This window comes from Tachyglossus aculeatus, chromosome X3 (genome assembly GCF_015852505.1).
Source record: "Tachyglossus aculeatus isolate mTacAcu1 chromosome X3, mTacAcu1.pri, whole genome shotgun sequence".
Classification (NCBI taxonomy): Eukaryota; Metazoa; Chordata; class Mammalia; order Monotremata; family Tachyglossidae; genus Tachyglossus; species Tachyglossus aculeatus.
Window position 1 is genome coordinate 16,186,708 of NC_052099.1, and position 144,179 is coordinate 16,330,886.

Consider the following 144,179-nt stretch of genomic DNA (forward strand, 5'->3'; position numbering starts at 1 on the left):
CTCTGTGCCTCAGTTACCTATCTGAAAAATGGGGATTAACACTCTGAGCCCCACATGGGACAACCTGATAACCTTGTATCTCCAGTGCTTAGGACAGCGCTTGGAACATAGTAAGAGCTTAACAAGTACCCTCATTATTATTATTATCATTATCATTATGTCTTCCCACTCCTCAAGAATCTACACTGGTTGCCCATCCACCTCGGTATCAGGCAGGAACTCCTCACCATCGGTTTAATGATAATAATAACAACGAGGGTATTAGTTACGTGCTTATTATGTGCCAAGCACTGTTCTAAGCACTGAAGGTAATCAGGTTGTCCCACGTGGGTCTCACAGTCTTCATCCCCATTTTACAGATGAGGAAACTGAGGCACAGAAAATGAAGTGAATTCCCCCAAATCACATAGCTGACAAGTTACAGACCGACTTTAGAACCCACGACCTCTGACTCCCAAGCCAAGGCTCTTGCCACTGAGCCATGCTGCTTCTCTGCTGAGCTACGCTGCTTGAGGTACTCAGTCAGCTCACCCCCGTCCTACCTCACCTCTCTGAGCATTTACTCCAGCCCAGCCCAGCCCGCACGCTCTGCTCCTCTATCTTCAGCTTACTCTCTGGGCTCCGATCTCGTCTATCACCGCCGACCCCGTTCCCCACAACCTCCCCCTGGCCTGGAACTCTCCCCCTACGTACAGGATAGACCACCACTCTCTTCACATTCAAAGCGTAACAAGGTCACATTTCCTCCGCGAGGCCTTCTCTAATTAAGCCCTCCTTGTCCCTTCTCCCTCTCTCTTCCGCATTTTCTGTGCACTTGAATCCGTGACCTTAGGACATTTGGCGTTCGCCCCACTCCCAACCCCATTTACACGTTGTGTGACACTGGGAAACTTGGGAAGCAGAAGCAGCGTGGCTTAGTGGAAAGAGCCCGGGTTTGGGAGTCAGAGATCGTGGGTTCTAATCCCGACTCCGCCACTTATCAGATGTGTGACATTGGGCAAGTCACTTAACCTATCTGTGTCTCGGTTACCTCATCTGTAAAATGGGGATTAACACTGTGAGCTCACGTGGGACAACCTGATTATCTTGTATCTACCCCATCGCTTAACAAATATCATCATCATCAAGTCACCTCACCTCTGTTCTTCAATTCCCTCACCTGCACATTGGGGATTCAATCCAAGTTCTCCCTCCTACTTATATCGGGAGCCCCATGTAGGACCTGATGATCTTGTCTCATCAGTAATTGTATTTATTGTACACTCACTATGTGCAGAACACTGTATTTAAAACAGAGCTTGGTACTTAGTAAGTGCTTAACAAATACCACAGTTATTATTATTAGCTCTACCTGCTATATGGTTTATCTTTTCTGGACAGCCTGGCCTAGTGGAAAGAGCATGGGATGGAAGACAGAGGACCTGGGTTCTAATCCCAGCTCGGCAACTTGTCTGCTTTGTGACCTTGGGAAAATCACTACACTTTTTGGGATGGGGTTTTCTACCTTGTTCTCAAGGTGATTAAACCCCACCCAACCTCACTGAATGAGTAGCTTCATCTTGTTTTCAGCTATTCCTTTCGAAAGACCTAGAAAACAAAGTGAACATGTGTTGCAAACCAGATTGCCTTGATAACCAGAGGCGATCAAGTAGGAGTATAGCTGAACTGGTTTGGAGAGAATGGGGCAAATGCAAGGTCTTGACCATTATGCTTTCCCATTACAAGTGGGGTGAAGATTTGGGGAGTAGGTGGGAAATTAAGTGGAAGGAGCCCAGGCCTGGGAGTCAGGAGGAGCTGAGTTCTAATTCCAGCCCCGCCATTTTTCTGTTGTGTGACCCTGCGCAAATCGCTTCATTTCTCTGGGCCTCAGTTACTTCATCTGTCAAATGAGGATTAAAACTGGGAGCCCCATGTGGGACATGGATTATGTCCAACCTGATTAGCATGTATTTACCCCGGCGCTTAGTACAGAGCCTGGCACATAGTGAGTGTTTTATAAATACCATTACAAATATCCCTGCCTAAGAAATACCTGGAATAGCAGCTCTAGGGAGGGGAGGGAATTGAAGTGGGAAGGGGATGGGGTGGAGTTTAGGGGAGACCTGGCTAGATAATTTCAATTTCCTTAACGAAGTAGTTGGTGAATGAGGGTAGGAGAAACTTTGAGGGGTGAGATGGTTAAAAGGTAACTCTCCTTGTGGACAGAGATTGTATCCATCAATTAATGATAGCAATTTCTTCAGGGCTTATTGTGTGTGGAGCATTGTAGTAATAGCTTGGTAGAGTACAAGCATCATCATCAATGTTATTTACTGAGCGTTTACTGTGTGTACAGCACTGTACTAAGCACTTGGGAAAGGACAATCATCATCATCAATGGTATTTATTGAGCGCTTACTGTGTGCGGAGCCCTGTACTAAGAGCTTGGTAGAGTATAATCATCATCAATGATATTTATTGAGCGTTTATTCTATGCAGAGGACTGTGCTAAGTACTTAAACTCATTACTGTTATACTGTGCTCTCCCAAGAGCTTAGTACAATGCTTTGCACACAGTAAATGCTCAACAAATACGATTGAATGAATACAGCAGAGTTGGTAGACACACTACCTCCTCACAGTGAGTTTACAGTCTAGAGGGGGAAACAGACGCTAATATAATTGAATACATCTACCAACTCTATCGCAGTATATTCTTCCAAGCGCTTAGAACAGTGCTCAGCACAGAGTGAGTGCTCATTACATACTACTGATTGACTGAGGTAAGAGGTTGGAACGTATGGCTCCTGTTTCATCACATGTGCCAATTTCCTGTTGGAAATGTAACCATTCTCTAGCCTGGTTCACATTTCTTAGATCATGGCCAACCTCACGACGGTGACAAAATTCCTCCTGTTGGGATTCTCGGAGATCCGGGAGCTGCAGCTGGTCCACGCCGTGCTATTCCTCCTGGTCTACCTGGCGGCCCTGACGGGAAATCTCCTCATCGTCACCGTCATCGCCCTCGACCAGCTCCTTCACACCCCCATGTACTTCTTCCTCAGAAACCTGTCCGTCCTCGACCTCTGCCTCATCTCCGTCACCGTCCCCAAATCCATCCACAACTCCCTGACCGACCAACGGTCCATCTATTATTGGAGCTGTGTGGCTCAAGTATTTCTGGTAGTTCTGTTTGCCATTTCAGAGGTGTTCCTCCTCACGGCGATGTCCTACGACCGCTACGCGGCCATCTGCTGCTCCCTGCACTACGGGGTCTTCACGGACAGAAGGGCCTGTGGAAAGATGGCGGCTGCCTCCTGGCTCAGCAGGGGCTCTTCGGGGTGATATACACAGCAGGGACGTTCTCCTTAAGCTTCTGCGTACTCCACGAGGTCCAGCAGTTCTTCTGTGTTGTCCACTCCCTCCTGAAGATCTCTGGTTCTGGGACGCACGTTGTCATCGATACCAGTGTCGCCGCTGGTGCCAGGTTTTGGATTTATCTATTTCTTCTCCATCGTGGTCTCGTATGCACGCATCTTCCAGGCCATTCTGAGGATGCTGGCCGCCGAGGGCCAGGCCAAAGCCTTCTCCACCTGCCTGCCCCACCTCGCTGTTGTCACCATCTTCCTCTGTACGGCCGTCATCACCTACTTCAAGCCCATGTCAGACTCCCCCTCAGTCCTGGACCTGCTGGCGTCCATGTCCTACACCGTGATGCCCCCCCACTCTGAACCCCCTCATCTACAGCCTGAGGAATCGGGACATGAAAGCCGCCCTGGGGAGGGTTCTTGGGGGTCGTCCGTTTCTCCAGAACAAACCCCCCTTCTCTTTGCCCTAACATCAGTCCCCCGGGATGTCTTCTAGCCGCCGGCTCTTTGCCAGCAGCCGCGGTTAGCAGCAGGGAACATAATCATCGAAAATTTCCTAAATCAGTGCTCCAGGCTCACTTATTTTCTACCTTCCCTAGTGATCACGTTTCCCTCTCCCCTCCTGGCTCAACTCCCCTACTGGATTCCAGCCTTCTCTCTGATTAGGGTGGTCAGCTGTGGTCTTATATCAGACAGTACCGTTTCAATACTCCTCCTCCTCCTACCACTAATAAAAACAATATTTATTAAGTGCTTACTGTGTTCCAAGAATTGTACTAGGCGCTGGAGTAGATAGAAGATAATCAGGTTGGACACAGTCCCTGACCCACACAAAGCTCAGAAGTCCGAATAGCCTCAAGGAAAAGGCATGGACCTGGGAAGTCAGAGGACCTGGGTTCGAATCCCACTTCTGCCACTTTCTTGGTGTGTGACCTTGGGCAGGTGACTTCACTTCTCTGTGCCTCTGTTTCTTCAACTGTAAAATGGGGAGTCAGAACCTGTTCTCCCTCCTACTTAGGCGGTGAACCCCAAATAGGGCAGAGACCTCGTCTGACTTGATCAATGTATTGTCTACCCCAGTGTTTAGATCAGTGCTTGACACATAGTAAATGTTTAACAAATGCTATAATTATTATTATAATTAGTAGGAGGGAATAGGATTTCATCCCCATTTTACGGATGAAGAAACGGAGGCACAGAGAATATAAGTGACTTGCCTAAGGTCACGCAGCAGACAAGGGGCAAAGAGAGGATTAGAACCCAGGTCCTCAGGCCTACAGGTCTGTGTTCTGACTGCTAGCCTGCCATGTTTCCTGCTGGCCTGTCTACTGTTTGGTACAAATTCGTCTCCCCGTGACTTTATTTCTTTTAACTTTAGTTTCAGTGCACGAATTTCCTTTGTTTCATGTTCTCTTTTTCCGTTCCCCCTGCCTCCCAAGTGGCATCGTGTTCCCAGGAAGTGGAGAGGGAAATGCAGTGGTCTTGGAAAATGTAGTTAGGAAGCCCCTAGCCTCTAGAGAACTTGTAAAGTTTATAAAGTGGGGATTGAGACTGTTAGTCCCTTGTGGGACAGGGACTGTGTCCAATGCTTAGTGCAGTGCCTGGCACATATTAAGCGCTTAACAAATGCCATTATTATTATTACTGTATCCAGCCCAGCGCTTAGTACAGTGCCTGGCACACATTAAGACTCCAACAAATACCACAGTTATTATTAGTGGCCCAGTTTAAATACTGCTGAACTTCGGGGATGACGTCACCGATGGGGTCCGGGGTCTCCCAGGTAAGGTGGTCTTTCGGGCCGAGCGGAGGGCTGATCCTCCCTGGGGACCCCCTCCCTGCAACCATCGCCGCGAAACAGTGGGTGCCTTCTCATGGGGACACTGAGGTCATCGGGGGATCATTGAGGCCAGGTTACTTCACAGAGCCTTTCCCGTCACAGCCAAAAATGCCCAAGAGGGGACGAGGACAGAGAGTGAGCATCCAGAACCAGCCTGCAGTCACTATCTTCGATGTTGGGCGGCTCCTGTGAGTCTGAGTCTGGCGGGGGCTAAGGGGGGTAATGGCGATAGAAAACACCTCTTGCCAAGTTCCTCATGCGCTTCCTGTAATAATAATATTAATAATTGTGGTATTTGCTAGGTGCTTACTATGTGCCAGGCACTGTACTGAGCTCTGGGGTAGATAAAAGCAAATTGGATTGGACGCAGTCCATGTCACACATAGAGAGGCAGCGTGGCTTAGTGGAATCAGAGGGCTTGGGAGTCAGAGGAGGTGGGTTCTAATTCCGCCGCTGCCACATGTCTTCGGTGTGACCTTGGGCAAGTCACTTCACTTCTCTGGGCCTCAAGTACTTCATCTGTAAAATAGGGATGAAGACTGTGAGCCCCACGTGGGACAACCTGATTAGCTTGTAACTACCCAGTGCTTAGAACAGTGCTCGGCACATAGTAAGTGCCTAGCAAATACCTTTGCTATCATAATGGGACAGTCTTAAGTCCCCATTTCATAGTAGAGAGCTTTCATATTTCACTGAGAAAATAAATCCCCTCTCAGTACCTCTCCAGACAACTTGCAGATTCTCTAAGAAAATGGCCATTCTCATAATTGTGACAGAATTCCTGCTGCAGGGATTCTCGGAAGTCGGGGAGCTGCAGCTGGTCCATGCCGCGCTGTTCCTCCTGGTCTACCTGGTGGCCCTGACGGGGAATCTCCTCATCGTCGCCGTTACCACCCTCGACTATCTCCTCCATACCCCCATGTACTTCTTCCTCAGAAATCTGTCCATCCTCGGCCTCGGCCTCATCTCCGTCACCGTCCCCAAATCCGTCCTCAACTCCATGACTAACCAACGCTCGATCTGTTACTGGGGTTGTGTAGCTCAAGCTTTTCTGGTGGGGTTGTTTGCCGCCTCAGAGATGTTTGTCCTCACGGCGATGTCCTACGACCACTACGTGGCCATCTGCCACCCTTTTCGCTAGGTTGTCATCGTCGACGGAAGGGCCTGCATAAAAATGGCTGTCGCCTCCTGGCTCAGCGCGGGGCTGTTTGGGGCGATGTACACTGTAGTAATGTTTTTCCTAAGCTTCTGCGGACTCCACGAACTCCAGCAGTTCTTCTGTGATGTTCGCTCCCTGGTGAAGGCCTCTCGTTCTTGAAACCATGTTGTCATCGATGTCCGTGAGGTCATTGGTGCAGGCTTAGGCTTCATCTCCTTCGTCTCCATCATCATCTCGCACTCGCGCATCTTCTGGGCCGTGCTGAGGATACCAGCCCTCGAGGGCTGGGCCACAACCTTCCTGCCTTACCTCGTCGTCGTGACTCTATTCGTAGCGAACGGAATCTTAGCCTACCTCAAGCCCGTGTTTGACTCCCTCTCGGCCCTGGACATGCCTGTGTCCATGTTCTACACGGTGGTGACCCCCACCCTGAACCCCCTCATATAGAGCCTGAGGGACCGGAACATGAAGGCCTTCCTGTGGAGGGTTCTTGGGGGGTGTCCATTTCTCCAGAATAAAAGCCCTCTTTCTTTGCCCTGCCAGCGACCCCATGAGGTGTTTCCTAGCTCCCTCACCCTGCACTGATCTTTTCCCATCCCTTCTCTCTCTCCTCACCCTTCAGCGACCATAGAGGCCACTGTTTCCTTTTTTATGGTATTGTTAAGAGCTTACTAGGTTCCGGGCACTTTTCTAAAAGCTAGGGAAGATACAAGCAAATCAGGTTGGACACAGTCCAAGTCCCAGAAGAGCTCACAGCCTTAATCCTTATTTTCTAGATGATAATGATGATGATGATAATAATGGTACTTGTTAATCCCTTATTATGTGTCAAGCACTGTACTAAGTGCTTAGGTAGTTACAAGATAATCGAGTTGGAAGAAGTCCCTGTCCCACGTGGTTCTCACAATTTTAATCCCCATTTTAACGGATGAGGTAACTGAGGTAGTGAGAAGTGAAGTAGCCTACCCAAGGTCACACAGGAGGCAAGAGGTCCTTCTGACTTCTGCCTCGTGCAAGGCTGAAATGAGATTACTGACGTGAAAATGCTTTGGAAAGTGCTATGCAACGAACGTGAATTTATTATTTCCTATCCTTACTGTGGTTTGAGACCCACAGCATCATTTCCCTTCCCCTTTTTCAGCCCAATTGGGCCCTCAAAATTCACAGGGTGGAGGATTTGCACGACATAGACAGGAAGCTCGTCTTTCTCACCCATTACTACCCTCCCACTTTGAGGGAATTCCTCCTGCTGGGATTCTCGGTGGTCTGGGAGCTGCAGCTGGTCCACGCTGCGCTGTTCCTCCCGGTCTACCTGGCGGCCCTAATGGGGAATCTCCTCATTGTCGCCTTCACCGCCCTTGACTGATGCCTCCACACCCCCTTATAATAATAATAATAATAACTATAATGGCATTTGTTAAGTACTTACTATGTGCAAGGCACTGTTCTAAGCGCTGGGGAGGATTTAGGGTGATCAGGTTGTCCGACTAGAGCTCACAGTCTTAATCCCCAGGTAACTGAGGCACAGAGAAGTTAAGTACTTCTTCCTCAGGAACCTGTTCCTCATCAACCTCTGCTTCACCTTCATCACCGTCCCCTAATCCACCATCCCTGCCCAACCAACGTTCGATCTGTTATTGGGGCTGTGTGGCTCAGGTTTTCCTGGTGGTCCTGTTTGCCAGGTCAGAGCTGTTTGTCCTCACGGAGATGTCCTGTTGACGAATTGTACTTTCCAAGCACTTAGTACAGTGCTCTGCACACGGTAAGCGCTCAATAAATATGATTGAATATCCACTTTGTCCCATTTGTTCCTTACGGAAGGAACTGTGTCACAGGTTTCTGCTTGTAACATCTCCTCCAGAAGGTTTTCTCTGAATAATCTCTCAATTAATCAATCAGTGGTAATTAATGATAGGATCTGTGTTCTAATCCCAGCTCTACCACCAATCAGCTATGTAACCTTGGGCAAGTAGCTTCTCTTCTCTGGGCTTCAGTTACCTCATCTGTAAAGGTATTTACTGAGCTCTTACTGTTTGCACAGCACTGTACTAAAACCTTGGGTGAGGACAATACAATAGGGTTGGTAAACACCCTGCCTGCCCACAATGAGCTTAAGGTCAAGAGGATACGTGAACAGATAATGCAATACCCATTCAAAAAGATTTTTATTTCAGGAAGAAGCCGAGGAGAAGCAGTGTGGCTTAATGGATAGATCACCGGTTTTGGAATCAGAAGGACCTGGGTTCTAATCCTATCTCTGTCACTGGTCTGCTGTGTGACCTTGGGCAAATGACTTCACTTCTCTGGGCCTCAATTCCCTCTTCTCTAAAATGAAGACTAAGACTGTGAGCCCCATGTGGGACAGGGACCGTGCTTAACCCTATTAGCATGTATCTCCCCAGTGCTTAGTTCAATATCTGGGACACGGTAAGCACTTACAATATACCAGGGAATGATTGGAGGAATGAAATCTAAGAGGGCCTCGCTGTTCATGGGGCCTGTCCAAAGGAACAGTGGCGTGGGCGGGGGGAGAGGCAGGGAATGGGCACTGTATGATCTCCCAGCACTCTACTTTCCCCTGTGGTGGCCAGTATCACAAAAGCCATCTTAGGTCTGGTACAGGGTCCATCTTTGGATGCAACAAGGGCAAAACATTTTGGAGTAGTAGTAATCAATCATCCCCCCTCAGGGTCGCAGCTGGAGAGTTTCCAGCTCTCCACCAGTCTCGACTACAAGAGGGAGAGTCAAGCAGTGGCATTTCCATTCCTAGATTGGGCAGTGGCTAGCGAGTGGCAGGCAATCTGTTACAGGTCAAAATTCACCTGTGCTGGGCAGCAGTGGTATGGGGGAGAGTCGAGGATGAAGAATGAAGTTTACTGCACAGAAGGAGGCAATGGTAAAAGGGTGATGCAAAAGGGAGTGGGGGAAGAGGGCTTAATCAGGGAAGGTCTCTTGGAGGAGATGACCTTCAGTATGGTTTTGAAGGTGGGGAAAGTAATTGTCCGATGGGCACGAAGATGGACACGAAGTAAGAGGGCATTCCAGGCCAGAGGCAGGATGTAGGCGAGGGGTCGATGGGGAGATGGATGAGATCGAGGTAAAGTGGGTATTCTGGCATTGGAGGAGCAGAGTGTGTGGGCTGTGGTTTAGTAGGAAAACAAGGGCAAGGTAATTTAGAAAGAATTATTTGACTCTTGAGAAATGGGTCTTAGCTCAAACCTTTCCTCAGAGCGACCTGTTTCTCAGGACAATCCTCTCACACTGAGCAGCCTCCCCAGGGCAGCCTACATGTCCCTGTTCCTTAAACTGTAGGTGAGGGGGTTCGCGGAGGGGGGCACCATAGAATAGAACACGGATACCAGCAGGTCCAAAGTCAAGGGGGAATCTGACATGGGCTTCAGGTAAGCAAAGGATCCGGATAAGAGAAAAACATTGACGATAGCGAGGTGGGGCAGGCAGGTGGAGAAGGCTTTGGCCCGACTTTCGGTGGACGGGAACCTCAGCACAGCCGAGAAGATGCGGACATAGGAGACAACGATGAAAATGAAGGATATGAAATTAAATCCGATAGCCATAGCCACGCTGACGTCAACGACAACATCCGTTTCCGAACAGGAGATCTTCACTTAGGAGGGGACATGGCAGAAAAACTGCTGGATCACGTTGGACTCACAGACGCTTAATGTGAATGTCCCGGCAGAGTACATCGCCTCGAAAAGCCCCCCTCTGAGCCAGGAGGCGGCGCCCATCTTTCCACAGGCCCCTCGGTCCACGATGACGTTGTAGCGCAGGGGGCAGCAGATGCGGCATAGTGGTCGTAGGACACCGCCGTGAGGAATGACAGCTCTGAAGCAGCAAGCAGATCCACCCAAAAGACCTGGGCCACACAGCTTCTGAAATAGATGGATCTGTTGTCAGTCAGAGAGATGAGGATGGATTTGGGGATGGTGACAGAGATGTAGCAGAGGTTGAGGACGGACAGGTTCCTGAGAAAGAAGTACATGGGGGTATGGAGGTGCCTGTCGAGGGCAGTTACGACGATGATGAGGAGATTCCCCATTTTAGGGGCGCCAGGTAGACCAGGAGGAGCATCGCGGCCTGGGCCAGCTGCAGCTCCCGGACCTCCGAGAAACCCAGCAGGAGGAATTCCCTCACTGACGTGTGGTTGACTACGTGGTCTGAGGACTGCCTGAGGGTACCAAGAAAGCGACTGAGTATCACTCCGAGAAAAACATACGACAAGTGAAATTGTTACCGTGCATCGTACCTCAAAGATTTCTCGTTCTTCTGCCTCTGGCCTGGAACAAAGACATGAATTCAAACCAATTTGTTCTTCCGGGAACGTTCCTTGTTCCTAAACGTTTGTGATGATTGAGATACTGCAACTCCTCTTATTTATCTAGTCACACTAGCCTATCTGCCCTGGAACGCCTTCTCCCTTCATATCTGACAGACCACCATTCTCCTCTCCCAAATAAACACACAGGTAAACACGAAGCGGCAGCGTGACAGGCAGACAGGCAGGCAGATGCAGAGAAACAGAGATAGAGAGAGAGAAGCACAGAGACCAAACAAAATTAAAGGAGATACCTAGACCAAGAGACAGAGTTTTAATTATAGCTCTGCCAGTAGCTTGCAGTGTGACCTGCTGTGAGACCTTGAGCCAGTCACATAACTTCTCTAGCCTCAGTTCCTTTATTTTCAAATAGTGATTAATTACCTTTTCTCCCTGCTGTATAAACTGCGAGCTCCATGTGGGAGAGGGTCTATTTCCAATCTGATTATTAGAGAAGCAGCATGTCTTAATGGAAAGAGCACGCATTTGGGAGTCAGAAGACGTGGGTTCTCATCCCGCCACTTGTCTGCTGTGTGATTTTGGGCAAGCCACTTAACTTCTCTGTGTCTCAGGTACCTCATCTGTAAAATGGGGATTAAAACTGCGAGCCCCAAGTGGAAAAACCTGATTACCCTGTATCTACCCCAGTGCTTAGAACAGTGCTTGAGACATAGCAAGCACTTAACAAATACCACAATTTTATTATTATTATCTGAAATTGTTAGACTTACACTTTTATGGTATTTTTTCAGTGTTTACTATTTAGTAACTATAATTCATAATAATGGTATCTGTTAAGTGATCCAGACTCTGAACCTGTTGTTGGGTAGGGATTGACTCTATTTGTTGCTGAATTGTACTTTCCAAGCGCTTAGTAAAGTGCTTTGCACACAGTGAGCTCTCAATAAATACGACTGTATGAATAAATGAAATACCATAATAATCATTATTATTACTACCATTATCAATCAATTAATCAGCGGTGTTTGCTGAGCACTTATTATGTGCAGAGCACTGTTCTTAGTGCTTGGGAGAGTACACTACAATGAAATTAGTAGATACGTTCCCTGCTCATAATCACCTTACATTCCAGAAGGGAGTCAGACGTTAATATAACTACTGCCACTATTACTACTACGACTGTTACTACTACTACTGCTGCTATTGCTACTACTACTACTACTACTACTACTACTACTACTACTACTACTATTCTACTGCTACTACGACTAAAGACCTGCAGAGAGATAGAAACAGAATGTCCGAGACAAGAAGAGAAAGTCAAAGAAATATAAATTGAAAACTATAGAAACCCAGAAAAATTGAGAAGGGTAGAGGCATTAAGATAGATAAATAGAGAAGAGTGTAATGTGAGACAGAACCAAAGGTAGAAACACTAAGGTATGTTGATGGTCATCAGAAAGGTGAATACAGAGACAGGTGAAGAGAGAGAAAGAGCGGTAGAATAGGAGAGGGAGAGAGAGGAAGAGAGAGACAGAGGAAAGAAAACAAATAGAAAGCGGGGGGGAGGAAAGGAGACAGACATAGAGGTAAAAAAGAAGCAGTGTGGTTCTGTGGAAAGAGCACAGGCCTGGGAGTCAGAAGACCTAGGTTCTAATCCTGACTCTGCCACTTGTCTGCTGTGTAGCCTTGGGCAAGTCACTTAACTTCTTATTTTTAGAATCCAGATCCTCTGACTCTACCTGACTCTGAGTCTACTCTGACTCTGACCCACGCACCCAGCGGCTACAAGTCGAGGAAAGATACCGGCCCTGGCTCTGACCTATGACCTTACATAGTCAATCAGCATCGATTGCATCTGTGAGGCAAAACAAGAGAACTTCCATCTCGCCTCTAAAAGCTGCCCTTCCCTGTTCTGCAGACTCACCAGGACATGCCAGGAGGATAGGAGGGGCCTCTCTCTTTGGGCGTTGGCTCGTCTCGGCTGGTCTCGGCTGCCCTCGACACCCGTCCCATCTGTCTCCAGGATGCTCCTGGATGATCCCAGAATACTCTGATTCAGGTACCATATATTTCTGCTCCATCTGCCATCCCTCACAGAGGCTGAAATTCTCTGCCATCGAGCCTGGCTCTGTGGAGAGAAGTGAGGGATGAGATCTCCTCCCTCCTCTCAAGTGCTACTACGACCACCTGTACTTCTGACCCCATTCCCTTTCATTTTATGAAATCTCTTGCCCCTTCCCCCCCCCTCCTTACCGTCCATCTTCAACCCCTCACTCTCCACTGGTTCCTTCCCCTTTGCCTTCAAACATGCCCACGTCTTGACCCTGTCTTGACCCCACCTCCCCATCTAGTTATCGCCCTATCCCCGTCCGACCATTCCTTTGCAAACTCCTTGTACGAGTCGACTACACCCGCTGCCTCGAATTCCTCAATGCCTACTCTCTCCTCGACTGCCTCCAATCTGGCTTCCGTCCCCTACATTCCACCTACCCTGCCCTCTCAAAGGTCACCAATGACCTCCTGTTTTCCAGATCCAACGGCTTCTACACTATCCTAATCCTCCTCGACCTCTCAGCTGCCTTCGACACGGTGGACCACCCTCTTCTCATCAACACGCTATCCAACCTTGGCTTCACAGACTCCGTCCTCTCCTAGTTCTCCTCTAATCTCTCCGGCCGTTCATTCTCAGTCTCCTTTGCGGGCTCCTCCTCCCCCTCGTATCCTCTTATTGTAGGGGTTCCTTAAGGGTCAGTTCTTGGTCCCCTTCTGTTCTAGATCTACACTCACTTCCTTGGTGAACTCATTCACTCCCACGGCTTCAACTATCATCTCTACGCTGATGACACCCAAATCTAAATCACGGTCCCTGCTCTCTCTCCTTCCCTTCAGGCTCGTGTCTCCTTCTGCCTTCAGGACATCTCCATCTAGATGTCTGCCCGCCATCTAAAACTCAATATATCCAAGGCTGAACTCCTTATCTTCCCTCCCAAACCCTGCCCTCTCCCTGACTTTCCCGTCACTGTAGACGGCAGTACCATCCTTCCCGTCTCACAAGCCCACAACCCTGGTGTCATCCTCGACTCTGTTCTCTCGTTCACCCCTCACATCCAATTCGTCAGGAAAACCTGCCGGTCCCACCTCCGCAACATTGCCAAGATCCTCCCTTTCCTCTCCATCCAAACCTCTACCCTGCTGGTTCAATCTTTCATCCTATCCCGACTGGATTACTGCATCAGCCTTCTCTCTGATCTCCCATCCTCCTGTCTCTCACCACTTCAGCCTATACGTCACGCTACTGCCCGGATCATCTTTGTGCAGAAATGCTCTGGGCATGTTACTCCCCTCCTCAAAAATCCCCAGTGGCTACCAGTCAACCTACGCATCAGGAAAAAACTCCTCAGTCTCGGCTCCAAGGCTCTCCATCACCTCGCAGCCCGCACCCTCTGGTCCGCTGCCGCTAACCTCCTCACCATGCCTCGTTCTCGCCTGTCCGCTGTCGACCCCCAGCCCACGTCCTCCCCTTGGCCTGGAATGCCCTCCCTCCGCATATCTGCCAAGCTAGTTCTCTTCTTCCCTTCAAAGCCTTATTAAGAACTCACCTCCTCCAGGAGGCCTTCCCAGACTGAGTCCCCTCTTTACTCTCCCCCTCCCCATCCCCCCCCGACCTACCTCCTTCCCCTCCCGACAGCACCTGTATATATGATTATACAGATTTATTACTCTATTTTACTTGTACATATTTACTATTCTATTCATTTTGTTAATCGTTTTGTTTTGTTGTCTGTCTCCTCCCTCTAGACTGTGAGCCTGTTGTTGGGTAGGGACTGTCTCTATATATTGCTAACTTGTACTTCCCAAGCGCTTAGTACAGTGCTCTGCACATTGTAAGCGCTCAATATATACGATTGAATGAATGTATGAATGAATGAATGAATGAATGAGGGGTCCCTCTGGGAGGACCCGCTCAGAGTTCCTCTCATGTCTTGCTCTACAGGAACCCAGCCAGTGTGTGGAGAAGCGGCGTGACCTGGTGGATAGAGCATTGGGCGGGGAGTCAGGGCATCTGGGTTCTAATACCAACTCAGCAGGCTGTCTCCTCAGGGACATGGGGCAAGTCACTTCATTTACCCGCGCCTCAGTTCCCTCAACTGTAAAATGGGGATTAAGACTTTGAGCCCCATTTGGGACGATTTGTTTGTATCCATCCCAGCTCTTAGTAAAGTACCTGGTAGATAGTAAGCACTTAACAAATACTACAAATATTACAATTATCATTATCATCCCAGACTAAGATCCCCTTTTCCTTAGCTCCCCCTCTCCTCCCCGTCACCCCGACTCGCTCCCTTTGCTCTAACCTCCCCCCCGCCCACAACAGTTTTTGTATATGTGTATATTTATAATTTTGTTTATTTATATTAATGACTGTTTACTTGTTCTGATGTCTGTGTCCCTTCTATTCTGTAAACCCTGTGTGGGCAGGGATTGTCTATCTTTAGTGCTGAATTTTACTTTCCAAGCGCTTAGTACAGTGCTTTGCACAGAACAAGCGCTAAATGAATATGATTGAATCAATGAATGAATATCATCATTGTTATTATTATTATTTTTAATCCCAGCTCCACCACCTGTCTGCTCATTGACTTGTTATCTATCATTATTATCTTTATTGGTGGTATTTGTTTAACATTTACTATGTGCCAGGCACTGTACTACGCTCTGGGTTAGGCACAAGTTAATCAGGATGGACACCGTACCTTTCCCATATGGGGCGCACACTCTTAATCCCCATTTTACAGATGAGACAATTGAGGCACAGAGCAGTGAAGCGACTTGCCCAAGGTCTCACAGCAGACAAGTGGCAGATCAGTTCCTTTCGATTTCCAGGCCTAGGCTGTACCCACTACCCCATGCTTCTTCTCTTATCCCATCACTTAGTACTGTACTTGAACCTTAGTAAGCAATTAAGTACCATTAAAAATATTTAATGTTTTTGTCTTTCCTTCTAGATCCTGCTTTCGCCCTGGACGATTATGACCCAGTATCTGGCCTCTGATAATGGCCCATTTCCTGTAGCAACGATTTCTGGGTAATCCTCCTTCTCTACAGCCCTACCCTCTGGCTGCCCTGTCTTTGTGGGATCGTCACCAGCCCCACAACAGCCTCTCACCAACTTCTGATGACTCCACCTTTGGTTTCCGGTATCTGCCCAATTTCCCTCTGCCCATTGCCCTTCTCCGGCTTCTTTGTCTCTCCCATCGTCCCCTCTGAGCTTTGCGGCTTCCTGTCCACATGTATTTTGGGGGATCGGGATGGCAATCAATCAATCAATCAATGGGCTTTTATTGAACACTTACTCTTTGCAGAGCACTATACTAAGCACTTGAGAGAGTACAACGCAAAGGAGTTGGTAAACATGATACTTGCCCTCAAGAAGCTTACGGTCTACAGGGGGAGACGGACATTAAAGTAGTTCAGGGTTAGAGGAAATAGTAGATCATGATACTATTTACATGAGTATAGTCAGGCTGAGGGGAGTAACAGACTGCTTAAGGGGTACACAGCCAATTTCAGAGTCGACGCGTAGGGGGAGAGAGGACAAGAGCAATGGGTTTCAGCCACAAATTTTCCTCAAGGCGGCCTTCATGTCCCGGTTACTCAGGGTATAGATGAGGGGGTTCAGGGCGGGGTGCATCACGGTGTAGAATACGGACACCAGCAGGTCCAGGGCCAAGGGGGAGTCTGACACGGGTTTGACATAGGCGAAACTTCTGGTTGAGAGGAAAAGGGTGACAACAGCGAGGTGGGGCAGGCAGGTGGAGAAAACTTTGGCCCGACTCTCGGTGGGCGGGAACCTCAGCACGGCCGAGAAGATGCGGGCGTAGGAGATGACGATGGAGATGAAGGAGACAAAACGAAAGCCGATACCAATAACCACGGTGACGTCAACAACAACGTGCGTTTCCGAAGAGGAGATCTTCAGTAAGGAGCGGATGTCCCAGAAGAACTGCTGGATCACGTTGGACTCGCAGAAACCTAATGTGAACGTCCCGGCAGAGTACATCGCCCCGAAGAGCCCCACGCTGAGCCAGTAGGCGGCGGCCATCTTTACACAGGCCCCTCAGTCAATGATGACGTTGTAGCACAGGGGGTGGCATATGGCGGCGAAGCAGTCGCAGGACATCATCGTGAGGAACAACATCTGCGAAGCAGCAAACAGACCCACCAAAAAGACTTGAGCCATATAGCTTCTGAAATAAATGGATCTGTTGTTGATCAGGGAGTCGAGGATGGATTTGGGGGCGGTGACGGAGATGTAGCAGAGGTCTAGGACGGACAGGTTCCTAAGGAAGAACCTGTACATTGGGGTGTGGAGGCGCCGATCGAGGACAGTGACGGCGACAATGAGGAGATTCCCCGTCAGGGCCGCCAGGTAGACCAGGAGGAACAGCGCGGCCTGGACCAGCTTTAGCTCCTGGACTTCCGAGAACCCCAGCAAGAGGAATTCTGTCACAACTGTGTGATTGGCCATGTGGTCTGTGGACTGCCTGAGGGTACCAAGAAAGCAATTAAGTATCACTCCGAGAAAAACACAAGACAAGTGAAATAGGCTTGTCACTTGTCAATAAGCTCGGACCTCTCGGTTTCCTCTTTCTTCTGTCTCTGGCCTGGAATGAAGACAATGACTCAAACCAATTTATTCGCCCAGGAACATTCCCTGTTCTTAAATGTTTGTGAGGATTGAGATACTGAAACTTCTCTTATTTATCACACTAGCCCATCTGCCCGGAAGCAACCCCTCACTTCATGTCTGGCAGACCCTCACTCTCCTCTCCACACTAAACACAAAGGTAACCACGAAGCGTCAGGGTGACTAAAGGACGGGCAGATGCAGAGAAACAGAGATAGGGAGACAGAAGCACAAAGACCAAACAAAATTCAAGGAGATATCTAGACCAGGAGACAGAGTTTTAATTATAGCACTGGCTCTAGCTTGCAGTGTGACCTGCTGTGGGACCTTGGGCCAGTCACATAACTCCTCTGGCCTCAGTTCCTTCATTTACAAATAGTGATTAATTACCTTTTCTCCCTGCTATGTAAACTTCGAGCCCCGTGTGGGAGAGGGTCTATGTCCAATCTGATTATTAGAGAAGCAGCGTAGCTTAATGGAAAGTGCCTGGCCTTGGGAGTCAGAGGTTGTGGGTTCTAATCCCGCCTCAGCCACTTGTCTGCTGTGTGTCCTTGGGCAAGCCACTTCATTTCTCTGTGCCTCAGTTACCTAGTCTGTAAAATGGGGATTAAGACTGCGAGCCCCAAGTGGGACAACCTGATTACCCTGTATCTACCCTAGCGCTTAGAACAGTGCTTGGCACTTAGAAAGTGCTTAACAAATGCCATATTATTATTATTATTATTATTATTATTATTATTATTATTATTATTATCTGACACTATTAGGCTTACATTTTTATGGTATTTGTTCAGTGTTTACTACTCAATAACTATTATTCATAATAATAATAATGGTTTTTTAAGTGCTTCTAGACTGTGAGCCTGCTGTTGGGTAGGGAATGACTCTATTCATTGCTGAACTGTACTTTCCAAGCGCTTAGTACAGTGCTCTGCACATAGTAAGCGCTCAATAAATGTAATTGAATGAATGAATGAAATACCATAATAATTATTATTGTTATTACCATTATCAGTCAATCAATCAGTGGCATTTGCTGAGCGCTTATTATGTGCAGAGCATTGATCTTAATGCTTGCAGAGTGCACTACAATAAAATTAGTAGATATGTTCCCCACCCATAATCATCTTGCAATCTAGAAGGGAAGCAGATGTTAATATGAATAGCTACTACCACTATTAGAGAAGCAGCGTGGCTCAGTGGAAAGAATCCGGGCTTGGGAGTCAGAGATCATGTGTTCTAATCCAGGCTCCAGCACTTGTCAGGCGTGTGACCTTGGGCAAGTCACTTAGCGTCTCTGGGCCTCAGTTACTCCATCTGTAAAATGGGGATTAAGACCGTGATCCCCACGTGGGACAACCTGATCACCTTGTATCCTCCCCAGCGCTTAGAACAGTGCTTCACACATAGTAAGTGCGTAAGAAATGCCATCGTTACTGTTATGACTGTTACTAACACTTCTGTTGCAATTACGACTAAAGACCTGCAGAGAGATAGAAACAGAAGGTCCAAGCAAAGAACTATAAATTGAAAGCTATAGAAACCCAGAAAAATTGAGAAGGGTAGAGTCATTAAGACAGAGAAATGAAAGAGAAGAGTGAAATTTGAGACAGAACCAAAGGCAGAAACACTAAGATATGTGGATGGCCATCAGAAAGGCGAATACGGAGACGGGTGGTGAGAGAGAATGAGTGGTAGAATAGGAGAGGGAGAAAGAGGAAAAAGAAAATAAACAGAAAGGGAGAGGCGGGAAAGAAAGGGAGATAGGAGTAGAGAGACAGAGGGAGAGGCAACAAAGAAGCAATGTGGTCTTGGGGGAAGAGCACAGGCCTGGGATTCAGAAGGCCTGGGTTCTAATCCTGGCCGGCTACTTGTCAGCTGTGTGACCTTGGGCAAGTCACTTAAGTTCTCTTTTTTTAATGGTACTCATTAAGCGCTTACTATATGTCAAACATTGTTCTAAACACTGCGGTAGATCCAAGCTTAACTGGTTGAACACAGTCCCTGTTCCACTTGGGGCTCACAGTTTTAATCCCCATTTTACAGGGGAGGTAACTGAGGCACAGAAAAGTGAAGTATCTGGCCCAAGATAACATGGCAGACGAGTGTCAGAGGCAGGATTAGAATCCAGATCCTCTGACTCCCAGGCCTGGGCTCTATCCACGCACCCAGCGGATACCAGTCGAGGAAAGATACCGGCCCTGGTTCTGACCTGTGACCTTTCATAGTCAGACAGCATCGATAGCATCCATGAGGCGAGAAAAGAAAACTTCCATCTCGCCTCCAAAGGCTGCCCTTCCCTGTTCTTCAGACTCACCGGGACAGGCCGGGAGGATAGGAGGAGCCTCTCTCCGTTGGCCTCTCTCGGCTGGTCTCGGCTGCCCCGGACCCCACACCCTTCCCTCTGGGATGATATTGGCTGATCTCAGAATGTTCTGCTGCAGGTACCAAGTATTTCAGCTCTACCAGCCCTCCCTCACAGAAGCTGAAGTACTCCACCATGCATACTGGCTGTGGGGAGAGAAGGGTGGGGTCCCTCTGGCAGGCCCCGCTCCGAGTTCCTCTCAGGAGTTGCTCCACAGGAACCCAGCCAGTGTGTGGAGCAGCGGCGTGATCTGGTGGATAGAGCATGGGGCGGGGAGTCAGGGCTCCTGGGTTCTAATACCAACGCATCAGGCTGTCTGCTCAGGGACCTGGGACAAGTCAGTTCACTTTTCCGCGCCTCAGTTCCCTCAACTGCAAAACGGGGATTAAGACATTGAGCCCTATTTGGGACCATTTGATTGTATCCATCCCAGCACTTAGTAAAGTGTCTGGCACATAGTGAGCACTTAAAAAATGCTACAAATATTATTCATTCTTTCATTCATTCAGTCATATTTATTAATGATAATAACAATGCTGGCATTTGTTAAGCGCTTACTATGTGCCAAGCACTGTTCTAAGCGCTGGGGTAGATACAAGGTAATCAGGTTGTCCCACGTGGGGCTCACAGTCTTAATCCCCATTTTACAGATGAGGGAACTGAGGCACAGAGACGTTAAGTGACTTGCCCAAAGTCACACAGCTTACAATTGGCGGAGCCGGGACTTGAACCCATGATCTCTGACTCCAAAGCCCGTGCTATTTACACTGAGCCACGCTGCTTTTCTTATTGAGTGCTTACTGCGTGCAGAGCACTGTACCAAGCGCTTGGGAAGTACAAGTCGGGAATATATAGAGACGGTCCCATCCAACAATGGGCACACAGTCTATAAGGGGGAGACAGACAACAAAACAAAACATGCAGACTGGTGTCAAATGATGATAATATCACTATCATCCCAGACTGAGCACCCCTTTTCCTCAGCTCCCCCTCACCTCCCCGTCGCCCCGGCTTCCTCCCTTTGCTTTACCCCTTCCCAGCCCCAGAAACACTTGTTTGTATATGCACATATCTATAATTCTATCTATTCATATTAATGACTGTTTGCTTCTTTTGATGTCTGTCTCCCCCCTTCTAGACTGTAAGCCCTGTGTGGGCAGGGATTGTCTCTCTTTAGTGCTGAATACGATTGAATCAATGAATGAATGAATATCATTTATTATTATTAATCCCAGCTCCACCACCTATCTGCTCAGTGGCTCTATATCTATCTATCATTATTATCTTTTTAATGGTATTTGTTTAACATTTACTATGTGCCAAGCACTGTACTAAACTCTGGGTTAGGGACAAATTAATTAGGGGACACAGTTCCTTTCCCATATGGAGCTCCGAGTCTTAATCCTCATTTTAGACTTTTAGACTGTGAGCCCACTGTTGGGTAGGGACTGTCTCTATGTGATGCCAATTTGTACTTCCCAAGCGCTTAGTACAGTGCTCTGCACATAGTAAGCGCTCAATAAATACGATTGATTGATTGATTGATTGATTTTACAGATGAGGCGACTGAGGCACAGAGAATTGAAGCGACTTGACCAAGGTCGCACAGCAGAAAAGTGGCAGATCAGCTCCTTTCGATTCCCAGGCCTGTGCTCTACCTACTAGGTCATGCTTCTTCTCTTTCCCCATCAGTTGATACTGTACTTGAAACATAGTAAGCCCTTTAGTACCCTTAAACAAACTAAGGATATAGTCTTTCCCTCTAGTTTCTGTTTTCTCTCTGGGCAATTATGACCCAGGATCTGTCCTATCTGGTGCTCTAATGGCCTCTGATTGTGGCCCACTTCCTTTAGCAATGGTTTCTGGGTAATCCTCGCCTCTACACCCCTACCCCCTGGCTACTCTGTCACTGTGAGACCATCGCCATCCCCACAGCAGCCTCTCACCATCCTATGACCACTCCACCCTTGGTTTCCAGGATCGCCCTTCTCTGCCTTCTCTATCTCTCCCGTCGTCCCCTCTGGGGTCTGTGGCTTCCTGTCCCTATTCATTGTTGGGGACTGGGACGGCAATAAATCAATCAATCAATCGATGGGTTTTTATTGAATACTTACTGTTTGCAGAACACTGTACTAAGCAACGCAAAGGAGTTGGTAGACATGATACTTGCCCTCAAGAAGCTTATGGTCTACAGGGAGAGACGGACATTAAAGTAGATCAGGGTTAGGAAAATAATAGATCATGAGACAATTTATACGAGTATCATCTGGCTGGGGGGAGTAACAGAGTGCTGAAGGGGTACACAACCAATTTCAGAGTCGATGCGGAAGGGAGAGTGGAAAGGAGTGATGGGTTTCAGCCACAAATTTTCCTCAAGGAGGCCTTCATGTCCCTGTTCCTCAGGCTGTGGATGAGGGGGTTCAAGACGGGGTGCATCACGGTGTAGAACACGGACACCAGCAGGTCCAGGGCCGAGGGGGAGTCTGACAGGGGCTTGAGGTAAGCAAAGGCACTGGTCGAGAGGAAAAGAGAGACGACAGCGAGGTGGGGCAGGCAGGTGGAGAAGGCTTTGGCCCGACTCTCCGTGGATGGGAACCTCAGCACGGCCAAGAAGATGTGGATGTAGGAGATGACGATGGAGACGAAGGAGACGAAACTAAAGCCGATAGCCAGAGTCACGCTGGCGTCAATGACAACGTGTGTTTCCGAACAGGAGATCTTCAGTAAGGAGGGAGCATCGCAGAACTGCTGGATCACGTTGGTTCACAGAAGGTTAATGTGAACGTCCCGGCAGAGTACATCGCCTCGAAAAGCCCCCCGCTGAGCCGTGAGACGGCTCCCATCATCCCACAGGCCTCTCTCTTCATGACTACGTCGTAGCGCTGGGGGTAGCAGATGGCGGCGTAGAGGTCGTAGGACATCGCCGTGAGGACGAACACCTCCGAAGCAGCAAACAGAACCACCAAAAAGAATTCGGCCATACAGCTTCTGAAATAAATGGATCTGTTGTTGATCAGGGAGTTGAGGATGGATTTGGGGACGGTGACGGAGATGTAGCAGAAGTCGAGGGCGAACAGGCTCCTGAGGAAGAAGTACATGGGGCTGAGGAGGCGCCGGTCGAGGACGGTGACGGCGACGATGAGGAGATTCCCCATCAGGGCCGCCAGGTAGACCAGGAGTAACAGCACGGCGTGGTCCAGGTGCAGCTTCTGGACCTCCGAGAATCCGAAGAGGAGGAATTCTGTCACAACTGTGACAGACTGAGCCCCCTCTTTCCTCTCCCCCTCCCCATCCCCCTGCCCTACCTCCTTCCCCTCCCCACCGCACCTGTATATATGTTTGTACAGATTTATTACTCTATTTATTTTACTATTCTATTTATTTTGTTAATGATGTGCATCTAGCTTTACTTCTATTTATTCTGATGGCTTGACACCTGTCCACATGTTTTGTTTTGTTGTCCGTCTCCCCCCTCTAGACTGTGAGCCCGTTGTTGGGTAGGGACCATCTCTATATGTTGCCAACTTGTACTTCCCAAGCGCTTAGTACAGTGCTCTGTACACAGAAAGCACTCAATAAATACGATTGAATGAATGAATGAATGAATGAATGAATGAACTGTGTGATTGGCCATGTAGTCTGCGGATTGCCTGAGGGTACCAAGAAGGCAATTGAGTATCACTCCGAGAAAAACATAGGAAAAGTGAAATTGTTAGCTTGCATATTACCTCTCAGATTCCTCTTCCTTCTGCCTCTCGCCTGGAATGAAGACAAGCTCTCAAACCGATTTATTCTCCCGGGAACGTTCCCTGTTCTTAAATATTTGTGAGGATTGAGATACTTCAACTCCTCTTATTTATCTAGTCACACTAGCCTATCTGCCCTGGAGCAACCCCTCCATGTCTGGCATACCACCACTCTCCTCACCCCCATAATAATAATAATAATGATAATAATAATAATAATAACAATAATGGCATTTGTTAAGCTCTTACTATGTGCAAAGCACTGTTCTAAGCGCCGGGGAGGATGCAAGGTGATCACATTTTCCCGCGTGGGGCTCACAATCTTAATCCCCATTGTACAGATGAGGTAACTGAGGCACAGAGAAGCTAAGTAACTTGCCCAAGGTCACACAGCTGACAGTTGGCAGAGCCCGGATTTTAACCCATGACCTCTGACTCCCAAGCCCGGGCTCTTTCCATTGAGCCACGCTGCTTCTCCAGTAAACACAAAGGTAAACACGAAGTTGCAGGGTGACTTAAAACAGACAGATGTAGAGAAATAGAGATAGGGAGACAGAAGCACAGAGACGAAACAAAATTCAAGGAGATTCCTAGACCAGAAGACAGAATTTGAATTATAGCACTGGCACTAGTTTGCAGTGTGTCCTGCTGTGAGACCTTTGGCTAGTCACATAACTCCTCTGACCCCAGTTCCTTCATTTGCAAGTAGTGATTAATGACTTTTTCTCCCTGCTAAGTAAACTGCGAGACCCATGTTGGAGAGGGTCTATTAGAGAAGCAGAATGGCTTAGTGGAAAAGCAAAGTCTTGGGAGTCAGAAGACGTGGGTTCTAATCCCGGCTCTGCCACTTGTCTACTGTGTGACCTTGGGCAAGCCACTGCACTTCTCTGTGCCTCAGTTACCACATCTGTAAAGTGGAGATTAAGACTGGGAGTCCCACATGGGACAACCTGATTACCTTGTATCTACCCCAGTGCTTAGAACATTTCTTGAAATATAGTAAGCCCTTCACAAGTAACATTATTATTATTATTGTTATTATCTCGTATCTCCCCCAGAGTTTAGAACAGTACTAGGCACATATTAAGTGCTTAACAAGTATCAATAAAAAACTGCCGGGTCTCCATTTTACTTAGAGTGTGAGCTCTGTGTGGGACATGGGCTATGTCCAATCTTCTATCAACTCCAACACTTAGAACAATTTCAGCGTTTAGTAAAGTGCCTGTCACATAGTACACGCTTAACCAATACCATAATTACTAATATTGTTATTATTATAACAAAGCACTCACTAGGTGCTTAGCAGTACCTATAAAAAATACCTGTTCTCCCTCCAATTTAGAGTGGGAGCCCCTTGTGGGACGTGGACTCTGTCCAATCTTGCATCTGGCCCAGAGCCTGGCCCTGTGCTTGGAATTAGTAAGCACTTATCAAGCTAGAGGAAGACAAGGATCAGGCACGAACTCACATGAACAATGAAACAGCTGAAGGTCACTGAAATGGATTTCCTGACGCACCTTGGCACTTACCAATGGATGGGAACAGGCGATTCCTCGTCACATTTCTCCGAGACTTAAAAAACCTCCCTTTTTTGCTGTTCATTCATTCACTCATTCAATCGCATTTATTGAGCGCTTACTGTGTGCAGATCACTGTACTAAGCGCATGGGAAGTACAAGTTGGCAACATATAGAGACGGACCCTACCAAACAGTGGGCTCACAGTCTAGAAGGGGGAGACAGACAACAAAACAAAACATATTAACAAAATAAAATCAATAGAATAAATATGTACAAGTAAAATAAATGGAGTAAGAAATACGTACAAACATATATACATATATACAGGTGCTGTGGGGAGGGGAAGGAGGTAAGACAGGATGATGGGGAGAGGGAGGAGGGGGAGAGGAACAATTTGTTCAGCTCCTCCATCTCTGACGTTGTGGTCAGGGATCTTGTCTCCCAACTCTGTTATATTGCACAGTATAGTACCGAACTCTGCCTACAGGAAGCGTTCATTAAATACTACTGATGGATTAATTAAAATCCATCTCCCTCTCTAGACTGTATGCTCATTGTGGCCAGGGAATGTATCTCCCAACTGTGTTATATTGTACTCTCCTGAACGCTTAGTTCAGTTCCCTGCACACAGTAAGCACTCAGTAAATCCCAGTGACTGATTGCTGGTTGCACCCGGGAGGAGACATCACTCTCTTGTTGAGGAGTTCCCGATGGTGTCTTTCACATTCTGCACTCCGCTCTAGCAGCAATTTATAATCCTTCCCACGTGGCCTCTCTTTTCCCTCTGGAGAAAGCAGGATTCCTCTTTTGTTCTGAGGAACTTCTTGACTGAAAGCCGCCAGAAACTACTGTGATTGAAATGATGAATTAATGAATCATCCTGGCTTTGCCAGGAGGATACTCAAGCTACTCTGCACCCCACAGAGCTTCATATTTATAAATTACGACTTGTATATCATAAATTATTTATTTCGATAAATGCCTGTCTCCCTCTCTAGACTTTTCGGTTCTTGTGGGTAGGGAAGGTGTCTAACAACTCTGTTATACTGTAATGAAAACAATAATAATAATAATAATAATAATAATAATAATAATAATAATAATAATGGTATTTGTTAAAAACTTACTATGTGCCAAGTACTGTACTAAGCGCTGGGGTGGATACAAGCAAATTGGGTTCGATGCAGTCCCTGCCCCATGTGGGACTCACAGTCTTTATCCCCATTTTACAGAGGAGGGAACTGAGGCATAGAGAAGTGAAGTGACTTGCCCAAGGTTGCACAACAGACAGGTGGCCAAGCCAGGATTAGAACCCATGATCCCAGACCCATGCTCTATCCACTATGCCATGCTGCTTCTCTGGCATATTGTATTCTCTCAAGGGCTCAGTAAAGTGCTCTGCACACACTAAGCGCTCAGTAAACCCCACTGATGGTGATGATTAGTGATTGAGAGCCTATGTGGCGGAGGCTGGTATGATTTCTTTTTCCCAGTACCGTCTCCTCGTAGATTCTAAGATGTCTTCTCAGAGGCTACTATTCTGTCATCTGGAATCAATTTTGTGATCAAGGGTCTCTTTTTGATTCCCTCCTTATGATCTAGGATCTCCCCCTTAACCGCTCTTTCCTTTGTCTGTGTTTATGTCCTCTTATTCATTGAAGATAATAGTAATAATAATGATTGTGGCATTAGTTAAGCAATCACTATGTGCCAAGCACTCAATAAGATTCAAGCTAATCAGGTCGGGCAACAGCCTCTGTCTCACATGGGGCTCACAGTCTTCAACGCATTTTACAGATGAGAACACTGAACCACAGAGAAGTGACTCGACCAAGGTCACAGAGCAGACATGTGCTGGAGAGGGGATTAGAACCTAGGACCTCTAACTCCCAGGCCCGGGTTCTTTCCGCTGGCTATTCCGCTTCTCCGTTTGGTGAGCACTACCACAGCACTGTTCTAAGCCCTTGGAGATAACACTAGGCCATCTCAAGGGGCTTGCAATCTTATGGGGGAGGCAGACATTCAAGTGAATTACAGATGGGAAGCAACAGAGTGCAAGGATTTGGACATAATCCCTGTGGGACTGGGGTAGGATAAGTATCCAAGTCCTTGGGAGTAAAGACCTAAGAGTCCAGGAAACCCAGAAGGGATGGTGAATAAATAGGGTGGGTGGAGGCGGGGGAAACCCACATACTCCAACCACCCCAAGTACTACATGGCAATATTCCCAAGCACTGGGAGTCCATTTTGGGAGAGCAACTGGAAGCTAGAGAGTAGGAGGCTATCCACGTAATGTTAAAATATTGCACAGAAAGTCATCCGGGACCATATTAGCCAATCAATCAATCAATCAGTGGTATTTATTGAGCGCTTACTGTGTGCAGAACACATTACTAAGCGCTTGGGACAGTACAATATAACAGAGTCGGTAGACACATTCCCTGCCCACAGTGAGCTTACGGACCAGTGGGGGAGACAGAGATGAATATATAGGAATAAATTATGGATATGGACATCAGTGCTGTGGGGCTGAGGGAAGGGTGAATAAAGGGAGCAAATCCAAGTGCAAGGGGGATGCGGAAGGGAGTGGGAGATGAGGAGATGCGGGCTTTGTCAGGGAAGGCCTCTTGGAACAGATTTGCATTCAGTAAGGCTGTGAAGGTGGGGAGAGTGATCTGTAGTGGACATGAGATGGATCAGCTGAAAAAGGAATGCCATGATTCTGGATAAATAGCAATTTAGTCAGGGAAGGATTTGGTATCTGGGAAGTCAAGGGAAGGGAGATAAGTATACGAAGAGTGGTCAAGACTGTAAGCTCCTTGTGGGAGGGGAACGTCTCTGCCATTTCTGTTGTGTTGGCCTCTCCTAAACGCTTAGTTCAGTGCGCTGCAAAGAGTAAGCGCTCGGTAAATACCGCCGATTGACTGAACACCAGGGAAGGAGAAACGACAACACATTGCCGTACAGTGCAGTTCACAACCATGGGGTTTGGAAACATTCTGGGGGCAAATGTCAGGTGACAAAGAGGGGATCTTTATTCTGGAGGAATGTACGCCCCCTCAGGACCCTCCCCAGGGCGGCCTTCATGTCCTGGTTCCTCAGGCTGTAGATGAGGGCGGGGGGCACCGTGGTGTAGAACACGGACAAAAGCAGGTCCAGGGTCGAGAGGGAATCAGACATGGGCTTGAGGTAGGCAACGGCTCCAGTCGAGAGGAGGATGGTGACGACGACAAGGTGGGACAGACAGATGGAGAAGGCTTTGGCACGGTCCTTGGCGGCAGGTATCCTCAAGCATGGCCCGGAATATGTACACGTACGAGATCACGATGAGAATGAAGGAGATGAAAGCCAACCCGAATGCAGTGGCTATGCTGACGTCAATGACGATGCGTGTTTCGGAACAGGAGATCTTCAGTAAGGAAGGGATGTCGCAGAAGAACTGCTGGATCAGGCTAGAGTCACAGAAACTCATTGTTAATGTCCCGGCTGTGTATATCGCCCCAAACAATCCCCCTCTGAGCCAGGAGGCGGCCGCCATCTTCCCACAGGTCCCTCGGTCCATGATGACCTCGTAGCGGTCGTAGGACATGGCCGTGAGGAGGGACAACTCTGAGAAAGCAGACGAAATCACTAAAACGACCTGAGCCACACAGCCCCATAGGGAGATGGCTCTGCCATTGATCAGGGAGCTGTGGATGGACTTGGGGACGGTGACAGGGATGAGGCCGAGGTCGAGGATGGACAGGTTCCTGAGGAAGAAGTACATGGGAGCGTGGAGGCGCTGGTCGAGGGCGGTGACGGCGACGATGAGGAGATTCCCCATCAGGGCCGCCAGGTAGACCCGGAGGAACAGCGCGGCCTGGACCAGCTGCAGCTCCCAGACCTCCGAGAATCTCAGCTGGAAGAATTCTCTCACCTTGGTGGTGCTTCCCATCTTCACGGATTATCTGTGGATTTCCCATGGAGGCACAGAGAAGGAGCACATTTAGAGGAAGGAATCTGAAAATCCCGATTTTTATTTTCAACTATCAGCGTCCCTCCGTTTTGGCTTCTAAGTCTGCATTTTCACTTTCACAGAGACCCAGGATAGGAAGGCAATGGCTTTGGAGCAATGAAAAAGGGGCTGGGGTCCTAATACCCCACCCACTCACCATTGCTCCCCGGGGTTTCGGGGGCAACTCTCGGGTTCTTACCCTCTCCGGGTCTTCGGACGTCTCCGGACGCAGGCCGCCCGTTCACACCAGGAAGAGTCAGCCAGAGGTCCAAAGCTTGGTTGCCGTTTATTTGCTATCCGCGATTACATGGTTAATAAAGAGAGAGAGAACGAGAGAGAGAGAGAAAGGGAGGGAGAGAGAGCACCTGTGTATGTGTGCACCCCCCCTTGTCTTGTTCGTCTCTTATACCCCCCGTTGCCCGGGGGCAGGATTTTCTCAGGCCATGTAGCACACTCACTCGCCACCCTCCAGCCACTAGCCTAGCAACAGCTCTGTCCATCACGAAGCGTTTGCTCTGGCTGGCCCCCAGCCACCCGTTGCCAACCATTGCTGGCTGCGGATATGGCCTTGAGGTTGCCTCCGAGCTTTGCAGGTGCAAGCTTGTTTTTCTTGCCCTGGTCCCTTTATCTCCTGTTGTTGAGTCTGGCTTTGAGCCGTTGGGTACAGTTTGTGTGCACATACTCCCTGTCTTTCCCACGCTCCCCACGTGTCCCCCTCCCGTTATGGCGGGGACCGCTAAGGGCGTCCGCGCAATGGGAGCATCTCGACCTTAAGCTCGCGGACCACCCGGGCAACAATGGAGCAAAAGAGATGAAGGAGGCACGGGAGGCACATGAGCAAAAGCAAAACCCCCCCAGTGGCGGCAAGGACCGAGACCAGCCAAGGGGCCAATCCCCCGGGCATCACGCGTTTAATCCAGTCCCAAAGTTCCTCCACCGCGTCCTCCCCGCGGCCTAGGACGTCCCAAGCCTTGGGGAAGCGCAGCGACTGGGCGTTGAGCTCGTCGATAAGGCGGCACAGTTCCTGTAACTCGCCGGTCACGTTGGCGGCCAGGAAAAGTCCCTCCAGGCGTTTCTTTACTCCATCCCAGGAGGCAGGGAACGAAGAGTTGGTGGCGTTGCAGCGGAGCGGAAGCACGCAGACATGCCGATACCGGTAGTCGCATTTCACCGCCTGCCGTAGGGACAGGAGGCGAACCTCGTCGCCGAGCGTCTCGATCACGTGCTCAAGGCCGATCAGCTCCTGCTGCAGGGAAGCGTCCAGGTGACGCTGAACCCCCCACGCCAGTTGGGTGGAGTGCATGAAGGCCGAGAGCTGAGACGCGAGGAAACCAGTCCGATCGTACAGATTCAGGATTTGCCATTCCTGGAAGGCGGAAAACGTGAGGTTCGCGGTACACAGCATGGCCTCAAACAATTCCCTGCGGTTGCGCAAGCCGCGCAAGTGGGTCGCTAGGGTATGCCATCGATGGTCGGAAGCCTGGGAAAACCAAGGTTCACCGGACTTAACGGGTATAAGGGTGTAGCGGGGCCGCCGGACCAGCCAAACGGCGTAATCAGCCGCACCCTCCGTGGTCATGGGTCGCGCCCGAGACATAAGGACGCATTGTGAGGAACCCGTGGTGGACAAGGAAAAGTCGCCATAAGCCGACCGGGAGGCAGTAAGGTTCCAGCTGGAGTCAGTACTTGGGCAGGCTATAAGCGCGTAAGGGACAGGGATAAGGGCGTTCCCTTGAAAGACATAATCATGGTCGGCACAATTGCCCTGCAAGTGCAGGGAAACGTTCAGACCCTCACGGAAAATAATACGATACACCGAGAAAGGGTAATCCTGGCACGTCGCCCCATCAGGGCAGGCGCACGAGCGGATCCTGACAGTCGCGGTGGGGGAGCGCAGGGAAGTAAAGGCTTTCCAGAGACCGGGGTGGTGCGTCCCCCACGGTAACGCGTAAAGCCCTGGTGCGGCCGCCTCCGTATACGTGTGGTCCCCAATGTGGTTATCCCAGGAGAGTAGGAGGGTACCATTATCATTATGGGGAATACAGCGGAACATGCCCGTGGAACAGTCAGTTAGAGGCATCCAAACCCCACCCCGACCCTCGGCGCACATTCTCCCAGGACCGGGGAGCGAGCTCGCATTACGGATAGGGCCAAAATACCCCCCGCTTCCCTCGCTGGATTTTGTGCCGCCGGGGGTGCACTGAAGTGTGCCGTGGATCCCCAGCAGGGTAAGGTTTCGGTGTGTGGGGTGCCCCTGACCTTGGGGTATGTTGACTTCCAGTGTATAAGTGAAATTTAGCAACCGCAAGCAAGATCTGGTTACCTCGGGCTGGTTCGAGAAAGCCCCATTGCCGGTGTACCAGCATATGGGGGGACCAGTGCTGCGCAAGATAGCGCCCCGAATACGGATCTCACGTTGGTCAGTGTCTGGGGACTGACCCCGGTGCTGGCCCATGAGCTTGGTCACGTTCCCTTGAAATGAGAGTTGGGGGGAGTCCTCCCTCCAGGAGACCATGCGCAACAAAGGCGCATTGGCGAGGAGGGCCCACCTCCAAACCCCGCTCTGCTCCTCAACATCCTTCAGGTGGCTATTTACCAGAGCAGTCCAGTTAATCCGCGTCCCGGCCTCCCTCCCCACCGCGCCCCCGGGAAGAAGAAGGGGAAGGGGAAGGAGGGGGGGGAGGAGGGGAATCAGGGCGCTGGGACTTCCCCTGCGGCTGGGCATCGTCTTCCCCGACGAGGCGGAGGTGTCGCGAGGAGATCCAAACGGGGCCGTCACCTGTGGAGATACAAGCATATCCTCGACCCCGAATTAGTACCGGATCAGGATCGCGCCAATCGCCCTCCACAGTACGCCACATCGCTCGCCCCATAGTGCGTGCGTGCGGGTGGTGGCGCCGGGGTTTCACGGTCGTGGACCCGTGGCAGAGGTGCCGCATGGCGGGGGAGATTCCCGTCTCCCGATCGACAGATAGAAAGTTATGGGTATACGTTGCCTTGTCTAGGGCGCACTGCGTGACCCGCTTCCCCACCCCCTGCTTCTGCAGGAGAGTTTTCAGTGTCCTGTTCGCCCTTTCCACTATGCCTTGACCGTTAGGGTTGTAAGGTATCCCGGTAACATGGGAGATGCCAAAGGAGGAGAAAAAGAGGGACATGGCTTTAGAGACATAACAGGGGCCATTATCGGTCTTTATCTCCTGGGGTGTGCCTATAGTGGCAAAGCAATGGTATAAGTGGTTTTGCACATGTCTTGCAGCTTCTCCGGCTTGGCGTGTCGCCAGCATGAATCCGGAGAAGGTGTCAATGGTCATATGAATCGTGGAGGTCCCCCAATGGGTGACATCCATTTGCCACAGCTCGTTCGGCGTGAGCCCCCGGGGGTTCACACCCGTCGACCCTGCCGGCCGTGGGGTGAACGGAAGACAGCGAGTACAGCGCCAGACAATAGACCGGGCCTCCTCTCTAGTGACCCCATACAGCCGGCGGAGCGAGGTGGCCGGGAGATGAAACTCCCTATGCGCCGCAGCCGCGGCATCCAGCCCCATTAGTGACGGCCCTGTGGGGTGCAGGCTGGCATCCACAGTTCGGTTGCCTTCAAAGATCGGCCCTTGTCCGTCCGTGTGGGAACGGACGTGCATGAGGTATACCTTACATTCCCTAGCCGCTACGGCGGCCTGAAGCTGAGAGATCATGTTCCCAATCTCCGAGTGCCGGTCGAAAAGTATGGAGGTTTCGATTCGCCGGGCAAGATTAACGGCATACAGGCTATCCGAGATAATGTTGATCGCCTGGGGGTAGTTAGTCATTGCCCATATGATAGCGAAAAGTTCATTTCGCTGAGTCGAGCCGTATGGTGTGTCGAGCACCGACAAGGCACCGGTGGTCTGATTGAAAACTACCGCCCGGTGTTCCTTGGTGGCACCCGTAAAGATATTGTCTCCTCCGACCGGAGTATCGGAGATCACCCGAGGGGTCAGAATGTCCGATCCCTCGCATAAGTGGCTAAGAGTCAACGGGGAGCGTTCCGTAAAGGTGGCCTGCTGTAGGAGCATGGCCCACAGGAAGCTGTCCCTGGCTATCGCCTCAAGGTCTCCCATGGCTATCCCGACATGGACTATAGGGTAAGTGGCTGAAAGCGCCACTACCCTCTGTATGGCGTTCTGGCAAAAGCGACCGAGAAGCTCAGTCTCCTTTGGGAGAACACGGGAGGGGTTTCAAGGATAACACCATTCGAGAATCTCGGTTCCTTGCTGTACAGCCGCGAAAAGGCTACCCTCCCGAAATATCGTGACCTCCATGGGGAGGTGGGGTTCAGCTCGACAAGTATGGCTACCCGCCAACCGCTGTGTGATTTCTCGGAGTGTGCTTTTCGCGGACTCCGTCCATTCGCGGTGCGATTTAAGATTGGGGTCTCTTTTTAGGAGATCGTACAGGGGTTGCATGAGGGCGGAGGGGATGGGCGTTCTCGCGCGCATCCATTGAATCTTCCCTACCAAACCCTGCATATCGTTTAACGTGACGTATTTTCGGGGGTCAATTTGGGGTGGTCTTTGAGTCACCCTGGTCTCGGTGACGTCAAACCCAAGGTACGTGCACGGGGCTGATTCTTGTACCTTCTCAGGTGCTACGAATAAACCCTGGGCTGCGAGGGCTGCCACCACTCGCCGGGTGAGCGTCTGTACCTGCCCTTGGTCAGGCATACCCAGAAGGATGTCGTCCATGTAATGGACGATCGTCGCCCCCGGGTATTCCTTGAGGAAAGGGGCGAGTATCCGCCCCACGAACCACTGGCGTATGGTAGGACTACAAGACATGCCCTGTGGCAGTACCTTCCACTGGTACCGGAGTGCTGGCTCCGCGAAATTCGGGCTCGGGACAGTAAAAGCGAACTTCACCCTGTCGTCAGGGTGTAACGGGATGCTGTAAAAGCAGTCCTTAATGTCTATGACCCGGATCTGGTGATTTTTTGGAATCATGTTAGGGGAGGGCAATCCGGGTTGTAGGGGTCCCATTGGCACAATGTGCGCATTGATTTTTCTTAAATCCATGAGGAAGCGCCACTTCCCCGCGGCTTTCTTTTTTATAACGAATACGGAGGCGTTCCAGGGGCTGAACGATTCCTCTAGGTGCCCCTGTGCAAATTGGTGCGCAACTAGGTCCTTCAGCGCCTGCAGCTTGTCCTTGGTCAGGGGCCACTGGTCCACCCGTACCGGTGGGTGTGGAAGCCATACCAGTGGGGGTGTTGACAAGCCCCGGAACCCAGTGGCCCCACCTAAAAAGGATCAGCTTCATCTATAAGGTGGGCTCCCAGCCCCTGCAGCACATCTCTACCCCACAGATTCATACGGAGCCCTTGAACGCACAGCGGGACGAACGCACCTTGCCTTCCCCGGCATGACCAAATCAACGAACGGCCCGCCTCTCTCACGGCTTGCAGTCCCCCCACGCCTTGCACCCCCATCGAGTGGTTTGCTAGTGGCCACTCCGCTGCCCAGCAGCAATCCTGAATAACGGAGCGATCGGCCCCGGTGTCCAGGAGCCCTTTAAGGGGCTTTCCTTCAACTAAGAGGGTCCGCCAGGGTTTATCAAGGGTTATTTCTTGTATTATTCCAATGGCTGGGGGCGGGGGATCAGGGGGCGGGGGGTCAAGGGGCGTAGCGTGAGCAATGACCATTCCCGATCCTAGGTATATACCATACGGATGATGGTTGGTGAGGGGAATCTTCCCGGGCCCTTCCCCCCGTTCGGACGAATGAACGACCCCTGCCGCTCTTGTCTGAAGCCCCACCACTAGGGCCCTCCAGGGGAGGGGCTGTATTGGGACGTTTACAGTGTCCCCGGGTCGGATTTCCACTGGGGCCAGGCATCGGACTTCAGCCCAAGTGGCTCCCGGGACCGAAGCCTCTGGTACTCCTCTATGAGAGAAACCTTTTTCGGGCTCTCTCCCGCGGCTGACACGGGGAACGCGTGACTTGGGGCCCGCGCGGGGCCCCTCCACCCGTTTCCCGACGCCGTTCGGGGTCTCCGCCTCGAGCGGCATTGTTTCGCATAATGCCCGTGCTTCCCACATTCAAAGCAAGTCACACCCTTTCTCGGCTGTGCTGGGGGGCCACTTTTGTCCTGAGCTCGGCATTGAGCCATCAGGTGTCCCATCCGTCCGCACCGAAAGCACTGTCGCCCCCTTTCCCCGACTCCTGATAATCCTTTCATTATTGCCCCCGCAAGCATCTGCGCCTTGTACTCTTCTCCTCCAACCCCTTCGCATCTTTGCAGGATGTCTCCTAATGTGGCCTCTCTGGGCAGCCCTGCCAATGCTTTCCTGCAGGCACTATTCGCGTTCTCTCGGATCATCTGCTTCAATACAATTTCGGCGCCGTCCCGATCCCCTATAATACGGGTGACCGCGGACTGCATGCGTGAAACGAAATCTTGAATCGCCTCGTCCGGGCGCTGTCTGATCTGCGTTAAGGGGGAGCGATGGTCCCCTTTCTCGGGAACCTTTTGGCAGGCAGTTAGGGCAACCCTGGCAATCACCATATACACCTCGGGATCGTAGTTGACCTGCATCTCAGGAGTCTCGAATCGTCCCGTCCCGGTCATAGCTGCAAAAGCCTCGGCGGGGTTCGGGAAACCCCGTCTGCATATTAGTTCTTTCGCAGCGGTGGTAAAATCAGATATCCATATAAGGCCCTGTCCGGGATCCAAACACCCGCGGGCAAGGGATTTCCAATCATTCGGGGTCAAAACGCTTTCCAAGGACATAGTGTCCAGGAGCTGGCTCACATAAGGGGAGCTGGGACCGTAGGCGACACACGCCGCCTTCAACTCTTTGAGTTTCACCCAAGGTATCGGGGCGAAACCTCGTCCCCCGTCTGGTCTTTCTATCACGGGGAATACCTCCCATCCCGTGACGTCCTCTCCCCTCGCCGCCGCCTCTTCCAAAGCCCGCTGTAGGGCTGAAACCGCTCTCGTCCTCTCCCCACTTTTAACGATCGGTTTCTTGCTTCCCACATCCATCTGCCTGAACTGTTCCCTCGTATCCCCTATCTCATTCTCAACCTCCGTCTGTGTAGCCTGATCTCCTCTTTCCCGCTCGGCGTTGGGCATTTCATTCTGGGTGTAAGGCCCGAGATCAGGATAGATGCGGTGGTAACTCGGGGCCCGTGGTGGGGGGGGTGTCTCTGCCTCGGCCTGACCAGTCTCCTCAGGTTGTCGGCTGTTCTCACCTTCCTGCCCCGCTTCCTCCTTGTCAGTCTGGCAGGTCGCGTCAAACTTACGAACGAGTTTCTCTGGCCCTTGAAAGGCCGCACGGAGGATACCGTGTATAAGAAAGTCCACGTCCTTTAGCTCCCCCGGGTGGGAGTCTTCATAGGCCGTCATCTGTTCCCCAATAACGTCCCATCGCTCCTCCGTGATCCCGGAATCAAGTATCCACGGGGAGGTCATAGTTACCTTCCCTATAAATTCCCTTATTGTTTTCAGCTCAATCTTTACCCCTTTACTTTTCAATATCTTGTAACAGTGCCGGGTGTACAATTCCTTATCTTCTGGCTTATATATGGGCAGCGATCGTACCGTCCCCATCTTCCCGCCTGACCTTTAGCTACCTGGCCTACGGGGCACTCTCCCTGGTCTTCCCCTATGGGGGTACTCGAGCCCCACGTTGGGCGCCACTCGTTGCTCCCCGGGGTTTCGGGGGCAACTCTCGGGTTCTTACCCTCTCCGGGTCTTCGGACGTCTCCGGACGCAGGCCGCCCGTTCACACCAGGAAGAGTCAGCCAGAGGTCCAAAGCTTGGTTGCCGTTTTTTTGCTATCCGCGATTACATGGTTAATAAAGAGAGAGAGAACGAGAGAGAGAGAGAAAGGGAGGGAGAGAGAGCACCTGTGTATGTGTGCACCCCCCCTTGTCTTGTTCGTCTCTTATACCCCCCGTTGCCCGGGGGCAGGATTTTCTCAGGCCGTGTAGCACACTCACTCGCCACCCTCCAGCCACTAGCCTAGCAACAGCTCTGTCCATCACGAAGCGTTTGCTCTGGCTGGCCCCCAGCCACCCGTTGCCAACCATTGCTGGCTGCGGATATGGCCTTGAGGTTGCCTCCGAGCTTTGCAGGTGCAAGCTTGTTTTTCTTGCCCTGGTCCCTTTATCTCCTGTTGTTGAGTCTGTTTGGCTTTGAGCCGTTGGGTACAGTTTGTGTGCACATACTCCCTGTCTTTCCCACGCTCCCCACGACTCACCTCTTTCTCTTTCTCACATACAAACACACACACATACACACACACTTTACAAATATATTTTAATATTGCCTACCACCTCTGTTCCACTATACTCTCCAAACTCTGTTCTGTTTCACTCTCCCAAGGACTTAGTTCAGTGCTCTGCCCACAGTAAGTGCGCAATAAATATCATTGATTAATTGATCATTTCTGCTAACATCTTTTTGGTGTGTGTCATAATGGCACCTTGATATCATTCAATCATATTTATTGAACGCTCACTGTGTGCAGATCACTGTACTAAGTGCTTGGAAAGTACAATTCAGCAACAGATAGAGACAATCCCTGCCCACACGAGGCTCACAGTCTAGAAATGAATGAATTACCTACGTTGCCTAATATTTCTTTAACATTAATGATGTTACCTGAACGCTTTCTGTGTGCAAGGCACTGTACTAAGTGCTTGGGAGAGTACAATAGAAGAGAGTTAGTGTAAACGTTCCCTGCCCATAGCGAGTTTACAGTCTAGTGGAGGAGATGGACATTAATATAAATATATGTTACAAAAATGAATATAAGTTCCCTTCCTTATTTTGAGTGTGCTCTGCAGGTAGGCTCCTCTTCAACCTAACCAACAATGACTGAAGGAATCCGACTCAGGTAGATAGATTCGGTTATTTTTAGCATGAAAGGCAGTGCAGTAGGCAATCGATCAGTCGATGGTATTTACTGAGCACTAACCGGGTACAGAGCCCTGTACTAAGCCTTGGGGGGAGTACAGTAGAACAGAATTGGAAGACACGTTCTAGGCCCGCAGAGAGCTTCGTGGCTAGTCTAGTCTCAGCTCCATGGGCCTTTGTCCTTCTCTTGCGATCCTAGCAGCTTGGTTTTAACTTGTTTCAACTAGATGTTTGCAGTCCACGCATCCTAACTCCTAACTCTCTCCTTCGGGCGGTCAGTGTCTTTTCCACAACAGCGTGTTTTCCACCCACATCCCACTCCCAGCCTCTCATCTCACACCCTTACTTCCGGTTCCATCTTCCCCTCATTCCTGGCTTTCTATCTGGCCCCTCTTTACAACCCGGCCTTACATTCCATGTCTTCCATTCTGGTCTGGGATTGGGAAGCAACGTGGCCTAGTAGAAAGCCTGGGAGTCAGGGGATCTGGGTTCTAATCCCAGCTCCACCAGCTACCCTTTTGTGGGTGGTATTTAAGAGTTTACCAGGTGCCAGGCACTATACTAAGTGCTGGGGTAGATACAAGCCAATTAGGTTGGACACATTCCCTGTTCCACAAGAGGGTCACGGTCTTAATCCCCATTTTACAGATGAGGTAACTGAGACACAGAGAAGTGAAGTGACTTGCTCAAGGTCACAGAGCTGATAAGACGTGGAGCTTGAATTATGACCGAGGTGCTCTGAGGCCCGTGATCTTTCCACTAGGCCACTTTGCTTCTCACACACGTCCATATCCTTATATTCTGTTAGCTTCCCTATCTGTAATTCATTTTAATGTGTCCTTTAGCACTAGATTCTAAGCTTCTTGAGGGCAGGCATTGTGCCCACCCACTAGAGAAGCAGCGTGGCTAAATGGAAAGAGCCCAGGGTTGTGGGTTCTAATCCCAGCTCCGTCACCTATCAGCTGTGTGACTCTGGGCAAGTCACTTCACTTCTCTGTGCCTCAGTCACCTCATCTGTAAAACGGGGTTTGAGACTGTGAGCCCCACGTGGGACAACCTGATTAGCTTGTATTTACCCCAGTGTTTAGAACAGGGCTTGGCACATAGTAAGCGCTTAACAAATATTATCATCATCATCATTACTCTTTTGTACTGGATTCTCCCAAGGACTTAGTACAGCGTTCTGCACGCAGTCAGTTGTAAGCTCCGTGTGGGGGCAGATCTTGTCTATCAACTCCACTGTATCAGTACAGTTCTACGTATCCAGTAAGAGCTCAATAACTACGATGGATGGATTGAGCGATTGACTTTGACTCACCGGGGCGGTCCAGGGTTGGGGATGCTGAGTTCCTCCTCCTCGCCTCCTTATGCGGGTTTGTGGCAGGGACGGGAAAGAGTGTGGCATAAAACCAGTGCTTTGGGTTTCTCGGAGACAGCAGCCGCTAATCTGGCGGGACAGGGGGAGGCGGTTCCCCTGGGAGGACCAGCCCCGGGCTCACCCCGAGGGACTCGTTATCTGGAAGACTCAGGAGTCCCATAGGTGACGTTATCTCCGACGTTCATCAGAGCTCAGACTGTCCCACTAATGTTACCTCCCTCACCCACGAGAATGCCCATGGTCACAAATTCATTCAATTGTCTTCGTTTAGTGCTTGCTGCATGTAAAGCACTATAGTTGGCGCTTAACAGCGCACAATACAATTAACAGACATATTCAACGCTAACAATGAATGTATAATGTAGAGAAATTCCGATAACGAACAAAACTCTGGCAAACTGACTAGTTATGCGATCTTCCTCTGAGCTTTCACTCTCCCCACCTTCGCAGCCTTATGCAAATCCTCTCCAAGAGGCCTTTCCTGACTAGGCCCTCATTTCGTTTTCTCCCACTCCCTTCCACATCACCCTGGTACTTGGATTTGCACCCTTTATTCACTCCGCCATCAGCCCCACAGCACTTATGTCCAAATCCATAATTTATTTATTTATATTAACGTGTCTCCCCGCACTAGATTGTAAGCTCACTGTGGGCAGAGAAACCTGTCTACCACCTCTGCTGCATTATAATCTCCCAAGGGCTCAGTGCAGTACTCTCTACACAGTAAGTGTTCAGAAAATATAGTTTGATTGACTGATTCATTCATTCAATCGTATTTATTGAGTGCTTTTGTGTGCAGAACACACGTGCATCTGGTTTTGTACTGGACAGTCTGGTTTCTGGCTGTTCTGTCTCCTGCTCTGGGCCCAGGATCCATGAGTGACCCCAATGACCACCCCTTCAATTTCTCTGCCCCCTTGTCTAACAGACCCAAACCCCATGGTCCAGTTGGGTGCCATGGCTATTGGCTTTCCTAGTCTTCCTTTACAGTTCTATCTCCCCTTACAGTCCCCCTTTCCTCTTCTTCCACTCTCTTCTGCATCACCATGACTGGCTACCTTTATTCATCCCCTCGCCCCAGCCCCACAGCGCTTATTTATGTCATTTATTTATGTCCATTAATGTCCGTATACCCCTCTGGTAGAATGGGTGGTCAGGGAATGTGTCCATTATATTGTTCTACTGTACTCTACCAAGCACTTAGTATAGTGCTCTGTACACAGTAAGCACTCAATTAATATGATTAACTGACTGACTGATTATTAAAGGCTACCTCATTCTCCCGCCATCTCAGTCCTGATCAAGGACTGATCTTGGTCTAGTACCAGTTAACACTAATGTACTGGGTGTGCCTAATGGAAAGAGCACGGGGCTGGGAGTCAGAGGAGGACCTGGGTTCTAATCCCTGCTCTGCCATATACCTGCTAGGTGACGATGGGCAAGTCACTTCACTCCTCTGGTCCACAGGTACCTCATCTATGTAATGGAGATTAAGACTGTGAGCCCCTTGTGGGTATAACCCGATCGTCTCATATCTACCCCAGCGCTTAGTAGAGTGCCCGGCACAAAACGGGAACGTATCTACCAATTCTGTTATATTGTACTCTCCCAAGTTTTTAGTACAGGGCGCTGCACAAGTAAGCACTCGATTGACTGATTGATACTAATCGCTTTACAAATGCTACAAGCAAATAGTCAATCTCCATGGCCACCATTCCCTTTAGACTGCTGGCGTTATGATACATTCGGGTATGGTGGTCCTGGAACTTGAGGTCTCAGCAACTGGCTGACCATTTTTCTCTGTGGGAGACTCCATGGTCACCAGTAGTTCCCATGTGAACGACCCCAAGGGGTGGGGACCCAGAATCCCCCAGGCTAGAAGGGACTCTGACCTCAGGGTGAAGAAGGTTCTACCGCCATTTTAGAGGCATTTCCCTGCTATCATTCTCCGCAGGGTGGTCTTCATAACCTGATTTCTCAGGCTGTAGATGAGGGGGTTCAGGGCGGGGGCACCACGGTGTAGAACACAGACACCAGCAGGTCCAGGGCCGAGGGAGAGTCAGACACGGGTTTGAGGTAGGCGAAGGTTCCATTCACTACGAATAAAGACACGATGACGAGGTGGGGCAGGCAGTTGGAGAAGGCATTGGCGCGGCCCTCGGCGGCCGGCATCCTCAGCACGGCCAGAAAGATGCGCACTTACGAGACAACGATGTGAATGAAGGAGATGAAAGCCAATATAAATGTAGTGGCCACGCTGACGTCGATGGCAACGTGCGTATCGGAACAGGAGATCTTCAGTAAGGAAGGGACGTCGCAGAAGAACTGCTGGATCAAGTTAGAACCACAGACGCTCAGTGTTAATGTCCCGGCTGTGAACATCGTCCCGAAAAGACCCCTGCCGATCCAGGAGGCGGCCGCCATCTTCCCACAGGCCCCTCGGTCAATGGTGACCTCGTAACGCAGGGAGAGGCAGATGGCCACGTAGCGGTCGTAGAACATGGCCGTGAGGGCGGACAACTCCGAGAAAGCAAACGAAATCACAAAAAAGACATGAGCCACACAACCCCATAGAGAAATGGCTCTGCCATTGATCAGGGAGTCATGGATGGATTAGAGGACGGTGACAGAGATGAGGCCGAGGTCGAGGACGGGCAGGTTCCTGAGGAAGAAGTACATGGGGGTGTGAAGGTGCCCGTCGAGGGTGGTGACAGCGACGATGAGGAGATACCCCGTCAGGGCCGCCAAGTAGATCAGGAGGAACATCGCGGCCTGGACCAGCTGCAACTCCCAGACCTCCGAGAATCCCAGCAGAAGGAATTCCATGACCATGGTGGTGTTGGTCATTTTCACGGAGAATTTGTGGATTGCCCATGGAGGCACAGAAATTTGATTTGATTTCATTCATTCATTCATTCGTATCCATTGAACACTTACTGTGTGCAGAGCACTGTACTAAGCGCATGGGAAGTACAAGTTGGCAACATATAGAGACGGTCCCTACCCAACAACGGACTCACAGTCTAGAAGGGGGAGACAGACAACAAAACAAAACATGTAGACAGGTGTCAAAATCGTCAGAACAAATAGAGTTAGAGCTATATGCACATCATTATTAAAATGAATAGAATAGAAAATATGTACAAGTAAAATAAATAGAGTAATAAATCTGTACAAACATATATACAGGTGCTGTGGGGAGGGGAAGGAGGTAGGGAGAGGGGATGGGTAAGAGGAGAGGAAAAAGGGGGCTCAGTCTGGGAAGGTCTCTTGGAGGAGGTGAACTCTCAGTAGGGCTTTGAAGGGAGGAAGAGAGCTAGCTTGGTGGATGTGTGGAAGGAGGGAATTCCAGGCCAGGGGGACGAAGTGACCGGGGGTCGACGGTGGGACAGGTGAGAAAGAGGAACAGTGAGTTTAGCGGCAGAGGAGCAGAGGGTGCGGGCTGGGCTGTAGAAGGAGAGAAGGGAGGTGAGGTAGGAGGGGGCGAGGTGATGGAGAGCCTTGAAGCCGAGAGTGAGGAGTTTTTGCTTGGTGCATAGGTTGACAGGCAGCAACTGGTGAATTTTGAAGAGTGGAGTAACACGCCCAGAGCGTTTCTGCACAAAAATAATCCGGGCAGCAGACAAGTAGGCCTCCTCCAGGAGGCCTTCCCAGACTGAGCCCCTTCCTTCCTCTCCCCCTCGTCCCCCTCTCCATCCCCCCATCTTACCTCCTTCCCTTCCCCACAGCACCTGTATATATGTATATATGTTTGTACATATTTATTACTCTATTTATTTATTTATTTTATTTGTACATATCTATTCTATTTATTTTATTTTGTTAGTATGTTTGGTTTTGTTCTCTGTCTCCCCCTTTTAGACTGTGAGCCCACTGTTGGGTAGGGACTATCTCTATGTGTTGCCAATTTGTACTTCCCAAGCGCTTAGTACAGTGCTCTGCACATAGTAAGCGCTCAATAAATACGATTGATGATGATGATGATGAAGTATAGACTGAAGTGGGGAGAGACAGGAGGATGTGATCATAGAGGAGGCTGATGCAGTAATCCAGTCGGGATTGGATGAGAGATTGACCCAGCAAGGTAGCGGTTTGGATTGAAAGGAAAGGCCGGATCTTGGCGATGTTATGAATGTGAGACTGGCAGGTTTTGGTGACGGCTTGGATGTGAGGGGTGAACGAGAGAGCGGAGTCGAGGATGACACCAGGGTTGTGGGCTTTTGAAACGGGAAGGATGGTAGTCCCGTCTACAGTTACGGGAAAGTCAGGGAGAGGGCAGGGTTTGGGAGGGAAGATAAGGAGTTCAGTCTTGGACATATTGAGTTTTAGATGGCGGGCAGACATCCAGATGGAGATATCCTGAAGGCAGGAGGAGACACGAGCCTGAAGGGAGGAAGAGAGACGGGGCAGTGATGTATATTTGGGTGTCATCAGCGTAGAAATGATAGTTGAAGCCGTGGGAGCAAATGAGTTCACCAAGGGAGTGAGTGTAGATAGAGAAGAGAAGGGGACCAAGAACTCACCCTTGAGAACCCCTACAGTAAGGGGATGGGAGGGGGGGAAGAGCCCTGCAAAGGAGACTGAGAATGAACAGCTGGAGGGATAAGAGGAGAACCAGGAAAGTACGGAGTCTGTGAAGCCAAGGTTGGATAGCGTGTTGAGGAGAAGGGGGTGGTCCACAGTGTCGAAGGCAGCTGAGATGTCAAGGAGAATTAGGATAGAGTAGAAGCCGTTGGATCTCGCAAAAAGGAGGTCATTGGTGACCTTTGAGAGGGCAGTTTCGGTGGAGTGTAGGGGATGGAAGCCAGATTAGAGGGGATCAAGGAGAGAGTTGGCGTTGAGGAATTCGAGGCAGCGGGTGTAGACGACTCGTTCTAGGAGTTTGGAAAGGAATGGTAGGAGGGAGATAGGGCGATAACTAGAAGGGGAGGTGAGGTCAAGAGAGGGTTTTGTAGGATGGGGAGACGTGGGCATGTTTGAAGGCAGAGAGGAAGGAACGAGTGGAGAGAACGTGGTTGAAGATTGAAGTTGAGGAGGGGAGGAGCGAGAGATTTCATAAAATGAGAGGGAATGAGGTCTGAAGCACAGGTGGGTGGTGTAACACTTGAGAGGAGGGAGGAAATCTCATCTGAAGATACTGCTGGGAAGAATGAGGGAGTAGCGGAGAGCGTTGAGAGCGGGGGGGTTGGAAAAGGGGGAGGTGTGAATTTGGGGAGCTCAGACATGATGGAGTTAATTTTACTAATGAAGTAGGAGGCCAGATCAGTGGGGGTGAGGGATGGAGGAGGGGGAGGAACAGGGGGCCTGCGAAGGGAGCTAAATGTTTGGAAGAGCTGACGGGGTTGATGGGCATGGGTGTCAAGAAGGGAGGAGAAACAGTTTTGCGTGGCAGAGGAGAGGGCAGAGTTAAGGCAGGAAAGGATAAACTCGAAGTGAACAAGGTTGGCTTGATCTTTGGACTTTCGCCAGCGGTGTTCAGCAGCTCGAGCATAAGAGCAAAGGGGGCGGACAATGGCAGTGATCAAAGGCTGTGGGATAGTGGTACGTGAGCAGCGAAGGGTAAGGGGAGCGAGCAAGTTGAGTTGAGTAGAGGGTAGAGTTGAGAGCAGTAATCTGGTCATCAAGATTGAGTAGAGAGGAAAGGGAGACCAGGTGGGTGTGATGCGCTGAGAAAGATGGATAGCGTCGAGAGAGCGGAGGTCTCTGTGAGTTAGTAATATGGATTTACAGGAGAGAGGAGTGTGAGTGAGGAGGCAGGTGAGAAGTGTATGATCAGAGAGAGGGATTTCAGAGTTGGTGAGGGTGGAGATAGTGCAGCGGTAGACGATGATGAAGTCGAGGGTGTGACGAGGTTGGTTAATGGGCGAGGTGGGGTTGAGCAGGAGGTTGGCAGCGTCAAGGAGAGAGTAAAGGTGGGCAGCAGAGGAGTCACCAGGGACATCCATATGGATGTTGAAGTCTTGGAGGATCAGAGTGGGCACGGAAAAGGAGAGAAAGAAGGTGAGAAAGGGGTCAAAATCTTTAAAGAAATTGGAGGTGGGGCCGGGTGGGCGGTAGATGACGGCTACAGGAATCTGAAGGGGGTGGTAGAGGTGCTTCAAAGGAAGCGAAGGAAAGGGAAGGGGGAGGAGGGATAGTGCGATAGCGACATTGGGGAGCAAGAAAAAAAACCGATACCTCCACCTTTTCCGGTGAGTCTGTGGAGTGTGTGAAGAAGAGGCCTCCACTGGAGAGAGCAGCAGAAGAGACCATGTCATCCAAAGAGAGCCATGTTTCGCTTAGGGCGCGGAGGATTAGCGAGCTGGAAAGGAATAGGTTCAGGATGAAAGGGAGCTTACCTATAATGGAGCGGGGGTTCCAAAGGCGACACTTGTCAGTGGCTGTGGGGGGAGGGGATGGAGGGTGAATGGTGCGAGGGGTGCGGAGGGTTTGGGTTTGGATGAGATGGCGGGGCCCTGGGCAGGGAGAGGGAGAAGAAGGGTGGCGATGAGAAGGGAGAATTGCGATGTGGTGTGGGCGGCGAGGAGGGGAGGGAGGGGTTTGGAAGGGAGGAGTTGAGGGTTGGCGCTGGTACAGAGTGAATCTGGGGAGGGGGTGAAGGGAAGGGGTGGTGTGAGGGAAAGGGAGGGAAAGAGCTAAATGGGAGGGGGGAAGGGGAAGGTGAGGAAAGGGAAGGGCAGTTGGGAACAGGGGAATTGATAGTTCATGGTGAGGTCAGCATGGTAAATGACAGCACAGCGGGTAGTTAACAATAACATGCAGTAGCAATAATAAAATAAGTAGGTGATAACGTCACAGAGAGTGGTTAACAATTAACATGCTCTGGCAATAATAAAATAAGCAGAAGATGATATCACAGAGAGCGGTTAACAGTTCATATGTGATGGCAAAAAATACGCAGATGATGACATCACAGAGAGCAGTTAACAGTTAACATGTGATGGCAGGAAAATGAGCAGGTAATGACATCATTGAGAGCCGTTAACAATTAACATGCTATGGCAATAATGAAATAAACAGATGATGACATCACGGAGAGCAGATAACAATTAACATGCAGAAGCGACCATAAAATAGGCAGGCGATGCCCAGAGGAGAAGGATAAATTGTCCATGGGCCAGTCAAATCAAATCAAAGTGGCTAATGGCAAGGAGAGACCAGGGGCTCTTGGCAAAAATGTCTCTGAGGTGGTGGAGGATGGAGTCCTATGGATGGAAGTTCTGGAGTAGGGTGGAACTCTTAAGGGGGGTTCATGGGAGAGGAGATGCCTGGGGAGAGGAGTGAACAGCCAAATAGCATGGGTGGGCTGACCAGAGTTCTTCTGTGACAACCCCTCCCTGTTGAAAATCTCTTCCTCCGAGGACCACGTCATCATCGATGTGAGCGTCACCGGTGGGGTAGCTTTAGTTGTCGCCTGCTTCGTCTCCATCATCATCTCCTATGTCCGCATCTTCCAGGCCGTGTTGAGGATGCCGGCCGCCGAGAGCCGAGCCAAAGCCTTCTCCACCTGCCTGACTCATCTCGCCGTTGTCATCGTCTTCCTCTTGACCAGAAGCTTCGCCTACCTCAAGCCCGTGTCAGACTCCCCATCGACCCTGGACCTGCTGGTGTCCATGTCCTACACCGTGATGCCTCCCCACCCTGAACCCCCTCATGCACAGCCTGAGGAACCGAGATATGAAGGCCGCCCTGGGGAAAATCCGAAAGGGTAGATTCCTCCTCCCTCCTCTAAGGGACGAAATGTCTATTTCCTTTTGCTGACTAACTGATTCCTTAGCAGGATTCTGACGGTGGGGGTAGCCATATAAAGAGCTGTCCAAAGAGGAAGTCCAGCGTCTGTGGATTTGTCAATGTCTGGGACAGAAGCTGATAAGCTGTGTGTGACTGTAAGCCCGATGTGAGCAGGGATTGTCTCTATTCTGAATAGTACTTTCCACGCGATTAGTTCAGTACTCTGCACACAATAATCATTGAATAAATATGATTGAATGAATCAATGAATCAATGGCTGACAAGTGATTGTTTGGGCGATATAATGATTTAGTGGAATGAGCGGGAAATTAGAAATGTCTGCCTAGTTCTGCCACCGGCCTGCTGTATCACCTTGGTCCAGTTACTTAACCTCTCTGGATCTCTCTGTAAAATAGGAGTTTAATATATGCTCTCCCTTTCTCTTACAATCTGAGCCCCCGTGGGTCAAAAACCTGTCCGATCTGATTCGTTTGTTTCTACTCCAGCACTTGGCAGCCTTTTACAAGTAAATTCTTAATCAATTCAATAATGATAATGTCGATACTACTAGTGATAGTAACAGTAATTCTATGAATTTTAAGATCACTGTTGATGGTTATGAAAATCAGAAAATCGGAGGGTGACAATGAGAAGGGACGCAATCATGGAAACTTTTCCCCACATTTGACTACCTGTTTACATGTTTTGATGCCTGTCTCCCCCTTCTAGACTATGAGCCCGTTGTGGACAGGGATTGTCTCTATTTGTTACTGGATTGTACTTCCCAAGAGCTTAGTACAGTACTGTGCACATAGTAAGCATTCAATAAATACGATTGAATGAATGAAGGAAGGTCTCCAGACACTAACTAAGCTTGCCAATCTGTCACTCCCTACCTCTGTGCTGAGGGTTTTGATTCTTCTTTGTTTACTCTGAGTAACCAATCGTACTCCCCCAGTGAGGATATGAGGATATATTTTCTTTTTGATATAGTATTTGTTAAGCGCTTGCTTCATGTCAAGCACTGTTCTTAGCGCTGGGATAGGTACAAATCAATCAGGTTGCACACAATCCCTGTCCCACATGAGGGTCACAGTCTATGTACGAAGGAGAACTGGTATTGCATCCCCATTTCACAGCTGAGGAAGATGAGTCCCAGAGAAGTGAAGTGACTAGGCCAAGGTCACCCAGGAAGCATTCGGGAGAGCTGGGACTCTCATGCCCAGGTTATTTCCACTAAATCATGTTGCTTCTCCTTTTCAGAAGCATACCATTCTCTCTCCGTCTCTCTCTCTCTCTGGATACGGGTATACCTATGTAGATGAAGATGCTGTTGTTCATTCATTCATTCAATCGTATTTATTGAGCGCTTACTGTGTGCAGAGCACTCTACTAAGCGCTTGGGAAGTACAAGTAGGCAACATATAGAGACGGTCCCTACCCAACAGTGGGCTCACAGTCTAGAAGGGGGAGACAGAGAACAAAACAAAGCATATTAACAAAATAAAATAAATAGAATAAATATGTACAAATAAAATAAATAAATAGAGTAATAAATACGTACAAACATATACATATGTACAGGTGCTGTGGGGAGGGGAAGGAGGTAGGGTGGGGGGATGGGGAGGGGAAAGAGGGGGAGAGGAAGGAGGGGGCTCAGTCTGGGATGGCCTCCTGGAGGAGGTGAGCTCTCAGTAGGGCTTTGAAGGGAGGAAGAGAGCTAGCTTGGCGGATTTGCGGAGGGAGGGCATTCCAGGCCAGGGGGATAACGTGGGCCGGGGGTCGACGGCGGGCCAGGCGAGAACGAGGCATGGTGAGGAGATTCGCAGCAGAGGAGCAGATGGTGCGGGCTAGGCTGTAGAAGAAGAGAAGGGAGGTGAGGTAGGAGGGGGCGAGGTGATGGAGGGCCTTGAAGTCGAGGGTGAGGAGTTTTTGCCTAATGTGAAGGTTGATTGGTAGCCATTGGAGTTTTTTGAGGAGAGGATTAACATGCCCAGAGCGTTTCTGCACAAAGACGATCCGGGCAGCAGCGTGAAGTATGCATTAAAGTGGGGAAAGACAGTAGGATGGGAGATCGGAGAGGAGGCTGATGCAGTAATCCAGACGGGATAGGATGAGAGCGTGAATGAGCAGGGTAGCGGTTTGGATGGAGAGGAAAAGGCAGATCTTGGCAATGTTGCGGAGGTGAAACCGGCAGGTTTTGGTGACAGCTTGGAAGTGAGTAGTGAACGAGAGAGCGGAGTCGAGGATGACACCAAGGTTGTGGGCTTGTGAGACTGGAAGGATGGTATTGCCGTCAACAGTGATGGGAAAGTTAGGGAGAGGGCAGGGTTTGGGAGGGAAGACAAGGAGTTCATTATTGGACATGTTGAGTTTTAGATGGAGGGCAGACATCCATAAGGAGATGTCCTAAAGGCAGGAGGAGATGCGAGCCTGGAGGGAGGGAGAGAGAGCAGGGTCAGAGATGTAGATTTGGTTGTCATCAGCGTAGAGATGACAGTTGAAGCCATGGGAGCGAATGAGTTCACTGAGTGAGTGTAGAACAGAAGGGGACCAAGAACTGACCCTTGAGGAACCCCTACAGTAAGGGGATGGGAGGGGGAGGAGGAGCCCGCCAATGAAACTGAGAATGAACGGCCGGAGAGATAAGAGGAGAACCAGGAGAGGACAGAGTCTGTGAAGCCAAGGTTGGATAGTGTGTTGAGGAGAAGCGGGTGGTCCACAGTGTCGAAGGCAGCTGAGAGGTCGAGGAGCATTAGGATAGAGTATAAGCCGTTGGATTTGGCAAGCAGGAGGTCATTGGTGACCTTTGAGAGGGCAGTTTCCGTGGAATGTAGGGGACGGAAGCCAGATTGGAGGGGGTCGAGGAGAGAGTTGGTGTTGAGGAATTCGAGGCAGCGCGTGTAGACGACTCGTTCAAGGAGTTCGGAAAGGAATGGTAGGAGGGAGATAGGGCGATAACTAGAAGTTGAGGTGGGGTCAAGAGTGCCTTTTTTTAGGATGGGAGAGACGTGGGCATGTTTGAAGGTAGAGGGGAAGGAACCAGTGGAGAGTGAGCAGTTGAAGATGGAAGTTAAACGGGCCAGGACCATTGCTGCAGTTGGGACTGTCAGGTTCCTATCTCCAGAGGGTTCTCGCTTTGTCTGGTCCACGTGCTCCCTCCACAGGGGCCCAAGCGGGTCCTCCAGGGATCCCTCTCAGAGCATCGACTGTTTATCTTCGGGGACGGGGCCCACCTGGAGAGCGGTTCAGCATCCATGGGAGAGTGGAGAGTGGCTGAGGGCCCCTGGACGTCCCTGTCTGGCTGACCGAACCCGAATCCGAGGAGAAAGAGGAGACCAGCCCAGTGCAAAGGAGGTCACTGCCCCCCGCCAGCCTCAGCTGCCTTGATGACAGTGAGCAGGGGTGGAGAAAGGCAAGGCGAGATGGAACCAGAAGGATGAAGCCAGAGATGGAGCCATTCTGGGGAGATTCCCGCACTCGGAGAACAGAGTTCATTCATTTATTCAGTCGTATTTATTGAGCGCTTACTATTTCTCCTCCCTTATTGACACCCATGCCCATCACCCCCGCCAGCTCTTCCGTACATTCAACTCCCTTCTTAGGCCCCCGGTTCCTCCCCCTCCTCCTTCCCTCACCCAAAACGATCTGGCCTCCTACAAAATTAAATCCATTAGGTCCAATCTCCCCAATGTCACTTCCCCCCCTTCTCCAACCCCCCGGCTGTCAACACTCTCTGCTACTCTCCCATCCTTCCCAGCAGTATCCTCAGAGGAGATCTCCTCCCTCCTCTCAAGTGCTACTCCGGTCACCTGTGCTTCAGACCCCATTCCCTCTCATCTCATGAAATCTCTCGCTCCATCCCTTCTCCCCTCCTTAACTTCCATCTTCAACCGATCACTCTCCACTGGTTCCTTCCCCTCTGCCTTCAAACATGCCCATGTCTCTCCCATCCTAAAAAAACCCTCTCTTGACCCCACCTCACCTTCTAGTTATCGACCCATATCCCTCCTATCAGTCCTTTCCAAACTCCTTGAACGAGTTGTTTACACGCACTGCCTAGAAGTCCTCAACACCAACTCTCTCCTCGACTCCCTCCAGTCTGGCTTCCGTCCCCTACATTCCACGGAAACTGCCCTCTCAAAGGTCACCAATGACCTCCTGCTTGCCAAATCCAACGGCTCCTACTCTATCCTAATCCTCCTCGACCTCTCAGCTGCCTTCAATCAATCAATCAATCAATCGTATTTATTGAGCGCTTACTATGTGCAGAGCACTGTACTAAGCGCTTGGGAAGTACAAATTGGCATCACATAGAGACAGTCCCTACCCAACAGTGGGCTCACAGTCTAAAAGGGGCACTTCGACACTGTGGACCACCCCCTTCTCCTCAACACGCTATCTGACCTTGGCTTCACAGACTCCGTCCTCTCCTGGTTCTCCTCTTATCTCTCCGGTCGTTCATTCTCAGTCTCTTTTACAGGCTCCTCCTCCCCCTCCCATCCCCTTACTGTGGGGGTTCCCCAAGGTTCAGTGCTTGGTCCCCTTCTGTTCTCGATCTACACGCACTCCCTTGGTGACCTCATTCGCTTCCACGGCTTCAACTATCATCTCTACGCTGATGACACCCTGATCTATATCTCTGCCCCTGCTCTCTCCCCCTCTCTCCAGGCTCGCATCTCCTCCTGCCTTCAGGACATCTCCATCTGGATGTCTGCCCGCCACCTAAAACTCAACATGTCCAAGATTGAACTCCTTGTCTTCCCTCCCAAACCCTGCCCTCTCCCTGACTTTCCCATCTCTGTTGACGGCACTACCATCCTTCCCGTCTCACGAGCCCGCAACCTTGGTGTCATCCTCGACTCCGCTCTCTCATTCACCCCTCACATCCATGCCGTCACCAAAACTGCCGGTCTCAGATCCGCAACATTGCCAAGATCCGCCCTTTCCTCTCCATCCAAACCGCTACCCTGCTCGTTCAAGCTCTCATCCTATCCTGTCTGGACTACTGCATCAGCCTTCTCTCTGATCTCCCATCCTCGTGTCTCTCCCCACTTCAATCCATACTTCATGCTGCTGCCCGGATTGTCTTTGTCCAGAAACACTCTGAACATGTTACTCCCCTCCTCAAAAATCTCCAGTGGCTACCAATCAATCTGCACATCAGGCCAGAACTCCTCACCCTCGGCTTCAAGCCTCTCCATCACCTCTCCCCCTCCTACCTCACCTCCCTTCTCTCCTTCTACAGCCCACCCCGCACCCTCCGCTCCTCTGCCGCTAATCTCCTCACTGTGCCTCGTTCTCGCCTGTCCCGCCGTCGACCCCCGGCCCACGTCATCCCCCGGGCCTGGAATGCCCTCCCTCTGCCCCTCCGCCAAGCTAGCTCTCTTCCTCCCTTCAAGGCCCTACTGAGAGCTCACCTCCTCCAGGAGGCCTTCCCAGACTGAGCCCCTTCCTTCCTCTCCCCCTCGTCCCCCTCTCCATCCCCCCCCATCTTACCTCCTTCCCTTCTCCACAGCACCTGTATATATGTATATATGTTTGTACATATTTATTACTCTATTTATTTATTTATTTTACTTGTACATATCTATTCTATTTATTTTATTTTGTTAGTATGTTTGGTTTTGTTCTCTTTCTCCCCCTTTTAGACTGTGAGCCCACTGTTGGGTAGGGACTGTCTCTATATGTTGCCAACTTGTACTTTCCAAGCGCTTAGTACAGTGCTCTCCACACAGTAAGCGCTCAATAAATGCGATTGATTGATCGATTGATTGATTGCTATTAGCAGTGTTATTGTTGAGAGGTGTTATTAATGAAGAAAATTTTCTGTAATATCTACCTATTTGTCTACCTATTTACCTATCTATAGATACATCTATATCTGAAATTCCGATATATCTATAGATAGCCGATATATCCCTATCTAGATATATAGATATAGACAAATCTGTAGATGTCTGTATCTATAGATATCCATTTATATCTATATCTATCTATATAAACAGACATATATCTCTATATCTATACCTACCTGTCTGTCTGCCTGTCTATCTATCAAGATGTCTTTATCTATATATGTCTATATCTGTCTGTCTAGATAGATATATCTAACTATATATAGACATATCCATCTATCTCCATCTATCTGTCTACACAGATAGATATAGATGGATATGTCTGTATATATATATCTGAGATTCTGATATATCTATAGTTATTCATTCATTCATTCAATCATATTTATTGAGCGCTTACTGTGTGCAGAACATTGTACTAAGCGCTTGGGAAGTACAAGTTGGCAACATATAGAGACGTTCCCTACCCAACAGTGGGCTCACAGTCTAGAAGGGGGAGACAGACAACAAAACAAAACATATTAACAAAATGAAATAAATAGAATAGTAAATATGTACAAGTAAAATAAATAGAGTAATAAATCTGTATAAAGATATATACAGGTGCTGTGGGGAGAGGAAGGAGGTAGGGCGGGGGGGATGGGGGGAGAGGAATGGAAGGGTTCAGTCTGGGAAGGCCTCCTGGAGAAGGTGAGTTCTCAGTAGGGCTTTGAAGGAAGGAAGAGAGCTAGCTTGGCGGATATGCGGAGAGAAGGCATTTCAGGCCAGGGGGAGGACGTGGGCCTGGGGTCGACGGCGGGACAGGCGAGAACGTGGCACAGTGAGGAGGTTAGCGGCAGAGGAGTGGAGGGTGCGGGCTGTGCTGCAGAAGAAAGCAGAGTCGAGGATGACACCAAGGTTGCGGGCTTGTGAGACGGGAAGGATGGCAGTGCTGTCAACAGTGATGGGAAAGTCAGGGAGAGGGCAGGGTTTGGGAGGGAAGATAAGGAGTTCAGTCTTGGACATACTGAGTTTTAGATGGCCGGCAGATATCCAGATGGAGATGTCCTGAAGGCAGGAGGAGACACGAGCCTGTAGGGAGGGAGAGAGAGCAGGGGCAGAGATGTAGATCTGGGTGTCATCAGTGTAGAGATGATAGTTGAAGCCGTGGGAGCGAATGAGTTCACCAAGGGAGTGAGTGTAGATAGAGAACAGAAGGGGACCAAGAACTGACCTTTGAGGAACCCCTACAATAAGGGGATGAGAGGGGGAGGAGGAGCCCACAAAAGAGACTGAGAATGAACGGCCGGAGATATAAGAGGAGAACCAGGAAAGGACAGAGTCTGTGAAACCAAGGTTGGATAGCGTGTTGAGGAGAAGGGGGTGCTCCAGAGTGTCGAAGGCAGCTGAGAGGTCGAGGAGGATTAGGATAGAGTAATTACCCAATATACCTATAGCTAGCTATATAGATGTAGGCATATCTCTATATCTGTAGATATAGACATATAGAGATATAGCTATATAGCTATAGGTAGATATATCTCCACCTTCCATTCATCTACCGGGCATTTGGAAGGTGCGGGATTAGATGGGGAGAAAATATTGTGCGTCCCTCAGTTATTAATCCTGATCATTAGGGTCGGTGTGCAGCACTTATTATATGTCCAGCCCTGGGGTAATACAGGAATAATAATAACTGTGGTACTTGTTAAATCTTTCTGTAAGAATGTGAGCTTCAACTGGGACAGAGACTGTGTCCAACCTGATTAACTTGTATCTCCAGCGCTTAGAACAGTGCTCTGGCACATAAAAAGCATTTAACAAATACCGTCATAATTAATCCCAGCGATTATAACAGTGCTTGGCACGTAGTAAATGCTTAAGAAGTACCATTGTTATTAGAATTCTGCAGCATCGTATCCCAGGGCTTAGAACTCATAGCCTCATGTGTAATGGACAATGCCACTGACCCCTGAAAGGTCCCAAGACTTCCTGTCAGTTCCCAAAGCTCCAAGACTCCCAGGGAGGCAGGGGGAAGGACAGAGGCTTGGAGGGTAAAGAAGAGAGAGTTAATAATAATTCATGGTATTCGTTGAGAAGCCGTGTGACCCAGTGGATAGAACCGAGGCCTGGGAGTCAGAACAACCTACGTTCAAATGCCGGCTCCGTCATTTGTCTGCTGCGTGATCTTGGGCAAGTCACTTCACTTCTCTGAGCCTCAGTTCCCTCGTCTGTAAAATGGGGATGAAGACTGTGGGCCCCCTGTGGGACAGGGCTGTGTCCAATCTGATTATTTTGTCTCTACCCCAGTGCTTAGAACGGTGCCCGACACACAGGAAGTGCTTAACAAATGCCGTAAAAATCCTTAGTTTGTGCCTCGTACTGTACTAAGCACTCGGGTTGATGATAATCAATATTATCATCGTTATTGTAGTTTTGTTAATAATGATAACAATAATAATAATAACGGCGGTATTTGCTAAACACTTACTCTGTGCCAGGCACTTTTCTAAGCACTGGGGTAGACACGAGGTAATCAGGTTGCCCCACGTGGGTCTCACAGTTTTCATCCCCATTTTCGAGATGAGGGAACTGAGGCACAGAGAAGTGAAATGACTGGCCCAAAGTCACCCAGCTGACAGATGGCGGAGCTGGGATTAGAACCCACGACCTCTGACTCCCAAGCCCTGACTCTTTCCACTAGGCCAGGTAAGGTAGCATGGGAAAGGGGAAAGATGGTCAAAGCTTTGAATGGGGAGTGAGGCGGTCGAGGATCAGTTTCATTAAATGCCCTCTTCTTCTCCAACTGGTTTCGTTGAGCAACTCTGTTGTCTCGGGCTCTCCCAAGCGCTTTGTACAGCCTTGCACGCAGTAAGCGCTCGATAAATACCATTGATTGATTAATTGATAGAATGGGCAAGCCATCCCGAAATAACAGTTCCCCTGTTAGGTGGCTGTTAAGTATGATTGCCTTCAGTCAATTCACCGAGAGTCTTCACAGAGTCATTCATTCAATCGTATTTATTGAGCACTTACTGTGAGTCCCTCGGAGTGCAAAGAAGCATCGTGACCTAGAGGAAATATCCCAGATCTGGAAGTCGGGAGATCTGAGTTTTAATCACAGCTCCACACTTGTCTGCCGGGTGACCGTGGACAAGTCACTTCACTTGTTGGTGCCTCGGTTTGCTCCTCTCTAAGGTGGGGCGTGTGTGAAGGTTATGGGAGCGAGGCAATCAGCAGACCGTGCTTGTGAAGGTTTAGCACTGATATTCTCCATCGTTCTTCTCAACTGCAGGGAGGTAAAATAAATTCTAGGTGCTGCTGATGATAATAGTATTTGTTAAGCACTTACTGCAAGCCAGGCACAAAGTTACATGCACAAGGGATTTGAGGTTGGAGTGTGTTTAGATACACAGTGGGTACATAGGTGATGCCGTTGGGAGGGAAAGAGGGGTAATGAGAGATTAGTCCGGGAAGACTTCCTGGAAGAGGTGATTTTAGGATGCCAGATGGGAAGGAGGGGGGAATTCCAGGGAGGAACATTAACAGGTTTTCACCTCAACCTTCTACACCACGCAGTGTGACAGTGGGAAGAGCCTAGGTCTGGGTGTCAGAAGACCTGGGTTCTAATCCCGCCTCTGCCACTTGCTTGACCTGTGACCTTCGCAAGTTACTTAGAGAAGCCACATGCCCTAGTGGATTCAGTGCTCTGCACACAGTAAGCCCTCAATAAATACTACTGATTGGTTGGCGTGAAGGAGAATGCAAATAAATTAAAACGCCACTACTTTTCTGGCATTGGACTGATATCTGCAACTGAAACCGTATGTAGCTTTAGCCCATTTCACAGCTGGGCCACCTCATTCTTTTGAAGTAATGGAAACAGACACATACACACAGATTTTTTCTTATTTATTATTGCAACATTCTCTGCCCAATTATTCCCAAACCTCTACACACACGAACACAATCAAACACACATTCACCCGTAAATACACCTGTCTTTAACATTTTTATATAGAAGGCTGGACACGTTCTGCTGGAGGAGACTGGCCATCCCGAAAGCCATTTCGGTGGCGTTCGTGCTATGTAGCTTCCGACTGGGATCAGATGGTTCTTTCTGGAGGGCGATCTGGGCAGGGGGAGAGGAGTAGAGACACAAGGAGAGAGAAAGCGGTGAGCTTTTCAAGAGTATGTCTCTGTGCCCGTTATAATAATAATAATAATGATGGCCTTCATTAAGTGCTTACTATGTACAAAGCACTGTTCTAAGCACTGTGGAGGTTACAAGGTGATCAGGTTGTTCCACGGTGGGGGGGGGGGCGCTCACAGTCTTAATCCCCATTTTACAGATGAGGTAAGTGAGGCCCTGAGAAGTTGTGATTGTCCAAAGTCACACAGCTGACAATTGGTGGAGCCGAGAGTTGAACCCATGATCTCTGACTTATAGGATGCATCACAGTGCTCTGCACAGAGTAAGCGCTCAATAAATACCCATGATGGAGAAACAGTGTGGCATAGTGGATAGAACCCGGGCCTGGAAGTCAGAAGGACCTGGGTTCTAATCTCGGCTCTAACATTCATCTGTTGTGTGACCTTACTAGAACCCAGCCAGCACACTTTGCTCCTCTAACGACAACCTACTCACCGTAACTCAATCTCATCTCTTTCACCGCCCACCTCTCGCCCATGACCCGCCTCTGGCCTGGAATGCCCTACCTCCTCATACCTGACAGACAATGGCTCTGCCCACCTTCAGAGCCTTATGGAAGGTGCATCTCCTCCAGGAGGCCTTCCCTGACTAAGCCTTCCTTTCCTCTTCTCCTGCTCCCTCAGAGTCACTTTGATTTGCTCCATTTTTCAAAATACGATTGAATGAATGAATCCTCCCTTCCAGCGCCAACGCACCTGTGTCCATATCTTCTAGACTGTGAGCCCTCTGTGGGCAGGAATTTTTAATGGCATTTATTAAGCGCTTACTATGTGCAAAGCACTGCTCTAAGCGCTGGGGAGGTTATAAGGTGATCAGGTTGTCCCACGAGGGGCTCAGAGTCTTAATCCCCATTTTACAGATGAGTGAACTGAGGCCCAGAGAAGTGAAGTGACTTGCTCAAAGTCACACAGCTGACAATTGGCGGAGCCGGGATTTGAACCCATGATCTCTGACTCCAAAGCACGTGCTCTTTCCACTGAGCCATGCTGAACCGTATTTATTGAGTGCTTACTGTGTGCAGAGCACCATACTAAGTGCTTGGGAAGTACAAATCAGCAACATATAGAGATGGTCCCTACCTAACAATGGGCTCATACTATAGCAGGGGGAGACAGACAATGTATGAATGACAATCATCCCTCTATTTGTTGCTGAATTGTACTTCCCAAGCGCTTAGTACTGTGCTCTGCACACAGCACTCAATAAATACAACTGAATGAATGAATCGGTTATTTATTCACATTAATGCCTATCTCCCTCTCTAGACTGTAATCTCGTTGTGGGTAGGGAATGTGTCTGTTATATTGTATTCTTCCAAGCGCTTAGTACAGTGCCCTGCACACAGTAAGCGTTCAATAAATACAACTGACTGACCGACTGATTATCCCAGAGACACAGCAGGAAGAGGAGGGAGGGGAGATCGTTGAGACACAAACAAAAGTGTCAAGCACTGTTCTAAGTACTGGGGTAGATACAGAGAAGCAGTGTGGCCTAGTGGAAAGGCCAAGGGCCTGGGAGTCAGAAGACCTGGGTTCTAATCCCGGCTCCACCACTTCTCTGCTCTGTGGCGTTGGCAAGTCACTTAACTTCTCTGTGCCTGTTTTCTCATCTACAAAATTGAGATTCAACACCCAAGACCCTTGTGGGACCTGAGGATCCAATATCTACCCCAGCGCTTAGTACAGTGCTTGACCCATAGTAAGTTCGTAACAAATACCAGAGTTACTATTATTCAATTTAATCAGGCCAGACACAGTCTCTTTCCTCCGTGGTGCTCTGTGGTGAAAGGATGAGCAGATATGTAAACCCCCTTTTACAGATAAAGAAACTGAGGCATGGTGAAGCTAAAGTGACATGACCAAGCTCCTCTGAAATCATTCAATCAATCCATTGTATTTATTGATAATAATAATAATAACGATGGCATTTATTAAGCGCTTACTATGTGCAAAGCACTGTTCTAAACGCTGGGGAGGTTACAAGGTGATTGGGTTGTCCCACGGGGGGCTCACAGTCTTAATCCCCATTTTACAGATGAGGTAACTGAGACACAGAGAAATTAAGTGACTTGCCCAAAGTCACACAGTTGACAATTGGTGGATCAGGATTTGAACCCATTACCTCTGACTCCAAAATCTGTGCTCTTTTCCACTGAGTCATGCTGCTTCTTCTGAGCACTTATGATGTACAGAACGCTACTAAGCACTTCAGAGAGTCCAATATAACAGAGTTGGTAGACGTGTTCCCTGCTCAGAAGGACCTTACAGACACTAATCAATCAATCAATGGTATTTATTGAGCAATTACTGTGTGCAGAGCACTATACCAAGTGCTACAGAGAGTCCAGTATAGCAGAGTTGGTTGACACTCTCCCTGCCTACAAGGGGCTTGTGAGGAGGGGACAAACAATAACCAGTCAACAATCAACTGATGGTATTCATTGACCACTTACTGTGTGCTGAGCACTGTACTGAGCCCTTGGGGGAGTTCACGATAACAACATAACAATATCACAGACCGAATATAACAGAGAATCCAACAGATTTGCCTGCCAATAAGGGGTTTAGAGACTGGATGGGGGGGACAGAGCACTGTACTAAGCGCTGAGAAGCAGTGTGGCCTTGTGGATACATCACCTGACTGGAAATCAGAATGACCTAGGCTCTAATCCTGGCTTTTTTGCTGTGGGAATTTGGGCAAGTCACTTCACCTCTCTGGGCCTCAAGTCACTTCACTTCCCTGTGCCTCAGTTCCCTCATCTGTAAAATGGGGATAAAGACTGTGATCCTCTCGTGGGACAACCTGATCACTTTGTAACCTCCCCAGGGCTTATAACAATGCTTTGCACATAGTAAGCCCTTAATAAATGCTACCATTATTATTATTATTATTATTATTATTATTATTATTATTATTATCTATAAAATGGGGATTAAAATTGTGAGCTCCAAGTGGGACATGGACTGTGTCCAACCTGATCAGCTGGTATCTACCCCAGAGCTTATTACAGTGCCTGGCACATAGTACGCACTTAACACATATCATTTAAAAGAAAAAATGAATGCCTGGAAATCCCTCTGGCAGCGGGGCAGCTCTAGTCTACTTACCCATCGCTCATGCTGGCTGGGAGGGCGGCTCTCAGAGAGTCAGGTTCTGGGGGATGAGGCTCCATTTATCAGCTGTTCTCTTCGTCTCTCCCTCAGGGGGCAACTAATATGTATCTAAATAAGCCGTGGAGCATTAACACATTCTGACAGTCAGACAGGCTCATCTCCGGAGTACCCCAGAAGGTCCCGACAATGTAAGACAAGATGGCTCACCCACCCTCAATGCTGATGGACGCATTGGAGGCCACTCTGAGGAGATAGAGGCTGCTCTGCGGATGTAGAGGCCGCTCAGTGGAGACAGAGAGAGCTCTGAGTAGACAGAGACCTCTCAGGGGACAGTGGCCGGTCTGAGGAGATGGAGACCACTCTGAGGAGATGGAGGCCTCTCTGAGAAGACAGAAGACACTCTGAAGGGACAGAGGTCACTCTGTGGAGACAGAGGCCACTCAGTGAAGACGGAGACAGAGACCACTCTGAGGAGATGGAGGCCTGAGGAGATAGAAGACGCTCTGAAGGGACAGAGGTCACTCTGCGGAGATAGAGGCTGCTCAGTGGAGACAGAGACAGCTCAGCGTAGACAAAGACCACTCTGAGGAGACAGAGACCGCTCTGAAGAGATGGAGGCTGCTCTGCAGAGACGGAGGCCGCTCTGAGGAGATGGAGACCGCTCAGAGGAGACAGAGACCATTCTGAGGGAACAGAGTCCGCTCTGCAGAGACAGAGGCCACTCAGTGGAGACAGAGACAGCTCTGAGTAGACAGAGACCACTCTGAGGAGACAGAGACCACTCTGAAGAGACGGAAGCCACTCTGAGGGGATGGAGGTCGCTCAGTGGAGAGACAGCTCTGAGTAGACAGAGACTGCTCAGAGGAGACAGAGACTGCTCTGAAGAGATGGAGGCCACTCTGAGGATATGGAGGCTGCTCAGAGGAGACAGAGACCACTCGGAGGAGACAGAGACCGCTCTGAGGAGATGGTGGCCACTTGGAGGAGACAGAGACCGTTCTGAGGGGACAGAGGCCGCTCTGCAGAGACAGAGGCCGCTCAGTGGAGACAGAGACAGCTCTGAGTAGACAGAGACCACTCTGAAGAGATGGAGGCTGCTCTGTGGAGACAGAGGCCGCTCTGAGGAGACGGAGGCTGCTCAGAGGAGACAGAAACTGCTCTGAGGGGACAGAGGCCACTCAGCGGAGACAGAGACAGCTCTAAGGAGACAGAGACCACTCAGAGGGGACAGAAACCGCTCGGAGGAGATGGAAGCCGCTCGGAGGAAACACATCAAAGGCGGCTCTGAGACATAGGCCCTGTCTTGCAGAACCCAGGTGCCTCACGGCCCAGCTCTGCCTGGTTGCCTGTCGTGGGTCTGAAACTGTCACCCTACAGAGCTTGCTTGGCCCCAGATGCTCTTATGTTAGAGATGCAGCCTGGTCTAGTCGCTAGAGCCCGGCCCGGGAATCAGAAGGACCTGGGTTCTAATCACACTTCCATCACTTGTCTGTTGTGTGGCTTTGGGCAAGTCACTTAACATCTCCGGGCCTCCGTTTCCTCGTCTGTAAAACGGGCATTTAAGTCACACTCCCATGTGGGATAGGGACTGCGTCCAACCTGATTACGTTGTGATTACCCCGGTTCATAGACCATTGCTTGGCACATACTAAGCACTTAACGAGTACCATAATTACTAACCCACAATGCTCTTGATGGTCAAGGTCCCTTGAGGTACTTGGGGCCCCAAGCCTCTTCAGCCTATTCGCATCCGATGCTGACTCAACTCACCTGGGTCACATCCTCTCTGTCTTAAGACTTTCCAAGTTAAATAATTAGTTCATCTTAATAATAATACTAATGATAATGATGGCATTTGTTAAGCGCTTACTATATGCGAAGAACTGTTCTAAGTGCTGGGGGGATACGAGGTGATCGGGTTGTCCCATGTGGGGCTCACAGTCTTAATCCCCATTTTACAGATGAGGTGGCTGAGGCCCAGAAGTGAAGTGACTTGCTCAAGGTCACACAGCAGACACGTGGTGGAGTCGGGATGGGCTCTTCACTTAAGACCCGTTGTCTAGTGGAAAGAGCACAGGCTTGGCGTCGAGGGAATCGGGCTCTAATCCTGGCTCTGCCACTGGCCTGCCGGGAGACCTTGGGCAAGTCACTGAACCTCGCTCTATCTACGTTTCCTCACCTGCAAAACGGAGCTACGACATCTGTTCTCCCCCTTTCTTAACTGGGCATCTTGGGTGCTTCAGGGACTGCGTCAGCTGTGACTTTTTTTAATGATACTTTTTAGTGCTTTCTATGTGCCAAAGACCTTACTAAGTGCTGGGCTAGTTACAAGATAATCGGGTCTTACATGGGGCTCACAGTCTAGCTAGGAGGGAGCCCAAGTATTGAATTTGCATTTTACTCAGTCAGTCAGTCGCATTTATTGAGCACTTACTGCGTGTAGTGCACCAAATTAAGTACAACACAACAATAAATGGACATACTTCCTGCCCGCAATGAGCAGGCATTAACATAAATAAATAAATTACACAGATGAGGGAACCGAGGCATGGAGAAGTGAACTGACCTGCACGCAGGTAAATTTCCCCAAGAACATCGCCTTCCTTAAGGACTGAGAACTACTACACCGGGGATTTTTCTTCCACATGAATTCTCCAGGGACTGACCACGGCTGAGGTTTGGCCAAAAGCCTTTCCACGCCCGTTCCATCTGTGGACTTTCACTCCATTGTGAACCTTCTGGTGGTTAATGAGGGTTGACCCTTGACCAAAAGCCTTCCCGCACTTGGAACATATGTAAGGTTTCTCTCCGGTGTGAATTCTCCGGTGGTTCACCAGGTCCGAGCCCTGACTGAAGCCTTTTCTGCAGTCGTCACATCTGTAGGGTTTCTCCCCAGTGTGGATTCTCTGGTGTTTAACGAGGGTCGAAGAGTCGCCGAAAGCCTTCCCGCAGCCACCGCACCTGTAAGGCCTCTCCCCCATGTGTATCTTCTGATGCGTCGCCAGGATGGAGTGGTCGCTGAAGGCCTTCCCACATTGGCCGCAGCGATAGGGTCTCTCTCCCACGTGGATTCTCTGGTGCCTTGTCCAGGCCGAGTTCCAACTGAAGACCTTTCCGCACTCATTACAACCGTAGGGCTTCTCTCTGGTGTGAATCCTCTGATGGTTGACAAGCATCGAGCAATCGCCGAAGGCCTTCCTACATCAGTCACACCAGTAGGGCCTGGCCCCGGTGTGAATCCTCTGGTGGTTGATGAGGATGGAGCATTGCCCGAAGGCCTTCCCACACTCGCCACACCTGTACGGCTTCTCTCCCGTGTGGATCCGCTGGTGCTTGATGAGGGTCGAGGAATCCCGGAAGGCCCTGCTGCAGTGGCCGCAGCGGTAGGGTTTCTCGTGGGTGTGGATCCTCCGGTGTTGCATCAGGGCCGAGTGCTGGCTGAAGACCTTCCCACACTCACCGCATCAGTAGGGTTTCTCCCCGGTGTGAATCCGCTGGTGGGTCACGAGCACCGAGTGGTCGCTGAAGGCCTTCTCACACTGGTGACACCTGTAGGGTTTCACTCTGGTGTGGATTCTCCGAAGCGTAACGAGGGTGGAGTGTCAACTGAACGCTTTTCTGCATTCCTTACAGCTGTGAGACCCCAGGGAGGACTTCTTATGGGGCTCTCCGGGGACCCCCAAACCGGCATCCCGTCCGGGAACTTTTCTCTGTCTCCCATCTTCCCGGCTCCGTCCCTCCATGGAAGGCCCGGGCGTGGTCTGGGAGAGCTTCCCGGAGACCGCCCCGTGGGAAACCGCTTCCCTGTCCCCCTCCAGCTTCTGGAAAACAGCTTCCCTGTCCCCCTCCGGCTTCCGGGCAATGGGCTCGCTGGTTTCAGTTGGGGTTTTACAATATGGAATGGACAGAAATGGAAAAGTCAGCCATCTCTCGGGTTGCTTATTCGGGTTACAGGAGTGAACATGGTAACTTCTCTACCAATGGATAGATTTGCGGCGGGGTGGGGGCGGTGTCGACCAGTCGATCGATTGATTGAGCACTTGATATTTTTTCAGTCGTATTTATTGAGCTTAGTCCAGTGCTCTGCACACAGTAAGCCCTCAAAAATATGACTGAATGAATGGAGCGATTGAGCGCTTGATATTCCTTCAGTCATACTTATTGAGCTTAGTCCAGTGCTCTGCACACAGTAAGCACTCAATAAATATGACTGAATGAATGAATTGAGCGACTGAGCGCTTGATGCCCGGATCATTTTTTTTAAAAAATTGTTTAGTCCTTGCTCCCCACTCCTCAAGAACCTCCAGTGGTTGCCCATCTTCCTCTGAATCAAACAGAAATAAAACTCCTTACCATTGGCTTTAAGGCACTCAGTCACCTTGACCCCTCCTATCTTACTTCTCCGATTTCCTACTACAACCCATCATGCATACTTTGCTCCTCCAATGCCAACTTACTCACTATACCTAGATCTCATCTATCTCACCACCAACCCCTCATCCATGTCCTCCCTCTGGCCTGGACCCCCCTTCCCTACCCCCCTTCCCTTTAATATCTGACAGGCCACCATTCTCCCTACTTTAAAAGCCTTATTAAAATTACATCTCCAAGAGACCTTCCCTGACCAAGCCCTCATTTCCCCCCCTCCATCTCCCATCTGCATCACCCTTGCACGTGGATGTATCCTTATTCACCCCTGTAGCAATTTTGAACATATCCGTAATTTAGTGGGGAAGCAGCGTGGCTCAGTGGAAAGAGCCCGGGCTTTGGAGTCAGAGTTCATGGGTTTGAGTCCCGGCTCTGCCAATTGTCAGCTGTGTGACTTTGGGCAAGTCACTTAACTTCTCTGTGCCTCAGTTATCTCATCTGTAAAATGGGGATTAAGATTGTGAGCCCCCCGTGGGGCAACCTGATCACCTTGTAACCTCCCCAGCGCTTAGAACAGTGCTTTGCACATAGTAAGCGCTTAATAAATGCCATTATTATTATTCAGTCGTATTTACTGAGCTTTGTCCAGTGCTCTGCACACAGTAAGCGCTCAATAAATACGACTGAATGAACACATTGAGTGATTGAGTGCTTGATATTCCTTCAGTCATATTTATTGAGCTTAGACCAGTGCTCTGCACACAGTAAGCCCTCAACAAACATGACTGAATGAACGAATTGAGCGATTGAGCGCTTGATATTCCTTCAGTCGTGTTTATTAAGCTTAGTCCAGTGCTCTGCACACAGTAAGCACTCAATAAATATGACTGAATGAATGAATTGAGCGATTGAGTGCTTGATATTCCTTCAGTCGTATTTATTGAGCTTAGTCCAGTGCTCTTCACACAGTAAGCGCTCAATATGATTGAATGAATGAATTGAGCAATTGAGCGCTTGATATTCCTTCAGTCGTATTCATTGAGCTTAGTCCAGTGCTCTGCACACAGTAAGCGCTCAATAAATACGATTGAATGAACGAATTGAGCAATTGAATGCTTGATATTCCTTCAGTCGTATTTATTGAGCTTAGTCCAGTGCTCTGCACACAGTAAGCTCTCAATAAATACTAAGCGCTTGGGACGTACAAGTCGGCAAAATCTAGAGACGGTCCCTACCCCACAACGGGCTCCCAGTCTAGAAGGGGGAGACGGACAACAAAACCAAACACATGGACAGGTGTCAAGTCGTCAGAGCAAACAGAATTAAAGCGGATGCACATCATTAACCAAATAAATAGAATATGTACAAGTAAAATAGAGTGATAAATCTGTACAAACATCTATACAGGTGCTGTGGGGAGGGGAAGGAGGTAGGGCGGGGGGCATGGAGGGTGGAGAGGAGAAAGGGGGCTCAGTCTGGGAAGGCCTCTTGGAGGAGGTGAGCTCCCAAGTGCTCTGCCCATAGTAAGCACCCAATTCATTCATTCATTCAATCGTATTTATTGAGCACTTACTGTGTGCAGAGCACTGGACTCCCGAAGGGATGCATGAGAGGCCAGGCTGCTTCTCCAGTGTGGCTCAGTGGGAAGAGCCTGGGCTTTGGAGTCAGAGGTCATGGGTTTGAACCCGGCTCCACCACTTGTCAGCTGGGTGACTGTGGGCAAGTCACTTCACTTCTCTGGGCCTCAGTTCCCTCATCTGTCAAATGGGGATGAAGACTCTGAGCCCCCCGTGGGACAACCTGATCACCTTGTAACCTCCCCAGTGCTTAGAACAGTGCTTTGCACATAGGAAGTGCTTACTAAATGCCATTATTATTATTACTGTTATCCATCGAAGGAAAACCCCCCCGGCTGCTTGCCAGCCGAGGGTAAAGTGCTCACCGAGGGAGAGGAGGTTCTGGTAGTTCCCCAGAGTCACGTCCCAGTAGAGGTGTTGCTCGGTGTGCCCCAGTTTCATCCACTCCTCGGGGCTGAAGGTCACGGCCACATCCTCAAACGTCAGTGACCCCTGAAAGGTCACAGCATCTCCTCGCTCGGTTCCTGCCCCTTTCCCCCTCACCCCCCTCAGGGAGTTGGGGATATGGGGGGGGCTGCAACCAGCACTTAGCACAGTGCCTGGCACAGAGTTAAGCGCTTAACAACATCGCAAGTATTATTATTATCAGCAGTTTTGGAGGAGCCCACTGTTGGGCAGGGACCTCTATATGTTGCCAACTTGGACTTCACAAGCGCTTAGTACAGTGCTCTGCACACAGGAAGCGCTTAATAAATACGATTGAATGAATGAATGAATGAAAGGAGAAAAGCATTCATAAATACGATTGAATGAATGAATGAAAGGAGAAAAACATTCATAAAATGATTGAATGAATGAATGAAAGGAGAAAAACATTCATTCATTCATTCAATCGTATTTATTGAGCGCTTACTGTGTGTGGAGCACTGTACTAAGCACTTGGGAAGTCCAAGTTGGCAACATCTAGAGACGGTCCCTACCCAACAGCGGGCTCACAGTCTAGAAGGGGGAGACAGAGAACAAAACATATTAACAAAATAAAATAAATAGAATAAATATGTACAAATAAAAGAAATAGAGTAATAAATAAAATAAATAAAACAAAGGAGCATGTCATCATTGGTATTTATCATTCATTCATTCATTCAATCGTATTTACTGAGCGCTTACTGTGTGCGGCGCACTGTACTAAGCACTTGCATTTATCGAGCACTCACTATGAGAAGCAGCATGGCTCAGTGGAAAAGAGCCTGGGCTTTGGAGGCAGAGGTCATGGGTTCAAATCCCAGCTCCGGCAATTGTAAGCTGAGTGACTTTGGGCAAGTCACTTCACTTCTCAGTGCTTAGAACAGTGCTTTGCACATAGTAAGCACTTAATAAATGTCATTATTATTATTATTATTCTCTGGGCCTCAGTTCCCTCATCTGTCAAATGGGGATGAAGACTGTGAGCACCGTGTGGGACAACCTGATCACCTTGTAACCTCCCCAGCGCTTAGAACAGTGCTTTGCACATAGTAAGTGCTTAATAAATGCCATCATTATTATTATTATTCTCTGGGCCTCATCTGTAAAATGGGGATTAAGACTGTGAGCCCCCAGTGGGACAACCTGATCACCTTGTAACCTCCCCAGCGCTTAATAAATGCCATCATTACCATTATTATACTCTGGGCCTCAGTTCACTCATCTGTCAAATGGGGATGAAGACTGAGCGCCATGTGGGACACCTGATCACCTTGTAACCTCCCCAGTGCTTAGAACAGTGCTTTGCACATAGTAAGAGGTTAATAAATGCCATCATTATTCTTCTTCTTCTCTGGGCGTCATCTGTAAAATGGGGATTAAGATTGTGAGCCCCCCAGGGGAAACCCTGATCACCCTATAACCTCCCCAGCGCTTAGAACAGTGCTTTGCACATAGTAAGAGCTTAATAAATGCCATCATTATTATTATTATTATGTGCGGAGCACTGTCCTGGGTACTTGGGAGAGCACGATGCAATAGTTGGTTGACACGTTCCCTGCCCACAACCACCTTACAATCTAGAGGCCTGGCACATAGCGCTTAACAAATACTACTATTACTATTCTTAATAATAATAATAATGACGATGATAATAATAGGAATAGTATTTGTTAAGCGCTTACTATCAATCAATCGTATTTATTGAGTGCTTACTGTGTGCAGAGCACTGTACTAAGCGCTTGGGAAGTACAAGTTGGCAACATATAGAGACAGTCCCTGCCCAACAGTGGGCTCACAGTCTAACTGAGGCCCAGAGAAGAAGAATAATAATGATGGTATTTGTTAAGCGCTTACTATGTGTAAAGCACTGTTCTAAGCACTGGGGGAAATACGAGGTCATCAGGTTGTCCCCCGGGGGGCTCCCACTCTTCATCCCCATTTGACAGAGGAGGGAACTGAGGCACAGGGAAGTGAAACGGCTTGCCCAAAGTCACCCAGCTGATGTGATATTACAGTGGGAGACAGGCATCTTTCAATCGATGAATGGTATTTATTGAGTGCTTACTTTGTGCAGAGCACTGGACTAAGCGTTTGGGAGAATACAGCGCAACAGAGGTGTTGGGCACGTTTACTCATTCAGTCATTCAATCGTATTTATTGAGCACTTACTGTGTGCAGAGCACTGTACTGAGCGCTTGGGAAGTACAAGTCGGCAACACATAGAGACGGTCCCTACCCAACAGTGGGCTCACAGTCTAGAAGGGGGAGACAGACAACAAAACAAAACATATTAACAATAAAAAATAAATAGAATAAATATGTACAAATAAAATAAATACATAAATAGAGCAATAAATATGTACAAACATATATACAAGTGCTGTGGGGAGAGGCAGGCAGACATTAATCAAGCTATCAGTGGTATTTATTGAGTACTTCTTGTAGTAAATGTAGCTTTTTATTGTTGCATTGTCCCCTCCCAAGTGCTTAGCCCAGTGCTCTGCACACAGTAAGCCTCAATAAATACGTTGGAATGAATGAATGAATGTAGAGCACTGTACTAAGCTCTTGGGACAGCACAGTACAACAGAGTTGTAGACACGTTCCCTGCCCACAACAAGCTCATGGTCTAGAGGACGAGAAGTTGAGACTGCCACCCTGATTGTGTTGCATCTACCCCAGCGTTTAGTACAGTGTCTACCCCGCACGGACATGGGGGGAGTGTCAGCTGGGAGTGTACGTCCAGTCCAGTCTGGGCCCGGGTCCGGAACTCAGGCCACCCTTGGGAAGCTGCGAGGGGGAGCTCACTGCGGGCAAGGAGGGCGTCTGCTTATTGTCCCACTGTCCTCTCCCGAGTGCTTAGTACAGTGCTCCGCACATAGTAAGTGCTCAATAAATACAACTGAATGGAGAAGCGGCGTGGCTCAGTGGACAGAGCCCGGGCTTGAGAGTCAGAGGTCATGGGTTCGAATCCCGGCTCCGCCATATGTCTGCTGTGTGACCTTGTGCAAGTCACTTCACTTCTCTGAGCCTCAGTGACCTCATCTGTAAAATGGGGATTGACTGTGAGCCCCATGTGGGACAACCTGATCACGCTATATCCCCCCCAGAGCTTAGAACAGTGCTTTGCACATAGTAAGCCCTTAACAAATGCCATTATTATTATTATTATTATTATTAGGTCATGGGTTCTAATCCCAGCTCTGCCAATTAATAATAATAATAATAATAATAATGATGGCATTTATTAAGTGCTTACTATGTGCAAAGCACTGTTCTAAGTGCTGGGGGGGATACAAGGTGACCAGGTTGTCCCACTGGGGGCTCACAGTCAACCCCCATTTTACAGATGAGGGAACTGAGGCCCAGAGAAGTTAAGTGACTTGCCCAAGGTTACACAGCTGATAAGTGGTGGAGCCGGGATTTGAACCCATGACCGCTGACTCCGAAGCCCGGGCTCTTTCCACTGAGCCACAAAGCTGTGTGACTTTGGGCAAATCACTTGACTTCTCTGGGCCTCAGTTCCCTCATCTGTCAAAGGGGGATTAAGACTGAGCCCCACGTGGGACAACCTGTATCCCCCAGTGCTTAGAACAGTGCTTTGCACATAGTAAGCACTTAACAAATACCATCATTATTATTATTCTTCTCTGGGCCTCAGTTCCCTCATCTGTCAAATGGGGATGAAGACTGTGAACCCCATGTGGGACAACCTGATCATCTTGTCTCCTCCCCAGCGCTTAGAACGGTGCTTTGTACATAGTGAGCGCTTAATAAATGCCATTATTGTTATTATTATTTTTATTATTAAATGGATGGACGAAGCTCGGGATGGGCAGATGAGACCCCAACTCACTCGAGTCCCGGCTTGGACGATGGCGGTGGTGGCGGTGGCCATTTTCTCATCTCCGGGCCTCCTAGCCTCAGGCGAGACAGGGCCTCGTGGGGTGGATGGCGCAGAAGGAGGTGAAAATATCCACGGATAAGATCCCCGAACACCCCAGGAGCTGGTCTGAACGCCCCCCGCCTCGTGCCGGTGGTGTTCCACGGGACAGAAGACCCTCCGCGCCAACAGCGGGTTGGGATTGACCTGAGGCAGAAAAAGGCGTGGAGGATCACAGAGGCGGGAAAGTCTCCTCCGTCGGGAGCGGACATGCAAGGGTCTCCAGTCGGTCAGTCAGGTGGATTTATTGAGCGCTTACTGGGTGCTGAGCACTGTATTGAGCGCTTGGGAGAGGACAATAGAACAACAGAATAGTCATTCATGCATTTGATCGCATTTATTGAGTGCTTACTGGGTGCTGAGCACTGTATTAAGCGCTTGGGAGAGGACAACAGAACAACAGAATATTCATTCATGCATTGTTAAACTTAACAAATAAGGTAATAATTATTCTTATCATTATTATTTTTAGACTGTGAATTCAATGTGAGAACTCATGACCTTCCATCCCCTCCAGCACTTAGTACAGTGCTTGGCACGTAGTAAACGCTGAACCAATAACATAATAATAATAATTGTTATTGTTAGACTGTGATAATAATAATAATCATTGTTATTATTAGACTGTGATCTCCATGTGAGAATTCATGACCTGCCATCACCTCCAGCGCTTAGTACAGTGCTTGGCACATAGTAAATGCTTAACAAATAAGGTAATAATTCTTCTTATCATTATTATTATTAGACTGTGAATTCCATGTGAAAACACATGACCTGTCAGCCCTTCCAGCGCTTAGTACAGTACTCAGCATGTAGTAAACTCTTAACCAATATCATAATAATAATAATAATTATTATTGTTATTATTAGACTGTGATCTCCATGTGAAAACTCATGACCTGCCATCCCCTCCGACACTTAGTACAGTGCTTGGCACGTAGTAAACGCTTAACCAATAACATAATAACAATTATTATTATTATTATTAGACTGCGATCTCCATGTGAGAACTCATGACCTGCCAACCCCTCCGGCGCTTAGTACAGTGCTTGGCACATAGTAAACGCGTAACAAATAAGGTAATAATTATTCTTACCATTATTATTATTGGACTGTGAATTCCATGTGAGAACTCATGACCTTCCATCCCCTCCAGCGCTTAGTACAGTGCTTGGCACGTAGTAAACTCTTAACCAATAACATAATAATAATTATTATTATTGTTATTATTAGACTGTGATCTCCATGTGAGAACTCAGGACATGCCATCCCTTCCAGCGCTTAGTACAGTGCTTGGCACGTATTAAACTCTTAGCCAATGGCATAATAATAATAATTATTATTAATGTTATTAGACTGCGATCTCCATGTGAGAACTCATGACCTGCCATCCCCTCCAGCGCTTAGTACAGTGCTTGGCACATAGCAAACGCTTAACAAATAAGGTAATAATTCTTCTTCTTCTTATTATTATTAGACATGTGAGACCTCATGACCTTCCATCCCCTCCAGCACTTAGTACAGTGCTTGGCATGTAGTAAACGCTTAACCAATAGCATAATAATAATTATTAATATTGTTATTAGACTGTGATCTCCATGTGAGAACTCATGACCTGCCATCCCCTCCAGCGCTTAGTACAGTGCTTGGCACGTAGTAAACGCTTAACCAATAACATAATAATAGTCATTATTATTGTTATTAGACTATAAGCTCCATGTGAGAACTCATGACGTGCTATTCCCCTCCGGCGCTTAGTACAGTGCTTGACACGTAGTAAACACTTAACCAATAACACAATAATAATTATTATTATTGTTATTAGACTGTGAGCTCCATGTGAGAACTCATGACCTGCCACCCCCTCCGGCGCTTAGTACAGTGCTTGGCACGTAGTAAACGCTTAACCAATAAGGTAATAATAATTATTCTTATCATTACAGTTATTAGGCTGTGAGCCCCATGGAGGAGAGCAGATCTCCCCCGGCGCTCAGTACAGTGCTGGGCACATTGTAAGCGCCGAAGGAGCAGACCGGGTTCGCTGGCGGTGTGTACTGAGTGCTTACCGTGGGCAGGGCACTGAGTACTGAGCGGTTGGGAGCGTCCAAGCCAAGGGCCTGCTGGACAGGCTGCGCGCTCCGTTCCGCTCCTCGCTCCGCGCTCCGGGTTTTGGGCTCCGGGTTTGGGGCTCCGGCTCCGATCCGGGCCCCGGGCTCCGGGCCTCGCCCTGCTCCCCCAACACAGAGACAGGAAACGCCCGCCAACACCGCCCCGAGACGCACTTCCGGTGCCTCTCTAGGACGCCGGAGGCTTCGTCGTCTCGGTGGTCGGGCCGCCATCCGGCCCCGCCCCTCTCTTTGCCCCGCCCCTTCTCACCATTCATTCATTCGTTCGTTCATGCATTCATTTGTTCGTTCGTTCATGCATTCATTCATTCGTTCGTTCATTCATTCGTTCATTCATTCGCTCGTAAATGCATGCATGCATCCATTCATTCGTTCGTTCGTTCGTTCATGCGTGCATTCATTAATTCATTCGCTCGCAAATGCCTGCATGCATGCATTCATTCGTTCGCTCGTTCATTTATTCATTCATTCGTTCGTTCGTTCATTCATTCATTCTTTCATGCATTCATTCATTCATTCGTGCATTCATTCATTCGCTCGTAAATGCAAGCATGCATGCATTCATTTATTCGTTCGTTCGTTCATGCATTCATGCATTCATTCGTTCATTCATTCTTTCGTTCATTCGTTCATGCATTCATTCATTCATTCGTTTGTTCATTCGTTCATTCGTTCATTCATTCATTCATTCATTCGTTCGTTCATTCATTCATCCCTTCATTCGTTCGTTCATTCGTTCATGCATTCATTCATTCGTTCATGCATTCATTCCTTCATTCGTTCATGCATTCATTCATTCATTCGTTCGTTCATTCATTCCCTCATTCGTTCATTCATTCGTTCATGCATCCATTCCTTCCTTCTCTATTTATTTATTTATTTATTTATTTTACTTGTACATATCTATCCTGTTTATTTTATTTTGTTAATATGTTTGGTTTTGTTCTCTTTCTCCGCCTTCTAGACTGTTAGCCCACTGTTGGGTAGGGACTGTCTCTATATGTTGCCAACTTGTACTTCCCAAGCGCTTAGTACGGTGCTCTGCACACAGTAAGCGCTCAATAAATACGATTGATTTATTGATTCATTCATTCATTCGTTCGTTCATTCGTTCATGCATTCATTCCTTCCTTCATTCGTTCGTTTATTAATTCATTCATTCGAGAAGCAGAGTTGCCCAGTGGAAAGAGGCCGGCCTTGGGAGTCAGAAGGTCATGGGTTCTAATCCCACCACTGCCAATGGTACAACCTGATCACCTTGTATCCCTCCCAGCGCTTAGAACAGTGCTTCACACATAGTAAGTGCTTAACTTAATACCAACATTATTATTATTATTACCATCAGCTGTGTGACTTTGGGCTAGTCACTTCCCTAGGCCTCAGTTCCCTCACCTGTAAAATGGGGATGAAGACTGGGAGCCCCCCCGTGGGACAACCTGATCACCTTGTAACCTCCCCAGCGCTTAGAACAGTGCTTTGTACATAGTAAGTGCTTAATAAATGCCATCATCATCATCATCTTTCAATCAATCGTATTGATTGAGCTCTTACTGTGTGCAGAGCATTGGATTATGCGCTTGGAAAGTACAATTCAGCCACAGATAGAGACAATCCCTATCCAACAGCGGGCTCACAGTCTAGAAGGGGGAGACAGACAACAAAACAAGTAGACAGGCATCAATAGCATCAGAATAGATAAATAATAATAATTACGGGATTTGTTAAGCGCTTACTATGTTCAGAGCATTGTTCTAAGTGCTGGGGTAGACACAAGGTAATCAGGTTGTTCCTTGGTCTGCTCTTTAATTGAACCTCTGGGCTTCTGGGCACCAAGCTCAGATCGACAGCCCCAAACCTGCATCTCCATCCTCCTCGAATCTGGGCCACAAAGGACCGATTCCATTGTTTTGTACAGCGGGACTAATTAAAGTCTGATTTCCCCATCCCATCCCTCGGGACTTCCTCTCGTCCCAGGTTTCCCAGAGCCCTGAACTCTAGAAAAGCAAAGGACCCGCTCCTCATCCCCTCGACAATATCTTGACACTTGTTACCTATCATCCCCATCTCCCAGTCTCTCAACTCCGATCCAAGCCGATCTCACAGCTCTGCCACCTGTTCCAACATCGCGGGAGACTGGAAGGAAGTCGGTCTTCATTCCCGTGGATTTCCATTCCCCCTCAACTGAATCTCTTCCAGTTTCCATATCCCCGATCCCCGCTTCTACAGATAAGGTCGCTGAGCTAACGGGAGAGGAGGAGATCTGTTGTGAATTACGGATCCCGTTGCCCAATGAGGTCACGGGGGAATAACGGGAGCATCCAGGAAAGCCAGTTCGACGATTCTCCCGTGCTTCCTCGCGGGCCGTGCCGTGAGGTAAGTTCTTTCTGTGCTCTTCTTCTTGGGCCTCGAGTGAGGAGGCAAAAAGACCCTTTCTGCCCGCTCGTCCTGAGGTGCCAGCGAGAGCCTTTCAGTCCAAAAATAAAGGATTAAACGGACGTCGCACTTGGAAACGTACCATGATCCAATCCCATCCACCACCTGTCGTTCTCACTACTCTTTCTCTGACAATGGCAACAGTCTACTTAGAGGGAGCATATTCATTTATTCATTGAATCGTATTTATTGGGGACATACCGCGAGCACTGTTCTAAGTGCTGGGGAAAGTACAATGTAACAATAAACAGACACATTCCCTGCCCACAATGAGCTTACAGTCTAGAGGGTGATAATACATTCCTTGCCCCCCATCTCACTGAATCATTCAAGCAATGGTATTTATCGATTGATTTACCTCCTTCCCCTCCCCACAGCACCTGTATATGTATATATTCATTCATTCATTCATTCAATCGTATTTATTGAGCACTTACTGTGTGCAGAGCACTGTACTTAGCTCTTGGGAAGTACAAATCGGCAACAGAGATGGTCCCTACCCAACAGCGGGCTCACAGTCTAGAAGATAATAATGTTGTTATTTATTAATATATGTATATATATTTGTACGTATTTATCACTCTATTTTATTTGTACATATTTATTCTATTTATTTTATTTTGTTAATATGTTTTGTTTTGTTCTCTGTCTCCCCCTTCTAGACTCTGAGCCCGCCGTTGGGTAGGGACCTTCTCTGTATGTTGCCAACTTGGACTTCCCAAGCGCTTAGTCCAGTGCTCTGCACACAGTAAGCGCTCAATAAATATGATTGAATGAATGAATGAATTTATTGAACGCTTATTGCGGGCGGAGCACTGTGTTATGAGCTTGGGAGAGTACAGTAGAGCAGAGGAGGTAGACGCGTTCCCTGCCCACATGAGCTTACAGTCTAGAGGGGGAGATGGACATTGTTATGAGTAAATGAATTACGGATATGGACAAAAGGGTCGTGGGGTTGAGAGAGGGGTGAATAAACGACGCAAATCCAAGTTCATTCATTCAATGGTATTTATTGAGCGCTTACTGTGTTCAGAGCACTGTACTAAGCGCTTGGGAAGTCCAGGTTGGCAACATATAGAGACGGTCCCTACCCAACAGTGGGCTCACAGTCTAGAAGTTCAGGGGTGATGTCGAGAGGGTGGGAGAAGAGGAAAGGAGGGCTTAGTCGGGGAATAATCCTTCAATAAGGCTTTGAAGGTGGAGAGGGTGGTCGCCTGTCAGACTTAAAGAAGGAGGGTGTTCCACGCCAGCGGCGGGAAGTGGGTGAGAGGACAGAGACGAGATAGACCAGACGGAGATCTCAATCAATCAATCAATCAATTGTATTTATGGAGTGCTTACAGTGCACAGAGCACTGTACTAAGCGCTTCGGAAGTACAAGTTGGCAACAAAGAATAATTCATCCATGCCTCTATCATCCCATCATTCATTCATTCCTTCAATCGCATTTATTCATTCATTCATTCAATCGTATTTATTCAGCACTTACTGTGTGCAAAGCACTGTACTAAGCACTTGGGAAGTACAAGTTGGCAACGTATAGAGATGGTCCCTACCCAACAGCGGGCTCACAGTCTAGAAGGGGGAGACAGACAACAAAACAAAACATATTAACAAAATAAAATAAATAGAATAAATATGTACAAATAAAATAAATAAATAAATAGAGTAATAAATACGTACAAACATATATACATATATACAGGTGGTGTGGGGAGGGGAATTTATTGAGCGCTTACTGTGTGCACAGCATTGTACTAAGTGCTTGGGAAGTACAAGTCGGCAACATAGAGAGACGGTCCCTACCCAACAACGGGCTCACAGTCTAAAAGGGGGAGACAGACAGCAAAACAAAACAAGTAGACAGGTGTGGCTTGGCACTCGTTTATAGTACATTTCTTCTTCCTGAGAAGCAGCGTGGCTCGGTGGAAAGAGCCCGGGCTTGGGAGTCAGAGGTCATGGGTTCAAATCCTGGCACCGCCAACTGTTAGCTGTGTGACTTTGGGCAAGCCACTTAATTTCTGTGGGTTCAGTTACCTCATCTGTAAAATGGGGATTAAAACTGTAAGCCCCCCGTGGGACAACTTGATTCCCTTGTAACCTCCCCAGTGCTTAGAACAGTGCTTTGCACATAGTAAGTGCTTAACAAATACCATCATTATTATTATTATTCATTACTAATTTTTAGATGAGTTTTATGTATGCGTTGATTCCTATTCCTAATGTGCAAATTCAGGTTCTGTCTGTCTCATTCACTGTCTTACGAACTCTCAAGGATAGGAATCACTTCTGTTGCTGCCAGATTCCTCTGGTGCTGAAAAATACCTTGTAATAATAATAGTAATGATAATAATGATAATGATAATAATAATAATAATAATATTTAAGTGCTTACCATGTGCGTAATAATAATAATGGCATTTATTAAGCGCTTACTATGTGCAAAGCACTGTTCTAAGTGCTGGGGGGATACAAGGTGAACAGGTTGTCCCACGTGGGGCTCACAGTCTTCATCCCCATTTTGCAGATGAGGGAAATGAGGCTCAGAGTAATTAAGTGACATGCCCAAGATCACACAGCAGACATGTGGTGGAGCCGGGATTAGAACCCATGACCTCTGGCTCCCAAGCCCGGGCTCTTCCCACTGAGCCACGCTGCTTCTGTACTAAGTGATTGTGAGAGTAAAATACAACAATAAACAGACACATTCCCTGCCCAAATGAGTTTACAGTCTAGTGGGGGAGGCAGACATTAGTATAAATAAATACAAATAAATACATTACAAATATGTACATGAATGCTGTGGGAGTATTACTAGTAGTAGTATTAATAGTAGTAGCAGTAATGGTAGTAATAATAATAATGGCATTTATTAAGCGCTTACTATGTGCAAAGCACTGTTCTAAACACTGGGGAGGTTACAAGGTGATCAGATTGTCCCACAGGGGGCTCACAGTCTTAATCCTCATTTTACAGATGAGGTAACTGGTGCCCAGAGAAGTGAAGTGTCTTGCCCAAAGTAACACAGCTGACGATTGGTAGACCGGGGATTTGAACGCATGACCTCTGACTCCAAAGCCTGTGCTCTTTCCACTGAGCCACGTTGCTTCATAACCCATTTCCTCTTGGGAAACCCAGCAACAATTTGTCCAAGTCTCATTGGACATTACCCCAGCGTTTAGAACAATGCTTGGCACATAGTAAGCGCTTAACAAATGCCATTATTATTATTGCTAATTGTTATTATTTTTGTATTTGTTAAGCGCTTACTATGAGTCAAGAACTGTTTTAAACGTTGGGATAGATACAGGTTAATCAGGTTAGACCCAATCCCTGACCCTCATGGGGGCTCACAGTCTTAATCCCCATTTTAGAGATTAAAATCTAGAAAAGTCTAGGAAGCAGCATGGCTTAGGGGAAAGAGCCCGGGCTCGGGAGTCCGAGGTCTTTGGTTCTCATCCCCGCTCCGCCACTTATCAACTGTGCGACTTTGGGCAAGTCACTTCGCTTCTCTGGGCCTCAGTTACCTCTTCTGGAAAATGGGGATGAAGTCTGTGAGCCCCACGTGAGACACCCTGATTACCTCGTATCTATCCCGGGGCTTAGAACAGAGCTCGGCACATAGTAAGCGCTTAATACAAACCATCATCATTATTATTATTACAGATGAGGCAACTGAGGCATAAAGGAAGTGAAGTGACTTGCCCAGGGTCACCCAGAAGACAGGTGGCACAGCAGGATTAGAATCCAGGTCCTCTAACTCCTTCCACTGACTGTTTCATGCTCAAATATTATTGATTGACTGACCTGCATCTCTGGCTCTTTCCACAGTCACTCAAGGAAGACTCTGGGCACAGTTTGGGGGAAACCATGTCCCAGTAGAGGGAAAAATGGATTTGTACAGCCTTGATCTTCTTAAGATACACAAATCATCCGAGTCTTAGAATCCCTCTGGAAATGACTAGACGATACTAGACTGCAAGCTCACCGTAGGCAGGGAATGTGCCTATTTTATTGTTACAGTGTACTCTCACAAGCGCTTAGTACAGGGCTCTTCACGCAGTAAGCGCTCCAAAAATAAGTTCTCTGGCTCTTTCCACAGTCACTCAAGGAAGACTCTGGGTACAGTTTGGGGGAAAACATGTCCCTGTAGAGAAAAAATGGATTTGTACAGCCTTGATCTTGTTAAGATACCCATATCATCCGGGTCTTAGACTCCCTCTAGCCATGACTAGACGATACTAGACTGCAAGCTCACCGTGGGCAGGGAATGTGCCTATTTTCTTGTTACAGTGTATTCTCACAAGCGCTTAGTAGAGGGCTCTGCACGCAGTAAGCGCTCCGTAAATAAGTTGATTGTTTGAGCCACTAATCATCTGATTTGGCAGCGATCACGTATGTATTTTGCGAGCCGCTGACGAGACCGTTTAACGGTGCCGATCCGTCCCATTTTCCTTCCAGGACAATCGCACGGCGCTGAGGGAATTCCTGCTCCTGGGATTCTCGGAGGTCCGGGAGCTGCAGCTGGTCCAGGCCGCATTGTTCCTCCTGGTCTACCTGACGGCCCTGATGGGGAATCTCCTCATCGTCGCCGTCACTGTCCTTGACCGGCGCCTCCACACCCCCATGTACTTCTTCCTCGGGAACCTGTCCCTCCTCGACATCGGCCTCATCTCCGTCACCGTCCCCAAATCCATCCACAACTCCCTGACGGACCAACGGTCCATCTATTATTGGGGCTGTGTGGCTCAAGTATTTTTGGTGGTCCTGTTTTCCGGGTCCGAGCTGTTACTCCTCACGGCGATGTCCTACGACCGCTATGCGGCCATCTGCCTCCCCCTGCGCTACGGGCTCATCATGGACCGAGAGGCCCGTGGGATGATGGCGGCCGCCTCCTGGCTCGTCGCGGGGCTCTTCGGGGCGATATACACAGCAGGGACATTCTCTTTGGGCTTCTGCGGACTCCTCGAGGTCCAGCAGTTCTTCTGTGATGTCCATTCCCTCCGGAAGATCTCTTGTTCTGGGTCGCCCGTCGTCATCGATACCAGTGTCGCTGTTGGCGGCATCTTTTCTTACAGCTCTTTCATCTCCATCGCGGTCTCGTACGCACGCATTTTCCGGGCCGTGCTGAGGATGCCGGCCGCCGAGGGCCGGGCCAAAGCCTTCTCGACCTGCTTTCCCCATCTCGTCGTCGTGATTTTATTCGTAGCCAATGGAACCTTCACCTACCTCAAGCCCGTGTCTGACTCCCCCTCGGCCCTGGACCTGCTGGTATCCATGTCCTACACCGTGGTTCCCCCCCTTCTAAACCCCCTCATCTACAGCCTGAGGAACCGGGACGTGATGGCGGCCCTGGGGAGGGTTTTCGGGGGGTGTCCATTTCTCCAGAATAAAGCCCCCCTCCATCTGCCCTGCCAGCGGCCCCCTGAGGCGTTTCCTAACCCCCTCCCCCTGTGCTGATCTCCCCCGCATCTCTTCTCTCCCTCCTCACCCTTCACCAACTTCCCAGCTTCCCCACCCTTCCCTGACCACAGTGGCCATTCTTTTCTTTTTTTATGGTACTGTTAAGCACTTACTAACCACTACTAATGATAATAATGGCATCTGTTAAGGGCTTACAACGTGCAGAGCACTGTTCTAAGCGCTGAGGAGGTTACAAGGTGATCAGGTTGTCCCACGGGGGGCTTAGACCAGGGCTTTGCACATAGTGAGCGCTTAATAAATGCCATTATTGTTATTAGTATTATCCCCATTTTACAGATGAGGTAACTGAGGTGCAGAGAAGTTAAGGGACTAGGTACCAGGCGCTTTTCTAAATTCTAGGGAAGATATGAGCTAATCAGATCAGACACAGTCCGTGACCCACAAGAGCTCACTGCCTTAATCCCCATTTTCATGTATATATGTATATATGTTTGTATATAGTTATTACTCTATTTATTTATTTTGCTTGTACATATTTATTCTATTTATTTGATTTTGTTAATATGTTTTGTTTCGTTGTATGTCTCCCCCTTCTAGACTGTGAGCCCGCTGTTGGGTAGGGACCATCTCTATATGTTGCCAACTTGTACTTCCCAAGCGCTTAGTCCAGTGCTCTGCACACAGTAAGCGCTCAATAAATACGATTGAATGAATGAATGAGGCCCAGAGAAGTGAAGTGACTTGCCCAAAGTCACCCAGCTGACAATTGGCAGAGCCAGGATTTGAACCCATGACCTCGGACTCCAAAGCCCAGGCTCTTTCCACTGAGCCACGCTGCTTCTCAATAATAATGGCATTTATTAAGTGCTTACTATGCTCCAAGCACCGTTCTGAGAGCTGGGGTAGTTACAAGGTGATCAGGTAGTCCCCCGTGGGGCTCACAGTCTTACTCCCCATTTTACCGATGAGGTCACTGAGGCCCAGAGAAGTGAAGTGACTTGACCAAAGTCACACAGCTGATAAGTGGCGGAGCCGGGGTTAGAACCCACGACCTCTGACTCCCAAGCCTGGGCTCTTTCCACTCAGCCACGCTGCTTCTCTACTTGTAGACAAGAAGCTTGTGTGGGCAGGGAATGTGTCTGTTATATTGTTATACGGTAATAATAATAATGATAATGTTGGTATTTGTTAAGCACTTACAATGTGCCCAGCACTGTTCTAAGCGCTAGGGAGGTTAAAAGGTGATCAGGTTGTCCCACGGGGAACTCACTCAATTTTAATCCCTATTTTATTCATTCATTCAGTCGTTTTTATTGAACGCTTACTGCGTGCAGAGCACTGTACTAAGCGCTTGGGAAGTACAAGTTGGCAACATATAGAGGTGGTCCCTACCCAACAGCGGGCTCACAGTCTACTTTACAGATGGGGCAACTAAGGCCCAGAGAAGTGAAGTGACTTGCCCCAAGTCACACAGCTGACAGTTGGCAGAGCTGGGATTTGAACCCATGATCTCTGACTCCAAAGCCCGGGCTCTTTCCACTGAGCCACGCTGCTTCTCCCAAGAGCTTAGTACAGTGTTTTGCACATAGTATGCGCTGAGAAGCAGTGTGGCTCAGTGGAAAAAGCCCAGGCTTTGGAGTCAGAGGTCATGGGTTCAAATCCTGGCTCTGCCCATTGTCAGCTGTGTGACTTTGGGCAAGTCACTAAACTTCTCTGGGCCTCAGTTCCCTCATCTGTAAAACGGGGATTAAGACTGTGAGCCCCCCGTGGGACAACCTGATCACCTTGTAACCTCCCCAGCGCTTAGAACAGTGCTTTGCACAGAGTAAGCGCTTAATAAATGCCATCATCATTATTATTATTATTTATGTACACATTTATAATTCTATTTATTTATATCAATAGAAGCAGCGTGGCTCAGTGACAAGAGTCCGGGCTCTGGAGTCAGAGATCATGGGTTCAAATCCCGGCTCTGCCAATTGTCAGCTGGCTGACTTTGGGCAAGTCACTTCACTTCTCTGGGCCTCAGTTCCCTCATCTGGAAAATGGGGATGACGAAATGAGCCCCTCGTGGGACACCCTGATCACCATGGCACCTCCCAGGCGCTTAGAACAATGCTTTGCACATAGTAAGCACTTAATAAATCCCATTATTTTTATTATTATCTATGTACACATTTATAATTCTATTTATTTATATCAATAGAAGCAGCGTGGCTCAGTGGAAAGAGCTCGGGCTTTGGAGTCAGAGATCATGGGTTCAAATCCTGGCTCCGCGAATTGTTAGCTGTGTGACTTTGGGCAAGTCACTTGACTTCTCTGGGCCTCAGTTCCCTCATCTGTAAAATGGGGATTAGGATTGTGAGCCCCTCATGGGACAACCTGATCACCTTGTAACCTCCCCAGCGTTTAGAACAGTGCTTTGCACATAGTAAGCACATAATAAATGTCATTATTATTATTATTATTATTACTGAAGATGGCCACCAGGAGAAGTGCCTAGCGGGGAGAGAGCGTGCCTGAGAGTCAGAAGGACTTGGGTTCTAATCCTGACTCCATCACTTGTCTGCTGGGTGACTGTGGGCAAGTCACTTCACTTCTCTGGGCCTCAGTTCCCTCAACTGCAAAATGGGGGTGTAGACTGTGGGCCCCAAGTGGGACAGAGACTGTGCCCAACCTGATGACTTTGAATCTACCCCAGTGCTAGGTACAAAGCCTGGAACGTAGTAAGCGCTTAACAAATACCGTAAAAAAAAACCGTCCGGGCTGCCTGACTGGTTTGGTCCATGGAAACGAAGGTCTCCTGCTTACCACGCTTAGTTCATTCATTCAGTCATATTTATTGAGCGCTTACTGCGTGCAGAGCACTGTACTAAGCGCTTGGGAAGTCCAATTTGGCAACAGAGACAATCCCCACCCAACAACCATCTTGATATATTTCTCCTCCCAAGCATCATGTAGAAGGAATAATCAATCAATCAATCAATCATATTTATGGAGTTGTTACTACGTGCAGAGCACTGTACTAAGCATTTGGGAGAACACAATGCAACAGAATTAGCACTTTCCCTGCCCACAACGAGCTTAGGGTCTAGTTAATAGTAATAATAATAATGATGATGGCATTTATTAAGCACTTACTATGTGCAACGCACGGTTCTAAGTGCTGGGGAGGTTACAAGGTGATCAGCTTGCGCCACGGGGGACTCACAGTCTTCAACCCCATTTTACAGATGAGGGAACTGAGGCACAGAGAAGTTAAATCACATTACTAACCTTCATATATCTTCAGGGAGTCAGGAATAGACAATCAATCAGTCCATCAATCAATAGGATTTGTGGGCGCTTACTATGTGCCGAACACCCGACTCAAGTTTTGGGAGAATATACTACAATAAAATTAGCAGGCATTTTCTCTGCCCTCAACCCATGGAGAGATTCCTCCTCTCTTAGATTCCTCTTCTGATCGGGACGGGAAACTGGGTCGGCTCGATTTATCCCGCATAAATCTGTGCGGGAACAGGAGAAATTTCCCATTTCCGCCCCTCTCACCAGTTCCCTGCTCCTCTCCGGAGTCACCAGGACCGTCCTGGGCTGAGAGAGAGGGTCACGCCAACCTCATTGTTCATTTATTCGTTAGTCCATTGTATTTATTGAGGGTTTAATGGGTGCAAAGCAACGTACTAAGCGCTTGGGAGAGTACAATTTACCAATAAACAGACCCATTCCTTGCCCACAACGAGTTTACAGTTCTGATACAGCCTTGTGTCTATGACAGCACTTATCAACGGTTCTTGGGACATACTAAGTGCTTAGCAAGTAGCAAATTTATTTTTGTCTCGTCGGTCCTGGACATTGGTGGGGGTGACAGGAAGGTCTGGGCGAGGCGTGGAGGATATCAGGATCCTCCCTCCCCGTCTCGGCTCTCCGGCTGGCCGCGCCGTCCCCTCAGACGATGGCCGGGTTATTTCCTGGGAGATTCCCAGTGGGAGGACGGGCCCGGGGCTCCGCTGAGACGGCCGACCGTCCGCGAATCCCAGAAGACCGGGATCGTGGGCTCCCTGTAGTCCCAGCCCTCGCAACCTAAATAACTGCCCATTCCCATGAGGTTCCCACTCCGGGACTCCTTCTTAGGACCGCCTAATCATCATTTCCTTTCCGGGATTAATTAAAACCCGGGAGACTTGAACCTCATTTCGCGCCAGGAATTAGGACCATCTGAATATCTCAGCAGAAGCAGCGTTGTTTAATGTCAACTTAGACTTCCCAAGCGCTTAGTACAGTGCTCAATAAATACGATTGAATGAATAAATGGAAAGAGCCCGGGCCTAGACGTCAGAGGACCTGGGTTCTAATTCCGGCTCCACTGCTGGTTTGCTGTGGGACCTTGGGCAAGTCGCTTCACTTCCCTGTGCCTCAGTTCCCCTCCCCTGAAAAATGGGGATTCAATATCTGTTTTCCCTTTTAGTGCAAGCCCCATGTAGGATCTGATTATTTCAGATCTACCCCAGTGCTTAATATAGTGCTTAGCACATAGTAAGCACTTAACAAATACCATTTAAAAAAACGGGGGGAGGGTAGAGTTGAGTCAGAGGTCATGGGTTCAAATCCTGACTCCACCAATTGTCAGCTGTGTGACCTTGGGTAAGTCACTTCACTTCTCTGGACCCCACTTACCTCATCTGTAAAATGGGGATGAAGACTGTGAGCCCCATGTGGGATGACCTGATCACCTGGGAACCTCCCCAGTGCTTAGAACAGTGCTTTGCACATAGTAAGCACTTAATAAATGCCATTATTATTATTATTATTAGAGGAGGGAAGCAGGGAATGGTTGGAGGAATGAAAGCAAAGTGGGCAGTAGGGCAGGAGATGGACACTGTATGACCTCCCCTAACTTTATTGCAAACTCTGGTGGCAAGCATGACAATGCTGCTACTACTACTACTACTACTACTACTACTACTAATAATAATAATAGTGGCATTTATTAAGAGCTTACTAGGTGCCAAACACTGTTCTAAGCTCTGGGGAGGTTCCAAGGTTATCAGGTTGCCCCATGGGGGGCTCACAGTCTTCATCCCCATTTGACAGATGAGGTCACTGGGGCCCAGAGAAGTTAATTGACTTGCTCAAAGTCACATTGCTGACAATGGGCAGAACCAGGATTCGAACCCATGACCTCTGACTCCAAAGCCCAGGCTCTTTCCACTGAGCCACGCTGCTTCTCTAGACCACTCCGTCCAAACCGCTGCCCTGCTGGTTCAATCTCTCATCCTATCCCTACTGGATGACTGCATCGGCCTCCTCTCCTATCTCCCATCCTCCTGTCTCTCCCCACTTCAGTCTATACTTCACGCTGCTCCCTGGATCATCTCTGTGCAGAAACGCTCTGGGCATGTTACTCCCCTCCTCAAAGATCTCCAGTGGCTACCAATCAACCTAGGCATCAGGCAAAAACTCCTCACTCTCGGCTTCAAGGCTGTCCATCACCTCACCCCCTCCTACCTCACCTCCCTTCTCTCCTTCTCCAGCCCAGCCCGCACCCTCTGCTCCTCTGCCGCTCACCTCCTCACCGTGCCTCGTTCTCTCCCGTCCTGCCGTCGACCCCCGGCCCACATCCTCCTCCGGCCTGGAATGCCCTCCCTCCCCACATCGGCCAAACTACCTCTCTTCCTCCCTTCAAAGCCCTACTGAGGGCTCACCTCCTCCAGGAGGCCTTCCCACACTGAGCCCCCTTTTTCCTCTCCTCCTCCCCATCCCCCCTGCCCTACCTCCTTCCCCTCCCCACAGCACCTGTATATGTTTGTACAGATTTATCACTCTATTTATTTTACTTGTACATATTTACTATTCTATTTATTTTATTTTGTTAATATGTTTTATTTTGTTGTCTGCCTCCCCCATCTAGACTGTGAGCCCGCTGTTGGGTAGGGACCGTCTCTATATTTTTGCCAACTTGGACTTCCCAAGCGCTTAGTCCGATGTTTTGCACAGTAAGCGCTCAATAAATACAACTGAATGAATGAATGCATGAATGAATCACTCGGAGAAAAACATAGGACAAGTGAAATTGTTAGGTTGCATCGGACCTCTCGGGTTCCTCTTTCTTCTGCCTCTGGCCTGGAATGAAGACAAGCACTCAAACCGATTTATTCTCCTGGGGACGTTTCCTGTTCTTAAATGTTTTTGAGGATTGAGATACTGCAACTCCTCTTATTTATCTAGTCACACTAGCCTATCTGCCCTGGAAGCCCTCTGGCTTCGTGTCTGGCAGACCCCCACTCTCCTCTCCCCAATAAACACGAAGCAGCAGGGTGACTAAAAGACAGGCAGATGCAGAGAAACAGAGGCAGGGAGACAGAAGCACAGAGACCAAACAAAATTCAAGGAGATATCTAGCCCGGGGGACGGAGTTTTAATTCTAGCTCTGCCACCGGCTTGCAGTGTGACCGGCTGTGAGACCTTGGGCCAGTCACATAACTCCTCTGGCCTCAGTTCCTTCATTTGCAAATAGTGATTAATGACATTTTCTCCCTGCTACATAAACTGCGAGCCCCATGTGGGAAAGGGTCTACGTCCAATCTGATTATTCAAGAAGCAGCGTGGCTTGGGAGTCAGAGGTCGTGGATTCTAATCCCGCCTCTGCCACTTGTCTGCTGTGTGACCTTGGGTGAGCCACTTCTCTGTGCCTCAGTTCCCTCATCTATAAAATGGGGATTAAGACTGTGAGTCCCACGTGGGACAACCTGATTACCCTGTAACAATAATAATAATAATATTGATGGCATTTGTTTAGCGCTTACTAGGAGAAGCAGCGTGGCTCAGTGGAAAGAGCACGGGTTTTGGAGTCAGAGGTCATGGGTTCTAATCCCGGCTCCGGCGCCTGTCAGCCGTGTGACCTTGGGCAAGTCACTTAGCTTCTCTGGGCCTCAGTTACTTCATCTGCAAAATGGGGATGAAGACCGACAACCTGATCACCTTGTATTCTCCCCAGCGCTTAGAACAGTGCTTTGCACAGAGTAAGCGCTTAACAAGTGCCACCGTTATCATTATGACTGTTACTACTACTGCCGTTGCTACTTCGACTAACGACCTGCGGAGAGAGAGAAACAGAAGGCCCAAGACAAGAAACTCAAAGAAATATAAATCAAAAGCCCTAGAAACCCTGAAAAATTGAGAAGGGTAGAGGCATTAAGACAGAGCAATGGAGGAGAAGAGTGAAGTTTGAGACAGAACCAAAGGCAGAAACACCAAGATCATCAGAAGGGCGAATATGGAGATGGGTGGAAAGGGAGCACTTAGAACAGTGCTTTGCACATAGTAAGCGCTTAATAAATGCCATTATTATTATTATTATTATTATTATTATTATTATTATTATTATTAAAGAAAACAAATGGAAAGGGAGAGGGGGGGAAAGAAAGGGAGATAGGTGTAGAGAGACGGAGAGACAGCAAAGAAGCACCTTGTATCCCCTCACCGTGCTTTGCATTCATTCATTCAGTCAGTCAGTCATATTTATTGAGCGCTTACTGTGTGCAGAGCACTGCACTAAGCGCTTGGAAAGTCCAAATTGGCAACATATAGAGACGGTCCCTACCCGACAGTGGGCCCACAGTCTAGAAGGGGGAGACAGAGAACAAAACAAAACATGTTAACAAAATAAAAGGAAGCGTTTAACAAATACCATCATTATTATTATTATTCCATCTCGCCTCTAAAGACTGCCCTTCGCCGTTCTTCAGACTCACCGGGATGGGCCGGGAGGCCGGGAGGGGCCTCTCTCTGGTGGCCCCTCTCGGCTGGACTCGGCTGCCCCGGGCCCGATGCCCTTCCCATCTGTGTCCGGGATGCTCCCGGATGATCCCAGAACGCTCTGCCGCAGGCAGCGGGTATTTCTGCTCCATCTGCCCTCCCTCACAGAGGCTGAAATACCCCGCCATCCAGCCCGGCTCTGGGGACAGAAGGGAGGGGTCCCTCTGGGAGGCCCCGCTCGGTTGTCCCGCAGGAACCCAGCCGGCGTGCAGAGCAGCGGCTGGACCTGGTGTATCGATGGTGGGGCGGGGAATCAGGACTCCTGGGTTCTGATACCAAGGAAGCAGCCTGTCTGCTTCTCCGCGCCTCAGTTCCCTCAACTGCAAAATGGGGATTAATTGAGCCCCATTTGGAACCATTTGCTGCTTTCAAGGCCCTACTGAGAGCTCACCTCCTCCAGGAGGCCTTCCCCTCCTTCCTCTCCCCCTCTCCATCCCCCCCCCGCCTTACCTCCTTCCCTTCCCCAGAGCGCGTGTATGTATGTATATATGTTTGTACAGATTTATTACTCTATTTATTTTACTTGTATATATCTATTCTATCTATTTTATTCTGTTAATATGTTTTGTTTTGTTCTCTGTCTTCCCCCTTCTAGACGGTGAGCCCACCGTGGGTAGGAACTGTCTCTATGTCGCCAAATTGTACTTCCCAAGCTCTTTGTACAGTGCTCTGCACACAGGAAGCGCTCAATAAATATGATTGAACGAATGAATGAATGAATGTCCAGACCAGCACATAGTAAAGTGTCTGGCACATAGTAAGCACCTAATAACTACCACAAATATTATTCCTTCATTCAATCGTATTTATTGAGCGCTTCCTGTGTGCAGAGCACTGGACTAAGCGCTTGGGAAGTCCACGTCGGCAACATCTGGAGACGGTCCCTACCCGACAACAGGCTCACAGTCTTGAAGGTTTGACAGACGACAAAACAAAACATGGAGATGGGTGTCAAATGATGATAATATTATCACAATCATCCCAGACTAAGAATCCCTTTTCCTCAGCTCCCTCTCCTATGGGGCTCCCAGTCTTAATCCCCATTTTACAGATGAGGCGACTGAGGCACAGGGAAGTGAAGCGACTTGCCCAAGGTCGCACGGCAGAAAAGTGGCAGAGCAGCTCCTTTCGATTCCCAGACCCGGGCTCTACCCACTAGGCCGTGCTTCTTCTCTTTTCCCATCACTTGGTACTGTACTTGAAACCTAGTAAGCACTTTAATAATAATAATAAGGATGGCATTTATTAAGCGCTTACTCTGTGCAAAGCACTGTTCTAAGCGTGGGGGAGGTTACAAGGTGATCAGGCTGTCCCACGGGGGGGCTCACCGTCTTCATCCCCATTTTTCCGATGAGGTCACAGAGGCCCAGAGAAGTGAAGTGACTTGCCCAAAGTCACACAGCAGACACGTGAGGGAGTCAGGATTAGAACCCATGACCTCTGACTCCCAAGCCCGGCCTCTTTCCACTGAGCCACGCTGCTTCTCCTTAGTACTTTAGTACCCTTAAACAAAATTTAAGGTTATAGTCTTTCCCTCTAGTTCCTGCTTTCTCCCTGGGCAATTGTGACCCAAATCTGTTCTCTCTGGTGCTGTAATGGCCTCTGATTGTGGCCCACTTCCTGTAGCAATGATTTCTGGGTAATCTTCCTCCTCTAGACCCCTTCCCCCGGCTGCCCTGTCTTTGTGGTACCACCACTAGCCCCACGGCCGCCTCTCACCATCCTCTGACCCTTGGTCTCCGGGATCTGCCCATCGCCCTCCTCCGTCTTCTCTGTCTTTCCCGTCAGACCCTCTGAGGTCTGTGGCTTCCAGTCCCCGTGCATTGTTGGGGATTGGGACGGCAGTCAATCAATCGATCAGTTGATGGGCTTTTATTGAACGCTTACTGTTTGCAGAGCACTGTACTAAGCACTTGAGAGGGTACAACGAAAAGGAGTTGGTTGACATAATACTCGATCAATAAATCAATCAATCAATCGCATTTATTGAGCGCTTACTTTGTTCCGAGCACAGTACTAAGCGCTTGGGAAGTACAAGTTGGCAACATATAGAGACGGTCCCTACCCAACAGTGGGCTCAGAGTCTAGAAGGGGGAGACAGAGGACACAACAAAACATATTAACAAAATAAAATAAATAGAATAGATATGTACAAGTAAAATAAATGAATAAATAGAGTAATAAATCCGTACAAACATATATACATATATACAGGTGCTGTGGGGAAGGGAAGGAGGTAAGGCGGGGGGGGATGGAGAGGGGGAGGAGAGGGAGAGGAAGGAGGGGTCTCAGTCTGGGAAGGCCTCCTGGAGGAGGTGAGCTCTTAGTAGGGCCTTGAAGGGAGGAAGAGAGCTAGCTTGACGGATGTGGGGAGGGAGGGCATTCCAGGCCAGGGGGAAGACGTGGGCCGGGGTTCGACGGCGGGACAGGCGAGAACTAGGCCCGGGGAGGAGATTAGCGGCAGAGGAGTGGAGGGTGCTTGCAGGGCTGTAGAAGGAGAGAAGGGAGGTGAGGTAGGAGGGGGCGAGGTGTTGGAGAGCCTTGAAGCCGAGGGCGAGGAGTTTCTGCCTGATGCGTAGGTTGATTGATAGCCACTGGAGATTTTTGAGGAGGGGAGTAACATGCCCAGAGCGTTTCTGGACAAAGACAATCCGGGCAGCGGCGTGAAGTATGGCTTGAAGTGGGGAGAGACAAGAGGATGGAGAGGAGGCTGATACAGTAGCCCAGACGGGATAGGATGAGAGCTTGAACCAGCAGGGTAGCGGTTTGGATGGAGAGGAAAGGGCAGATCTTGGCGATGTTGCGGAGCTGAGACTGGCAGGTTTTGGTGACGGCTTGGATGTGAGGGGTGAACGAGAGAGCGGAGTCGAGGATGACACCAAGGTTGTGGGCTCATGAGACGGGAAGGATGGCAGTGCCGTCAACAGTGATGGGAACATCAGGGAGAGGGCAGGGTTTGGGAGGGAAGACAAGGAGTTCAGTCTTGGACATGTTGAGTTTTGGGTGGCCGGCAGACATCCAGATGGAGATGTCCTGAAGGCAGGAGGAGATGCGAGCCTGGAGGGAGGGAGAGAGAGCAAGGGCAGAGATGTGGATTTGGGTGTCATCAGCGTAGAGATGATAGTTGAAGCTGTGGGAGCGAATGAGGTCACCAAAGTAGTGAGTGTAGATCGAGAACAGAAGGGGACCAAGAACTGAATCTTGAGGAACCCCTACAGTAAGGGGATGGGAGGGGGAGGAGGAGCCTGCAAAGGAGACTGAGAATGAACGACCGGAGAGATAAGAGGAGAACCAGGAGAGGACGGAGTCTGTGAAGCCAAGGTTGGATAGTGTGTTGAGGAGAAGTGGGTGGTCTACAGTGTCGAAGGCAGCTGAGAGGTCGAGGAGGATTAGGATAGAGTAGGAGCCGTTGGATTTGGCAAGCAGGAGGTCATTGGTGACCTTTGAGAGGGCAGTTTCCGTGGAATGTAGGGGATGGAAGCCAAATTGGAGGGGGTCGAGGAGGGAGTTGGTGTTGAGGAATTCGAGGTAGCGCATGTAGACGACTCGTTCAAGGAGTTTGGAAAGGAATGGTAGGAGGGAGATGGGGCGATATCTGGAGGTGAGGTGGGGTCAAGAGAGGGTTTTTTTAGGATGGGAGAGACATGGACGTGTTTGAAGGCAGAGGGGAAGGGACCAGTGGAGAGTGAGCGGTTGAAGATGGAAGTTAAGGAGGGGAAAAGGGACGGAGCGAGAGATTTCATGAGATGAGAGTGAATGGGGTCAGAAGCACAGGTGGCCGGAGTAGCACTTGAGAGGAGGGAGGAGAGCTCCTCTGAGGATACTGCTGGGAATAATGGGAGAGTAGCGGAGTGTGTTGAGAGCCGGGGGGTTGGGGAAGTGGGGGGAGTGACTTTGAGGAGGTCAGACCTGATGGATTTAATTTTATTAATGAAGTAGGAGGCCAGATCGTTGGGGGTGGGGGAAGGCGGTGGGGGAAGAACCGGAGGCCTGAGAAGGGAGTTGAATGTACGGAAGAGCTGACGGGGATGATGGGATACTCGCCCTCAAGAGGCTTACGGTCTACGGGGGAGACGGACATTAAAGTACATCAGGGTGAAGGGAAATAGTAGTTCATGAGTTCACGAGTATTGAACTAAGCACTTAGTTCAGTGCTCTGCACACAGTAAGCGCTCAATAAATACGATTGATTGATTGATTGAGACTATTTCTACGAGTATCATGGGGCTGGGGGGAGTAACAGACTGCTTAAGGGGTACATAGCCAATTTCAGAGTCGACGCGGAGGGGAGACCGGACAAGAGAGATGGGTTTCAGCCACAGATTTTTCTCAAGGCGGCCTTTATGTCCCGGTTCCTCAGGCTGTAGATGAGGGGGTTCAGGGCGGGGGGCACCACGGTGTGAAACACGGACAACAGCAGGTCCAGGGCCGAGGGGGAGTCTGACACAGACCTGGCGTGGGCGAAGATTCCGGTCGAGAGAAAAAGGTTGACGACGGCGAGGTGGGGCAAGCAACTGGAGGAGGCTTTGGCCCGACTCTCGGTGGACGGGAACCTCAGCACGGCCAAGAAGATGCGCACGTAGGAGACGACGATGGAGACGAAGGAGACGAAACCAAAGCCGTCACCCATGGCCACGGTGACGTCAATCACAACGTGCGTTTCCGAACAGGAGATCTTCAGTAAGGAGGGCGCGTCGCAGAAGAACTGCCGGATCACGCTGGACTCGCAGAAGATTAATGTGAACGTCCCGGCCGAGTACATCGTCCCGAAGAGCCCCACGTTGAGCCAGGAGGTGGCCGCCATCTTCCCACAGGCCCCTCCATCCATGATGGGGTCGTAGCGCAGGGGGTGGCAGATGGCCACGTAGCGGTCGTAACACATCGTCGTGAGGAAGGACATCGCTGAAACAGCAAAGAAAACCACTAAGAAGACCTGAGCAGCACAGCCCAGAAGGGAGATCTCTCTACGGTCAGTCAGGGAGTTGAGGATGGATTTGGGGACGGTGACAGAGATGTAGCAGAGGTCGAGGATGGACAGGTTCCCGAGGAAGAAGTACATGGGGGTGTGGAGGCGCTGGTCAAGGATGGCGACGGCGACGATGAGGAGATTCCCCGTCAGGGCCACTAGGTAGACCAGGAGGAACAGTGCGGCGTGGGCCAGCTGCAGCTCCCGGATCTCGGAGAATCCCAGCAGGAGGAATACCGTCACAACTGTGTGATTAGCCATGTGGTCTGAGGACTGCCTGAGGGTACCAAGAAAGCAATCGAGTATCAGTCCGAGAAATTGTTAGGTTGCAAGTGCTGAAACTGAAGGGAACATGGGTGGGGAAGAAACTAGTTGAAGCACTTAGGCGGTAAAGCCTTGGCAGTGACATAGGCGCTGGTAAATGGAGTGAGGCGAGAAAGGGAGCATGACAGGGATAGAGATAATATCAAACATCTTAGGTTTCACAGCAGAAATTTCCAGAACAATCCACTGCAGCCTCAGTGAAGAATATGCCGTCTTCCCTTAAGCTCATTTCGGGAATAAAATGAAAACTAACCTCGCCCATCCACCCGAAGTTCCAGGGTGATCTGTGTTGAAGGGCTCAGACCTACAAACAGGAGGATTAACTTTTCAAATCTCAAATTTGGCAGGTGTTAGGACCCACTGCTTCTTTGCATTGTTTGCGGTCCGATGGCTTCAACCTGACTTTTTCAGGAAATCCATTTCAAAAATCTCTCGCCCCACAGACACAATTATTCTCAGCTGGGTTGTGCCTGTCGCTGACAGGATAATAAATTGCTAGTGGACTAAAAGAAGGGGCAGTAGAAATAAAATTTCAAAGATTTGCCAGTGAGTCCATTAAGCTCATTATATGCTGTCAGAAACTCTTCAGGCTCTTCTCTGCAGCTCATCCAGAGTACAAAAGAAAGTGGTACACTCAGCTAGGCTCCCTCGCTGCCGTTTTGAAACATTGCCTCTCATGAAACAAGAGATGCTTTTTAAAAAATATTTATTGAGGTCTTACTATATGCAGAACACTGAACCGAGCGCTTGGGAGAGTGCAGTACAACGGAGTTGGCAGACATTTCCTGCCCCCAAGGAGTTTATAGTCTAAAGGGAGAGACAGACATTAAAATAATTAGGATAGGGGAAATAGAGTTTAAGCCTATTTACACAAGTGCTGTTGGGCTGGGGTGCGGAGTCAAAGCATCATAGGCCAGGAGAAGGCTAGGTGACAATGATAACAGGAAGATGGGATGGAGAGGGAGAAGGGGCATGGCACAGTGACCAAATTATATTGCACTATGCACACTGTGATGTGATGATGAATTATGTCATGTGGGGCCGGCCAAAAATCAAATAGCCCTGGGCCTATATTAATCATTATATCAATGTTATATTAATGTCTGTCTTCCCCTCTAGACTATAAGGTCACTGTGGGCAGGGAATATGTATGTTTTATTGCTACATTGTACTCTTCTAAGCACTTAATACAGTGCTGTGCACACAGTAAGCATTCAATAAATGCGATTGAATGAATTAAGTGACTTGTCCAAGGTCACACAGCAAACAAGTGGGAGAGCCGGGATTAGAACCCAGGTCCTTCTGATTCCCAGACACGTGCTCTAGCCACTGTTTATGTGCTGCTCTGGTTTCAGGGGTGGTCGTACACCAGCACCAATCAATCAATCAATCAATAGTATTTATTGAGCGCTTACTGTGTTCAGAGCACTGTACTAAGCGTTTGGGAAGTACAAGTTGGCACCATTCCTCAAGCATGGAGCGGAGAAGAGATGGAAAATCCTAAAGGCAACATCTGTTCTAGACCGTGAGCCCACTGTTGGGTAGGGACCATCTCTGTATGTTGCCAACTTGTACTTCCCAAGCGCTTAGTACAGTGCTCTGCACACAGTAAGCGCTCAATAAATACGATTGAATGAGTGAATGAATGTTGGTTAGTGCTCACTAACTACATCAGTTAGTTGGACGGTGAACAACAGTGATCCTGAAATGGTCTCAGAGTTCGGCTTTGTGATAACTAATGCTTATCCAGCGCTTAGAACAGTGCTTTGCACATAGTAAGCGCTTAACAAATACCAACATTATTATTATTATCATTATTATTATTATTATTATTATCTAAACTGCCCAATATTGATCACTGGCAATCCGGTCGCTAACACTGCCAGTTCCCCGGTGACTTTCAAGTCCCAAACCAAATTTTCCTTTACATAATAACCTTCAAAAAATGAGCATTTTCCATCAACACCTGTCCACATGTTCTGTTTTGTTGTCTGTCTCCCCCTTCTAGACTGTGAGCCCGCTGTTGGGTAGGGACCGTCTCGCTATGTTGCCGACTTGGACTTCCCAAGCGCATAGTACAGTGAGCTCTCACTAAATACGATTGAATGAATGAATGAAATCGGACCTCTCGGATTCCTCTTCCTCTGCCTCTGGCCTGGAATGAAGACAAGCACTCAAGCCGATTTATTGTCCGGGGAACGTTCCCTGTTCTTAAATGTTTATGAGGATTGAGATACTGCAACTCCTCTTATTTATCTAGTCACACTAGCTTATCTGCCCTGGAAGCCCTCTCGATTCATGTCTGGCAGACCCCCACTCTCCTCTCCCCAATAAACACGAAGTGTCAGGGTGACTAAAAAACCGGCAGATGCAGAGAAACAGAGGCAGGGAGACCGAAGCACAGAGACCAAACAAAATTCAAGGAAATATCTAGCCCAGGAGATGGAGTTTTAATTCTAGCTCTGCCACCAGCTTACAGTGTGACCTGCAGTGAGACCTTGGGCCAGTCACATAACTCCTCTGGCCTCAATTCCTTCATTTGCAAGTAGTGATGAATGACTTTTTCTCTTTGCTACGTAAACCGCGAGCCCCACGTGGGAGAGGGTCTATTAGAGAAGCAGCGTGGCTTAATGTAAAGAGCCCGGGGTTGGGAGTCAGAGGTCGTGGGTTCTAATCCCGCCTCCGCCATTTGTCTGCTGTGTGAACTTGGGCAAGTCATTTCGCTTCTCTGTGCCTCAGTTATTTCATCTGTAAAGTGGGGATTAAGGCTGTGAGCCCCACATGGGACAACCTGATTACCTTGTATCTCCCCCAGTGCTTAGAACAGTGCTTGACATATAGAAAGCGCTTAACAAATACCATTATTATTATTATCTTGTATCTCCCCCAAGCGCTTAGAACAGTACTAGGCACGTACTAAGTGCTTCACAAGTATCAATAAAAAAAAATACCGGTCTCCATTTTACTTAGAGTGTGAGCTCCGTGTGGGACACGGGCTATTTCCAATCTTCTATCAACTCCAGCACTTAGAACAATTCCATCGTTCAGTAAAGTGCCTGGCACATAGTAAGCACATAACCAATGTCATAATTATTATTATTGTTATTATTATTACAAAGCACTCACTAAGAGCTTAACAGTACCTATAAAAAATACCTGTTCTCCCTCCAATTTAGACTGGGAGCCCCCCCGGTGTTTAGAACAGTGCTTGACATATAGTAAGCGCTTAACAAATACCATTATTATTATTATCCTGTATCTCCCCCAGCGCTTAGAACAGTACTAGGCACGTACTAAGTGTTTCACAAGTATCAATAAAAAAAATATCGGGTCTCCATTTTACTTGGAGTGTGAGCTCCGTGTGGGGCACGGGCTATTTCCAATCTTCTATCAACGCCAGCACTTAGAACAATTCCAGCGTTCAGTAAAGTGCCTGGCACATAGTAAGCACATAACCAATGCCATAAGTATTATTATTGTTATTATTATTACAAAGCACTCACTAAGTGCTTAACAGTACATATAAAAAATACCTGTTGTTCCTCCAATTTAGACTGGGAGCCCCCCCCCCCAGTGTTTAGAACAGTGCTTGACATATAGTAAGCGCTTAACAAATACCATTATTATTGTTATCTTGTATCTCCCCCAGCGCTTAGAACAGTACTAGGCACGTACTAAGTGCTTCACAAGTATCAATAAAAAAAATCTGGTCTCCATTTTACTTGGAGTGTGAGCTCCGTGTGGGACACGGGCTATTTCCAATCTTCTATCAACTCCAGCACTTAGAACAATTCCAGCGTTCAGTAGAGTGCCTGGCACATAGCAAGCGCATAACCAATGCCGTAATTATTATTGTTATTATTATTACAAAGCACTCACTAAGTGCTTAACAGTACCTATAAAAAAATACCTCCTTTCCCTCCAATTTAGACTGGGAGCCCCTTGTGGAACGCGGAGTCTGTCCAATCTTGTATCTAGCCCGGAGTCTAGCCCTGTGCTTGGAATATAGTAAGCACTTACCAAGCTAGAGGATGACAAGGATCAGGCACGAACTCACACGAACAATGAAGCAGCTGAAGGTCACTGAAATGGATTTCCTGCCGCACGTTGACACTTACCAATGGATGGAAACAGGCGATTTCTCATCACATTTCTCCCAGACTTAAAAAAGCTTCCCTTTTTGCTGTTCAGCCCCTCCAACTCTGACGTTGTGGTCAGGGATCTTGTTTCCCAACTCTCTTATATTGCTCTATATAGTACAGAGCTCTGCCTACGGGAAGCGTTCAGTAAATACGACTGATGGATTAATTAAAGTCCATCTCCCCCTCTAGACCCTATGCTCACTGTGGCCAGGGAACGTATCTCCCAACTCCGTTATAAGGTACTCTCCCGAACGTTTAGTTCAGTGCCCTGCACACAGTAAGCACTCAGTAAATCCCACTGACTGATTGCCGGTTGCACCCGGGAGGAAACATCACTCTCTTTTGAGGAGTTCCCGAAAGATTAAGTCTTTCACATTCTGCGCTTCTCTCGAGCGGCAATTTATAATCCTTCCCACTTGGCCTCTCTTTTCCCTCGGGAGAAAGCAGGATTCCTCTTTTGTTTTGAGGGACTTCGTGACTGAAAGCCCCCAGAATCTACTGTGATTGAAAGAATGAATGAATGCCATCCTGGCTTTTCCACGAGGATAATCAAGCTATTCTCCACCCCCCAGCGCTTCATATTTATAAATTATGACGTATATCGTAAATTATTTATTTAGATTAATGCCTGTCTCCCTCTCTCGACTTTTCGGTTCTTGTGGATAGGGAAGGTGTCTGCCAACTCTGTTATACTGCAGTGAAAACTAGAATAATAATAACGGTATTGGTTAAGCACTTACTATGTGCCAAGTACTGTAATAAGCACTGGAGTGGATACAGGCAAATTGGGTTGGACGCAGTCCCTGCCCCGCGTGGAACTCACAGTCTTCATCCCCGTTTTACAGAGGAAGGAACTGAGGGACAGAGAAGTGAAGTGACTTATCAATCAATCGTATTTATTGAGCTCTTACTGAGTGCAAAGCACTGTACTAAGCGCTTGGGCCTGCCCAAGTTTACACAGCAGACAGGTGGCAGAGCCAGGATTAGAACCTATGACCCGAGGCGCAGGTTCTATCCACTATGCTTAGAGAAGCAGCATGGTTCAGTGGAAAGAGTCCGGGCTTTGGAGTCAGAGGTCATGGGTTCACATCGCAGTCCGCCAATTGTCAGCTGCGTGACTTTGGGCAAGTCACTTAACTTCTCTGTGCCTCAGTTACCTCATCTGTAAAATGGGGATTAAGACTGTGAGCCCCCCATGGGACAACCTAATCTCTTTGTAACCTCCCCAGCGCTTAGAACAGTGCTTTCCACATAGTAAGCACTTAATAAATGCCAACATTATTATTGCTATTGCTATGCCATGGCTTCTCTGGCATACCGTACTCTCTCAAGGGCTCGGTACAGTGCTCTGCACACAGTAAGCGCTCAATAAATACCACTGATGGTGACGATTGGTGATTGAAGGCCTTAAGTGGAGGAGGATGGGATGATTTCTTTTTCCCAGTACCGTCTCCTCGCAGATTCTAAGATGTCTTCTCAGAGGCTACTTTTCTGTCATCTGGAATCATTTTTGTGATCAAGGGTCTCTTTTTGATTCCCTCCTTATGATCTAGAATCCTCCCTTAACCGACTCTTTCCTCTGTCTGTGTTTCTATCCTCTTATTCACTGAAGAGAATAGTAATAATAATAATTGTGGCATTTGTTAAGCGCTCACTATGTGCCGAGCACTCTATAAGATTCAAGCTAATCAGGTCAGACAACAGCCTCCGTCTCTCGTGGGGCTCGCAGTCTTCACCCCATTTTCCAGGTGGGGAAACTGAACCGCAGAGAAATGACTCGGCCAAGGTCGCAGAGCAGACAAGTGGTGGAGAGGGGATTAGAACCCAGGACCTCTGACTCTCAGGCCTGGGGTCTTTCCGCTGGCTATTCTGCTTCTCCGTTTGGTGAGCACTACCAGAGCACTGTTCCAAGCCCTTGGAGAAAATACTAGGCTATCTCAAGGGACTTGCAATCTTACGGGGGAGGCAGACACTCAAGGGAATTACAGGCGGGAAGCAACAGAGTGTAAGGATTTGGACATAATCCCTATGGGACTGGGGTCGGATAATAATAATAATAATAATAATAATAATAATAATAATAATAATGGAATTTATTAAGCCCTTACTATGCGCAAAGCACTGTTCTAAGCGCTGGGATAGATACAAGGTAATCAAGGTGTCCCACGTGGGGCTCACAGACTTAATCCTCATTTTCCAGATGAGGGAACTGAGGCCCACAGAAGTGAAGTGACTTGTCCCAAGTCACACAGCTGACCAGTGGCGGAGCCGGGATTCAAACCCATGACCTCTGCCTCCAAAGCCCGGGCTCTTTCCACTGAGCCACACTGCAAGCACTCCATCGCAATATTCCCAAGCATTGGGCATCAATTCTGGGAGAGCAACTGGATCCTAGAGAGAAGAAGGCTGGCCACTTAATGTTAAAATATTGCATGGAACGTCGACCGGGACCATATTAGCCAATCGATCAAGCAGTAGTATTTATTGAGCGCTTACCGTGTGCAGAACGCTGTACTAAGCGCTTGGGACAGTACAATAGATCAGAGTCGGTAGACACGCTCCCTGCCCACAGGGAGCTTACGGACTAGGGGAACAGACAGAGATGAATATAAATAAATGAATTGTGGATATGGACATCAGTGCTGTGGGGCTGAGGGAGGGGTGAATAAAGGGAGAAAATCCAAGTGCGAGGGGGACGCGGAAGGGAGTGGGAGAGGAGGGATTGGTCAGGGAAGGCTTCTTGGAAGAGATCTGCCTTCAATAAGGCTGTGAAGGTGGGGGGAGTGATCTGTAGTGGGCAAGAGATGGATCATCTGAAAACGGAATGTCTTCTGATTCTGGATAAATAGCAGTTTAGTCAGGGAAGGATTTGGAATCTGGGAAGTCAAGGGAAAGGAGATAGGGATAGCGAAGAGTGGTCAAGACTGTAAGTTCCTTGTGGGAGGGGAATGTCTCTGCCAATTCTGTTGTGTTGGCCTCTCCCAAATGCTTAGTAATAATAATAATAATGATGGTGATGGTATTTGCTAAGCGCCTACTATGTGCAAAGCACTGTTCTAATCGCTGGGGAGGTTACAAGGTGATCAGGTTGTCCCTCAGAGGGCTCAGAGTTTTAATCCCCATTATACAGATGAGGGAACTGAGGCCCAGAGAAGTGAAGTGACTTGCCCAAAGTCACACAGCTGACAGTCGGCAGAGCCGGGATTTGAACTCCTGACCTATGACTCCAAAGCCCGGCCTCTTTCCACTGAGCCATGCTGGGCACCGCAAGGAGTAAGCGCTCAGTAAGTACCGCCGATTGACTGATCACCAGGGAAGGGAAAACGACAACACTTAGTTGGGTTCGGAAACATTCTGGGGGCAATCGTCAGGTCAAAAAGAGGGGATCTTTATTCTGGAGGACCGTAAGCCCCCTCAGTACCCTCCCCAGGGAGGCTTTCATGTTCCGGTTCCTCAGGCTGTAGATGAGGGGGTTCAGTGCGGGGGGCACCGTGGTGTAGAAAACGGACACCAGCAGGTCTAAGGTCGAGGGGGAGTCAGACGTGGGCTTGAGGTAGGCCACGGCACCGGCCGAGAGAAAGATGGTGACGACGACGAGGTGGGGCAGACAGGTGGAGAAGGCTTTGGCCCGGCCCTCGGAGGCCGGCATCCTCAGCACGGCCAGGAAGATGCGCACGTACGAGATGACTATGAGGATGAAGGGGATGAAAGCCAAGCCGAATGCCGTGGCTATGCTGACGTCGATGACGACATGCGTTTCGGAACAGGAGATCTTCAGTAGGGAAGGGATGTCGCAGAAGAACTGCTGGACCAGGTTAGAGCCACAGAAGCTCAGTTTTAACGTCCCGGCTGTGTACACCACCCCGAACAGGCCCCCGCCGAGCCAGGAGGCGGCCGCCATCTTCCCTCAGGCCCCTGGGTCCATGATGACCCCATAGCTCAGGGGGAGGCAGATGGCCGCGTAGCGGTCATAGGACATCGCCGTGAGGAGGGACAGCTCCGAGAAAGCAGACGAAATCACTAAAACCACCTGAGCCATGCAGCCCCATAGAGAGATGGCTCTGCCATTGATCAGGGAGTTGTGGATGGATTTGGGGACGGTGACGGAGATGAGGCAGAGGTCGAGGACGGACAGGTTCCTGAGGAAGAAGTACATGGGGGTGCGGAGGCGCCGGTCGAGCGCGGTGACGGCGACGATGAGGAGGTTCCCCGTCAGGACCGCCAGGTAGACCAGGAGGAACAGCGCGGCCTGGACCATCTGCAGCTCCCGGACCTCCGAGAATCTCAGCGGGAGGAATTCCCTCACCTTGGTGGTGTTTCCCATCTTCACGGATTATCTGTGGATTTCCCATGGAGGCACAGAGAAGGAGCACGTTTAAAGGAAGGAATCGGAAAAATCCCCATTTTGATTTTCAACTATCAGCATCCCTCCGTTTTGGTTTCTGAAAGTCTGCATTTTCACTTTCACAGAGACCCAGGATGGGAAGACAATGGCTTTGGAGCAATGAAAAAGGGTCTGGGGTCCTAATATTCCACCCACCCCTTTCTCTCGCTCACATACACACACACACACACACACACACACACATTACAAAGATATTTTAATATTGCCTACCAACTCTGTTCCACTATACTCTGCCAACCCTGTTCTATTTCACTCTCCCAAGCACTTTCTAGACTGTGAGCCCACTGTTGGGTAGGGACTGTCTCTATATGTAGCCAACGTGTACTTCCCAGGCGCTTAGTACAGTGCTCTGCACACAGTAAGCGCTCAATAAATACGATTGATAGATTGATTGTTTAATAATAATAATAATAATAATAATGGCATTTATTAAGCACTTACTATGTGCAAAACACTGTTCTAAGTGCTGGGGAGAATACCAGGTGATCAGCGTGTCCCACATGGGGCATACAGTCTTCATCCCCGTTTTCCAGATGAGGGAACTGAGGCCCAGAGAAGTGAAGTGACTTGCCCAAAGTCACACAGCTGACAATTGGCGGAGCCGGGATTTGAACCCATGACCTCTGACTCCTAAGCCCGGGCTCTTTTCCCTGAGCTAGGCTGCTTGGATCAATGGTATTTAGTGAGCACTTACTGCACAGAGCACTGTACTAAGCACTCGGGACACTATAACCCTGTTGGTAGGAACTTTCCCTGCCCACATCGAGTTGTTAATAATAATAATGATGATGATGGCATTTATTAAGCTCTCACTATGTGCCAACCACTGTTATAAGCGCTGGGGAGGATACCAGATGATCAGCTTGTCCCACATGGGGCTCACAGTCTTCATCCCCATTTTCCAGATGAGGGAACTGAGGCCCAGAGAAGTGAAGTGACTTGCCCAAAGTCACACAGCTAACAATTGGTGGAGCCGGGATTTGAACCCACGACCTCTGACTCCAAAGCCCGGGTTCTTTCCACTGAGCCACGCTGCTTCACTTAGTTCAGTGCTCTGTACACAGTAAGTGCGCAATAAATACCGTCGATGAATCGATCATTTCTGCAAACACCTTTTGGGTGTGTGTCATAACGGCACCCTGATATTATCATTCAATCGTACATACTGAACGCTCACTGTGTGCAGATAGCTGTACTAAGCGCTTGGAAAGTACAATTCAGCAACAGAGATAATCCCTACCCACACTGGGCTGACAGTCTAGAAATGAATGAATTACCCACGTTGCCTAATGTTTCTTCAACATTAATGGTGTTTCCTGAGCGCTTTCTGCGTGCAGGGCACTGTACTGAGTGCTTGGGAGAGTACAACAGAACAGAGTTAGTGGAAACGTTCCCTGCCCACAGCGAATTTACAGTCTAGCAGAGGGGATGGACATTAATAGAAATATATGTTACAAAAATGAATAAAAGTTCCCTTCCTTATTTTGAGTGTGCTCTGCAGGTAGGCTCCTCTTCAACCCAACCAACAATAATAATGATAATAATAATGATGGCATTTGTTCATTCATTCATTCATTCAATTGTATTTATTGAGCGCTTACTGTGTGCAGAGCACTGTACTAAGCGCTTGGGAAGTACAAGCTGGCAACATATAGAGACGGTCCCTACCCAACAGTGGGCTCACAGTCCAGATGGGCTCACAGTCTGGAAGTTAAACGCTTAATATGTGCCAAGCACTGTTCTAAGCGCTGGGGGGGGATACAAGGCAATCAGGTTGTCCCACGTGGGGCTCACAGTCTTAATCCCCATTTTACAGATGAGTTCACTGAGGATCAGAGAAGTGAAGTGACTTGCCCAATGTCACGCAGCAGACATGGTGGAGCTGGGATTAGAACCCACCACCTCCGAATCCCAAACCCGGGCTCTTTCCACGGAGACACGCTGCTTCTCTGATAGATAGATTCTGTTATTCGTAGCCTCAGAGGCAGTCCAGTAGGCGATCGCTCGATCGATGGTATTTACTGAGCACTTACCGGGTGCGGAGCACTGTACTAAGCCTTGGTGGGAGTACAGGAGAACAGAATTGGAAGAAACATTCCCGGCATTCCCGGCCCGCAGAGAGCTTCGTGGCTAGTCTAGTCTAGGCTCCGTGGTCCTTTGTCCTTCTCTTGGGATCCTGGCAGATTAGTTCTGACTGGTTTCAACTAGACGTTTGGAGTCCGTGCCTCCTAAAACTCCCAACTCTCTCCTTCGGGAGGTCAGTGTCTTTTCCACAGCGGCGGATTTTCCACCCACATCCCACGCCCGGCCTCTCATCTCACACCCATCCTTCCGGTTCCATCTTCTCTGCATTCCTGGCTTTTTATCTGGCCCCTCTTTACAACCCGGCCTCGCATTCTATATCTTCCAACGTGGTCGGAGATTGGGAAGCAACGTGGACTACTGGAAAGCCTGGGAGTCAGGGATCTGGGTTCTAATCCCACTCCAAAACCTACCCTTTTGTGGGAGGTATTTGTTAAGCGGTTACTAGGTGCCAGTCACTACACTAAGCTCTGGGGTTGATACAAGCTAATTGGGTTGGCCACAGTCCCTGTTCCACAAGAGGGTCACGGTCTTAATCCCCATTTTACAGATGAGGTAACTGAGGCACAGAGAAGTGAAGTGACTTGCTCAAAGTCACAAAGCATGGAGCTTGAATTAGGACCCAGGTGCTCTGAGGCCCGTGATCTTTCCGCTAGGGCACGTTGCTTCTCACACACGACCATATCCTTATATTATCTGTCATTCATTTTAATGTCTCCTTTTCACACTAGATTCTAAGCTTCTTAATAATAATAATAATAATGATGGCATTTAGTGAGCGCTTACTATGTGCCAAGCACTGTTCTAAGCGCTGGGAAGGTTACAAGGCGATCAGGTTGTTCCACAGTCTTCACCCCCATTGTACAGATGAGGGAACTGAGGCCCAGAAAAGTGAAATGACTTGCCCAAAGTCACACGGCTGACAATTGGCAGAGCCGGAATTCGAACCCGTGACCTCTGTCTCCAGAGCCCGGGCTCTTTCCACTGAGCCATGCTGCCCTTCTTGAGGGCAGGCATTGTGTCTACCCACTAGAGGAGCAGCGTGGCTAAAAGGAAAGAGCCCGGGGTTGTGGATTCTAATCCCGGCTCCGTCACTGCTGCCATGCAGCAGTCTGAAGCAGGATGAAGCCAGCATCCCTCCTTTCACGGGCCACATAAAAACATATTCTCATCCCTCCTTCCACGCCTAGGCCGTGAAGACCCAAACGGGGAATCTAATTTGGGGCTCATGGCATGAATTGCACCAGTCCAGTTCTCTGTACAGTCTTCACTTCCCAAGCGCTTAGTAGAGTGCTCTGCACACAGTAAGCGCTCAATAAATGCGATTAAATGAATGAATGAATGAATGAGAAACATTCCCTGCTCATAATCAATCAATAGTACTTATTGAGCTCTTACTGGATGCAGAGCATTGTACTAAGCTCTTTAGAGAGTACACTACAACAGAGTTGGCAGACCTGGTATATATGTTTGTACAGATTTATTACTCTATTTATTTATTTTACTTGTACATATTTATTCTATTTATTTTATTTTGTTAATATGTTTTGTTTTGTTTGTCTCCCCCTTCTAGACTGTGAGCCCGCTGTTGGGTAGGGACCGTCTCTATATGTTGCCAACTTGTACTTCCCAAGCGCTTAGTACAGTGCTCTGCACACAGTAAGCGCTCAATAAATACGATTGAATGAATGAATGAATGAATAGAGGAGCAGCGTGGCTAAATGGAAAGAGCCCGGGGTTGTGAGTTCTAATCCCGGCTCCGTCACTGCTGCCACGAAGCAGTCTGAAGCATGATGAAGCCAGCATCCCTCCTTTCACGGGCCGCATAAGAACATATTCTCATCACTCCCTCCACGCATAGGCCGTGAAGACCCAAACGGGGAATCTAATCTGGGACTCGTGGCATGAATTGTAGCAGTCCAGTTCTCTGTACCCAATAAGAGCTCAGTAACTCTCTCTGATCATAATCTTCTCACCTGCCTCCTCACTCACACTCCTTTCCCCTGTAAATCCATATTACTCCCTCACAGACTTCTCTGCTCTCTTGACCCCATCCATCTTTCTGAGCGCCTCACACCCCACCTCGCCGCCCTCTCCTCTCTACCCAGTCTTGATGATCAGATTACTACTCTCAACTCTACCCTTTCTACTCAGCTAGACTCATTCGCTCCCCTTTCCCTTCGCCGCTCTCGTACCACTAACCCACAGCCCTGGATCAATGCCACTGTCTGCCTCCTTCGCTCTTATGCTCGAGCTGCCGAACGCTGCTGGCGAAAGTCTAAACACCATGCCAACCTCGTTCACTTCAAGTTTATCCTTTCCTGCCTTAACTCAGCCCTCTCCTCTGCCAGACAAAATTATTTCTCCTCCCTCATTGACACCCATGCCCATCACCCCCGCCAGCTCTTCCATATATTCAACTCCCTTCTAAGACCCCCGGTTTCACTCCCTCCTCCTTCTCTCACCCCCAACCATCTGGCCTCCTACTTCATTAACAAAATTAAATCCATCAGGTCCGACCTCCCCAGAGTCACTTCCCCCCCTTCTCCAACCCCCCGGCTCTCAACACTCTCTGCTACTCTCCCATCCTTCCCAGCAGTATCCTCAGAGGAGCTCTCCTCCCTGCTCTCAAGTGCTACTCCGGCCACCTGTGCTTCAGACCCCATTCCCTCTCATCTCATGAAATCACTCGCTCCATCCCTTCTCCCCTCCTTAACTTCCATCTTCAACCGATCACTCTCCACTGGTTCCTTCCCCTCTGCCTTCAAACATGCCCATGTCTCTCCCATCCTAAAAAACCCTCTCTTGACCCCACTTCACCTTTTAGTTATCGCCCCATATTCCTCCTACCATTCCTTTCCAAACTCCTTGAACGAGTTGTCTACACGCGCTGCCTCGAATTCCTCAACACCACCTCTCTCCTTGACCCCCTCCAGTCTGGTTTCCGTCCCCTACATTCCACGGAAACTGCCCTCTCAAAGGTCACCAATGACCTCCTACTTGCCAAATCCAATGGCTAATCCTAATCCTCCATCCTAATCCTCCTCGACCTCTCGGCTGCCTTCGACACTGTGGACCACCCCCTTCTCCTCAATACGCTATCTGACCTTGGCTTCACAGACTCCGCCCTCTCCTGGTTCTCCTTTTATCTCTCCGGTCGTTCATTCTTAGTCTCTTTTGCAGGCTCCTCCTCCCCCTCCCATCCCCTTACTGTGGGGGTTCCCCAAGGTTCAGTGCTTGGTCCCCTTCTGTTCTCGATCTACACGCACTCCCTTGGTGACCTCATTCGCTCCCACGGCTTCAACTATCATTTCTACGCTGATGACACCCAGATCTACATCTCTGTCCCTGCTCTCTCCCCCTCTCTCCAGGCTCGCATCTCCTCCTGCCTTCAGGACATCTCCATTTGGATGTCTGCCCGCAACCCAGAACTCAGCATGTCCAAGACGGAACTCCTTGTCTTCCCTCCCAAACCCTGCTCTCTCCCTGACTTTCCCATCTCTGTTGACAGCACTACCATCCTTCCTGTCTCACAAGCCTGCAACCTTGGTGTCATCCTCGACTCCGCTCTCTCATTCACCTCCACATCCAAGCTGTCACCAAAACCTGCTGGTCTCAGCTCCGCAACGTTGCCAAGATCCGCCCTTTCCTCTCCATCCGTACCGCTACCCTGCTCGTTCAAGCTCTCATCCTATCCTGTCTGGACTACTGCTTCAGCCTTCTCTCTGATCTCCCATCCTCGTGTCTCTCCCCACTTCAATCCATACTTCATGCTGCTGCCCGGATTGTCTTTGTCCAGAAACGCTCAGGGCATGTTACTCCCCTCCTCAAAAATCTCCAATGGCTACCAATCAATCTGCGCATCAGGCAGAAACTCCTCACACTGGGCTTCAAGGCTCTCCATCACCTCGCCCCCTCCTACCTCACCTCCTTTCTCTCCTTCTACAGCCCACCCCGCACCCTCCGCTCCTCTGCCGCTTAGTACAGTGCTCTGCACATAGTAAGCGCTCAATAAATACGATTGATTGATTGATTGATTGCCGCTAATCTCCTCACCGTTCCTCGTTCTCGCCTATCCCGCCATCGACCCCCGGCCCACGTCATCCCCCGGGCCTGGAATGCCCTCCCTCTGCCCATCCGCCAAGCTAGCTCTCTTCCTCCCTTCAAGGCCCTACTGAGAGCTCACCTCCTCCAGGATGCCTTCCCAGACTGAGCCCCTTCCCTCCTCTCCCCCTCTTCCCCCTCTCCATCCCCCCATCTTAACTCCTTCCCTTCCCCACAGCACCTGTATATATGTATATGTTTGTACATATTTATTACTCTATTTATTTATTTATTTATTTTACTTGTACATATCTATTCTATTTATTTTATTTTGTTAGTATGTTTGGTTTTGTTCTCTGTCTCCCCCTTCTAGACTGTGAGCCCACTGTTGGGTAGGGACTGTCTCTATATGTTGCCAACTTGTACTTCCCAAGCGCTTAGTACAGTGCTCTGCACATAGTAAGCGCTCAATAAATACTATTGATTGATTGATTAACTACTATGGATGGATTGAGCAATTGACTTTGGCTCACCGGGGCGGTCCAGGGTTGGAGATGCTGAGTTCCTCCTCCTCGTCTCCTTATGCGGTTCTGTGGCCGGGACGGGAAAGAGCCCGGCATTAAACCAGCGCTCCGGACTCCTCGGAGACAGCAGCCCCCGTCCGGCGGGACGCGGGGAGAGGGTTCCCCAGGAGGACCCGCCCCGGGATCGCCCCGAGAGACTTGTTATCTGGAAGACTTTGGAGTCCCAGAGGTGACGTTGTCTCCGACGTTCGGCAGGGCTCAGACTGTCCCACTAATTTTACCTCCCTCACTCACGAGAATGCCCATGGTCACCAATTCATTCAAATGTCGCCGTTTAGTGCTTGCTGCGAGTAAAGCACTGTAGTAAGCGCTTGGGAGCGCACAATACAACAATAAACGGACATAGTCGCCGCTCATAATGAATGTATAACGTAGAGAAATTCCGATAACGCGCAAAACTCTGGCAAACTGCCTAGTTATGCGATCTTTCTTTGAGCTCTCACTCTCCCCACCTTCATAGCCTTATGTGGATCCTCTCCAAGAGGCCTTTCCTGACTGAGCCCTAATTTAATGATAATGACAATGACAATAATAATAATAATGATAATAATAATGGTATTTGCTAAGCGCTTATTGTGTGCAAAGCACCGTTCTAAGCGTTGGAGATTTCCTCTTCTCCGACTCCCTTCCACATCACCCTGGTACTTGGATTTTCCCCCTTTATTCACCCCACCCTCGACCCCGCAGCACTTATATCCAAATCCATAATTAATTAATTTATATTAACAGCCGTGTCCCCCCGCTAGATCATAAGCTCACTGTGGGCAGGGAACGGGTCTACCGGCTCTGCTGTATTACACTCTCCCAAGGGCTCAGTGCAGTACTCGCCACACAGTAAGTGTACGGTAAATATAATTGATTGACTGATTCATTCATTTAATTTTATTTATTCGTTCAATAGTATTTATTGAGCGCTTCCTGTGGGCAGAGCACTGGACTAAGCACTTGGGAAGTCCAAGTAGGCAACATAGAGAGACGGTCACTACCCCACAACGGGATCACAGTCCAGAAGGGGAAGCAGGGGAAGCAGCATGGCTCAGTGGAAAGAGCGAGGGCTCGGGAGTCAGAGGTCCTGGGTTCGAATCCTGACTCTGCCACTTGTCAGCTGTGTGACCTCGGGCAAGCCACTTAACATCTCTGGGCCTCAGTTACCTCATCTGGAAAATGGGGATTAAGACTGTGAACCCCAAGTGGGACAACCTGATCACTTTGTATCCCCCCCGAGCGCTTAGAACAGTGCTTTGCACATAGTAAGCACTTAACAAATATCACCATTATTATTAGAAGGGGGAGACAGACAACAAAACAAAACACGGAGACAGGTGTCAAAGTCGTCAGAACAAATCGAATTAAAGCCAGATTCACATAAGTATGGAGTATGTGTGTAGAGTAAACGTGCACCCGGTTTTGTACTGGACGGTCTGGTTTCTGGCTGTTCTGTCTCCTGATCTTTGTCTTTGTCTTTGTCCAGAAACGCTCTGGGCATGTAACTCCCCTCCTCAAAAATCTCCAGTGGCTACCAATCAACCTACGCATCAGGCAGAAACTCCTCACCCTCGGCTTCAAGGCTGTCCATCATCTCGCCCCCTCCTACCTCACCTCCCTTCTCTCCTTCTCCAACCCATCCCGCACCCTCTGCTCCTCTGCTGCTAATCTCCTCACCGTGCCTCGTTCTCGCCCGTCCCGCCATCGACCCCCGGTCCACGTCATCCCCTTGGCCTGGAATACCCTTCCTCTGCACATCCGCCAAGCTAGCTCTCTTCCTCCCTTCAAGGCCCTACTGAGAGCTCACCTCCTCCAGAAGGCCTTCCCACACTGAGCCCCCTCCTTCCTCTCCTCCTCCATCCCCCTCTCCATCTCCCCCGCCTTCCCTCCTTCCCTCCCCACAGCACCTGTATATGTGCATATATGTTTGAACGGATTTATTACTCTATTTATTTATTGATTTTACTTGTACATATCTATTCTATTTATTTTATTTTGTTAATATATTTGGTTTTGTTCTCTGTCTCCCCCTTCTAGACTGTGAACCCGCTGTTGGGTAGGGACCATCTCTATATGTTGCCAACTTGGACTTCCCAAGCGTTTAGTACAGTGCTCTGCACACAGTAAGCTCTCAATAAATACGATTGATTGATTGATTGATCTGGGCCCAGGATCCACGAGTGACCCCAACGACCACCCTCGCAATTTCCCTGCCCCCTTGTCTAACAGCACCAAAACCCCAGCGTCCCTTTGGGTGCCACAGCTATTTGCTCTCCTAGTCTTCTCTTACAGCTCCGTCTCCCCTTACAGCCCTCCTTTCCTCTTCTCCCACTCCCTTCTGCATCACCTTGACTCGCTCACTTTATTCATCCCCCCCCCCGTCCCAGCCCCACGGCGCTTACGTCCATATCTGTCGTTTATTTATGTCTATTAATAAAATAATAATAACGGCATTCATTAATAATAATACTAATGGCATTTATTAAGTGCTTACTATGTGCAAAGGACTGTTCTAAGCGCTGGGGAGGTTACAAGGTAATCAGGTTGTCCCACGGGGGCTCACAGTCTTAATCCCCATTTTACAGATGAGGGAACTGAGGCACCGAGAAGTTAAGTGACTTGCCTTAAGTCACCCAGCTGACAAGTGGCAGAGTTGGGATTCGAACCCATGGCCTCCGACTCCAAACCCCGGGCTCTTTCCACTGAGCCACACTGCTCGAGCCGAGCGCTGTTCTAAGCGCTGGGGAAGTTGCAAGGTGATCCGGTTGTCCCACGGGGGGCTCCCAGTCTCCATCCCCATTTTCCAGAAGAGGTCACTGAGGCCCAGAGAAGTGCCCAAAGGCACCCAGCTGACAAGTGGTGGAGTTGGGATTTGAACCCATGATCTCCGACTCCAAAGCCCGGGCTCTTTCCACTGAGCCAAGTTCGTCTACCCTAAGCTTGCTGTGGTCGGGGAATGTGTCCTTTATATTGTTATATTGTACTCTCCCAGGCACTTAGTATAGTGCTCTGCACACAGGAAGCACTCAATTAATACGATTAACTGACTGACTGACTGATTATTAAAGGCCACCTCATTTTCACGCCATCTCAGTCCTGATCAAGGACTGCTCTTTGTCTAGTCCCAATCAACTCTGATGTATTGGAGGTGCCTAGTGAAAACAGCACAGGGTTGAGAGTCAGAGGAGGACCTGGGTTCTAATCCCTGTTCCACCATGTTCCTGCTGGATGGGCTTGAGCAATTTACTTCACTTCTCTGGTCCTCAGTTACCTCATCTATGTAATGGAGATTAAGACTGTGAGCCCCGTGTGGGACACGGATTGGGTACTAGTCATTCATTCGTTCAATCGTATTTATTGAGCCCTTACTGCGTGCAGAGCACTGGACTAAGCGCTTGGGAAGTACTACAACCTGATCATCTCATATCTACCCTAGCGCTTAGTACAGTGCCCGGCACATAACGAGAACGTATCTACCGATTCTGTTACACTGTACTCTCCCAAGAGTTTAGTACAGGGCGCCGCACACAATTAGCACTCGATTGATTGATTGATTGATAATAATCGCTTTACAAATGCTACAAACAAATAGCCAATCTCCATGGCCACCATTCCCTGTAGACGGTTGGCATTATATGATCCATTCGGGCATGGTGGTCCTGGATAATAATAATGATGGCATTTATTAAGCACTTAATATGTGCAAAGCACTGTTCTAAACGCTGGGGAGGTCACCAGGTGATCAGGTTGTCTCGCGGGGGGCATCCCAGTCTTCATTCCCATTTTACAGATGAGGTAATTGAGGCCTAGAGAAGTGAAGTGACTTGCCCAAAGTCACACAGCCGACAATTGGCGGAGCCGGGATTCATTCATTCATTCAATCGTATTTATTGAACACTTACTGTGTGCAGAACACTGTACTAAGTGCTTGGGAAGTATAATTTCGTAACATATATGAGGAACCCATGGGATTTGAACCCATGACCTCCGACTCCAAAGCCCGGACTCTTTCCACTAAGCCACGAGGTCTCAGCAACTGGACGACCATTTTTCTCCGGGGGAGACTCCAGGGTCACCAGTAGTTCCCACGTGAACGACCCCAAGGGGTGGGGACCCAGAATCACCCAGGCTAGAAGGGCCTCTGACCTCGGGGAGAAGAAGGTTTGTAACCTTTGTAACCTCCCCAGCGCTTAGAACAGTGCTTTGCCCATGGTAAGCGCTTAATAAATGTCATCATTATAAGGTTCGACCACCATTTTAGAGCCATTTCCCCGTTGTCATTCTCCTCAGGGTGGTCTTCATGTCCCGGTTCCTCAGGCTGTAGATGAGGGGGTTGAGGGCGGGGGGCACCACGGTGTAAAACACGGACAACAGCAGGTCCAGGGCCAAGTGGGAGTCAGACGTGGGCTTGAAGTAGGCGAAGACTCCGTTCACTATGAAAAAGACAAGATGGCGAGGTGGGGCAGACAGGTGGAGAAGGCCTTGGCCCGGCCCTCGGAGGCCGGCATCCTCAGCATGGCCTGGAAGATGCGTACGTACGAAACGATGATGCCGACGAAACAGCAGAGGCCCAGGAACATGCTGAAGCCCAGAATGGCGAGCTCGTCGATGGAGCGTCTGGAACAGGAGATCCGCAGGAGGGAAGGGATGTCTCAGAAGAACTGCCGGATGGCATGGGTGTCACAGAAGGGGAGGGAGAAAGTCACGGCGGTGTGGATGACTCCGTTCAGCCCCTCGCCGAACCAGGAGCCGGCCGCCATCTTCCCGCAGGCCCCTCGGTCCATGATGACCTCGTAGTGCAGGGGGAGGCAGATGGCGGCGTAGCGGTCGTGGGACATCGCCGTGAGGAGGAACAGCTCCGAGGCAGCAAACAGGACCACCAAGAAGACCTGGGTGGCACAGTCCAGGAAGGAGATGGATCTACGGTCGATCAGGGAGTTGTGGATGAATTTGGGGACGGTGACAGAGATGTAGCAGAGGTCGAGGATGGACAGGTTCCTGAGGAAGAAGTACATGGGGGTTTGGAGGCGCCGGTCGAGGACGGTGATGGTGACGATGAAGAGAATCCCCACCAGGGCCACCAGGTAGACCAGGAGGAACAGCGCGGCGTGGACCAGCTGCAGTTCCCGGATCTCCGAGAATCCCAGGAGCAGGAATTCCCTCAGCGCCATGTTGTTGACCATTTCTTCCTTGTGGGGAAATAGGAAATAGGGTCTTGTGGGATGGATGGAGGTGAAAATATTAAGTTATTCAAGCAGTGTGGGGAACAGTGCTTGGCACATAGTAAGTGCTTAACAAATGCCATTATTATTATTATTATTATTATTATTATTATTATTATTATTATTATTCTCTGGATCCCAGTTACCTCAACTGCAAAATGAGGATTAAATCCTACTCTAGTAATAATACTATTATTAGTATTAGTGACTAGAGCACAGGCTTGGGAATCAGAAGACCTAGGCTTTAATCCCGGTTCTGCCATTCGTCTGCTGTGTGATTTGGGGCATGTCACTTCCCTTCTCAGAGAAGCAGCGTGGCTCAGTGGAAAGAGCCCGGGCTTTGGAGTCAGAGGTCATGGGTTCAAATCCCGGCTCTGCCAACTGTCAGCTGTGTGACTTTTGGACAAGTCACTTCACTTCTCTGTGCCTCAGTGACCTCATATGTCAAATGGGGATGAAGACTGTGAGCCCCACAAGGGACAACCTGACCACCTTGCAACCTCCCCAGCTCTTAGAACAGTGCTGTGCACATAGTAAGCGCTTAATAAATGCCATTATCATTATTATTATTATTATTATTATTCTCTGGACCCCAGTTACCTCAACTGTAAAATGAGGATTAAATCCTACTCTTTCCTCCTTTGCATTTACTCCTGTGCTCCCCTCTACCCAGGGCGCGACGTCTGCAGGTGAAAGACATTCAATCAATACTATTGATTGATCGATGGATTGACTATTGGGAAATGCTGCCCAGGAAGGGAAATATTTGAGAAAAATCCCAGCAGCTTTAATTTTTCTCCAAAACGAGGAAGGCTGCAATTACAGCTGAACCCAAGCTCCTCCAGTTTTCATGATAAAAATAATACTAATGATGATGGTATTTATTAAGTGCTTACTATGTGCCTAGCACTGTTCTAAGCGCTGGGGGAGATACAAGGTCATCAGGTTGTCCCACGTGGGGATCCCGGTCTTAATCCCCATTTTACAGATAAGGGCACTGAGGCCCAGAGACGTGAAGTGACTTGCCCAAAGTCACACAGCTGATAAGTGGAAGAGGCGGGATTAGAACTCATGACCCCTGACTCCCAAGCCCACGTTCTTTCCACTAAGCCATGCTGCTTCTCCCACTCAATCAGTCAATCAGGCAATCGATCAATGGTATTTAGTGGCTATTTGCAGAGCACTGTACTAAATGATGATGATGATGATGATGATGATGATGGCATTTATTAAGCGCTTACTATGTGCAAAGCACTGTTCTAAGCGCTGGGGAGGTTACAGGGTGATCAGGTTGTCCCACGGGGGGCTCACAGTCTTAATCCCCATTTTACAGATGAGGTAACTGAGGCACAGAGAAGTTAAGTGACTTGCCCAGAGTCACACAGCTGACTATTGTCGGAGCTTGAATTCGAACCCATGACCTCTGACTCCAAAGCCCGGGCTCTTTTCACTGAGCCATGCTGCTTAAATGCTGGGGAGACTACAATTCAACGGAATTAGCAGACGTTCCCGACTCACATTGAGCTTGCAGTCTAGAGGGGGAGACAGACATTAATATAAATAAAGAAATATGGTACAAGGAACCACGGCAGGATGGAGGCCAGGTTAAGACTTCATTCATTCGATCGTATTTATTGAGGAAGTGCGTAGAGCAGAGAGAGGGAGTTGGGTCGATGGGGAGGAGAGGAGGAGCAGAGGAAAAGCGGGGCTCAGTGTGGGAATAATAATAATAATAAAAAAGATAATAATGGCATTTATTAAGCGCTTACTATGTGCAAAGCACTGTTCTAAGTGCTGGGGAGGTTACAAGGTGATCAGGTTGTCCCACGGGGGGCTCACAGTCTTAATCCCCATTTTCCAGCCTCAGAAAAGTTAAGAGACTTGCCCAAAGTCACACAGCTGACAATTGGCAGAGTTGGGATTCGAACCCAGGACCTCTGACTCCAAAGACCGAGCTCTTTCTACTGAGCCACGCTGCTTCTCTAATCTTATTTAGGAAGGCCTCTCAGTGTGGGAAGTGTGGGAAGGGAGAAAGAGAGATAGGTTGGCGGCTGTGTGGAGGAAAGGCATTCTGGGCCGGTGGAAGGACGCAGGCCGGGGGTCGACGGCGGGATGGGCAGGAAGGAGGCCCGGTGAGGAGGCGAGCGGCGGCAGAGGAGCAGAGGGTGCGGGCTGCTGTGGAGAAGGAGAGAAGGGAGGGGAGGGAGGAGGGGGCGAGGTGATGGACAGCCTTGAAGCCAAGCTGATGGACGCCTTCTCAGGGCAGGGTCTCTGCAGCCTCCAAGGGACCCTCAAACTAACAACCCTGGCAGCGTTGAGGAGCTGAGTTCTAATCCGCGCTCCGCAAACCGCTTTCTGTGTGATCTTGGATGCATCACTTGATTTCCCTGTGCCTCGGTTCCCCTATTCTCTCCCTTCCTTAGGCTGTGAGCCCCGTGCAGGACAGAGACCGTAGCCAACCTAATGGACTTGTAATGTATTCCAGCTCTTAGAAGAGTAATAATAATAACGATGGCATTTATTAAGTGCTTACTATGTGCAAAGCACTGTTCTAAGCGCCGGGGAGGTTACAAGGTGATCAGGCTGTCCCACGGGGGGCTCACAGTCTTAATTCCCATTTCACAGATGAGGTAACTGAGGCATGGAGAAGTTAAGTGACTTGCCCCTCCTCCTTCTAGACTGTGAGCCTACTGTTGGGTAGGGACCCTCTCTATATTTTACCAACTTGTACTTCCCAAGCGCTTAGTACAGTGCTCTGCACACAGTAAGCGCTCAATAAATACGATCGAATGAATGAATGAATGAATGAATATGTTGCCAACTTGTACTTCCCAAGCGCTTAGTACAGTGCTCTGCACACAGTAAGCGCTCAATAAATACGATTGAATGAATGATTATGTTGCCAACTTGTACTTCCCAAGCCCTTAGTACAGTGCTCTGCACACAGTAAGCGCTCAATAAATACGATTGAATGAATGATTATGTTGCCAACTTGTACTTCCCAAGCCCTTAGTACAGTGCTCTGCACACAGTAAGCGCTCAATAAATACGATTGAATGAATGAATGAATGAACTTGCCCAAAGTCACACAGCTGACAAGTGGCGCAGCCGGGATTTGAACCCATGACCTCTGACTCCAAAGCCCGGTCTCTTTCCACTGAGCCAAGCTGCTTCTCTATAGAACAGTGGGACAGCCCAGAATGTAGATTAGTAGAATAGAACGGTAATTAGAATAATAATAGTAATATTATGCCATAATAATGATGATGATTATGGTATTTAAGTGCTTACTATAATAATAATAATAATGATGGTATTTGTTAAGCACTCACTATGTGCCAAGCACCGTTCTAAGCACTGAGGTAGATATAAGGTAATCAGGTTGTCCCACATGGGGCTCACAGTCTTAATCCCCATTTTACAGATGAGGGAATTGAGGCACAGAGATGTTAAGTGACTTGCCCAAAGTCACAGAACTGACAAGTGGTGGAGCCGAGATTTGAACCCATGACCTCTGATTCCAAAGCCCGGGTTCTTTCCACTGAGCCACACTGCTTCTCTATAGAACAGTGGAACAGCCCAAAATGTAGACTAGTAGAATAGAACAGTAATTAGAATAATAATAGTAATTTTATACCATAATAATGATGATGATGATGGTATTTACATGCTTACTAGAATAATAATAATGATGATGATGATGGTATTTGTTAAGCGCTCACTATGTGCCAAGCACCATTCTAAGCACTGAGGTAGATACAAGGTAATCAGATTGTCCCACATGGGGCTCACAGTCTTAATCCCCATTTTACAGATGAGGGAACTGAGGCACAGAGAAGTTAAGTGATTTGCCCAAAGTCACACAGCTGACAAGTGGCGGAGCCAGGATTTGAACCCATGACCTCTGACTCCAAAGCTCGGGCTCTTTCCACTGGGCCACGCTGTTTGTCTATAGAACAGTGAAACAGCCCAGAATGTAGATTCATTCATTCATTCAATCGTATTTATTGAGCGCTTACTGTGTGCAGAGCACTGTACTAAGCGCTTGGGAAGTACAAGTTGGCAACATGTAGAGACGGTCCCTACCCAACAGTGGGCTCACAGTCTAGAAGGTGGACTCACAGTCTAGAAGGTGGGCTCATAGAATAGAACAGTAATTAGAATAATAATAGTAATATTATACCATAATAATGATGATGATGGTATTTAAGTGCTTACTATAGTAAGAATAATAATGATGATATTTGTTAAGTGCTCAGTATGTGCCAACCACCGTTCTAAGCACTGCGGTAGATACAAGGTAATCAGATTGTCCCATATGGGGCTCACAGTCTTAATCCCCATTTTACAGATGAGGGAACTGAGGCCCAGAGAAGTGAAGTGACTTGCCCGAAGTCACACAGGTGGCAATTGGCAGAGCCAGGATTTGAACCCATGACCTCGGACTCCAAAGCTCTGGTTCTTTCCACTGAGCCATGCTTACTATGTGCCAAGCACTGTTCTAAGCACAGAATAATGATATAGTAACGATGATAAAGATATCGTAACAAATAGAAGCAGCGTGGCTCAGTGGCTCAGTGGCTCAAGCGCTTAGTACAGTGCTCTGCACACAGTAAGCGCTCAATAAATACGATTGATTGATTGATTGAAAGAGCCCGGGCTTGGGAGCCAGAGGTCGTGGGTTCTAATCCCAGTTCCGACGCCTGTCAGCTGGGTGACTTTGGGCGAGTCACTTCACTTCTCTGGGCCTCAGTTCCCTCATCTGTCAAATGGGGATGAATATTCGGAGCCCCACGTGGGACAACCTGATGACCTTGTGTCTACCCCAGCGCTTAGGACAGTGCTGGGCACATAGTAAGCGCTTAACAAATGCCATCATCATCATATAAAAAACCCGCCGTTCTCAGCCTGTGCTTCAGACCAGAACATCTCTTCCAACTTGTACTTCCCAAGCGCTTAGTACAGTGCTCTGCACACAGTAAGCGCTCAATAAATACGATTGATTGAATGAATGAATCTGTCCCCAGTTTAGTCATCCCTTGTCCTGTAAATAGTACCCTGAGCGGGGTCTAATAAAAAGAGTATAATCCCGGCTCCGCTACTTGCCTGCTGTGTGATCCTGGGCACGCCACTTTGCTTCTCTCGATTTCCTCAGCTTATTTTTAAAATCAGGAAAATCAAGTTCACCTTCCTCACGCATCTTCTTCGAATCAGGCCTGGAATGAAATGGGGAGCTTCCCTCGCTCCCTCTAGACGGTCCGTTCGTTGTGGACAGGGAATGTTGCCAACTTGTACTTCCCAAGCGCTTAGTACAGCGCTCTGCACCCAGCAAGCGCTCAATAAATGCGATTGAATGAATGAATGAATGAATGAATACGACTGAATGAAGACTTGTACTTCCCAAGCGCTTAGTACAGCGCTCTTCACCCAGCAAGCGCTCAATAAATACGATTGAATGAATGAATTAATCAATTAATACGACTGAATGAAGATTTGTACTTCCCAAGCGCTTAGTACAGCGCTCTGCACCCAACAAGCGCTCAATAAATACGATTGAATGAATGAATGAATTAATTAATATGACTGAATGAAGACCTGTACTTCCCAAGAGCTTAGTACAACGCTCTGCACCCAGCAAGCACTCAATAAATACGATTGAATGAATGAATGAATGAATTAATACGACTGAATGAAGACTTGTACTTCCCAAGAGCTTAGTACAACGCTCTGCACCCAGCAAGCGCTCAATAAATACGATTGAATGAATGAATGAATGAATTAATACGACTGAATGAAGACTTGTACTTCCCAAGCGCTTAGTACAACGGTCTGCACCCAGTAAGCGCTCAATAAATACGATTGAATGAACGAATGAATAGAGAAGTAGCGTGGCTCAGTGTAAAGAGCCCGGTCTTGGAAGCCAGAGGTTGTGGGTTCTAATCCAGCCTCCACCTCTTGTCAGCTGTGTGACTGTGGGCAAGTCACTTCACTTCTCTGGGCCTCAGTTCCCTGATCTGTAAAATGGGAATTAACACTGTGAGCCCCATGAGGGACAACCTGATCACCTTGTATCCCTCCCAGCGCTTAGAACAGTGCTTGGCACATAGTAAGCGCTTAACAAATGCAATCATCACCATCATCAACAGTGCTTGGCACATAGTAGGTGCTTAACAAATGCCATCAACACCATCATCAACAGTGCTTGGCACACAGTAAGCGCTTACCAAATGCCATCATTACCATCATCAACAGTGCTTGGCACATAGTAAGCGCTTAACAAATACCGTCCTCATTATTATTATTATTACCAAATCTGTTATATCATATTCTTATGATATCCCCCTCATATCCCCCTCCCCATCCCCCCGCCCTACCTCCTTCCCCTCCCCACAGCACCTGTATATATGTTTGCACAGATTTATTACTCTATTTATTTTACTTGTACATATTTACTATTCTATTTTTTGTCAATGATGTGCTTTACTTCTATTTATTCTGATGACTTGACACCTGATCACATGTTTTGTTTTCTTGTCCGTCTCTCCCTTCTAGACTGTGAGCCCGTTGTTGGGTAGGGGCCGTCCCTATATGTTGCCAACTTGGGCTTCCCAAGCGCTTAGTCCAGTGCTCTGCACACAGTAAGCGCTCAATAAATACGATTGAATGAATGAATGAATATTCTTCCAGTTGCTTGATTCGGTGTTCTTCACACAAGCGCTCAATAAATAGCACTGATTGACTGACTAATGCCTGCCTCTCCATGTACAGTGTAAGTTCACTGGGGCAGCGATCACGTCCACCAACTCTATTAAATTGGACTCCTCCAATCGCTCATTCAGTGCTTTGTGCACATTGAGCGCTGGCTAACACCACTGATCCTTTAACTAATTCTAGACCGCAAGCTCGTTCATTCCTTCATTCAGTCGTATTTACTGAGCGCTTACCTTGTGCAGGGCACTGAACTAAACGCTTGGACGTCCAATTCGGACACAGGTAGAGACAATCCCTACCCAACAACGGGCTCACAGTCTTGAAGTGTGAGACGGACAACGAAACAAAGCAAGTAGCTAGTCAGGGGGTATCCAACGTGTCTACTCACTCTGACCTAGTGTACTCTCCCAAGCGCTTAGTGCAGTGCTCTGCACCCCGCTGATTGATGAAGTCCCTCCTTAGCTCTCACAAAGTTTCAGCCACGGCACTCACGATCGCCACAACGTGCCCTAGATCTCTGATGGTCTTCCCATCTGAGCCCAGAACCGGTGGCCAATATTCCCAGAACAACGTGCCACAGAAAAAGAGGAGCCGGTTTTATGAACTCCTGAAAAACGTACAACTCTCACCTTCTCCCATCCCCCGGGGATCCCGCCTGCTCGCAGAAGTTAGGATTCCCAGCGGGCCCTTACGTTCAACCTCTAGAAAAATGGCAAAACTGAAGGGAGAGATTGGTCCACCTAGATTTATCCCCCTAGATTTACAATAATTACGAATATTATCATCATTGCTGTTGCATTTGTTGAGCACTCACTAGATTATTATGATATCTGTTTAGCACTCACTCTGCTATTATTATGGTATAAATTAAGCACTCACTATATTATTATGGTATTTGTTTAGCACTTACTCTGCTATTATTATTGTATAAATTAAGCACTCACTATATTATTATTATGGCATTTGTTAAGCACTTACTCTATTCTTATTATGGTATTGGTTAAGTCCTTACTATATTATTATTATGGCCTTTATTAAGCATGCACTATATTATTATGGCATATGTTAAGCACTTACTATATTATTATTATTGTGGTATTTGTTAAGCACTCATATTATTATTATGGCATTTGTTAAGCACTTATTACATTCTTATTATGGCATTTGTTAAGCACTTACTATATTATTATTATGGCATTTGTTAATCACTTATTATATTCTTATTATGGCATTTGTTAAGTACTTACTATATTATTATTATGGTATTTGTTAAGCACTCGCTATCTTATGGGATTTGTTAAACACTCACTATATTATTATTATTATGGGATTTGTTAAGCACTTGTTATATTATTATTGTAGTATTAAGCACTCACTATATTATTATTGTGGCATTTGTTAAGCATTTACTATATTATTATTATGGTATTTGTTAAGCATGCATTATACTATTATTAGAGAAGCAGCGTGGCTCAGTGGAAAGAGCCAGGGCTTTGGAGTCAGAGGTCATGGGTTCAAATCCCGGCTCTGCCAATTGTCAGCTGTGTGACTTTGGGGAAGTCACTTCACTTTTCTGGGCCTCCGTTACCTCATTTGTAAAATGGGTATGAAGACTGTGAGCCCCACAGTCTGATCACTTTGTAACCTCTCCAGCGCTTAGAATATTGCTTGGCACATAGTAAGCACTTAATAAATACTATTATTATTATTATTATTATTATCATTATTATTATTATGGCATATGTTAAGCACTTACTATATTATTATTATTATTGTGGTATTTGTTAAGCAATCACTATATTATTATTATGGCATTTGTTAAGCACTTACTATATTCTTATGGCATTTGTTAAGCACTCACTATATTATTGCGGCATTTGTCAAGCATTTACTATATTATTATTACGGTATTTGTTAAGCAGGCACTATAGTATTATTATGGCATATGTTAAGCCCTTACTATATTATTATTGTGGTATGTGTTAAACACTCATTATATTATTATTATGACATTTGTTAAGCACTTGTTATATTCTTATTGTGGCATTTGCTAAGCACTTACTATATTATTATTGTGGTATGTGTTAGACACTCACTATATTATTATTATGGCATTTGTTAAGCACTTATTATATTCTTATGGCATTTGTTAAGCACTTACTATAGTATTATTGTGGTATTTGTTAAGCACGCATTATGTTATTATTATGGTATTTGTTAAGCACTCACTATTATTATTATTATGGCAATTGTTAAGCAATTATGATTATTATGGCATTTGGTAAGAACTCACTATGCCATTATTATTGAATTTGTTAAGCACCTACTATATTCTTATTATTCTTGTTCTTATATTCTTATTATTGTTGTGAAATCTTCGAGGATGAAGGAAAACTTTTAATCAATCAATGGTATCTACTAAGGAATTAAGTACTTCGTACAGTGCTGTGCACATGGTAAACACTCAACAAATACCATTGATGATGATGATGATGATGATGCAGAACACTGTACTAAGCGCTAGGGAACATTCGATACAACAAAGTTGGTAGATGTGATATCTGTCCACTTTTAGATTGTAATCTGCATGAGGGACAGGGACTGTGTTTAATTCCCCACCCGTGTACTTTCTCCTATCGTTTATGTTAATAATAATAATGATGGCATTTGTTAAGCGCTTACTATGTGCCAAGCACTGTTCTAAGCGCTGAGGGGGGGATACAAGGTGATCAGGTTGTCCCCCGTGGGGCTCTCAGTCTTCATCCTCTTTTTCCAGATGAGAGAACTGAGGCCCAGAGAAGTGAAGTGACTCGCCCAAAGTCACACAGCTGACAAGTGGCGGAGGCAGGATTAGAACCCACGACTTCTGACTCCCAAGCTCTGGCTCTTTCCACTGAGCCACGCTGCTTCTCTTATTCATTCATTCATTCAATCGTTTTTATTGAGCGCTTATTGTGTGCAGAGCACTGTACTAAGCGCTTGGGAAGTACAAGTCTTCATTCAGTCATATTAGTTAATTCATTCATTCATTCACTTGTATTTATTGAGCACTTACTGTGTGCAGAGCACTGTATTAAGTGATTGGGAGAGGACAATAGAACAACAGAATATTCATTCATTCATTCATTCAATTGTATTTATTGAGCATTTACTGTGTGCAGAGCACTGTACTAAGCGCTTGGGAGGTACAAGTTGGCAACATCTAGAGACGGTCCCTACCCAACAGCGGGCTCACAGTCTAGAAGGGGGAGACAGACAATAAAACAAAACCTATGAACAAAACAAAATAAATAGAATAAATATGTACAAGTAAAATAAATAATAAATAAATTGAGCTCTTACTATGTGCATAGCACTCCACTAAGCGCTTAGTACAGAGATATTCATTTGTTTTGTTGTCTTTCTCCCCCTTCTAGACTGTGAGCCAGTTATTGGGTAGGGACTGTCTCTATATGTCGCCTATTTGTACTTCCCAAGCTCTTAGTACAGTGCTGTACACACAGTAAGCGCTCAATAAATACGATTGATTGAATGAATGAATGAATGCTCTGCACTCAGCAAGCACTTAATTATTGCAATTACGACTTCTACTATGTACCTATGAGAAGAACAATGCTTTGCACATAGTAAGCGCTTAATAAATGCCATCATTATTATTATTATTAAGTACATAGTACTTATGTACCATGCAAAGCAGCGTGGCTCAGTGGTAAGAGCCCGGGCTTGCGAGTCAGAGGTCATGGGTTCAAATCCCGGCTCCACCAATTTTCAGCCGTGTGACTTTAGGCAAGTCACTTCACTTCTCTGGGCCTCAGTTCGCTCATCTGTGAAATGGGGATGAAGACTGGGAGCCCCACGCGGGACAACCTGATCACCTTGTATCCCCCCAGTGCTTCGTACATAGTAAGCACTTTACAAATGCCATTATTATTATTACTATGATTACCTGAACGTGAATTCCTGGACCATAGGTTAAGTGGATTGTCCAAACAGCGGTAGTAAGCGCTCAACAAATGCCATCAAAACAAACAAACAACAAAACTCCTCGTGTGCCTGGAGATTAGCAAAGGCCTAGCAGGAAATGCAGTGTCTCAGGTAGTTTCACTGTGTCTCTGAGCCCCTCGGCCCCCCTTGGCACCCCGACTAGTATGTTCTACACACAGTAAGCGCTCAATAAATGTGATTGAATGAATGAATAAAAGCGGCGCCGGGGGTGGACACGGTAATACAAAGATGCCCCGCAACAGGAGAGGGATCAAATATCCCACCCCGTCCGCGGCTCGGCTCGCTCCGGCCTCTCGTCGAAGGGAGAGGAGGTGAACATCAATCAATCAATCAATCATATTTATTGAGCGCTTACTGTGTGCAGAGCACTGTACTAAGCGCTTGGGAAGTACAAGTTGGCAACATATAGAGACGGTCCCTACCCAACAGTGGGCTCACAGTCACAGATTTGCTCTTGGGGGTCCGGCGTTCGGAGAAGAGGAGGCAGACGAGATTGGTCGACTCAATCCCTCCCTTCTCGGCACATGACAACTCTGTGTGCCATTTTATCCCTTGTCAGGAAAAGTGTCGGCTGTGGGATTTAGCGGCCGCAGTGGAGAAGCAGTGTGGCCTATGGGAAAGAGCCCGGGCCTGGGAGCTTGAAGGATCTGGGTTCTAATCCCGGTTCTGACGCTTGTCTGCTGAAGTCACTTGGCTTCTCTGTGCCTCAGTGACCTCAACTGTAAAACGGGGATTAAGACTGTGAGCCCCATGTGGGACAGGGACTGCGTCCGCCTTGATTAGCTTGAATCTACCCCAGCGCTTAGAAGAGAAGAGCGCAGAGAAGCAGCGTGGCTCAGTGGAAAGAGCCGGGGCTTTGGAGTCAGATGTCATGGGTTTAAATCCCAGCTCCTCCGCTTGTCAGCTGTGTGACTTTGGGCAAGTCGCTTCACTTCTCTGGGCCTCAGTTACTGCATCTGTCAAATGGGGATTAAGACTGTGAGCCCCTCCGCCATGGGACAACCTGATCACCTTGTAACCTCCCCAGCGCTTAGTACAGAGCATTGCACATCGTAAGCACTTAATAAATGCCATCGTTCATTCATTCATTCATTCAATCGGATTTATTGAGCGCTTACTGTGTGCAGAGCACTGTACTAAGCGCTTGGGAAGTCCAGGTTGGCAATATATAGAGATGGTCCCTACCCAACAGTGGGCTCACAGTCTAGAAGAGGAAGACAGAGAACAAAACAAAGCATATTAGCAAAATAAAATAAGTGGAATAAATACGTACAAATAAATAAATAGAGTAATAAATAAATAGAGTAATAATAAATAGAGTAATAATTGTTATTATTATTATTAGAACAGTGCTTTGCACATAGTAAGCGCTTAATAAATGCTATCATTATTACTATTATTGTAGCACCTGGCACATAGTAAGTGCTAAACACATACCATAAAAAATTCATTTTTCCTGAAAGGATCCAGGCAGTCTCCATGCATCTCTAGACTGCATGCTTGTCTATTTTTTTATTCTTATTTATTACACACTCTCCATGTGTCAAGTACTGTACTAAGCATTTGGGTAATAATAATAATAATAATAATGGCATTTATTAAGCACTTACTATGTGCAAAGCACTGTTCTAAGTGCTGGGGAGGCTACAAGGTGATCTGGTTGTCCCACGGGAGGCTCACAGTCAATCCCCATTTTACAGATGAGGCAACTGAGGCACAGAGAAGTGACTTGCCCAGTCACACAGCTGACAGCTGGTGGAGCCCGTTTCTGAACCCATGACCACTGACTCCAAAGCCTGGGCTCTTTCCACTGAGCCACGCTGCTTCTTGTGGCTCTTGTATCTTCTCATAGATACAAGTTAATCTGTTTGGATGCAGTTCTTATTTATTCATTTATTTTATAATTTTTATTTATTAATTATTCATTAAGCACTCCCCACGTGTCAAGCACTGTTCCAAGCACTGGGGTAGATACAGGTTAATCTCTTTGGATGCAGTTCCAGTCCCACGTAGAGCTCACAGTTTAAATAGGAGGGAAGACAAGCTCAGTAAGGTCAGGGAATGTGTCCATCAGTTCTGTTGTACTCTCCAAGTGCTTAGTATAGCACACAGTGAGCGCTCAATAAATACCACTGGATGATCGATATTGATGTGGTGATAAAGGGTGTATAATAATGGAAAGAGCAGAGGGCTGGGGGTCACTTTCCTGCTGTGTGATCTTGGACGAATCACTTAAATTCTCTATGACTCAGTTTCCTCGTCCATAAGATGGGCATTAAAATATCTGTTTTCCTTCCTCTTAGACTATGAGCCCCGTGTGGGACAGGAACTGCATCTGATCTAATAATAATAATAATAATAATAATAATAATAGTGGTATTTGTTAAGCATTTACTATGTGCTAAGCACTGGTCTAAGCACCGGGGTAGATACAAGGTAATCAGGTTGCCCCACGTGGGGCTCCCGGTCTTAATCCCCATTTTACAGAGGAGGTAACTGAGGTGCAGAGAAGTGAAGTGACTTGGCCAAAGTCACACAGCTGATCAGTGGCAGAGCCGGGATTAGAACCCACGACCTTTGACTCCCAAGCCCGGGCTAACTCCACTAAGCCACGATTGGACTTTATCCATTCCACCGCTTGGAACATAGTATGTGCTCAACAAATACCGCAAATACTATTCAAATCCGGTGAATCGAACATATTATTATTATTATTATTATGGTATATTTGCAGTCTAATAGAAAATGGGTAACCGCAAACCAGCTGTGTGTCATCAATCAATCGATCAATCAATGGTATTTATTGAGCGCTATCAATTAATCGTATTTATTGAGCCCTTACTATGTACAGAGAACTGTACTAAGCACCAGGGAGAGTATAATATAACAGAGTTGGTTGACATGTTCCTTGTCCACAAGGAGTTTATAGTCTAGAAGGGGAAGCAGCCATTGATTAATTCAGCCATCAATCAATGACATGTATTCATTCATTCATTCATTCGTATTTATTGAGCGCTTATGTATTGAGCGCTGACCATGCACAGAGAACAGTACTAAGCACTTGGGATAGTCAAATATGTGTCCCCATGATCTTGCCCACCAGAAGAAAGTAGGAATAGTATTCTTTCATTCAACTGTATTTATTGAGCGTTTACTGTGTGCAGAGCACTGTACTAAGCGCTTAGTAGTAAATAATAATAATAATAATAATAATAATAATAATAGTAATAATGATGGCATTTATTAAGCACTTACTATGTGCCAAGCACTGTTCTAAGCGCTGGGGAGTTTACAAGGTGATCGTATTGTCCCACGGGGGGGTCACAGTCTTAATCCCCATTTTAAAGATGAGGTCACTGAGGCCCAGAGAAGTGAAGTGACTTGCCCAAAGTCACCCAGCTGACAAGTGGCAGAGCCGGGTTTTGAACCCATTACCTCTGACTCCAACCTGTACCTCCCAAGCGCTTAGTACAGTGCTCTGCACACAGTAAGCGCTCAATAAATGCGATTGATTGATTGACTCCAAAGCCCGGGCTTCTTCCACTGAGCCACGCTGCTTCTCATCAGTAGTAAAAGTATTCACAAAGTAAAAGTATTTACAAAGACTTGCTGTGAGATGATGTGACACATGTTTTGTTTCGTCCTGTTTCCCCCTTCTCGACTGTGAGCCCATTGTTGGGTAGGGACCGTCTGTAGATGTTGCCGACTTGTACTTCCCAAGCGCTTAGTACAGTGCTCTGCACACAGGAAGCGCGCAATAAATACGATTGAATGAGTGAATTTGTAATGGCTCAAAGCGGTCTTCTCTTACACAGCTAGGACATCTTACCTCTGGGAAGGAAATGGCCAATGGCACGGCGGTGACGAGATTCCTCCTGCTGGGATTCACGGAGATCCGGGAGCTGCAGCTGGTCCAGGCCGCGCTGTTCCTCCTGGTCTACCTGGCGGCCCTGACGGGGAATCTCCTCATCGTCGCCGTCACCGCCCTCGACCGGCGCCTCCGCACCCCCATGTACTTCTTACTCAGGCACCTGTCCGTCCTGGATCTCTGCTACATCTCCGTCACCATCCCCAAATCCATCCACGAAACCCTGACCGGCTGCGGAGAAATCTCTGTCCCGGGTTGCATCTCTCAAGTCTTCTTAGTAACCAGCCTTGCGGGCGTCGAAGCGGCCCTGCTTACGGCGATGTCCTACGACCGCTACAACCTCATCATGGACCGAGGGGCCTGCGGGAAGATGGTGGCCGCCTCCTGGCTGGGTGGTCCCGTGAACGCCGCCTCGCACGCGGCCGCCACCTTCTCCGTTGGCTTCGGCGGGTCCAACGTGATCCGCCACTTCTTCTGTGACGTTCCCCGGATGATGGAACCAGGTGATGGCCCCAGTGGGAGCCTCCGGGAGATCGGAATCACAATCTTCTCTGCCATCCTGAACGTCTCGTGTCTCGTCTCCATCGTTGTCTCGTACGTGCGCATCTTCCGGGCCGTGCTGAGGATGCCGGCGTCCGAGGGCCACACCAAAGCCTTCTCCACCTGCTTGCCCCACCTCGCCGTGGTGATTTTATTCATCTCCACGGGAACTGTCTTCCACCTCGAGCCGCCCTCAGACTCCTCCTCCACGCTGGACCTGCTGGTGTCCGTGTCCTACGCCGTGGTGCCCCCCGCCCTCAACCCCCTCATCTACAGCCTGAGGAACCGGGATGTGAAGGCCGCCCTGAGGAGGGTGCTGGGAGTGAGAGGATGGCTCTGAGAAACAGGGACACATAAAGTTCGTCCTGGGGACGGGTACCCTTGGGGGAAAATCCTGTAGGAAACGCGTCACCTTCTTATGTTCATATTTGTTAAGCGCTTACTATGTGCCAAGCACTGTTCTAAGCAGTGGGGTAGATACAAGGTCGTCAGGTTGTCCCACATGGGGCTCACACTCTTATTCCCCATTTTACACATGAGGGAATTGAGGTCCAGTGAAGTGAAGTGACTTGCCCGAAGTCACACAGCTGACAAGTGGCAGATCCGGGATTAGAACCCACAACCTCGGACTCTTTCCACTGAGCCACGTTGCTTCTCTTCTCAATAAGCACTTACTACGTGCCAACCACTGTTCTAAGCACTGGGGTAGATACAAGATCGTCAGGTTGTCCCACGTGGGGCTCACAATCTTATTCCCCATTTTCCAGATGAGGGAACTGAGGTCCAGAGAAGTGAAGTGACTTGCCCAAAGTCACACAAATGACAAGTGGTGGAGCCGGGATTTGAACCCATGACCTTTGACTCCAAAGCCAGGGCTCTTTCCACTGAGCCACGCTGCTGCTTCTCTTCCTCTAGGGAAGGCTCAGGCAATCAATCACTCAATTAAACTACCAAATATTTTAATGGTAGTTGTTGAGCACTTACTATGTGCCAGGAGCTGTACTAAACGCCGGAGAAGATGTAAACTCATCAGGATGGACACAGTCCTTGTCCCACATGGTAATCACTCCCAGTTCAGTAGTGGAACCCTGAAACAAACTCTAATAATAATAATAATAATTTTGGTATTAAGCGCTTACTATGTGCAAAGCACTGTTCTAAGCACTGGGGAGGATACAAGGTGATCAGGTTGTCCCACGTGGGGCTCACAATCTTAATCCCCATTTTCCAGATGAAGGAACTGAGGCCCAGAGAAGTGAAGTGACTTGCCCAAAGTCACACAGTGACAATTGACGGAGTCGGGATTTGAACCCATGACCTCTGACTCCTGAGCCCGGGCTCTTTCCACTGAGCCACGATGCTTGGATCAATGGTATTTAGTGAGCACTTACTGTGCAGAGCACTGTACTAAACACTCGGGACACTACAACCCCGTTGGTAGGAACGTTCCCTGCCCACATCGAGTTAATAATAATAATAATAATAATAATAATAATAATAGCATTTATTAAGCACTTACTATGTGCAAAGCACTGTTCTAAGCGCTGGGGGGATACAAGGTGATCAGGTTGTCCCATGGGGGGCTCACAGTCAATCCCCATTTTACAGATGAGGTAACTGAGGCACAGAGAAGTGAAGTGACTTGCCCAAGGTGATCCAGCTGACAATTGGCAGAGTTGGGATTTGAACCCATGACCGTGGACTCCAAAGCCCGGCCACTTTCACAAACCATGGAAGCAGAACTCCTGAACTAAATCACCCAGAATTGTAATTGTAGAGCAAAGCATACAAGCCTGAGTAATAATAATAATAATGATGGTATTTATCAAGCGCTTACTATGTGCAAAGCACTGTTCTACGTGCTGGGGAGATTACAAGGTGATCAGGCTGTCCCATGGGGATCTCACAGTTTTAATCCCCATTTTACATCTGAGGTCACTGAGGCACAGAGAAGTGAAGTGACTTGCCCAAAGTCACATGGCTGACAGTTGGTGGAGACGGGATTTGAACCCATGACCTCTGACTCCAAAGCCCAGGCTGTTTCTGACAAGCAGAGTGAAGAGTGGAGAGCACGCGGGGCATGGTGTCAGAAGGCCCTGAGTTCTAATCCTGCCTCCACCGCTTGCCCGCTGTGTGACCTTGGGCAAGTCGCTTCATTTCCCCGTGCATCAGTTACCTCATCTGAAAAATGGGGACTAAGACTGTGAAACCAACGTGGGACAGGTGCTGCGTCCAACCCGATTATTTTACTTGTACATATTCTATTTATTTATTTTATTTTGTTAATATGTTTTGTTTTGTTCTCTGTCTCCCCCTTCTAGACTGTAAGCCCACTGTTGGGTAGGGACCGTCTCTATATGTTGCCAACCTGTACTTCCCAAGCGCTTAGTACAGTGCTCTGCACACAGTAAGCGCTCAATAAATACGATTGAATGAATGAATGAATCGACCCCAGCCCTTAGTACGATGTCTTCTAGACTGTGATTCCGCTGTTGGGTAGGGACCGTTTCTATATGTTGCCAACTTGGACTTCCCAAGCGCTTAGTACAGTGCTCTGCACGCAGTAAGCGCTCAATAAATACGATTGAATGAATGAATGAATGTCTGGCCCATAGTAAGGGCCTATTAACAAGAAGAAGAAGCAGAAGAAACAATCGGAAGCAGTCCAGGGTGTGTCTGTAAACAGACTGGCCTTTGTCTCAGCAGGAACTAAAGTCCTAAATGGAAATGGGAGACTATGAACTCATTGCACCTAGAACAAGAAGAAGAAGCAGGAGAAAGAATCAGAAGCAGTCAAGGGTGTGTCTGTAAACAGACCGGCCTTTGTCTCAACAAAAACTAAAGTCCTGAATGGACATGAGAGACTCTGAACTCATTCCACCCAGAACAAGAAGAAGAAGCAGGAGAAAGAATCAGAAGCAGTACAGGGTGTGTCTGTAAACTGAATGGCCTTTGTCTCAGCAGAAACTAAAGTCCTAAATGGAAATGAGAGACTCTGAACTCTACACATTGCACTGAGAACAAGAAGAAGAAGCAGGAGAAAGAATCAGGAACAGTCCAGGGTGTGTCTGTAAACAGACTGGCCTTTGTCTCAGCAGAACCTAGAGTCATAAATGGAAATGAGAGACTCTGAACTCATTGCACCTAGAACAAGAAGAAGAAGCAGGAGAAAGAATCAGAAGCAGTCAAGGGTGTGTCTGCAAACAGACTGGCCTTTGTTTCAGCAGAAACTAAAGTCCTAAATGGAAATGAGAGACGCTGAACTCTTCACATTGCACCCAGAACTCCAAACATCCAGCACAGTTCTGCCAATGCCAGGCGAAACAAGAGCCAAGAAGGGAAAGCGAGCCTGCAGCCATAAGAATTGGGATAATAATAATAATGATGGCATTTATTAAGCTCTTACTAAGCCTCAGCACTTAGAACAGTGCTTTGCACATAGTAAGCACTTAACAAATACCATCATTATTATTATTACTATGTGCAAAGCACCGTTCTAAGCGCTAATCTGGCGGGAGCAGTGAGAGGAACAATTCAGAAAGATGGAGGTCCAGGAAAAAGATGCAGATGAATAATAATAATAATAATAATTTAATAATTCTCTAGACTATGAAGAACAATTCAGGAAGACGGAGGTCCAGCAAAAAGATGCAGATGAATAATAATAACAATAATTTAATAATTCTCTAGACTATGAGGCCGTCTCTAGACTGTGAGCCCATTTTTGGGTAGGGACCATCTCCATATGTTGCCAACTTGTACTTCCCAAGTTCTTGGTGCAGTGCTCTGCACACAGTAAGCGCTCAATAAATACGATTGAATGAATGAATGAATTTTGGTATTTCTTAAGCACTTACTACGTGCCAATCACTGTTCTAAACTCTGGGTAGATACAAGGTGATCAGGTTGTCCCACATGGGGCTCACAGTCTTTATCCCCATTTTCCAGATGAGGTAACTGAGGCCCAGAGAAGTTAAGTGGCTTGCCCAAAGTCACACAGCAGACAAGTGGCGGAGGCGGGATTAGAACCCATGACCTCTGACTCCCAAGCCCGGGTTCTTGCCACTGAGCCATGCTGCTTCTTTGGGTTGATCCCCCAAACCTACCCGGGGGAGGGGCTTAGGATGGATTTAAGAGTAATTTCTCATTCTCTCTAGATTCGCAATCAGAAGACGTCAGAAAATACTACAGATTAAATGACCGACTGATTGTTTGAGCTAATGAACAAGATGAAGCAGTGTGGCTCAGTCGAAAGAGCCCAGGCTTTGGATTCCGAGGTCATGGGTTCAAATCCCGGCTCCACCACTTGTCAGCTGTGGGACTTTGGGCAAGTCCCTTCACTTCTCTGCGCCTCAGTTCCCTCATCTGGAAAATGGGGATTAAGACTGTGAGCCCCTCGTGGGACAACCTGATCACCTTGTAACTTCCCCAGCGCTTAGAACAGTGCTTTGCACATAGTAAGCGCTTAATAAATGCTATCATAAATGCTCCGCCACATGTCTGCTGTGTGACCTTGGGCAAGTCACTTCACTTCTCTAAGCCTCAGTTCCCTCATTGTAAAATGGGGATTAAGGATGAGAGCCCCACGTGGGACAGCCTGATCACTTTGTATCCTCCCCATCGCTTAGAACAGCGCTTTGCACATAGTAAGCGCTTAAAATGCCATTATTATTAGTAGTATCATTATTATTATTATGAAACTCAGAGAAGCAGCATGGACTAGTTGATAGAGCGTGAACCCGGGAGTCACAATGACCTGGGTTCTATTCTTGTCTCTGCTATCTTTCTGCCGTGGCACCTTGGGTGAGTCTCTTCACTTCTCCGGGCTTCAGTTCCCTCATCTGGAAAATGGGGATTGAGACTGCGAGCCCCATGTGGGATAGGGACTGTGTCCAACCTGATTAGCTCGTATTGCATCCCGGCACTTAGTCCAGTGCCTAGACCATAGTAAGCGCTTAACAGGTACCACTGAAGAAAAAAAAAAGAAGGTGAAGTGCCCACCTGTTGACCCAGATGGTCACTAACAGAGAGAACTGATAGGATACCGTTGACATGGGAACCCCATGCCATCACCAGATCCTCATCTCTGTGGGGAATCAAGGATTGTGGGGACGAGTCGCTGGGATCCGGTCCTCCGGGGACCCCACTCGGGGCAGCGGTGGCTTTATCTAAGGGGACGGGGGCCCTGTCTGGAAAGCGTGCCTCAGTTTCAGCGGGAGAGCAGTGCGGGGCTGACGGCTCCTCGCCATCCCTCCGTGGCCACTGCATCCAGGAGTCCGAGGAGAGAAGGGGGACCGGACTGGCCCACAGCGGGTCAGCGCTCCCCCAGCGCCACACTGGCCCGGTGAGAGGGTGGAGAGGGACGGGGAGGGACAAGCAGGCTAACTGCCGTGAATGTGAGGGTCACTCAGGGAAGACGTTCGTAGCCGAGGTCCTGGGTGGAGCTGGAACCAGGACTGCCTACACAAGCAGAGAGAAAATATTTGCCCCTACGGTAGCCCCCTGGCCCCCTCCATCCACAGCCCAAACCCCGGCTACCGTGGCTGCCGGGCTAGAGCGTTCAAGCGCTTAGTACAGAGGAGCAGCGTGGCTCAGTGGAAAGGGCACAGCCTTTGGAGTCAGAGGTCATGGGTTCAAATCCCGGCTCCGCCAATTGTCAGCAGTATGACTTTGGGCAAGTCACTTAACTCCTCTGCGCCTCAGTTACCTCATCTGCAAAATGGGGATGAAGACTGTGAGCCCCCCGTGGGACAACCTGATCACCTTGTAACCTCCCCAGCGCTTCGACTAGTAAGCGCCTAATAAATGCCATTATTATTATTATTATTATTATTGCAGTGCTCTGCACACGGTAAGCGCTCAATAAATATAATTGACTGAATGAATGGCATGCCGTCAGCCCCAGGCCGTGGTGAGTTCAACCCTCCGGGCAGGGACAAGACAGTATGACTGAGATTGTACTGGCCAGATTTTTCATCACCAATTCCCCCTCACAGGTCTTCCCCCAACAAATCTTGGGCGGACGCAAGAGAGAAGCAGTGAGGCCTAGCAGATAAAGCGTGGGCTGGGAGTTAGAGGCCTTGGGTTCTAATCACGGCTCCCCGTCTTTTTCATTTTTTAACGGTATTTGTGAGGCGCTTACTAGGCGTCAAACATCGTTCCAAGCCCTGGGCAGGTTAATCCGGTTAGGCACAGTCCCTGCATCTCCTGGGGCTCACAGACTGAGCAGGAGGGAGAGCAGGAGAAGTGAGGCACAGAGAAGGTAAGTGACTTGCCCAAGGTCACACAGCAAGCAATTGGCAGAGCTGGAAATAGAGCCCAGGCGCATGCTCTTTCCAATGGGCCAGGCTGCTTCTCTTCTGGGTGATTTGGCGCAAGCCGCTTCACTTCTCTGGGCCTCAGTTCCCTCATCTGTAAGATGGGGACTGTGACTGTGAGCCCTGTTTGGGACGGCGACTGGGACCCACCCAATATTCTTGTGAGCTTAAGAAATACCATAAAAAGAGAGATAAAAGGCCTGATCCTAGCCTTCAAAGACTTCCCTGTCTAATAGGCTGGATAGGCAAAATGTCATTTACAGATGGAAAGAGAAAAGAATGGAACAGTGGATATGTGGATGACAAGCAGTGTGGCTCAGTGGAAAGAGCCCGGGCTTTGGAGTCGGAGGTCTTGGGATCAAATCCCGGCCGCACCAACTGTCAGTTGTGTAACTTTGGGGAAGTCGTTTAACTTCTCTGTGCCTCAGTTACCTCACCTGCAAAATGGGGATTAAAATGTGAGCCCTCCATGGGACAACCTGATCACCTTGTAACCTCCCCAGTGTTTAGAACAGTGCTTTGCACATCGTAAGCGCTTAACAAGTACCATCATTATTATTATTGCTATTAAAGAGGGCAGGCGTGGGGGTCAGAGGTCATGGTTTCTAAACCCGGCTCTGCCACTTGTCAGCTGTGTGACTTCGGGCAAGTCATTTAACTTATCTGTGCCTCCGTTACCTCATCTGTAAAATGGGGATGAAGACTGTGAGCCCCACGTGGGACAATCTGATTATCTTCTATCCCCCCACAACGCTTAGAACAGTGCTTGGCACATAGTAAGCGCTTGACAAACACTATCGTTATTATTATTAGTGGTTGATAATCATATTTTTTAGTGCTTAATTCGTGCTGAGCACTAAACTGAGTGCTGAAGAGCGCAACCTATAAAAGAGTTGGGAGACATGTCCCTGCCCGCAAGGAGCTCACCGTTTAGAGGGGAAACATAGATTAATCAGTCAACCGATCGGAGACATTTATTGAGCGCTTACTGTGTGCAGAGCACTGTACTAAATGCTTGGAGGACTACAATATGAAAGAGTTGGTAGACATGTTTCCTCAAGGAGTTTACAGTCTAGAATAATGAACGTTACCTTGAGCATAAATATCCCGAGAGTCTGCGGATGCATTAAGTCTGGAGCTGGTCACTGGGAAGAAGTGAATTAGCTAAATCCTCCTCGAGAAGGTGGAATTCCAGAGGGTTTTGGACGGTGGGATATTTTCGGCCTGGGGAATTGAAAAGGGTGAACTTCCAAGCCAAAGGGAGGCTGGGAGCCAGAGGTGGAAAACGGAAGCGTTGAAAGCGAATCACGGTAGGAAGGTTCTTTTTGGAAGGTTGGTTGAAGAGAGCGGATAATGAGAAGAGTTAGAACAGGTGGATGGCACTGAAGTCAGTGAAATCAATCCAACTACAATCCGTTATTCCTCTAGACTGTACGCTCGTTGTGGGCAGGGACTGTGACTGGTTATTATTCTATTGTACTCTCCCCACCATTTAGTACAGTGCTCTGCACACAGCAAGTGCTTCATAAATATTACTGAACGAATTCATTTTCCACTTTACGGGAGCTGCTGCAATCAGGTTCCCTGTGCTAGAAGCGTGTTTGTGTGTTGTGTGTGTGTGTGTGTGTGTGTTGTGTGTTTGTGTGTGTGAATACAAAGTATTGGGGAGTGGAAGCAGCGAACAAGTTCAGGCAGCGGGGAGGATTGAAGGCAAAGATAGAAAAAGATCTCCCTCCAGACTGTAAACTCGGTGTGGGTAGGGAACGTGTCTGAGGTGGGGACGATCTCAGGGATTCCCTTTAAATAATGTGAAAATCTGGATCTTTCCTTATCCCTCCTGGATATGAAACTCCAAGATCATTTTGAATTCAATAACTGCCTCCTTTCCATAGAGAATCCCCAACAAATATCTTGTCAGTTTATTCACTCTTTAATGGACTGTGACTTTGGCTCTTCCCTCATCCACTGCAGAAAGTCCATGCTGCTTTCCAAAAATGCCCAACATCTCCACGGTGACGGAATTCCTCCTACTGGGATTCTCGGAGGTCCGGGAGCTGTAGCTGGTCTATGCCGCACTGTTCCTCCTGGTCTACCTGGCGGCCCTGACGGGGAATCTCCTCATCGTCGCCGTCACCGCCCTCGACCGGCGCCTCCACACCCCCATGTACTTCTTCCTCAGGAACCTGTCCGTCCTCGACCTCTGCTACATCTCCGTCACCGTCCCTAAATCCATCCACAACTCCCTGACCGACCGTAGTTCCATCTCCTTCCTGGGCTGTGCCACCCAGCTCTTCTCTGTGGTCCTGTTTGCCGCCTCAGAGGTGTTCATCCTCACGGCCATGTCCTACGACCGCTACGCTGCCATCTGCCTTCCCCTGAGCTATGAAGTCGTCATGAACGGACGGGCCTGTGGGACGATGGCGGCCGCCTCGTGGCTCATTGGGGGCCTTTTGGCAGTAATGTGTTCAGTTGGGATGTTCTTCCTGTCCTTCTGTGGGTCCAACATCGTCCCGCAGTTTTTCTGTAACATCCCCTCCCTGCTGAAGATCTCCTGCTCCAAGTACCACGTCGCCGTCGACGTGAGCGTCACCGCTGGGGCAGTGTTAGGCCTCCCCGGCTTCATTCTCATCATCTTCTCGTACGTGCGCATCTTCCGGGCCGTGCTGAGGATGCCGGTCCCCGAGGGCCGCACCAAAGCCTTCTCCGCCTGCCTGTCCCACCTCGCTGTCGTCACTATTTTCATCTCGGCGGCGGCATTTGTCTATCTCAAGCCGCCCTCGGACTCCTCCTCGATCGTGGATCTGCTGGTGTCCGTGTTCTACTCCGTGGTGCCCCCCGTCCTGAATCCCCTCATCTGCAGCCTGAGGAACCGGGACATGAAGGCCGCCATGGGTAGGATCCTAAAAGGGTCACTCGCCCGGCCTCCGCTCTGGGACAAAATGTCTCCTTCCTTGGGCAAATCATCTCTCCCCACCATTTAACCAAGGAATTGTCCTTGGACCTAGCCAGATACTTAGCTGTCCTACAGAGTTCACAGAAAACGCGGGACGTCGATGAATTGTCAAAGTCTGGGAGGGAGGCAGCTAAGACGGAAGCAGGACTGACAATCCGGTTTCGGGGAGGCATCTTGGCCGAAATGATGGGGAGGCCCTGGAGACTGTTAGCTCACTGTGGGGAGGGAATGGCTTAACAACTCTGGTAAACTGACCTCTCCCACGTGCTTGGTCCTTCTCAGACAGTAAATCCTGTTTGGGGGCGATTCGAAGCCCTGCTCTGCCACTTGTCTTCTGGGTGACCTCGGGTGAGCCACTTCACTTCTCCGTGCCTCAGTGACCCCATCTGTAAAATGGAGATTAAAACTGTGAACCCCACGTGGGACAACCCGATGACCTCCTATCTACCCTACTGGCCTTAGAACAGCGCATGCCACATAGCAAGTGCTTAACAAATGCCATCATTTTTTAAAAGACTTATCGTGGCCTAAAGGAACGGGAATCGCTCTAGACTGTACGATCATCGTGGGCAGGGAGTGTGTCTCCAACTCCATTATATTGAATGTACGGAAGAATGCTCTTCCGTACATTCAACTCCCTTCTCAGGCCCCCGGTTCCTCCCCCTCCTCCTTCCCTCACCCCCAACGATCTGGCCTCCTACTTCATTAACAAAATTAAATCCATCAGGTCCGACCTCCCCAAAGTCTCTTCCCCCCCTTCTCCAACCCCCCGGCTCTCAACAGTCTCTACTACTCTCCCATTCTTCCCAGCAGTATCCTCAGAGGAGCTCTCCTCCCTCCTCTCAAGTGCTACTCCGGCCACCTGTGCTTCTGACCCCATTCCCTCTCATCTCATGAAATATCTCGCTCCATCCCTTCTCCCCTCCTTAACTTCCATCTTCAACCGCTCACTCTCCACTGGTTCTTTCCCCTCTGCCTTCAAACATGCCCATGTCTCTCCCATCCTAAAAAAACCCCTCTCTTGACCCCACCTCACCTTCTAGTTATCGCCCCATATCCCTCCTACCATTCCTTTCCAAACTCCTTGAATGAGTTGTCTACATGCGCTGCCTCGAATTCCTCAACACCAACTCTCTCCTCGACTCCCTCCAGTCTGGCTTCTGTCCCCTACATTCCACGGAAACTGCCCTCTCAAAGGTCACCAATGACCTCCTGCTTGCCAAATCCAACGGCTCATACTCTGTCCTAATCCTCCTCGACCTCTCGGCTGCCTTTGACACTGTGGACCACCCTCTTCTCCTCAACACGCTATCTGACCTTGGCTTCACAGACTCCGTCCTCTCTTGGTTCTCCTCTTATCTCTGGTCGTTCTTTCTCAGTCCCTTTTGCAGGCTCCTTCTCCCCCTCCCATCCTTTTACTGTGGGGGTTCCCCAAGGTTCAGTGCTTGGTCCCCTTCTGTTCTCAATCTACACGCACTCCCTTGGTGACCTCATTCGCTCCCACGGCTTCAACTATCATCTCTACGCTGATGACACCCAGATCTACATCTCTGCCCCTGCTCTCTCCCCCTCTCTCCAGGCTCGCATCTCCTCCTGCCTTCAGGACATCTTCATCTGGATGTCTGCCCACCACCTAAAGCTCAACATGTCGAAGACTGAACTCCTTGTCTTCCCTCCCAAACCTTGTCCTCTCCCTGACTTTCCCATCTCTGTTGACGGCACTACCATCCTTCCCGTCTCACAAGCCCGCAACTTTGGTGTCATCCTCGACTCCGCTCTCTCATTCACCCCTCACACCCAAGCCGTCACCAAAACCTGCCGGTCTCAGCTCCGCAACATTGCCAAGATCCGCCCTTTCCTCTCCATCCATACCGCTACCCTGCTCATTCAAGCTCTCATCCTATCCCGTCTGGACTACTGCATCAGCCTTCTCTCTGATCTCCCATCCTCGTGTCTCTCTCCACTTCAATCCATACTTCATGCTGCTGCCCGGATTATCTTTGTCCAGAAACGCTCTGGGCATATTACTCCCCTCCTCAAAAATCTCCAGTGGCTACTAATCAATCTGCGCATCAGGCAGAAACTCCTCACCCTGGGCTTCGAGGGTCTCCATCAACTCGCCCCCTCCTACCTCACCTCCCTTCTCTCCTTCTACAGCCCACCCCGCACCCTCAGCTCCTCCGCCGCTAATCTCCTCACTGTACCTCGTTCTCGCCTGTCCCGCCATCGACCCCCCGGCCCACGTCATCCCCCGGGCCTGGAATGCCCTCCCTCTGCCCATCCGCCAAGCTAGCTCTCTTCCTCCCTTCCAGGCCCTGCTGAGAGCTCACCTCCTCCAGGAGGCCTTCCCAGACTGAGCCCCTTCCTTCCTCTCCCCCTCGTCCCCCTCTCCATCCCCCCATCTTACCTCCTTCCCTTCCCCACAGCACCTGTATATATGTATATATGTTTGTACATATTTATTACTCTATATATTTATTTATTTATTTTCCTTGTACATATCTATTCTATTTATTTTATTTTGTTAGTATGTTTGGTTTTGTTCTCTGTCTCCCCCTTTTAGACTGTGAGCCCACTGTTGGGTAGGGACTGTCTCTATATGTTGCCAATTTGTACTTCCCAAGCGCTTAGTACAGTGCTCTGCACATAGTAAGCGCTCAATAAATACGATTGATGATGATGAACTTTTCCAAGTGCTCAGTACAGTGCTGGGCCTAGAATAAGTGCTCAATAAATATGACTGATTGATTGATTGAGACGAGTTCTGATTCCATCTTTCCTACTGGCTTGCTTTGTGATCTAGGGTCAGTGACATAACATCCCTAGGATCTCGCTTCCTCTTGCACTCTGAGCCCCTGTCTGAACTGATTCTTTTGCTTCTACTCCAGCAAGTGGAACAATTTAGGCACACAAATTCTTAATAAATACTATAATGATATCATTATTAGTAGTGACTATGAAAATACAGCGATATGCTCTTTAGCATGACTCTGGGGTTGGGAATGAAAGTTGGAAAATGGGAGGTGGTATGGGAGAAGGGAAGAAAGGTTGAGTGCAGCTCCATCTGTCTTGTCAAATCCATCCTCTCTATAATAATAATAATGATGGCATTTATTAAGTGATTACTATGTGCAAAGCACTGTTCTAAGCGCTGGGGAGTATACAAGGTGATCAGGTTGTCCCACGGGGGGCTCACACTCTTTATTCCCATTTTACAGATGAAGGAACTGAGGACCAGAGTAGTGAAGTGACTTGCCCAAAGTCACACAGCTGACAAGTGGTGGAGCCGGGATTTGAACCGATGACCTCTCACTCCAAAGCCCGGGCTCTTCCCACTGAGCCACGCTGCTTCTCTCATCAATCCATCTTTCCTTCCTTCCATCCATCTATCCTTCCAACCATTCATCTATTCATCCATCCAGAGCACAGGCTTGGGAGTCTGAGATCACGGGTTCTAATTCCAGTTCTGATACTTGTCTGCCGTGTGACCTTGGGCAAGTCTCTTCACTTCTCTGGGCCTCAGTTCCCTCCGCTGCAAAATGGGGGTTGAGTCTGTGAGCCAATGTGGGACAGGGACTTGTCTGACCCACTTGGCTTGTATCCACTCCTGCACATAATAAACGCTTATCAAATACCACGATTATTATTATTGTTATCATTATTATTAAGGATGGGGAGGGGGGCTTTTTACACAGGCCCAGACTGAGACAATTAAGCACCCTGAGACCTGGAAGCGCAAGGAAGCAGCATAGCCCAGTTGATAGAGCATGGACCTTGGCGTCAGAGGGCCTGGGTTCTAATTCCACCTCCACCGCTTGTCTGCCATGTGACCTTGGGCAAGAGATTTCACTTCCTGCCTCAATTACCTCATCTGCAAAAGGGGGATTAAGACTGGAAGTCCTATGCGGGACAGGGACTGGTCCAACTTGACTAGCTTGTGGGGACTTTAGAGCTTACAGCGGTCCCTAGAAAATAGGAAGCATTTACCATGTACCATTATGAAAAAATTAATTGGGGAAGGTCCCGTGGATTTCACAGAGTTTCGGGAAGGAGTCTGGAAGATGGGAAGCCCCGAGGGCTGGTGGATATGAAGGGAGAGGGAATTGCAAGTGGGGGAAAGGTGGTGAGGTAGGGGTCTGAGTCGGGGGAGTTGGGAACGAGGCACAGTGAACGGGTGAGCTTGGGAGGAATGGAGACTGCAGATGGGAATTCAGTAGGGGAAAATAATGCGCATCAATCAATCAGTCATATTTATTGAGCGCTTACTATGTGCAGACCTTGGTAGTGAAGATCCTGGGAGAGTATGCTATAACGATATAACAGGCTTGGTAGCCACATTTCCTGCCCATAATGAGATTCCAGGCTAGAAGGGAATGTCTAAATTGGATTGCTGCAGATTTCAGATGGTCCCAAGCCCTGGCATGGTATGAAGCTCCAAAACCCATAGCTTAACCACAATGCTATTATTAATCACAGAAAGGGAATGATGATTAGTCTGTTGATGTCCCAGTAAAGAGTGGGAACCACATGGGAATGGGCAGTTATTTAGGTCGTGGGGGCCGGGACTGCGGGGATCCCACGATCCCGGCCTTCCGAGATTCCCGGATGGTTTGCCGTCTCAGCGGAGTCCCTGGCCTGTCGCCCCATGGGTAATCCCCCCAGAAAATACCCCGGCCGCCATCTGAGGGGACGGAGCAGCCAGCCGTGGAGCCGAGAGGGGGAGGGAGGATCCTGAGAGCCCTCACCCCTCACACAGGCCTTTCTGTCACTACTGCCAGGGTCCAGGACCGACGAGATGGAGTGAGCATCTCTCTCAGCAGAGTTCGACGCTCCCCAGCCCAGGACAGGCCCTGTGAGTCCGGAGAGAAGCAGGGGAAAGCTGAGGGAAATTTCAATAGGTAACTGGGATGACCAGGGTGTTGCGGAGAAGGGGAGGTCCACAGTGTCGAAGGCAGCTGAGAGGTCGAGGAGGATTAGGATAGAGTAGGAGCCGTTAGATTTGGCAAGGAGGAGGTCACTGGTGACCTTTGAGAGGGCAGCTTCGGTGGAGTGGAGGGGACGGAAGCGAGATTGGAGGGGGCCCAGGAGAGAGTTGGAGTTGAGGAATTCGAGGCAGTGTGTGCTGATGACTCGCTTTGGGAGTTTGGAAAGGAAGGGTAGGAAGGAGATAGGGGGATAACTGGGAGGGGCAGTGGGGTCAAGAGAGGATCCTTTTAGGATGGGGAAGACATGGGCATGTTGGAAGGCAGAGCGGAAGTGCTCTATCAACTTTATCACACCATAACAGACACATTCCCTGCCCCTTCTAGAAGAAAAGAAATGAATGGAAAGATGAAGATGCAATTATTGCATGCAATTCTAGAGCTGAGGAAGCTGAGGCCCAGAGAAGTGAAACGACTTGCCCAAGATCCCACAGAGGGAGGATTAGGACCCAGGTCCTGATTCTCACTAAGCTATGCTTGGGAGAGTACAATGGAACAGAGCTGGGAGATGTGTATGTTCCCGTCAAGGAGCTCAGAGTCAAGAAGAGAACTCCTGGTCCCATCCCTTTTCCACTAAATGAGGATGGACGTGAGTTGATTCGCACTTGAGTTAAGGGAAGTGGGTTTAGAGGGCTGGGAAATGAACTGGGGAAGCTGGTTGGAGTCGGGGGGATTTTAGCAGTAAAGAATTCAGAAAGAACTGTGCTCTCTCTGATTTTGAGCCAGAAAGGGAGGGAGGTCCAAGCTAGGATGGAAACGGGAGAGT

The 144,179-nt window shown here is 48.6% G+C and overlaps 2 protein-coding genes and 2 pseudogenes across 2 annotated transcripts in view; 1 reads left to right on the plus strand and 3 right to left on the minus strand.

Moving 5' to 3' along the window:
• Positions 1 to 27,977: 27,977 nt before the first annotated feature.
• On the minus strand, positions 27,978 to 42,079 carry LOC119948789 (annotated as a pseudogene).
• A 14,616-nt stretch (positions 42,080 to 56,695) lies between these two features.
• LOC119948790 lies at positions 56,696 to 72,821 on the minus strand. The gene is made up of 4 exons (XM_038770281.1): positions 72,549 to 72,821; positions 70,396 to 70,629; positions 66,437 to 66,563; positions 56,696 to 56,932 (listed from the first exon to the last, which is right to left on the minus strand). Exons 1-4 carry the CDS (start codon positions 72,819 to 72,821, stop codon positions 56,907 to 56,909), a joined length of 660 nt encoding a protein of 219 aa, XP_038626209.1. The 3' UTR covers positions 56,696 to 56,906.
• A 28,261-nt stretch (positions 72,822 to 101,082) lies between these two features.
• Positions 101,083 to 113,575, minus strand: LOC119948792 (annotated as a pseudogene).
• Positions 113,576 to 137,895: 24,320 nt separating this feature from the next.
• The window catches only part of LOC119948793 (olfactory receptor 14A2-like), a 7,496-nt gene continuing 1,212 nt past the window's right edge, over positions 137,896 to 144,179 (plus strand). The window contains exons 1-2 of the mRNA XM_038770282.1: positions 137,896 to 138,315; positions 143,029 to 143,080. Of these exons, the coding sequence (XP_038626210.1) occupies positions 137,896 to 138,315; positions 143,029 to 143,080 (472 nt within the window). The remainder of the gene's footprint in view (positions 138,316 to 143,028; positions 143,081 to 144,179) is intronic.

What these genes read in the sequence shown, in the direction of transcription:
- LOC119948790 (XM_038770281.1), bottom strand. Translation starts at nt 72,821, where the DNA reads ATGGCGGCCCGACCACCGAGACGACGAAGCCTCCGGCGTCCTAGAGAG. An exon ending in TACTCAGTGCCCTGCCCACG is followed by an intron (nt 70,630 to 72,548) that starts GTAAGCACTCAG and finishes TTTCTGCCTCAG; the next exon opens with GTCAATCCCAACCCGCTGTT. An exon ending in CCAGAACCTCCTCTCCCTCG is followed by an intron (nt 56,933 to 66,436) that starts GTGAGCACTTTA and finishes CCCCCTGCCCAG; the next exon opens with ATCGCCCTCCAGAAAGAACC.